The sequence below is a fragment of the Anabrus simplex genome, chromosome 5 (genome assembly GCF_040414725.1).
Source record: "Anabrus simplex isolate iqAnaSimp1 chromosome 5, ASM4041472v1, whole genome shotgun sequence".
NCBI classification, from domain to species: domain Eukaryota; kingdom Metazoa; phylum Arthropoda; class Insecta; order Orthoptera; family Tettigoniidae; genus Anabrus; species Anabrus simplex.
Genome location: NC_090269.1, coordinates 432,406,020 through 432,550,198, shown reverse-complemented (window position 1 = coordinate 432,550,198; position 144,179 = coordinate 432,406,020). Strand labels below are relative to the sequence as shown.

Genomic DNA, 144,179 nt, shown 5'->3' with positions numbered 1-144,179 from the left:
CATAAAACATAACAAGTAAACTTAACCATTCTGATCACTCACAGCGGGCTATCAATTCACATGTTGACTGATGAGGCCTTCCACATCTATGGCAGTGATCAATAGTGTTCAGTGTACACTGACTGAGGAAATGTCATGGGATAGCGGAGCACCGAAGCGCAGGTGTGTTGTGTGCGCACCACACACCCCCTGTGCCAGCAGCAGTTGTTAGGAGACCTTGTGAGCAGTTGCTGTGCATGTGACAGGTGTAACATGGAATGTTGTCGCGAGCTGACACCTTTCGAATGGGGTATGGTGGTCGGTGCCCGACGGATGGGAATTGCGATTTTGGAAGTGGTGCGGGAATTTGGCTTCACACGATCAACAGTGTCCAGGATGTATCGTGAATGGTTGAATGCGGGTGTCACCGTCCACAACAGGCGAACGACTGGCCGTCCAGCCACCCTCGATGACCGTGACCGGCGACATCTGAGACGGATTGTCAATAGTGACAGACGGGCAACTGTGCAACAAATCACGGCTCAATTCAACACAGGCCGTGCTAGACACGTCTCCCAGTGGACAATCCGTAGGAACATGGGTTCTGTGGGGTATGGGAGCCGGCGCCACACACGGGTGCCACTGTTAACCCAACGTCATCGGGCAGAACGGCGCGCATTTGTTGCCAGTCACCAGGGATGGACACTGGAACAATGGCGTAACGTGATATAGTCGGACGAATCACAATTTCAACTGCACCATGCCGATGGGAGGCACCGTGTATGGCGCAGACCACATGAAGTGATGGATCCCGCCTGCCTCAATGGTGTGGTCCAGGGCGCTGGTATCTCTGTTATGGTCTGGCGTGCATTTTTCTGGTATGGAATGGGCCCCGTAGTTGTTCTGGAAGAGACTTTGAATGGTACGCGGTATGTTGAGCTGCTTGGAGATCATCTCCACCCATTTTTGGCCTTCCAGAGACCAGACGGTTCTGCGGTGTTTCAAGATAATAACGCGCCGCCACATCGCTCCCAAGTCGCCCAGGAATGGTTCCAGGAACATGCAACAGAGGTCCAACGACTGCCATGGCCACCCAAGAGCCCCGATGTGAACCCTATCGAGCATATCTAGGATGTCCTCAAACGCAGGCTCCGCGCCATGGATCCTGCACCCATGAAGAAACCAGCATTGGCGGCCACTCTGCAAACGATTTGGTGTCAGCTGCATCCAGAGGACTACCAGGGACTTGTCGACTCACTTCCATGGCGTCTCACTGAAGTTTGCAGGGCCAGAGGAGGCTCCACACGCTCTTAGGTGACTATCCCATGACATTTGCTAAGTCAGTGTAAGATCAGTATTGAAATGAGATTTAACACACTGAACACGGTACCCAAGTACAACTCAGGTTTGGTTTTCATAGCTAATAAATCATCACTAGCTGGAAATATATTGTGTCATGTTGTATACATGAAGGTCAGTGTTACAGTTCCTTATAATGCTGCTAGATGGGACCACTGATCCTTGCCAAATAGAATAAGAATGCCTGTTTTGAGCATATGTTCCATGTGCTTTGTTTTACCAATCATTTCTACAATGATATCACAGTTCTCTGAGCAATAGTGTGATAGAAACCATGATAAACATAACATAAGGCAAGACCTACAAGAGTGGGCAAACTTAGCTCAGAAAAATCATTAAAAGTGACGAGAAAACTATTGAGGAAATAGTTGAAATGGTACTGCTAAAGCTGCAAAGCCCCTTTCTGTTTACCCTAAAATTTACACTTTGTCAGAGGCAGTCAAAATTATCTTGACCTTTTCACTCTGGCAAAGTGAAAAACCTATGGCTTGGGGACGGTTGCCTACGATGGCTGGCCATGCCCGCTGTATGGCATACTTTCCACTCTCCAGTATTTCATGTTTATATTATTGAGACATGACAGGTTGACTAACGTCTTCTAAAATGTATATAGTTCTGTCAAATATATTATTTGTACATGATTAGTTGCTTTCATTCATGCAAAGCTTCCCAAAGATCTCTGAGATCCATACAGATTAGGCCGAGTCTTAATTTTCTTGAAAATCACTACCTGATGTGAGAAAGCTTTATCCACAGTACATAGCTTGTCACGCATTATATGAAATATCTTACTACGATGCGTTGAAGCTACCTCTAGAAGTGCTAATATGTTGGCCGTGAACAAGAATTATGTGGGAAATTATAAGCGTGAACGTCACTCTAAACCTTACCTTCTGATTATCCCTGTCATGTAGTAGGTACCTCTGTTAGTCGCTGCAGACTCTCTCGGAACAACCACCAGATCTCATGAAGGTCGAATTTCTTCAACAGTATACCATCAACACACCTGTTACAGCAGTCCACCAGAGAGAAAAGGTTCATTGGGAATGTAGGAAAGGATTATCTTTACCAATCAGCTTTTTTCTGTTAGATAAGATATTAATGCTCATGTTAAATATGGATATGAAGAAAAGAATACATAAATAATTTGATGCAAATGTAAAAAATTTGAAAATGTGAAATAGGCTATATATTGGCCCACTTTCATACGGCAGTCAATAATGAATAATGAGGTCAGTGCTGATATAAATAACTATAATTTTGGATTCAAAAAGAATAATTTATTTACTTCACTATGTGTTGATGTTATAAGAAATATGGCTAAAATATGCCAGAGTTCAATGTATTAAATTCATCTGCCACTTTGAAATACACATCATGTTTGCAATCCTGTGTCTCACACACTGAATTAGAAAACAATTTCTTTGGCTGTTTTATTCGTCTTCATTCAGCACATCACCTTAATAATCAATTTGGAAATCCAATTCTTCTTTTAGTTCTTCCTGGTCAGATGAGATGACAATCTTAAATTCAGATAAACCACAGGTGAGTGAGACAAGAGACACTAGTGGTAGGCTGGCTGTGCTGGTAACACTGTGTGCCTGCGGCAGCCACATTTCAAAAGTTCTGAAGATAACTCTGAAAGCAGCTATTCTGCTTTTGTTTCTGGCTGCATTATGCATATATGAGTTAAGAGATTGACTATATCTAGGCAATATACTACTCATATTCACGAGATAAATACGAGATTGGATCTGTGGGATAAGCAGAAATCACGAACTACGCATAGCCATGTTGACTTGCTTATTAGGTTGTATTGAGTGCATCTAGTATATATTAATTATAGAACAGTACTATACACCTCATGTCATCCAATGTTGGCATTCAGGTAGCCTAAATTGTGCTCACTTAAAATTCCGGTACATGGTAACTGAGGTGGTCTGGTACATTAGAGAATATTTTCGAACGGAAAAGATTAGAAACACCACAAATCTTTACACTATTTCATTGGAAGAATGGTGAACTATACAGTTAACTTGGTAGGAAACTACTGACTTTCTGATCGTAATAAATAATTACCGGTATGTTATTTGCTTTACGTGCCACTAACTACTGTTACGGTTTTCGGAGACACCGAGGTGCTGGAATTAGTCCCACAATTCTCTTACCCGCCAGTAAATTTACCAACACAAGGCTGACGTATTTTATCACCTTCAAGTAACACCGGTCGCACTATTAGTTAATGTCGAACATTTAATGCACCATAATTACCACTCGTGTATTTATTTTCAGCTTACCTACATGTGCGAAGAAATACCGTATTACCAAAGTCCTCTAGATCGTTGTTGTTGTTGGTGGTGATGATTTTGGGCTTTTATCGACGTAATTTTGCCCAGTCCACAAACCGTAACTTGCTGAATAACACTTGCAAAAATTTAACACTCCAATCTATGGATAACCTTCGTTTCGAAGGAACTCACACCACTATATTCCACTATTTCACACTCGCAGAACACTCACAGCATATGAGTAACCACCCCAATGGAATCAGGAGTATATATGAACACGATCCAAAAAAATAACCACATAAAAAGCTATAACACAATATTTGCCTCATCCAGAAACGTGCTTATGACGTTGATTGTATCAGCAGAAAGATTACATAGCAAACAAGAAACACTGGTTGGGGTGACACGTTTAAGAAGCACTAGACTTTTAATAAGCTTTCCACGAGGAGACACATGGATGGGACACTGAAAAAGTATTATAAGTGATTCGCGTCTCCATCACGAGAACCACACAAGCAGGTGGGCTCCTGTGTCAAATGGAAACGAAATTTGTATTGGGGCGTAAGAGCATGATTGAACCGTAACCGTATGATGTTTGTAATATGTCTTCTGGAAGATGATTCTCTCGTGTACCATGACTTCACCGGGATAGTAGTCTGTAGTTGATAATAAAAAGTACGGTACCTTTGACTTGAGCAGTCTGCAGTGTATTGCCAGTTGTCCTGCCATTCATTACGGGCAGAATGTTAAATTAAAGATAAATAATCGGACGAAGGAACAATATTATTAGAAAGCGGAACAGGGAGACGGGAAGCTTGTTTTGCTAGGAAATCCGCTTGTTAATTACCTAAAATACCCATATGTCCGGGCAACCAGACTAATGTTCTATAAATAGGTACCGGAATTATCAAGCATATAAAGAAGGCTTTTTACGTTATATACCGGTACGTGCCAGTTATGAGATAGAGAATAGGTCAACGACTGCAAAGCGCTCAGCGCGTCCGTGTATATCGTAACTCGTTTATAGCCGTGCCGCTGAATAAAAAGTAGACCTTGTTGCATAGTGAATAATTCCGCGGTAAGATCGAACAATCAGTAGGTAAACCATATTGCTCCTTGATATTAGTAGAAGGAATACAGAATGCTGCTCAACTCCAGTGTTATGCTTGGCACCATATGTGTAGGCCTATATATCTAGGCTAGGAGGAATAATAGAGAGTTTCAAATTTTATCGGGCATGGGCGACAATGAAGAACAGAATACGGCAAATTATAGGGAATTAAGGTTACGTTTTGCAGTAATGTATCCTGTATCGACTTTAGGGCATCGAAGGCATTATAAAGAGCAGGCAGTCTTCACAAACCTTGACGCCGAATGGGAAAATACTCATGGAGGAGTTGCAATTTCGGGATTAAGGGGTGCCGCGTAAGAGAATTTTGTTTACACATCCCCGAATAATTAAATACTATCCGCACATACCTCCTAATTCTTTACCGGTACATCAAATTACCCTCCTCCCCATACCATCACTCCTTCTCCAACATGCCGAAACTCCTGGCCAGAGTGAAGGCGTTACCTTCAGGGTGGCCCGCCCCTCCCCTTCAGGCGCAGGGGAGATATCAGTGAGGAATCAGTATGAGTCACTGAAGGTAGACCAGCAAATCGGAGATGGGTAACAGGGTGGTGTTAAAAAGGTGTGTTGGGGGATAGGAAAGGGACCGGTTGAAAGAGAAACGTAGAGTATTAGGTAGGAAGAGGGAGAAAAGGGTGGAAGAAGTGTGTTGTACAGGCATCAGGGAAGTTAACGGAGACGAGGAGAAGTGGGATACAGATCAGGAGGTTGGGGATGAGGAACTTGTCATGGGTGAATCAATAGTCAGGCATGTGGTGAAAGTGCCAGGAGGATAGGGAGTCAGAGTAGAGCGTTATCCAGGAATCAGGTTACGGCAGATGTTGAGAAAAGTAGAAAGGGTGAACGAGGGTAAGGATAAGGTGGTAATCTTCCACGTTGGTACCGGTAATGTAAGGCAAGCGGGAATAGAGGAATGAGTACTAACATAGTTGGGGATGTGTGGGATCTAGTTACTGCAGCACGGAAGATGTTTAAGGAAGCAGAAGTTTTTATCAGTGCGATATTGACTGGACGGATATTGGGGATTTTAATGAGACTGTGGAAAGGATATGGGAAAAACTGCGAGCGATAATTGTGGATACGAATGGCCGGTTAGGGGATAGAGATCTACGCTCGGATGGCCATAACTTGAACCGCAATTTTACTTATAAATTAGAAAGGATGTTTAGAAGTGTTAAAGGGAGGTTCAGTCATGGGAACGTGGTATACCAAGGAGCGGTGATAAGGGTACAGAGATCAGGACGTCAAGTAGCAATGAGATAAAAATCTTAGTACTGAACTGAAGAATCATTGTAAGTAAGGAATAGACTTAAGCAATTTAATAGAATATACTTACCATATATTGTGCCCTTTTCAAGGCATCAACTGCGGTGAACTTCTTCCTTCTTCTGTGCGCCGGCTGCTCCTGTAATAAATGACATTTAAATGATACTCAACGCTGCATGTAGACTCTTCTTCCTCAGTCGCGGACCGTCCGATGGTATCCCCGAAGATAGGCCACACGTCGATCAGGGAGTGAGGAAATGAAAAGTTGGGGTAAACTAACTATAAATGACTGTACCCAAAGACTGAATTAAAATTTAAATAACAAACTGATTTATTGAATAAAGTGCAAAGTGCCAAAACGAAAGTAAACTGGTGAAGAATAAGTAAAGTGAAATGAAATTAAAATTGAGAAAATTAAAGATCTGCCTTACAATAACTCAATTCACTGCTTAATAAAGCTGACTGAAGGTCAATTAAAATTAATGATATTCCAGGTTATGTTGACACTGTCTTCAAGACGATGACGTGAATAAATTCAAAACTCTGGTCAGAAAATACCACCTCATTTGAAGTACGGAATTGTATTACGTAGAAAATGTCTCTCAAAATAAATTAATGTAATTGAATAATTAATTAATTAATTACGTCATCAAATCAACACTGACTCAGAGGTATTTATCAAATCTTTAACACATGTGGCTTAATTGGGAAACACCCAGCTTAAAAAAATAATCGTGGACTGCACTAACCATGTAACAAATAAGGAATAATTCAAAGAAAACAGCCATGGACATCGTACTTCATTTACCACGTAACCACTATCACATTCAAACTACTCGTGGTTGAAAAGGAAATTATTGACACGTGAACCTGAGTGTTACAATCACTCATTTAATTATTTAAATTTCACCTGCATGACTGTGATAGCCTGGACTTCATAAAAAATAATCCAAATGATTAGGCCAAGTGCCTCATGTTTACATTTCAAATGACAGCGATCCTTGTACAGTAAAATTTTACTTAATTCGCCGCTAACTGCATTTCATTATGAACTCATTATTTGTGGTACCACCATTACATGAAGGCAGGCCCCATCTCATTTACCTCATTCATTGCGGCAGATTTGTTTTATATACAACTGGTTTATTAAAGATCGCTTCATTTCCTAATTTAAAATGTAGTGGATTTTAAAGGTTTGGTAATTACTGAATGCCTGGTATGAGCATACCACTACTATGGTTTTGACTGTGACCTAATCGATGATCTCTTATCCTAACACATGAAATCTTATTTACATAATTAAATCTGTTAATGGAGAAACACTGCTCCAACAAAAGAAAATACAGAAATCAAACTAGCCTAACTACACCTATCTATTTACATCAAATCAAATATAAATAATTCACATACGATCACATCCTACAAATAAGCGGTAATAAAAGGTACACTCAGAAAGAATAACAAATAAACAAACTAGATCCCAACATCGCTGCCTACTAAAAATTAATAAGGATGAAATGCGCAAAATATCGGAGCTTACAGGAAATTTTACCCCGCTACGAGTAGCAAAATTGTGGATTTGACGGCAATCTCTAATCTCAGACGACAAATGTCTGGCCACGACACTATTTAACCTTTATGGACAATAATTACTGCTGTTCCATGTCATCCATGACTTTACATGACTATCAAAATACACATTGACTCGTCGCTCTGCTCACATGTACTACGCCTAGCATATTTGCCGAGCATCTACTTTCCCTGGAATTATTTGAAACAAAATACAGGCTTCTGCCTACAATCATAACCCATGTCGTAACATATTTAACACTCTTGGTTAAATTATTCATCTCTCAATTCTATTTACTCATCATTAATCTCGACGTAGTACCTCATAATACAGCCTCGCTCGTATCCGGCGGGCGAAATATCTGTCGTGCACATTTCTATTTCTTACGACAGTTCATGACATGGTCCAAATATCACATCTCCATTATCAACGTAGATCATCAGGGATATTGTTCATTTAGCTCGATCTCTAGATCATTCTCTGCTTCACATTTCACAAAATATCAGAGCTGACTCCTCAATGGCTTCCTGGCACTACCTGTTTCTTGAAAAATGACGAGATTGCCTCTCAAAACACAGCTATTGAAAAATGTGTAACCGCAACTATACAGAAATAAATACTCGCGTCTACCAAAATATCGTCGCCAAATACACGGTATAATAACTACCGGAAACGGTCATCTGAAGGATGATTCCACAACATAACAAGCTGAATGCGCAAAATAGCAAAATAAGCATTAAAATCACCAAGGCGGCGTCTACAAAATCACAACTCCAACGGAAATATCGCTCAAAACCAACGATATAATAACATGATGATTATTATTATTATTATTATAATTCGGCATTATACCTACTGAGATCTCGTAATATAGCATCCTAAACTGTCAAAGTGACATACTACAGAATAATCCATAACAATACGCAAACACATCTACATAAAGGAAGTGCGCAAATAACCCTAGCTGAAAGTGCAACATTATTATTATTATTATTATTATTATTATTATTATTATTATTATTATTATTATTATTATTATGTGAATTATTTACAATCCTATCTAACAGTCTAAGCTACATTTGATCATCGATTAGGCACGGTCCTACGTATTTATTTACATTATTTTATTGATGCTCATACCTGGGTGATGGAGGCATGTTGGATCACCCTCTGGGCCCCGTCATGATGAATTAGAATTCCATCTTGAAGCTGATGTGGTATTCCAAACTTTTACACACGCAAACTTGACACATTTTTATCATGGCGTTACACACGCTTACATTAACATAAACACTCGCATTTTCTCGCACTCCAGTGAAGATTAGACGATAGCACTGCATAGACTCCTGACGTGAAGTCGAAAGTTTCCTCTCCGCTACCTGCCTGAAAGAACACCTGCCGATCTCCACACCGCTCTCTCAGTTTTTGTTTACCTAGTGGCTTGCCGGTTATTCACCCCTCCGGAACATAACAGTTTCCTCAAGGTCTTTAACATTTGCGGCCTTTCATTAATGAAAAGACATTCTCCTCCCTGTCTGCTTTAACTAGTTTCTTCCCGCAAACATCTCGCTTGCCAAAACAGTTTATTGTAAGTGGTAAAAGCAAGCCAAAGTACAATTTCCAATGATGTGGAGAAATTTATGCTGATCGTCCTCCCAACATGAAGAAAAAAATAGCTTTCCAACAAATGTCAAACTACACGTGGATTAGAGGTTTTATGCAGCTACGCTGAAACATGGACTTGTCCCTCTCGATTCGTAATGTGAGTTCATTTAAGCAAGTGTTGAAAGTGTAGCTATTGCCTGTTATCTCTGCATAAATTCAAAGTAAAGTAAAGTTTGTTAAAGTGTTCATTTCTGAAATGTTACTCTCCCAAGTAACAAAATACATGGGTCACTCGGATGCCATCAAGTGTCTCTAATCGCTTTCTTACCAGCCAAAAGTAAAGTTCAAAGCTGACTAACTGAATTAGCTGACACGCTCTAAACACACTGCAGACACTAGTGAAACACACTGAACACACAGTCACTGAAGATTTACCACCCTGCTCGCTGGTTTTTGTAATGAGTTCTCCCCCCACCTTGAAAATAGTTCTGTGGAAGGGACGTGGCGTAGTGATCCAGCACTTGGGAGCGCTTTATCACACATCCGTAGGTTAAAGTTTCAAAATTTATGTACAAAATCTTCTTAATTTCGGTCTGACTTACATGTTATATTGCGCCGTGGGAAACGATCACAGGATAATCCACACGACGGCGCGCGTCACCGGCGTTATTTTCTTCCTGCGAATGGCTCCTTCCCGCCATGACAGTTCATTTCCTGGGCGATACTACTCTTCCGTGTGAAGTTAAAATTTTATTAATTAGCCAATAATTAACCACACCTTCGCACTGATAAATTTTCAAATATTATTAGGAAGTCAGTACACTGTTTTTCACCACTACACCGGGCTTCAGATAGCGAAATACTGACTGTAGATTCCCGCTATGACAGGACATTCAAATTTGGAATTTTGTGATTGGCTGAGACTTTCGCGCTCTCCGCAGCGTGGATGCTTCCATTTTCTCCCTAGGGTTGGTGGGTATTATCGCTGTCTCTTTGTCCTTCTAAGTAGGTCAGGCCTCAACGCGTGATTTTCTCGTGAGAACCAAGTAGAAAGTTGTCACTCCTAGGCGGTACCATAAAATTTATTGGATGCAGTACTCAGGGCGGTTTACAAGTTGCTCGTGCTCTAAGAAGAGTTTCGAGGATTTTCCTTGCCGACTGACTGGCGCCAGAAAGTTCCTTTGTGACTGCTAGCTCTCACAGCCTACTGTAGTATTCGATATGCGAAATATTCAACTTTTAATTTGTAAATTAATTACGTAAATTCGCTTATGGGTGCAATATTGTAATAGGAGTGGAATCACGGGTGAGAAATTGGATTATGGATGCAGCAATTTTCTCATATTACTCAGGTGCTTATCGTATATAGGATAGGAATTGTAGGAAGGGGAGTATTCATTCTGGTGAAAGAAGGATTTGTGAGATGACAAAGAAGACAAACATAAAATTCTAAGTGTAAGGCTCATCTCAAATGGTAATAGGCAATTTGATGTTTTTGGAGTGTATAGACCTAGAGAGGGTGACGTAGATGCTGATCCGGAACTACTTGATAAGATAATCAGCTAATTGGGAAACGATATCGAAAGGAACGTGATTGTAGCAGGTAATCTCAATTTATCAAAATCAATTGGGAAGGTGGTGCGAACCACAGAAAGCATGACCAACAAATGGCAAATAAGTTAATATGGGAAAGACAGCTGATTCAGAAAGTGATGGTACCAACTAAAGGGAAGACTATTCTGGATGTGGTGCTGGAAAACCTGAAGTCTATAGAGAAATTGAAGTAATAGACGGTATTAGTATGAAACGCCATGTGGTCTCCTGTGAGGCCCGGTGCAGGTCTTTTGATTTGACTCCCATATGCGACCTGCGCATCGTGATGAGGATTAAGTAGTGCTTCAAGGGGAATTAACCAATTATGGGTAAAATTCCCGATCCTGCCAGGAATCGATATCGGGGCCCCTGTGACCTAAGTCGAGCATGCTAACCATCTAAACATGCAGCAGGACGGTGGTATTAGTGATCACGAAACTGTTTTTGCCTTTGTTAAAAATAAATGTTGTAGAAAGAACTAATAGGCAGCACCACGAGGCTGATAAGACAGGTATGAGGAGTTTTCAAAAAAAGTATGATCGGCGGAGAACTGTAAATACTGTAGAAGTGTAAACAGTCTGTGGGATGGGTTTAAAGCAATTGTCGAGGAATCTGAAAACAGCTATATACTTTAATGGTAAAAACCCGCTATAATATAACAGAGAAGTAAGGAGACTAAGAAGAAGGTGCAGGTTAGAAAGAAATAGAGTTTGACATGATAGTAGAGTATAGAGAAATTGAAGTAATTTATTAGGAAATCGAATCTAGCGCAGAAGTCAGCTAAAGATAACACGACGTCAAGTATAACTGGCAGTCATACAAATTTTAGTGAAAGAGAATGGTACGTGTAGAGATTTTAAATAAAGGGTTCAGATCTCTGCACGTGGTCATGAGGGTATCTACGAGTTGTAGTAACTATGTAAAGGAGAGCCTAGGTCAACAACAGATAGGGTATCTGCCACCTGGGAGACTGCCCTAAATGCAGATCAGTGTTGATTATTTGACTAATATATGGAGATGTAAATATTCTTATAAAAACTCTGACAAGGATTTTGACGCTATTGTCACTGAAATAAAGAACGCACTGTCACGATTAGCTCAACATTTTGAACGTAACTGCCTATAGAGCAGTAGCGCATTAATACATTTTTGCTTTCACACTTCCGTTGTCCAGGAGTTGACTGCTGAAAACCAAAATACCTTAAAGTAGTCCATATGACATAGAAAAGAGATGCTGGATTATTGCCGAGTACCCAAATTCAAAAAGGTCACACTTGTGACTATACTTACCGGGTAGCATGGCATACTTCCATGTCGAGGCGATAAAGTTTAATAAGGGCGAAAGAATGGGTAAAAAATAAATTTGCACCCGCTGTCGAAACGGATTGCAAAATAACCCCCAGCAGCTCAATATTATCTCAGGGTATTTCATACTATGTGAAAAATCTAAAATATTTTCACTTAGTTCCGCTTTACGTGAATTCATGAAGAGAAAAGTTCACCCGAAGACGCTGTAGTATGTGAAAGTTTGCCTATTCCAAGTACTAACGTTGTAACTCCATAAAAAATCGCCATCAAATACCAACGCAATAAATTAACTACTTATCCTACAAACTAGCTAAAGAACTGAGTATGACTAAATATCAACACTCAGAAATTATATAAAATAATGATCCATATTTTATTTAATTAGAAAATTGCCCTAAGAAATGAGAACTAAATTCATGTTTGTATTACCTTCTTCACTATATACAATAAATAATTCCAAGTCAGCGCTGGCTTGTTGAAAGAAATAAAATATAACATTAACTTATTTTGAACCGTTTCCGAAATGAAATCAGAATATCAACATTACTATCCATAATTAATCTTGGGACATCCTAAGTGTTACTGGAAATACATTATCTAATTGTAATTCATATTGTAATAACGTCTCAAAATCTCTTAATCATCTATATATCACCATTTTGAACAGATAAAACAATTAAAATCTGAATAAAATGAATAAAATTAGAATAAAATGAGGAAAATCTGAACTCAGTTAATTCGGGTTTCTTCTTGGATATTAATTTTACATACATACATTTATTGAACATAACAGGCGACTTCACCCCTATACATGCTCACATGCATAGTAAAATAAATAATAAAGAATAATAATAATAATAATAATAATAATAATAATAATAATAATAATAATAATAATAATAATAATAATAATAATAATAATAAGGATAATAAGAATAATATCTAGCAGTCATTAGCTGTAGCAGTCCCTCACTCAATGTTCAAACATATTCATCCATTGTCCTTATTGTGCTCTGTACTTGCGTCACATTATTGTTCCTGACCTACACCTAATCAATAAATCAAACAACAACACTCAGCATTTCAGCACTTGCATTCCAGCTAACTTTAAAACAAACAGACCATGCAATCCTGTATCATTACCCAACTCCACATAACTAAGTACTCTATCCCTATATTCCCTAATCCATTAGAATTTTATCATACTATCCCCTTCCCTTATATACATAACTATTCCACCCCCCCCCTATTCCCCTGCCTACCATCTAACTCACTCTCCTTCATTTTACTCTCGCATGCCTTTTTGTCGCACATAAATACCTGTTCAATTCACCCCCTTTTTCCCATTGTTTAATAATCCATCTCAGGATTGCGTTCTCATCCCCTCTCCCCAATATTTCCCGATGCTCGGCACTCAATAATCCATGTCTTAACCCCCTCGTTACCTCACAGTCTCTTAGCAAGTGAAAATCATCATTCACATCTCCGCAAAGTACACATCTTCTCTTATCCCTCCCCTGTATCCACCCTGTATTCCTTTGCAAACCTAAAAGCCACCACATCATCACATACCGTTTTGACCTATCGACGTATCTAATATTCAACCCTGCTATCTCCTCTATTTTCGTCAAAACCGTCAGCGAATTTCTTAGTCTGCTTTCCCCCAATAATTTCTGCCTATGGATATCTCTAATTCTCCTTTCCAGTATATTCATCCCTCTTACTTCTGTCTTCGACCAAACCTCCCCCCACAGGTGTCCTAATCCTATCCTCTCCAAATATCCCTTTATTTTTTCTAACCATCCACCCTTATACATGCTCTTAAATTGCTGTGCATACGCTGCCTGTAATACCCTCCCACCTTCCTGTCTTTTTAAATTCATCCAGTATCTAACTATTCTTTTCACACCCTCTGATTCCAAATCCTCCCCACACATTAATTCCGCCCCTACATTTGCTGTACACCTCGGTAAGCCCATTACTAACTTAGCAAAACTACTAACAATCCTTCTTAGTTCCTCTCTTTTCTCATCCAGCCCCCAAACTTCTGAGCCGTATAATACCCTCCCAACGATTACCGACCTGAACACAAGTCTCAGTGTTTTATAACTGATCCCCGGGTATTTGACTAGCAAATTTCTGACTGAGGCTAAGGCTGCCAATCCTCTATACTTCACCCTTTTGATCTGGTCACTCCAAGTTCCTTTATCATTAAAAATAACTCCTAGATATTCCAACTTCCTTACCTGTTCCAATCTTTCTCCCTGAATTACTCAATTACCTTCTATCTTTCTTCTTTTGTCCACATGTACTACTAATATTTTAGACTTATTTCCATTAATTCTCAATCCCCATTTCCTCGCAAATAGCGTCACTGACTTTAAGGCCCTATTCATCGCCCTTGAGATTAGCGTCATCAATAACACATCATCCGCAAATATCAGTCCTGGTACTTCAAAACCATTAATTACTGGTACAGCCCAATTTTCTGCCCCAAACCGCTCTAAAATATCGTTGATAAATAAAATAAACAGTATTGGCAATAACTTGCATCCTTGTTTTAAACCCACCTTGGACTCTAATGGTCCACTCAGTCTCCCTTCTCCCAATTTCACACAAAACCTGACAACCCTATATATTCCTTCCACTGCCCTCAACATCTTCTCCGAAATCCCTAGCCTGCCTAATTTCTCTAATAGGGCCTCTCTATTCACCTTGTCAAAAGCTTTCTCAAAATCTATTGCTGCTACATAAACCGTACTTCTAGCCATATTCTTATACTTTTCTAAAATAGTCTTTACTATCATTATATTATCCACTGTTCTTTTCTTTTTCCTAAATCCCCCTTGGTAATCTGTCAAAATTTCATTTTCTTCCGCCCACCCGCTTATTCTGTTCGCTAACACACGCTTACTCAAAGAATCCAACAGAGATATACCTCTATAACTGTTCACATTGTTCCTACTACCATTCCCCTTGTATATAGGGCATATAATTCCTGTTTCCCATTCCTTAGGGTAATTACCTCCCTCAAATATCCTATTGAATAGTTTAACCATGCCCTCTATCATTATCTCATTTTTACTAATTTCCTTCCAAAACTTGTTATTTATACCATTACACCCCCCGGTCGACTTCGCTCTGGCTCTGCTTATCACTGTCAGGATTTCCTCTCTTGTGATTTCTTTATCCAGGTCATAAATTGCCACTCTCCTATTCCTCCAAATTACTTCTTCTCCCGAACCTCTCCATCTTTCATTCCCCTTTTTCCCTAGTAATTCATCAAAGTGCCTGACCCATTGCACTTCCTCAATACTCGTTCTCTCTATATTCCTTCCACCCTTAATAATTTTATTAATCTTATCCCAAACTCTCTCAAAATTATTTGTCTTGCAGTCATTATTTATGGCTTCCATTTGTTCCTCTAACCACGTCTTTTTTGTCTCACAAATTTTCTTTTTATACTCCTTCCTCAATCTACAGAAAAACTCCCTTTCTTGGCTCCCACCTTTCCTTCTATATTCTCCTAACGCGTCCATCACCTTCCTCCGCATTCCTTCACACTCCCTATTAAACCATTCTTCTCCCTCTTTCTTATTTCCCTTTCTAGCTTTCGCCTTCGGCGCTATCATCTTTATTGGATGTAGCAACAATTCCAAGGCTTTATCAGTATTATTCTCTTCTAACGCCCCTTCCCACCCATATTTCAGAAGATGTAACTCCTCTTTTACTACCCTATTCCAATCCCGGCCCACCTTCTCTGTCCATTTATACTTATTATAACCACTCCCTCGTTTATCATTTGTCTCATCTTCCTTCATTGTACACTTCTCTTCCTCCATTTTCAGCATAACCCTCACCGGGAAATGGTGTGATTCAATCCAGTCTCTTATTTCCATTCTTACAACTTCCTCAATCATCCCTTCCGAACTTAAAACCATATCTATCACACTACCACCCTTCTCAGTAACATATGTCAATTTCCCCGTCCTGTCACCCTCTATCCACCCATTCAGAATATACAAATTTCCCACAGCACACATCTCTAGGAACTTCTCTCCATAACTATTTGTAATTTTGTCCTCACTCCTACTTTCCAACAAACACATTCCATCCTCCCTACTATAAACTGGGCTCTGTTCCCCTATTCTCGCGTTCCAATCCCCGAATAACAACATATCCTCCTCACCTGGATACATTCCCCTTATCCTACCAATATCCACCAATAACTCTTCAAAACTATATTTATTTGTATATGCTGAATTACTAGGGTGGCAGTAAACAAAAGCTAGATTTATTTTCTTCCTCCTTCCCTCAACCCCTCCCAAATTCAATCTCAGCCATATGGTTTCCATCATATCGGTCTCTATATCCTCTACTCTTTCACTAATTTCTTCCCTAATTAGAACTATCATCCCTCCTGGTGCTCGTCCCTTGTTCCTCTCTTTTCTTCTATATTTATATTTTATCTCAAACCGCTTCCAAGAAATCTCCCTCCCTGTTTCCAACCACGTCTCCAGGAGTGCCACAACATCAAAACTTTCAATTACTTCCCGAACTTTCTTGTTTCCTAATTTGTTTCTTAGTCCCTCAATATTCACACATCCTATTTTCCATTATAGTTATAACTTTCCCTCCCTCCCTTCTAGGTCTCCCCCTCTATTCTTACTTCGAGTAGTTATCGACCTCTCGTCCTCTGTATCCTCCATCCCTTTACGTACTTTTCCCCATATGTCTTTTAAGCTCTTACTTCTGACTTTACTCATAATTTTTTTACCTTCCTGTCGATCTGTCTCCTCTTGACCTTTCTTGTTCACTACACCACTGCACCTTGCTCTCAACGCTTCTTGCTGCTCACCCCCACTCACCCCCTCACTATTTTGGACTTCTGAATCCACCTTCCCTTGTCCTTTCTTGCTCACTGCAACACTACACTCTACTCTCCCAGTTTCTTGCTGCTCACTCTCACCGTCCTCTTCACTATCTTGATCTTCTGTCTGCCGGCTGCACTGCCCATTCTCTTCTGAGATACTCTCCTCTCCTGCCACGTCCCTCCTCCTCTTCTTTTCTTCTTTCTTCTTCCCATATTGCCTTGTCCTCTCACCACCCTCAACCCTCTGTTTCGTCCATCTCCTTTAGCTTCGTCACTGAATGTACTCTAACCCATCGCCCGTTTGTCACCTCCAACCTCAGACCTCTTATTCGGGCCTTTAGCCCCTGGTCTTGGATATTAATTAGTAATTATTCACGTGCTAAGGCTTTACATCCCTAATGCCTGCTAAATCCGGCTCCTAGTCTATCATTTCCCTATATATTAACCTTTCATAAAATGTAAATTCGAATATACACTGTTCTAAAATAAAATACCTATATATCCACATAATTCTTGATTTATATATTCAAGGCTCAATATGCTTTAAATTCTTCATATACCAATCATTACCCCACAGTGTAAGTTACTTGATTCAATAATGCAGTGTAAAGATGAATATCACACATTTATGCTTTGGGATTACACAACCGCGTATATATATTATGTCTTCTATCTGGCATTAATACGATTCGAGAATATGTCATAGAACTCTCATGCTTCCAACACAACATCTACTCTTAACAAAATATTTCATCTAAATCTCAATTAAATATCAATATTAAATATCCACACCTTGATTTTGGTCATTCCCGCGGTGTACACCCTATTGCATATTTGCATCGTTTCATAAGATTCTTACCTTTCTTATGTGACATTTTACTCCCTTCAACACATATATTCCTTGCATTTACTGTAAATCATAATATAATTCTTCATATTACATAATATATCTTCTTATTTCACCGTCTTACGATTCAGAAACATCATCTCAACTATTCAATATCACCTCTTAATTAACATAACCCTCAATACGAAAACGTCGCAATTACACATATATCGCTTTGATAAATATGTCACAATGTCATATCATACAAAACTCTTCTCAATAAAGTTACGATGCCTAACCCCAAATGAGTTTCCAATACTACAATATCGCTGTACAAGGAGTACATAATTATATTCATCCACTTTTGACGCGCGGTCCATCTATGACGTAATCCATGAATATGTTCAATGCGAGATTTATCTAAATTCTAGCTCTTAGCAATCAGCTGTTATGTCAAGTCATTTCAATCATATTCTCAGCTACCTCACTGATTTATCTGACCAAATGCGGTAATCCGTTTGCGAAATATATATAAATCTAGTTCTATACTGCCTTATTATAGCATTAAGGACTTAAATATCTCACACTTCACTGCATATTATCACCTGCACACTTAAATTAGATGGTTTGTAACACCAATTCCAAAGCATATGCCAAACTAGAAATAAATATAATTCAAGAATTATGCTACTAAATGTAAAGACTTAGCTTGTTCCTCGTTACTCCAATGCCAGTTGTTCATCTTTGACCGTCATGTGGTTAGCTCTGCGGTCTGGATCTGGGGTTGAACATCACTCCTTCTCCCGTTAAGAACCGAATTTTGGTGGGCAATATTCCTCTATCGTCATGGGCTGGTCATCTGGTAGGATGATGCCTCTCTCGTCACGGGCTGGTCATCTGGCTGGGCGATACCTCTCTCCAGGTTGGTCCATCTTTCACGTTTAGCAGTTCATCATATTGTTGGTTCTGCTGGCAATAAAAATAAATATTCCCGAGAAGAACATGGTCGTCATAAAATTTATATGAGGTCAATATTTCCCTCAGTTACTGTTCTTATTCTTCCTTTGCGTTATAAACTGCTATCTCTTCAAAATTATGTATTATATATTTCAACTATCTCGGAGGAAAAATCTTCAAATGTTGCTTAATAATTTTTAGAGTTATTCTTCTTCCAGCTTGTGTGTCAATAAAATCGCCTTCACTCCGTTCCTATTTCTCTAGTGCAGTTCGTATGGCCCCTTCTTGTAGTTATGTTAGGCTTGCTCTTCGGATTCCGCTCAGCGTATTTAATCCTATCTCGCTTTGCTATAATATTTCGGCTAATGATGGTTTCACTCTAGGTTGATTATGCCGTTTCCTTTTTAATGAAAATAGCCTTTCTTTAGGAATTTCACCGAAATCTCTTACAATTTCGTCCTGTATGTTGCACGACCACAAATCACGTCTTCACTCCCTCAATTCAATTTTTCAAGTATTTTTTAAACAATCTCTCCTGTTCTATTTTTTCTTTAAAACAATCTACCTGACTTTTCGCTGTTCCGCACCGCCTTCGGTATATGTCCATTCCAGTTATGCATGGCCTTCTGTTATACATCGTATCATATATTCATTGCATATTCTTTTAAATTGAGTGGGCCATACCTTTCTTCGGCGCCATTTTATAAACGTCTACGAAATGCAATGGGCAAAAATTCAAACTGAGAACTAAAAGAGAATATCAGTTAAAATTATTTTCATGGTACAAAGTTAATCATATAAAAATATTGTTATTGCTGATCCGATCATCTAATATTAGCTTACAATTATTTTAATCATTGAACACATCTCAATGCTTCATACTTCCGGCTCTGATTGCTTTGTCAAGCTAACTGGAAATACAAAAATAATGATTTACATTCAATAAGTTTATTCTATGGCCTAATGAACACCATAAAATATCATCACACAGTGGTAGCACTTTGTCACCTATTACATTTAATTACAGATAAAACATGGCAAGAAAGTTGTTGAAACATTCAACTCAGGCCGAATCCTGGTATAAAGTAGGCTTAGACATGTTTAATTACCAACTGAAAGTAAAATGGGAGCAGAAGGCAAAGTCCTGCTTCCACTAAAACGTATGCTATCTAATGAAACGCTCTTTTACTACTTGTGGACATACTAATGACATTAATTAACAGCAACCAGTAGAAGCAAAGGACAATGGTAAGAACAAAGTCACATGTCTGCACCAAATCCCATATTAAATGCATGAACGATTCACATGAATATCACAAATATCCGTAGCATTCATTCATATTATTATTACTCTTAATTATTAGCCATTCACTGTAAAATTAATGGTTCATTAATGTGATTATATTCACTGTTAGAAATTAGAAAGTTTATGATTATAAGTTACTTGTGGCTAATTATAATGATTATTAGGTATTAAATTCAGGCATAATAATTCATTATCATTATTACTGTTAGCATGATGGTAAGGAATCAGAATCAGAATCAGACTTATTATTAGCGTTGGTTAGTTACGATAATGCGATCAAGTTACCTACTTGTGAACATGGTACCTCAGCATAACTCAACTCGATAATTGTGGAAGTCTGAACCGATATTCCACAGGCTAGAGAGAACACTACCAAGTAGATCACTAACACTACTATTTACATGGAAATAAATCACAATACCCTAGCATGGTGAGTGGTCTGGCATAACTTTCGTATAATCATACAACAGAATAGAAATAATAGATGGTTTGGGAACTGTGCATCTCACTGAACAGGCATAAGATAATCCAAGAACTCCAACCACAGCATAACAAGATTTCCGGAGAAAGTCGATTGTTAAAATAGTTTTTCGAAATAATGTAGTATGTTTGAGACTGAACTAATCAGGTTCTGTGTGGAGATGCCAATAAGATTTCCACCCTAGCCACAGGCTAATTTAAAAAGCATCTCAGTAATGATAACTTATGTACATGGGGTAATTGTTATTCAAGAACACATAAAACCCGCCTTGGGGAAAAACAAGACATACCTGGACAACGTGCTCGGACTTACTTCTTACATGCACATACTTTTCGTCATCACTGGTGCCTATGAACAATGTTATAAACCTCAATAGCGTACCTGCATCGCTTGCCCTCACATGTTGCATTATTCTTTAATCATCATTACTAACCTTAATAGGGTTCGCAACATCGTCGTAGATTCACGTCACTAGCCTCAAGCAAGGAATCACTAACATCATCGCAAATTCACATTACTAGCTTCAAATCAAGGTCTCACTAACATCATCGCAGATTCATATTACCAGTCTCACATCAAGAACTCATGAACATCATCACAGGTTCATATTACTAGCCTCACGTCAAGGACTAACATCATCGCAGATTCATATTACAAGCCTCACATCCAGGACTCACCTAACATCACTGCAGATTCATAATACTAGCCTCACATCAAGGACTCGCTCACATCATCGCAGAATCACATTACTATCTTCACATCAATGACTAACATCATCACAGATTCGTATTACAAGCCTCACATGCAGGACTCACCTAACATCACCGCAGATTCATATTACTAGCCTCACATCAAGGACTCGCTAACATCATGGCAAAGACATTCTTGCGCCGTACCCTACTTCCCCACAAATAGCACATGTCCATACTGTACCGGTTACGACCTGCACATGCATATTTTTGATCATTAATTGTATTCAATCATCACGCAAGATATTCAGAGCGAACTTGGTTTGTTTACGTTCGGAGGAGCGAGCAGGCGAGCCGAGGACAGCGGTGTGTGTGACGTAGCTGCAGGGGCAATATAGACTACCCGCCTGACGCGCTACGTGTAGCTGGCCTGACCTGGTATGTTCTGGATGTGAACGTCACACCTTCGCGAACATTCGATTGAAAAAATTCAAAACTTCTCTAATAATTACCGCAGCGACTTGAGCGATACGTCATTTTAAAGAGAATAGCATAAACGTCTCAAATTGTGAATCTCAAGGAAATCCGTCGAGGGATTCGTGAGATAACCAGCCTCAAGGGATCACGCTATATGATGACATGGAAGCCTCCAAACCGAGTATAAGGAGAGCTCACTTTACCCAGATCAGACAGTCATAGCTGAGTGTTCAGCCTGACTCTCCACGCTGCAGTGTTCAGAGGCTATCTTCGAATATTTAAAGTCTTCATGTGAGACTTAAACTCTGACGGTCGTGTTGAACTTATCAATTGTGCGCGTGTGAACTCTAGTGTTATTCAAAGTCTTTATACTGGACACTGAGTCCATCAGTCAAGTTGAACTTGTAATTTTGCGAGTGATGAAGAACAAATTATTCAGAGTCTTTATTTGAAATTTTGTGTGTGTGGTAACTCTGATTATGACAAGTCATAAGTGACAACAGTTCAGTTGAACTTATGTTCTGTGCGCTTATAGAAACTTCTCGATATAACTTACTTTCGTTCTTGTAGAACTGAGTTATTACCACGTTGCTTGTGTGAAACTTAATCTCCGAACCAATATTAATTTAAAGGTGACACTACTGCAATATTCTAGGAATTGTGATAATTTTTCTTTGCATCTCAGTCAGCATAATTTCATAGACACGATTATGTATGAAAGTGTTCGAACTTTCCCATGAATATTACTGCTAATGATTACTATGATAAAAATATAATCGTGTGCTGCGACACAAGTGTTTCACTGTGAATTCAAACTGTGTTTTCTTATCCACTTCAAATAGAACTGCGTATTATTCTTCTGAACAGTGTGGAAATTATTTGTGTGTGACTGACAGCAGGATCTTTGATAAACTCACGAACAGTCACCTATTTTATTCAATGTCAAGTGCGCCTAACAACGAACTGTGCTTTTCAATTCAACCTTATTTCTTCGTCCAAGTGTTTAGTATTATTGCATGACTGACAGCAGTGTCACTGATAAACTCTAGAACAGTCATACATTTCTTTTAATTTATTTAGTGGAAAATCACCACTAACTGTGCCATGTGCGTGAACAATTTTCAGTTTCGTTATTTCTATTCATGAACTGTGCTTTGTTTTCTTCCAATTTCGATGCTAATCGCATCAACATCTTTACTGAACTTTTAAATTCTATCTACAATATTAAGAGTGAATTTGACGGCATATCCCAAACATATTAAATGAAACAGTGCTGTTAAACCAAAGTGTCGGAGGACTGTGTAATTCTGGACACTCGTATAAGTTATATGACGAGTGATTACTCCGCTACATCGTCGGATATCGTCGGAGAACGTCGTAGAACGTCGGAGATCGTCGGGAACATCGAAAGTTCGAGACACACTCATATCCAACCAACCTGGGTGTTCCGGCCTCATCTCAACGAAGTATTGGCAACTTCCAGAGCGTGTTCCAGCCCCGTTCAGCCTGGTGAACTGGGAGCACGGATCATTAAAAGGCGATGTTGAAGACAGAGACTATCAACAATAAGGTGATGTGCACTTTGATATGCATTTCCCGAATAAAAAACTATTATTCAATCTGATTAAAATTTTTCTTGTAGATAGGATCCTGCCTCCTGTACCAAGCCCTAGCTAGTAACCACCCAGAATTGCCCTGAGGACTACTTCATGCTAACTTTAAAATTAAATCATAAAGTCGGGCTATTTTACTGGTACAATCAGTGGCGTATGCTGGTATCAAGACGTGGGCTACCACTAGACTTAGGCTACCCCTTTTCGGTTGTTGGTTTAGGGAATATCAAGCCTTAAGCATTTTGAGCTGCATCCAACAGGCAACGGAGCTGCCCGCTGTGTTGTCAAGGCTGCTTCACAAGCTACTGCCCTGGCATCTGCCACCGCCAATACTCAACACCTGATCAATCGAGTTGGTAGCCTAAGGTTTAGCAAATTGAAGTCCAGCTTTGAGGCTAAATGGATAGAATGCTTTCCTTTGGTCCGACGGCCCCGATTCAATTTTCAGAATCAATCCCCTCGTACTGTTAATTCCCCTGGCTTGGGAACTGGGTATTTATGACGTCTTCGGCATTCAATTTATCCTTATTAGGTCACCACTAAGCCTATGCAGATGCCATGCATTATTATTTTTATCATTATTATTGTTAACATCACCATCATAATCGTTAAATAACAATGTTGAATTTTACAGCGGTCGTACCCATCGTTCAATGGTTAATTATCTTCCTCGGAAGATCAGTGGTGGTGTCCGACCTATGATCATGGGTTCGATTCCAACCAACAAAAGAGAACACTAAATCTGAAAGATTACGTTTCATTTTAGCAGATCTACCAATAAAAAGAAAACTATATTGCTCCTATAACAGCAGCCCTGCAGTGTCTTGTAGAAGTAAACGGGACTGAAATACCAGCAGTCCGTTATCTATATATTTAAGACAGAAGTCTGAGGTGTGGAAGTATACACGATGAGTAACGCCTGGTGATAGCAGTGGCGATCTGACGGACCGAAGCCTAGCACAGCTATCCTCCGCCGGTCCCCGCACCTGTAGGTAGACAGCAGCAAGCCGTGTGAGGCGAGTCGATGGGAAGGGACGAGAGTCCGTGCTGCAATGTCAGTCTCTGAAGCCTTGTTCTCAGAAATACGTGCGACGTGTCTTCTCATTGCTTTCAAGATTTGCAAATGGAACAATGTGTCAGATGCCTACATATAATGTAATTTCCATCGCTCGCATTTGAGGTTTGGGCTTCACTGATAGCCTTGGTAGCTCTCAGTATACGCCACTGGGTACAATACACAGAGCATTGTCCCACATTTCTCAGAATTCTCCGAAAGATTTTCAACCTCTAATCTGCTTGCTATAATGATTTCAGAGTCAAGGCTGCGTCAGTCTATCCCTTTAGCACTGGTTAAAATGAGTGGATACACTTTAATTAGGAACGACAGAGAGGGAAAGCCTGGAGGCGGAGTCAGAATATTTATACGTGATGATTTGAAATACAAGGTAATATTTAAATCGCCAAGTGAATACTCTCACAGACCGGAGATCTTGTTCGTATCAATTGAATTCGTGGTACGAAGTGTTTACTCGGTGTAGTGTACCGCCCACGGAAGACTGGCAACATCACCGATCTAGAAGAAGCGCTGCAGGATTTAATATCCGGGTATGAACATATGATTTAAATGGGAGACTTCAACACTGACCTGACAAATGAAACCACTGAGACTAGGCGACTAACATGCATGTTTGAATCCAGTAATATGATAATTGTGCCCTTACAACCCACACACCATGTTGCAACCTCACACACACACACTCCTCGACCTAATCATTGCAAACACTAAAGACCGTATATTGACATATGGACAGATGCCTGTGCCAGGCCTTTCCCGCCATGATATGATATACGCTGCATACTCTTTAAAATGTCCAAAATACAGGCCTAAGATAATCAAATACAGGGATTTCAAAAATTTGAACAACGAAGGTCTCATTGAGGACGCTCTGAGCACACCATGGCACACAAGTCAGTATATAAAGGACATCAACAACAAACTAGCTCATTTTAACGAACTTCTTTTAACTTTATACGACAGACATGCCCCATTACGTACTGCTCGAGTAAAGCGACCCACTAACCCTTGGCTCCATCAAGAAATTCGTGATAAAATGAAAGACTGGGACCCAGCTTATAGTTACTATGTGAAACATCCAGCGCAGGAAAATTTTGAGAATTATAAAAGACTCCGAAATAAAACCACGCAGATGATAAGAAACGCTAAAATACGCTACTCGTACGAAATTTTAAATACACATGACTCTGCTGTTGCACGGAAGACTCTCCGAGATATGGGTCTGAGTAAAACGAAGACAAAGGACAGTAACTGTAATGTACCTTTGGATGATCTGAATGAGTATTTTAGCTCAAGAAACGTCCAGATGAATGGAAACACCAAGAGAGCCACTATTGACAGAATATCTTCAAAGGGAAAGCATGGTGGTGAAGCATTCCACTTCTCTTACGTGACTCCAGGTAATGTAGAGGGCGCCCTCAATGACATAAAATCAAAGTCTACTGGACACGACGGAATAAACCTGTCCCTTTTAAGAAGAATTCTAGACATCATTCTTCCTACAATAACGCATATGATCAACACCTCTCTAATGACGGGCAACTTTCTTGAAAACAGGAAAAATACCATCATCCGGCCCCTTGCCGTAACACAGTACTCCCACAACCCTTGACGATTACCGCCCTACTAGTATCCTCCCTGTACTAGGAAAAGTACTGGAGAAACTAGTACACAAACAAATGACAGACTATCTCTTACATCATAACTTACACGACAGATGTCAATCAGAGTTTACATCGAGCTACAGTAGCAGCACAGCATTAGTAAAAGTAACTAACGACATTCAGTTAGCAATGGATAACGGGCAAATGACCATTCTTATTCTTCTCGACCTTACAAAGGCATTTGATTGCGTAGATAAAGACATTTTACTAGCTAAATTAGAAATTATGAAATTTTCTAATAATGAATTATGCTGGGTAAGTTCTTATCACAGTGGACGTAAACAATGTGTGTCAGTGGGTGACAATATGTCTAGGTAGCGAAATACTGAGATGGGTGTAGCACAGGGTGGGGTGTTGTCACCACTTCTGTTCTCCTTATACATGAATGACCTATCAGAACAACTGACGAACTGTAAATATCACTTATACGCTGACGACATCCAATTGTATATTCATACCAAACCGAACGACGTACAAGAAGCAACCGTGCGATTAAACGATGACTTATGGAACATTAACGAATGGACTAGTAGCCACTGGCTGAAGGCAAACCCATTAAAATCGTAAGCCATCATAATAGGATCTAGAAAAGCGCATGCCAAGTTAGAAGGCATCAGCATACCGGTTATCAAGATCAATGAAACACCTATAGCACTGAAAGACTCCGCTAAGAAGTTTGGAATAATTGTTAATAAGTATTTAAGTTGGTCAGAACACGTAACAAAAATTAGTCAACGTGTATTCGGTTCATTACACTCACTATACAAACTGAGGGATTTCTACCTGTCGAAACCAGGAAACTGCTCGTTAAAGGACTGATACTACCAATATTTGATTATGGTGATGTAGTCTATAATAACATAAGTTGTTCACTTGGTTCTAAACTTCAACGGGCGCATAATGCCTGCATTCGATTCATTCTAAATATTCCGCTCTATTCCCACATCAGCCCATTCCTCCGTCAGCTGTCCTGGTTAAGATTATGAGATAGACGCAAGTACCATGCTGTTTCTATTCTTCACAAAATACTGCGAACAGTGAAACCACATTATCTGAGAATAGATTTCAACTACCTCTCTCCTTCAGGAAGAACACCCTCAAGGTCATCAGTACGAACCCTGCTGTCCATCCCCACTCATCACAGTAGTACGTATAACAAGTCATTTGTACCGGGGACCATACGTTTCTGGAATTCTCTCCCGGCTGAAATTAGGGACATAAGCATCCTAAAGCTATTCAGAAGAATGTGCTGAAAATTTTACCTACACTCAGATTAATTTACACTTAGAAGCACCCTAAAATTTTAGATTATGAAGTTAAATGAATAAAATGTCAATGTAAGGTTAGAAACATCATGGTTTATATTTTTCGAGATATAGTTTTCATAATAGTACATATTATAAATTAATTTATAAATGTCCCCCATAAATCCAAACCGTGGGGGATGGGCAACGGTACGAAGTAGGGGATAGCCTGTAAGGGTGATGTACAACGGGGACTTTGTGTGCCCCAGGACCACTACGGTAGCTGTGAAGGCCTTACAGGAACCCTGAAAAGTAACGGCTAACGGGGCTCTGGTGAAGTCCTTAACGGCAACTGAGGCGGAGGAGACCTTTGGTACGGCAAAGTTGGCGGAGGAGGCAACCCTTCCTCTTGGGGTAAAATAAAGAGGAAAACCACTGCCTTGCGGCGAAGAGGGATCTTCAAAGGCTAAGGGAGACTACCCCAACAGAAAACAGCAGGCTTGGAGGCGTAGGTGGCAGCCCCACCACCAAGCTCGGGTGCTGTGGGCCAATAACTCGCACAACCTTAAATTACCTTATTACAGAAACATCAACAACGAGAAACCGGACTGATCCAAAGATGGTGACATTTGGCTTGAAAAGGCTAACGAAAATTGGGCTATGGAATGTGAGGACTCTGCGGGAAAGTTGAAGGCTTCGACAGGCAGTGGCATGCATGACGAGTTATGGCCTGAACATCCTAGGTCTGAGTGAGGTAAGATGGAGTGAGTTTGGGAATTGGCAATCCATGATGGGGCTACATTTGTATACTCTGGAAGACCCGCGGGCGACGGAGCGAGTTATGGAGGTGTGGGTATATTAATGGATAAGGAGGCCAAGAGGAGCCTTATGGAGTGGTGCTCAGTGACAGAAAGGATAATAGTGGCATGTTTTAAGACCAATATTCGAAACATTGTGTTGATAGTATGCTATGCACCTACGGAGTCGGCGAAGGAGGAAGACAAACAGGCGTTCTATGGACATCTTAATAGAATGGTTAAGAAACAGAAAAGGAAGGATATCATCCTAGTTGGAGGAGATTTGAATGCAAAAGTGGGACAGGACAACGAAGAACTTGAACACATTATGGGAAGGCATAGTTTAGGGGAACGAAATGAGAATGGACAGCTGTTTGTGGAATTCTGTGCAAGCCACGATTTGGTTTTTGGTGGTACTATATTTCCACATAAAGACTGCCATAAGGTGACATGGGTATCACCGGATCATAGGACAGAAAACCAGATAGATCATGTGGCTATTGGACGAAGGTGGAGGAGTTCATTGTTGGATGTGAGGAACAAGAGAGGTGCGGTCATTGGTAGTGATCACTATCTTGTTGTGGCTACCTCTAGAATGAAGATCCAGGCACAAAAGGGAAGGATAGAGCAGATAAGGAAGCGATATGATGTTGGAAAGCTAAGGGATGACAGAAATGTGAAAGAAGCCTTCAGGATAGAACTAAAGAATCGATTCCAAGCACTCACTGAGGTGGAGGATGAAACTATTGAGGAAAATGGGTGAAGACTAGATCTGTATTTACTGAAGTAAGTGAAAATGTCCTGCCTTTTAAGGACAGGAGGAAAATAAGACTGGATGACTGACCAGACGTGGGAAATTATCAGACAAAGGAAAGATATAAAGGAAGTAATGAATGCATGTAAGACACAAGCAAGGAAGGCAGAATTGCAATCCAAATATGCTGCGAAGTATAAGGAAGTAAAGAGAAGTGTAAAGAGAGATCAAAGGAAATGGATAGATGACCTATCTCAACAAGCAGAGGAGGCAGCCAGAAAGGGATATCTTAGTGAACTCTATACAATCACCAGAGTTCTGGCAAGGAAGCAGGTGCAGAAAAACCGTCCAGTCAGAAACAATGATGGTGTCCTCCTAACAAACTGCGAGAATCAACTGAAGCGATGGCAGGAACATTTCTGTGAGGTGTTAAACCACTCCTTGGAAGAGCAAGTAGATGCAGCAGAAGGCGAAGAAGAAGAAGAGGAAGAAACCCAGCCTGACCCAAGGATTAAAGTCAGCATTCCAACAGTGGAGGAAATCAAGCGGGCATTGAGAGAGTTGCATATTGGTAAGGCAGCAGGTGTTGACAATATTCCAGCAGAAGTCATGAAGGTTGATATGGATACCACTGTCAATATGTTGCAGGCGCTATTTGAGAAGATATGGGTTAATGGAGAAATGCCGACAGATTGGAAATGTGGGTTGCTGGTGAAGTTACGTCAAACTGTAACAACTGGAGGGGTATTACGCTTCTTTCAATCCCTAGCAAAATCTTCACCAGGGTTCTGTTGAACAGAATTAAGGAGTATATCAACTTGAGGCTCCGATGGGAGCAGGCAGGCTTTCGATCGAATCGCTCGTGTGTAGACCAAATAAACACCTTGAGGATAATTCTGGGGCAGTGTGCTGAGTGGTCATCTCGCCTCTATGCAGTGTTCATCGATTTCGAGAAAGCTTTTGATTTTATCAACAGAGAAGCTATGTGGAAGGAAGTGAAGCGGTATGGAGTGCCATCACAAATTACCAACCTCATTCAGGAAACAAACTGTGGTTATACATGCAGAGTCATACATGAGGGCCATGTATCTGAGCCTATATCTGTACGTTCAAGAGTATATCAAGGTTGTATCCTCTCGCCAACCATGTTCCTGGTGGTGATTGATGCGGTAATGCGGAATGTAACGCGAAATGTAAAACGTGGTATCCAGTGGGGATTGGCTGAAGCACATGGTGAAATGCAATCAAAGATTGAAGACTTGGTAAAAGAAGGAAAAAAGTTGGGACTAACGATCAATTCAAAGAAGACCAAGGCCCTAAGGATGAACACCAACAAACTAGACCCATTTGTCTTCAGTGATGAACCTATAGAGGATGTGGATAGTTTAACCTACTTGGGCAGTGTAGTTACCAAAGATGGAGGAGCAGTACAGGATGTCTCTCAACGTATACAAAAAGCCAATGGTGCCTTTGTTCGGCTCTATTCAGTATGGAAGATTGACAAAATAACTACCAGGACCAAACTTCGCTTTTTCCGAATTAATGTCAAGGCTGTTCTACTGTATGGGTCCGAGACCTGGAAAGTGACAAAAGTGATTACCTCCAAGTTGCAGACCTTTGTCAACCGCTGTTTAAGGAGAATCGTAAACATCTACTGGCCGGAAGTAATCTCCAATCATGAACTATGGAGAAGGACGGTGAAACCGAGATGGCCATACAGATAAAGTGGCGGAAATGGAAATGGATAGGGCATATGTTGGGGAAAGGGAATAAAGCCATTGAGAGAGAGGCAATGGATTGGAACCCGCAGGGTAAAAGGAGGAGAGGAAGGCCCAAACAAACATGGCGAAGATCTGTACACATGGAGGCATTGGAAGAAGGCAAGACCTGGAGAGAGATGAAGAGGTTGGCTGGCAACAGGATCAGATGGAGATGCTTTGTTGATGCCCTATGTTCCACAAGAAACAACAGGAACTAAGTAAGTCAATTTTAAAATGTTGAAATGATTTTTATGATGCTTTATATTTCATTCAAATTACATTTCACATTAACTTTAAATTATAATAAACTTATTTTAATTTTAAGTAGTTATAATCTTCAGTATATTATGTTTATGCACGTGCATAATTATAATGTTTGGCATCATAGCAGGCTACATAGCCTGAGCCCCGCCATGTACAGAAAAACATAAATAAATAAATAAATAAATAAATAAATAAATAAATAAATAAATAAATAAATAAATAAATAAATAAATAAATAAATAAATAAATAAATAAATAAATTCATATAGCCCCCTTTATTGTCAAGCTAAGCCCAGCCAGTGAGCGAGAGATTCCAAGGGGGACCGTTCATTCATGGCTTTTTTTCTATAGGCATTTAAGGGAATAAGGGTGACGACCAAGTACAAAAATAAATTTTTAAACAACATTCTGACATTTATTCACATAAGCATTCATTTAAACAAACAACATATCCATGCTGTTACAAATACATTCATATTTTCGTGACGTCTTGACTTGTGGTATTGAATTCACAAAAATAACATGATCTCCATCCTTGCAGACAACGGTTTGGCACTGAAATCAAATAATATCAGATGGATTAGGCCTTTACTGCCTTAAAAAATTTTAATGAAAATATGACACGAGCCTCCTATAATTCACAACAGCATTTACAAAAATCAGCTGGCAGCTATCTCGTCTATTATTTCAAAACAAAATTAAAATGAATTTTCTATTTTATAATTTAGAACTTTAACACGTGGTTACTGTTACCTAATTATCAGTTACGTTATTTAAGGTAGGTGACACACACTAATGAAGTCAGTAGAAACTCTACTATTAAATCTGAGTCAACTCCAAAGTCGTAATTAATTAATCAATCATCATTATTAACACGTTCAGTACCTGCTTCTAAGCGGAACACTTGAATGCCTGGACCAGCCATTTTCATGCCCGGCCCTCTTGACGTGCATCACTTAATACAATTTACAATTACTCCTAACCTATAAATGTTAGAAAAATGATACTTTGTGCTTACATCTAGTAAATATTCAGGGTGTGATATCTGGTGTCACAGGTTTCAAAATACGTCTGATTTTATACCACCTATCTATATTTTCGGCATAATGATTACTGTCACCGAAGTGAAGACATGAAAGAATATGAAGGAAGAGTATTCGGAACATTGTATTAGAAAATATCGGAGTATGAAAAACAGGGTCTTCGGTCCAGCACATTTTTACATCAGGATTTGATAATAATCGGTTTCCACGATTGCATGATCGCATTCTCTGTGAAAGTCCGGGGCACCGCACTTATCACTTGACTCGCATACAGATTGGTCTGCTCACACACATACTGATACAATTCGTCATTCATTAAAATACACACATAACTCAAAATATCCTGCTTATTTTATATTTAAACGTTTATACCTGAATTCTCTGTAAATGGTGGAACGGGTGGACAATAACTAGGATGATCTATAGGCCTATCGGATTCGGGAATCGGAATTTCTTCGTCACTCTCACTTTCACTATCTGAGTCTATTCCAGGAATAAGTTCATCACTAGAATAATCACTGTGAGCAATATCTAATAATTAATCTTCCGTAAGAAACTTTGTTTTAAAGCCATTATACTACACTCGGTAAGAACGACAAGCACTGAATTGGAATCTCAAGTACCGCCTTGAGGCGGGAGGAAGTGCTGAGATATTCCCGCTAAAACAGCTAAGATAAACATGAGCCCACTCAAAGCAAGGGTTATCTCAAAAAGGTCAACCTACTTCCTGCTACAACCAGTAACGCTGACTAAGGTGTAAGAATGCATAGATGACGAATATAAACAGCATTGCTTCGCGCGGAACATTAAACGTCTTACGCCGTCCATGGTCCGCAGCATAGGAGCAAGCTTAAACGTCACACGCCGTTCACGGTCCGCAATGAGTTAATTAATAATTTTCAGAACAATATCCGGGTAACATTTACTTTTGTTATCACATGATCGTGTTCACAAAATTGATGTATTTCATTAGATAAACTCTGAATCTAATCATGACACACTCGTCAAATTAATTAATTAATTAATTATATAATTATTTTCATTATTACTTTTTACCTCCTTAGCTCACAAATTAATTATGTCGTTTGTAGAAATTTCATTTCTAGTTGCACAGTATTGAAAGTTTTTGAAATTAATTAGAAATATTACAAAAAATTAATTATAAATCCACTGAAAATTTTATTATAACCATGTGTAAATTAGTTGAAGATTTATTAATAAATTGCTTGCGTTTGCTGATACGTGAACTGGACGACCTTTCGTCTAAATCAGCATTAAATGAAAAATAAATTCTAATCTAGCCTTACTTGATCTTAGTTTCAACAAGTTTTTCCTAAAATTCACATCAAATAAATTATAATGGTGGCAAGCCAATGCTGAAATAATCTGTTTCGTCGCAATGAACGCACAACCAGATTAAAGCACAATGAACAATTGGACACAAGAAAATATTCCTAACTACGTCATACACACATCTCATTCAAACAAGGGTAACACATATTTTATGTACAATAATTACAACGAATCCTGACTTAATTAATTATTTAATTATTTTTAACATGGTCGCGCAGATCAGATTCAATAGATGAAGTCATGTCCGGTAACATTATCAACTCAATTGGTGACTAGTGATCAAATTAGAGTTATCACATTCATTAAAATAATCTTTAAAGAACAACGGAGATCCATCTAAATTCCAGAAATTAACTTGAAGATTCTAATAGAATTCAATAATCATCACCATCATATGGGTTAACACGTCGCGAGTATAGCGTTCGTGAGCCTTAATCACTTTATTATTATTATTCCCTACACTCATGAAATGCATTCAACACGTACTCCACATTTATTATAATTCAATGTGTTCCAAAAACACAAGCAACAAATTGTTCAAATAATATCCCGCAAGATCACAAATATTCCAGGCGTAATTATGAACAGAGCACATCAAATATCATATACGAGAATATTCTAAGTTAATTTATAGCTCCCGACCATTAAATTACATTTTTAACCCGGTCTTCTACTCGAATTTATTATTAGTGATTATTAGGTCTATCAGAACTCTTGAAAATGTCGTGAAATTAGTTGACACGATCCTAAAGAACTGCAAGTGAGCTAAGATGATACTCAATTCGACACTACCTCAAAATTAGGTACAACTCACTATCAAGATATTTCAAATATCACATCTAATCAAATGAAGTTTATCACGTGGTCAGTGATTTTTACATGTCTAAATCCTGCACTTGAGAATTCATGTCAAAGAACAACCACAGCAACTAACCTAATAGATAACCATATTCCAGTCACATACATGTATCTCGAATACCATGCCACCTTGGGAATGAAAAATGAAAATAACTGCACAAGAATACTGCGAAAAATAAATATAACTGCGATCTAGGGAAGAAAGATCATCTAGTTTTACATAGATGAGACAGATATTAGGCAATTTAAAATGGTACTCAAATATTACCTGGAGATCGATTCCTGGTTAAGATCCATCATTCCGGCATTTCCCGTTCGTCACCTTCTCCAGCCAGAAACGCCTTACATGTTTAGCAGGTCATGGAGATACAGCAAAAGACGTCCCACGATGAAATTACGATGAATATTGTAGAAGCAGAATCCACCTTGAGGTTGATGACGAGTCTTCAACACGTGCCAGTAGTGTTAAACTGCAACTAATACAATAAGCATTAAAATTTGCACCCACTAGCCGGCATATTCAATATTCGCGTGGAGAAATGCACTTAACTTGGATCCACAAAATTCGAAGTACACTTCGTAAAGCTCTATCGCAAATGACTGCAGTCAGTTTGAAGAGTAGACTTTCGTCTACAAGACGGAATTAAATTCCACGTGGTCCCGATGAACAGCAGGTACGTAGCCAGCAGCACAGCGCAGAATAAGCAGGGAGAAGAGAAAGATTTAATGCGAGCATGAGGTTCCATAACTTTAGCTCGGGGGGTGTGTTTTTTTTTTAAAGATCATTGGTTCACAGCGTCTTCAGTAATTGGCTGTAACTCTTCTAGAAAACATGTCGCCTGCTCGCCCGCTGTCGGCACACGCACACTTCTCACTCGGGGAACTAGTCTGTCACGTGATATACCCCTGCATTCAATCGAAGACGGTTCAATACTTGCTCCGTCTGAGTTGAAAAAAGTCTGGTGCACAAGCACAGCTCTCCAAATGATAATATCCAACTGTTGCCGAACAATAAATTTTCAATGTAGATCTGTAGTAAATAACCTGATAATGACCAAATTTGATGCAAACAATATTACTAGCCTATATCATCGCAGATTGGTATTGCTACCCTCACATCAAGGACTCACTAATATCTGCACACATTCATATTACAAGCCTCAAATAAGGGACTCACAAATATCATTACTACCGGGCAAGTTGTCCGAGTGTTTGGGGGCGCACAGCTGTGAGCATGCATCTGAGAAATAGTGGCTTCAAGGACTCTCTAACGTCATCTCAGATTCGTGTTAGCAGCCTCACATCAAGGATTCACTAACATCACAGCAGTTTCGTATTACTAGCCTCACATCAGGGACGCACTAACAACATTGCAGAATCGTACTACTAGCCTCACATCAAAGACTCATAAAAATTATTATTTTACACAGCTACAATTTATGAGTAGACATCGGATTTGCATGCAAATGCCGATATGTTGAGCTCCAAAACCGACAAGGAAGTGTTTGAAGGCTTACTTCGACTAATTATTGAGTTTAATAATGTACGTATACTTTAGATATTAGTGCGTACATTTCAAATTTCGCACTTATTGTGCATGTTTTTGACTTTTATTATGCATATTTTAACCTGTTCAACAAGCGAAGATTAAGTAGTTAATTCGTGAACCCTTACGACAATGAAAAAGTTGAAAGAGCACAGACATCTCTCAAGACACACTTCGAAATCACACCGGGATCAGCCAAGAAGCTAGAAACACGTAGATTGCATGTTGGAGGACGTGAAGTATGAACTGAAATGTTTCCACAGGAAAATTCGGATAATGAGGATCTACGAGAATATTTAACACCTACACTCGCTCCCAAATTCAAGTATTCTCCTGTCACATTCGTAGATGCAGAAAGATAATTTTCTGTACTGGAAATATTTAAAACAAACTAACGCCACCGATTTAAAACAGAAAACATGGAAAAGAATGATGTAGTCCACTGCAAAGCGAGCAGTAAGGACATGAGTATAAACATGCAAATTTTGCATGTTATAGTATGTTAATAATTCATTTAATACAAAATAAAGAATATACAACATCCATAAATTGTCCTTATTTCTAATAAATGCACCGATGATGTAAATGTGAACTAACTTTACATAAAAATGAGAGCGATTTCCGCAGGTTTAAATTGGCGTCGAAGGTATAATTTCTGCCTCATAGCAAGTTGACACCTTAATGTCCATAAATATCTGAAGCGAATTATTATATTCAGTACTTCATATATGTTATTGCTATTATATGAAACGGAATGGAATGCAACTTATATTCACCTACAACATTATGTTGTATATACACACATACTTTAAAATACAATATATGTGTTTGGTCCAATTTATGATACAACCAACTTAAAGCACACAAGAAGCGTTATCTTCAGCACGTGTACATGGAACATCCTCCAACTGGCTAAGTTCTTGAGTCTTCACTGAAATTTTAACTATTTTTATGTATCATATATTCTATCTTACTGTGTACGTGTGTATTCATCACGAAGATAGGCTGGATATTTACAGTTATTATTAGTTGCGAATTTTCTTACAAACATCCACGGTTTTTTAATTTGATCAATTTCGCAGCGAGAGGTTTAGTTAGATTATTATACTGTAATTATGGACAGCATGGTAATGATTTCGAACGCGTTGTCACAAACTTACAGCAGTGAGGCTGCTCGCCAGTTTCAGGCTACATGGGCACTTATAAGTTCCACGAATGGATAGCTTACAGCATTAACCAGGACTAGTTTGCCTTCTAGCCCGTACTTGTCCGAAGATGTTTCAACGGCGTGCGTTTCAGGATAAGGGACTTGCACAGTATTATGGCTTCTACCCTATATGCAACCGCAGGTGTCTGGTCAGACTGGATCTGCAGCTAAAGAGCTTGCCACAGATATCGCAGCGGTACGGCTTCTGGCCAGTATGTGTCCGCAAGTGTTTGGTTAGAACGGCTTTCAGACGAAAGGGCTTGCCGCAGATATTACAAGAGTACGGCTTAACGCCTGTATGCATCCGCATGTGTACGGTTAGATCATGTTTTTGGCAAAAGGCTTTGCCACAGATATTACAGCAGAAAGATTTCTCACCTGTATGCGTCCGAATGTGATGAGGTAGAGAGCGTTTTTTGCTAAAGGCCTTACCACAGATATTGCAACAATAAGGCTTTTTGCCCGTATGCGACCACATGTGAAAGGCCAAATGCGATGAACTAGTGAAAACTCTCTGGCATACTGAGCAACGAAGTCTCATGTTAACCTCATGATACCGCATGTGTTCTGCCAGGGAGATCTTCTTTGTAAAACATTTGTGGCAAATTCCGCAGACATGGAGAGCCTGGGCAATGTGGGTCATGATATGCTGAGACAGGCTGCTTCCGCTATTGAACAGCTTTCCGCAGTCATCGCATGTGAAGGGACGAATCTCTTTTTTTCGCTTGAGTTGTCCGCAATCCGGAGGTGGATGATGTGCGTAGCTCAAGTCTGGACTCGATCTACAGTGACAAATTGAAACCATGTGACCAACAGTTCAACAATCAACCCTTCTAGAATATCACACAGGGGAACTCCTACTGAACAGTTCTCTCACTGATTTCCCATGCAGAGAGCTCGTTACTAATGAACGTCACATTCGTCAGGGTGAACATCGTCTCAATTCAAATTGAGAGTGTAGTGGTGAATTTCAAAAGCTCTTGCTTGTAACGAGAAAGTGTTGCCTAATGTACGAGCTCATGGACTACCTCATTTAATGAATGAACGAAAAGTGGTCTAGCCGAAAGAAGAAGTACAAGCTCATATCCGGCAAACATTTAGCTAGTGAAATCCGTAAAAGACTACTCCCCTACATAAGGGACGGCATATGCTTTGGAGTTTAAAACTTCTTCAACCACACTGTGATTTATGGCAGGTGTGTAATTAATTTTTGTAAAAGCCCTTCTTGTCGTATGAGAGAATCCCATTGCTGTAGGTTGGCGACAGCATGAAGATCCGCTCAACCATGGCAAATAATAAAATATTCTTTAGTGTGACTCGAACATACTATGACACTATCGGATGGACCGGGAGAAAACGGACGATCACTACGCAAAAAGGAACGAAGGTTCGCAATGTGCGGCGGAAGTGAGAATAATCATTTTTCTCTTGTTCTTAATCTAATATTGTATGCCAGAACAAGGAAATTTATGTACTTGTGAATGAACGAAGCTTTGGGACCTGTTGTACGTTATTTTTATTAAAATTATTAGTATTAGCATGAATGTGTGTGTGTGTGTGTGTGTGTGTGTGTGTGTGTGTGTGTGTGTGTGTGTGTGTGTGTGTGTGTGTGAGAGTGTGTGTAGAGTTACCTTAAGTCGCACAAACACAGACAGGTCCTATGGCGTAAATCAGATAGGAAAAACCTAGGAGTGGGAAGGAATCGGCCATGGCCTGAAATAATGCAAAGCCAAAGCATTAGCCTCGGTGTGAAATTGGGAAACTAAGTAAAACCTTCTTCAAGGCTGCCGACAGTGGGGCTCGAAACCACTAATTCCCGAATGCAAGCTCACAGCTGCACGCCCCTGACCGCACGGCAAACTCGCTCAGTGTTCAGTTTTATTGGTATGTTGTAATGACATTTAATGTAAAAGATATTCCTGCGGAAAGGAAAGTGACGTACGCTACCGGTACCCACGTATGTAACAACTGGCGTCAGAAGTGGGATAGTCTATACTACGCGAACCTTTTCTTGAGCCCTAGTTCCCATTCAGCACTATGGAGCTCAAGACTCAAGAAAAGGTTCGTGTACTATATTCCAGACTGTCAAAGATAGTACTATATAAGTACGAAAATACAAGGAATGATGGCTTGGATGAAAGTGAGTTTGAACGATTTAAAAGTTACCGATCTGTAGTGCGAGCTGTAAGAAAGTGATGAGGATATTTCTAGAACGAAGGTCGTGTAATGGCCACGATTTTGGGTAGTAATAGAAGCACATGGTAAGGATATAGAGACATTTTTGAAATAGCAGGTGATGCTAACATGTTTGCACAAATGTTGGAAGTTCATAGGAAGTTCTAAAAAGACAAGCTGAAAGTATTAGATTATTGGAGAAAAAGCTAGCGAAATATTCTCAGAAAAAGGTTGAAAATTAGAAATTGGTAGAATCTAAGATAATTGAAATTGATCCAGGGCTACAAAAAATAGAAACTGATGTAGAGTGTAAAACAGCTACTAGACAGGACCTATTTGCATTACTGAAAAAGAAGTCCATAGGAATGAACAGGCCTACCGTTGAATTCAGAACAAAATCCGAGAATGCTGCGAGGACGGTGCGTGTGAAACCAGTACCTTATGTTTGCATTACTCCATAGTCTACGTATCGAAGGCGATTTGAGGCCGCTGCTGCTGCCAATGGGTGGACTCGAGAAGAAAACGGCACTGCCTCGTTTATTGCGCAGCGAGGTGTTGCGTTAGATATACTCCAAGCGTTTGCAGACAGTGAGCAATCTAATTTCAATTCTCTGGTGACCCGATTAGAGATGAGGTACGATGATAAAGACCCTTAACAAAATTACCATAGCCAACTTCGTAACGGACACCAAAATCATGGCGAGACACTACAAAAATTTGAGGCAGACTTGGCGCGTCTTACTCGTATGGCTTATCCTTCACCTACAAACCATTACATAAAACAGCCATATGTAGAGTCTCGTGTGACAGGTATATCCGACCAGGAAATCCAACGAGCCCTTCGTCTGGCACAACGAAATACGTTAGATTATGTGCTGGATAGTGCATTATTATTCGAATATGCTACACAGATCTCGAATCTACAGGCGCATCTTCGACAGCTGGATGAAGAGGAGCCTCTAGACGGAAAGGTAAGGAGGACAGTTTTGATAACCAAGTCTAATGAGGATGGACAAAGTCGAAGTCGGGAGATTCGCAGTTGGAGTTGTGGTGAGCTTGCACATGTCAGTAGCCGCTGCAATAAAGACTCAAAATTTCATGAAAACTAAAAAGACCAGTGCTACGGGGAGATCATGGCGTGTCGGCCGTGCTGCCCCGAGAAAGTTGGTGCATGTCGTTTCACTCGTGCGCCATGTAGACAGTATCGCTGTTGACGGATAAATGAATGGTTTGGCTCGTATTTCGCTTCTGGACACCGGGGCCAAACCAACGTTGTCAAAGACACTTGAAACCAACGACAAGTTTATTGAAAACCGCAACCGAAGACCCAGTGAACGTACAACGAGGAATAATTCAACGTTGGCCTGAGGAGCAAGTTGATATAACATCGAGGAACAGTGGATGATATCAAAGAAAATGTTACTCTTGGGATGGATGTAATGACTAAATTTGAGCTCACTTTGGATCTGAAACGAGGATGCTTGAAATTTGCAAACAAAGAAGTCATTCATCACGGAAGAAGTAGTCCAACCATTCAAATAGTTTTATGTGCAGACGAGGTACTTCACCCCAGAAGCGATAATGTGATCGTCGTTCAAATGGGTAACACAGACCATGAAGTGACGAGAATTGTCGAGCCCGTTGCGGAAGAGGATGTCTGCCCAGGAGTATTGAGGGAAGAGGTGTTGTAAATGCTAAGGGGCCTACTCCAATCAGAATGATGAACCTAAATGATTTCTCAGTATCATTGAAGAGAGGCACTCAGGTGGCCTGTTGTAATCCGGTATAATCCATTGTTCGTGGGGACACCCTGGACGGCCAACACCTTTCAAAATTAACTGAGACCTCGGACATACTTAGTTGACGCGGGATAAAAAGACCGAGTCGAAGAAATGTTGTTCAAATATCAGGATGTATTCGCAATCGAGAATCGTCCGTACGGAAGGACAAGTGTCGTGAGATATAAAATAAACAACGGATATATACAACCGAATAGACGCTCGCCACTATCAAGGAGAGAGGAGGCTGAGAGAATTGTTTGCGACATGTATAAGCAGGGTGTCACTGAACCGTCTAGTAGTCCCTCGATGTTACCGGTGGTTTCAGTTAAGAAAAAGGACGGCCCGAACAGATTTTTCTGTGGACTAGCGACAATTGAACACCACGACAGTGCAATGCATCCATTATGCAGGATAGTTGATATTCTACACACATTTTCTGATCACAGGTGTTCTCCACTACTGATGTGAAAAGTGTATATAGGCAAGTAGAAATGGAGGCCGAACAAAGAGAGAAGACAGCGTTCTCAATTGGTACGGGACTTTGGCACTTCACGGATATGAACTTTGCAGTGTGCAATGCATGAGCTGCGTTTGAAAGACTGATGGAAACAGTACCCCGAGGTGTTACGTAGGAAACCTGCTTCATTAGCTTCGATGACGTCCTAGTAATAGGTAAGACTTTCGATGAACACTACCGAATATGGAAGAAGCATTTAACCGACTACTCGGAGCCAACCTGAAGCTGAATCCAAAGAAATGCCAGCTCTATCGGACAAAAGGTCTCTTAACTGGAAGATGCCGTTTCCAAATATGGTGTAGCCGTAGATCCAGAGAAGATACGTGCAGTAAGAGAGTGGCCTGTCTGCAGAGATGTACATGAAATCCAGAGTTACTTAGGACTATGCTCTTACTACCGACGCTTCGGGCCTGGATTTTCCAACAAAGCTAAAACGATGAAGAGGACGATTGGAAGACACCTTTCTAAAGTTGTAGCCGACAACACTCCCATTTGAAAGGCGAGGGCCTCCTAGGAAACAACTTGGCGAACGAAATGGAATTCGATGGGGGCTATCAATATTAGTGGAGCTTATGGAAAAAGGAAAGTAGAACTGGCTGAGTCAGTAAAGAGGATGCATCTGGATGTGCAAGGAGTAAGTGATATTCGGGTAAGGGGAGATAACGAGGAAGGGATAAGAGATTATAAAATGTACTTGACGGGTATTAAGAAGGAAAGGGCATAGAGTGGGATAGGACTGTTTATCAGGAATACTATTTCACGCAACATAGTTTTTCTTAGGCAAGTAAACGAGCGAATGATGTGGGTCGATTTGGCAGATGGAGGAATTAGGGCGAGAATTGTCTCAGCGTATTCACTAAGTGAGGGTGCATTTCAGAATGAAATCGAATTTAATGAAGCATTGAGTGATATCGTAGCCAGGGTCAACAGCAAGGACAGGATAATGCTAATGGGCAATTTCAATGTGAGAGTTGGAAATACAACAGAAGGATACGAAAGGGTAATTGGTAAATATGGAAGCTAATGGGAATTGGAAGCGTTTGCTGGACTTGTGTGCTAGTACGGGTTTAGCAGTTACGAATACATTCTTCAAGCATGAGGCTATTCTCCGCTACAAATGGGAAGCTACGGGTAACATATCCATAATAGACTATATCTCAACTGATTTCGATGTCATAAGATCTGTTAGGAATGTACGGCTTTATGGGTGATTTTTCGATTAAACAGGCCACTATCTGATCTGTAGTGAACTACTGCAAGTATCCCTAGGCCTACGGTACAGAAAGTGAAACTTGGCTGCAAAAGAATAAGTGTATAAAATCTCCAGGACGAGGAAATTAAACAGTTCATGGATATAATTAGTAGGAAGTTCCGAAAAATAGACGGTAAACAGATTCAGGAAATGGGAAAGAGATTGAGTGGCATACAAGGATGCTGTAATAGCAACAGCAAGGAAATGCCTAGGAACAACCGTGTGTAAAGATAGGAAAAAACGAACATCTTGGTGGAATGATGAAGTGAGAGCAGCTTGTAAACGAAAAAAGAAGGCTTATCAGAAATGGCTCCAAACCTGTGATGATGCAAGCAGGGAATAGTACATAGATGAAAGAAATAGAGCGAAAGAAATAGTTGCTGAATCCAAAAAGAAGTCGTGGCTGGAAAGGCTAGGTCAACCAGCAGAGAAACATTTCGGGACAGTAATAACGAATCTTAGGAAGGGGAGGAAAAGGAAATAAACAGAGATTTGGGTAATTCAGATGAAATGAAAATAGATCCCAGGGAATCATGGGGCCGGTGGATGGAATATTTTGATAATCTCAACGTAAAGGAAATCTTCATGGTGGTGTCGCGAACTATGGAGCTCATGGGGAGGAGGAATATATTGGTGAAATTACGCTTGAGGAAGCGGAAAGGATGGTAATTCACATCATAAAGCATCAGGAATAGATGGAATTAGACCTGAAATTGTGAAGTATTAGCTGTAAGGCAAGGACGAAATGGCTTCACAGAATAATAAGATCAGCATGGAGGGTGGGTAAGGTACATTCAGATTGGACAAAAGCAGTAGGGTAATTGAACCCATCTATAAGCAAGGGAATAGTGCAACAACTATCCAGGTGTTGAGCCCATAATTCTACTTTGCTGAAAATTTAACTACAAGATGAAGTGCATCCACACTTACATTGGAAGCTCATCTCGCGTTCTGTGGCGTGACAACCCACAGCGGGTAGCGGCCTACCAAAAATCGAACGAGGTCGGAACATTTCGTAAGATCTCAGGTAACTAATAATGAATATCTGGACAATAAACCTCACTGGAAGAGATTTCGTCACTCTCACTAACAAAGAAATAAGTAATTAAGGATATTGGCAGAGCAGTGTACACGTTTCAAGGACATGCAGTCAAAATGAGCGGGAATCCCCGTACACGGAATTAACTAATCACACCCATTCAAGAAATAGGAAATAGAAATAGGAAAAATTAGCAAACACCATCATGGCTGGAAAAATAAATGGAATCTTTGGGGTGAGTCTCGAATAAATCGGTTCATTGTTCATCAAATGGAATGATTGCACAACAGTGGATAACGCCAAGCAGAGCGTCACTTCCACATCCACAAATGCTCCCTCCTCAACCAAGAGCGTCAGTCATCACTGGCTTAAAGTGGGCGAAATAGACTTGTAGAGTCCCTAACGCTAGATGGCTTGAGGAAGGAATATATTACCAAGAGGTAAATGGTGAAGAGAGACGAATTATATATTGATAACATAGTGACCACGATATCCATCCTGGTCGGGGAAGAAAATCGTAAGTTAAATAATTGTAGGATTCATAGACAGCTTTGTGAATTACTGCGGACAATTATATTCTTGGTAATCGGTAAGAGAGACTGTAGTTTGGCAGAGAAAAGCTTCTGTCTAACGGTCGGTCACACCTGTGAAACATCTAGATAGGAAGTAGTTGAGAGAACACCGCGAGTTCTCGACACGAAGCGGGGCAGTTTACTCTTATACGCTCCGCTCGAGTGGTATGCCTTAAAACACTCAGCGTGCCGATCTATCGGCTCTGTGGTCGGATAGCTGTATTAGTACCTTAATGGACTCCCAGATGTCAGGAAAAGACGGCAATATTACCTTTTATATTTAGTTTACACTTTTCTCGAGAGATAGAGACACTAAACTCATCTGTTTAGAACAAATGATGTTACCAAACCGCGTGTGTCCACCGCATGACGAGTTGAAGTGTTGTGCTTGCGAGTAAAGTCTTCTTTAGGCTTCAAAACACGTATTTTCCTTCGTTATATTGTTTCCATTTTAATAGTAGTTTATTGTTTGTTATATTTTGTTTATACTGAACATTTATCAGTGCTCTCAAGTGAAGTTTGGTTTAACATTCCGAGCCACCAATAGGCCTACCGTAAATTTTTAGATGGCTGAGCCAAGTTCTAGGCTAAATAATTCCGAAGTCTTGGATTATTTAGATGCTTTAGCCGATACTGATTCAGATTTTAGTCCGACTCATTGGCTGAATGGTCAGCGTTGAGGCCTTCGGTTCAGAGGGTCCCGGGTTCATTTCCCGGGCGGGTCGAGGATTTTAGTCGCCTTTGATTAATTCTTCTGGCCCGTGTACTGGGTGTTTGTGTTTGTCCCAACACACTACACTACCGACCACCACAGAAACACGCGGTAGTGATAACATCCCTTCATATAGGCATGGCGTCAGGAAAGGCATCCGGCCATAAAATAGAGCCAAAATCACATTTACGACACAGTTCGCACCCGCGACCCCACGGGTGGGGAAAAGCGGCAGAAGAGAATAATAAGAAGAAGAATGATTCGATTTTACAGATAGCGATGACAAGAGAATGTTTACCAAAACATAAATGCGGACTCCGGAACTATGTGTACACTTTTTAACGTCAGTTGCCATAACTCATGACTCAATAAGAATACAAAAAAATTGTATCATGTTATACAGAATTAAATGTACTTCTGTAATATTTGAAAACCGATTTATATTTACATACATACATACATACATACATTATCATTATAGACTGTTATGTCATTCAGCGTTCATTCTGCAAGCCTCTGAGAATTTACTAAACGTCGCCACAATCCTCGATTTGCAACTAGTGTTGTGGCCTCATTTAGTTCTATACCTCTTATCTTTAAATCGTTAGAAACCGAGTCTAACCATCGTCGTCTTGGTCTACCTCTACTTCTCTTACCCTCCATAACAGAGTCCATTATTCTTCTAGGTAACCTATCCTCCTCCATTCGCCTCACATGACCCCACCACCGAAGCCGGTTTATGCGTACAGCTTCATCCATCGAGTTCATTCCTAAATTAGCCTTTATCTCCTCATTCCGAGTACCCTCCTGCCATTGTTCCCACCTGTTTGTACCAGCAATTATTCTCGCTACTTTCATGTCTGTTACTTCTAACTTATGAATAAGATATCCTAAGTCCACCCAGCTTCTGCTCCCGTAAAGCAAAGTTGGTCTGAAAACAGACCGATGTAAAGATAGTTTCGTCTGGGAGCTGACTTCCTTCTTACAGAATACTGCTGATCGCAACTGCGAGCTCACTGCATTAGCTTTACTACACCTTGATTCAATCTCACTTATTATATTACCATTCTGGGAGAACACACAAACTAATACTTAAAATTATCGACCTGTTCTAGCTTTGTATCACCAATCTGACATTCGATTCTATTGAATTTCTTACCTACTGACATCAATTTAGTCTTCGAGAGGCTAATTTTCATACGATACTCATTGCACCTATATTCAAGTTCCAAGATATTAGACTGCAGGCTTTCGGCACTGTCTGCCATTAAGACCAAGTCGTCAGCATAGGCCAAACTGCTTACTACATTTCCACCTAACTGAATCCCTCCCTGCCATGTTACACCTTTCAGCAGATGATCCATGTAAACTACAAACAGCAAAGGTGAAAGATTACAGCCTTGTCTAATTCCTGTAAGTACCCTGAACCAAGAACTACCACCAATTCTCAATGAAGCCCAATTGTCAACATAAATGCCTTTGATTGATTTTTAATAATTTACCTTTAATTCCATAGTCCCCCAGTATGGCGAACATCTTTTCCCTCGGTACCCTGTCATATGCTTTCTCTAGAGCTACGAAACATAAACACAACTGCCTATTCCTCTCGGAGCATTTTTCAATTACCTGGCGCATACTGAAAATCTGATCCTGACAGCCTCTCTGTGGTCTGAAACCACACTGGTTTTCATCCAACTTCCTCTCAACGACTGATCGCACCCTCCCTTCCAGGATGCCAGTGAATACTTTGCCTGGTATACTAAAGAATGAGATACCTCGATAGTTGTTGCAATCCTTCCTGTTCCCTTGCTTATAGATAGGTGCAATTACTGCTTTTGTCCAATCTGAAGGTACCTTACCAACACTCCACGCTAATTTTACTACCCTATGAAGCCATTTCATCCGTGCCTTCCCACTGTACTTCACCATTTCAGGTCTAATTTCATCTATTCCTGCTGCCTTATGACAATGGAGTTTATTTACTACCCTTTCCATTTCCTCAAGCATAATTTCACCAACATCATTTTCCTCCTCCCCATGAGCTTAGCTGTTTGCAACACCACCATGATGATTTCCTTTTACATTGAGAAGATGTTCAAAATATTCCCTCCACCTCTCCAGTGATTCCCTGGGATCTATTATGAGTTCACCTGAATTACTCAAAACACTGTTCATTTCCTTTTTCCTTCCCTTCCTAAGATTCTTTATTACTGTCCAGAAAGGTTTCCCTTCTGCTTGACCTAGCCTTTCCAGGTTATTACCAAAATCTTCCCATGACTTCTTTTTGGATTCAACAACTATTTGTTTCGCTCTGTTTCTTTCATCCCTGTCTGCCTTGGCCCTTGTTTGGAGCCATTTCTGATAAGCCTTCTTTTTACGTTTACAGGCTGCTCTCACTTCATCATTCCACCAAGATGTCCACCTTTTCCCATCTTTACACACAGTTGTTCCTAGGCTGTTTCTACTACAGCATCCCTGTATGCCACCCATTCACTTTCTATATCCTGAACCTGCTTACTGTCTACTGTTCAAAACTTCTCACTAATCATATCCATGTACTTCTGTCTAATTTCCTTGTCCTGGAGACTTTCTACCCTTATTCATTTGCAGACAGATTTCACTTTCTCTACCCTAGGCCTAGAGATACTTAGTTCACTACAGATCAGATAGTGGTCTGTATCATCGAAAAATCCCCAGAAAAACTGGAATTTCCTAACAGATTTCCTGAATTCGAAGTTGGTTAAGATATAGTCTATTATGGATCTGGTACCCCTAGCCTCCCATGTGTAGCGGTGAATAGCCTTACGCTGGAAGAAAGTATTCGTAACAGCTAAACCCATACTAGCACAGAAGTCCAGCAAACGCTTCCCATTCCCATTAGCTTCCACATCTTCCCCACATTTACCAATCACCCTTTCGTACCCTTCAGTTCTATTCCCAACTCTTGCATTGAAATCGCCCATTAGCACTATTCTATCCTTGCTGTTGACCCTGACCACGATGTCAGTCAATGCTTCATAAAAATTGTCAACTTCATCCTCATCTGCACCCTCACATGGTGAATACACGGACACAATTCTAGTCCTAATTCCTCCCACTGACAAATCTACCCACATCATTCGCTCATTTATGTGCCTAACAGAAACTATGTTGCGTGCAATGGTATTCCTGATAAGGAGCCCTACCCCAGACTCTGCCCTTCCCTTTCTAACACCCGTCAAGTACACTTTATAATCTCCTATCTCTTCCTCCTTTTCTCCCCTTACCCGAATATCACTTACTCCTAGCACATCCAGGTGCATCCTCTTTGCTGACTCAGCCAGTTCTACCTTCTTTCTTCCATAAGCCCCATTAATATTGATAGCTCCCCATCGAATTCCATTTCGTTCGCCAAGTTGTTTCCAAGGAGTCCCTCGCCAGTGAAATGGGAGTGGGACTCCATTACTCCCATAGGTCCGAGGCTTGCTTAAAGTGTTCTGAGCTCGGTAAATTCATGAAGCAGGATGCTGCCCTACTTGCACATAGTCCTAGTGAGGATCTCTCCTCTAACGGGTTATGGACCACCGGTGAATTGTATAGTCCTAGCCGCCTGAGCACAAGGAGGGCCACGACTCAGAATATGTCCGAGATGCCCAGTCCCATTCCATAGCAACTGGTATCCCGACTTTCAGGACCACTTACTAGGCCACTCAGCCGTTGCCCATGGTTCACGAACTAGGACGTGACTGCAGTAACCCACGAACATATTTTCAAAATTTCAAAATTTTTTGTAGTAAAATATGCCATGAACAATTTTCAGATATTTTTTTCCTAAAACTATATTGAATGGTGTACTTATGTCAATTTTCAATGTTGTATCTGGGGATTTCTTTATACGGCAATTTCTCACATTTTAACATGCATAATCATGAAAAATGGTCTGAGTGTTTTGGGCTTGACTGGTGAAAATATCCTGAGAGCAAAAGTGTTAAATGTTGTATAAGTGTACATAATCAGGTTTATTGTCAAGTTTTAGATATAAAGTAAATTCAATGTGTGTTGCTTCACGCGAAGTGCAGAATCTGTGTATTTATAAGGTAGTGTTTATGCATAGAATGTGTCCTGCAATTATGAGATGCTATGCCCGAGGTGGCTGGCATAAAAGGAAGCAATAATAACGCCATGCCAACGACGAAATTAGAGGTCTGTCTAATTTAAATGCCATGCTTTATAGCTAAAAATGTAAATGGTGGTCTCTTTAAATTGATTAATTAATTAATAAATCATAACATCGCGTTGTACACTGACTGAGCAAATGTCACGGGATAGCGCAGCACTGATGCGCAGGTGTGTTGTCTGCGCACCACACGCCCCCTGTGCCAGCGGCAGTTGTATAGAAGGCCTTGCGAGCAGTAGCTGTGCATGTGACAGGTGTAACATAGAACGTCGTCGTGAGCTGACACCGTTCGAACGGGGTATGGTGGTCGGTGCCCGACGGATGGGAAGTGCGATTTCGGAAGTGGCACGGAAATTCGGCTTCACACGACCAACCGTGTCCAGGGTGTATCGTGAATGGTTGAATGCGGGTGTCACCATCTACACCAGACGAACGACCGGCCGTCCAGCCACCCTCAATGACCGTGACCGGCGACATCTGAGACGGATTGTCAATAGTGACCGACGGGCAACCGTGCATCAAATCACGGCTCAATTCAACACAGGCCGTGCTAGACACGTCTCCCAGTGGACAATCCGTAGGAACATGAGTTCAATGGGGTACGGGAGCCGGCGCCGCACACGGGTGCCACTGTTAACCCAACGTCATCGGGCACAACGACGCGCATTTGTCGCCAGTCAACAGGGATGGACACTGGAACAATGGTGTAACGTGATATGGTCGGACGAATCACGATTTCAACTGCACCGTGCCGATGAGAGGCACCGTGTATGTCGCAGACCACATGAAGCGATGGATCCCGCCTGCCTCGAAGGTGTGGTCCAGAGCGCTGGTGTCTCTGTTATGGTCTGAGGTGCATTTTCCTGGTATGGAATGTTCCTCCTAGTTGTTCTGGAAGAGACTTTGAATGGTACGCGGTATGCTGAGCTGCTCGGAGACCATCTCCACCCATTTTTGACCTTCCAGCGCCCAGACGGTTCTGCGGTGTTTCAAGATGATAACGCTCCGCCACATCGCTCCAACGTCGCCCGGGAATGGTTCTAGGAACATGCAGCGGAGGTCCAACGACTGCCATGGCCACCCAAGAGCCCCGATATGAACCCTACCGAGCATATCTGGGATGTCCTGGAACGCAGGCTCCGTGCCATGGATCCTGCACCCACGAACAGACCAGAATTGGCAGCCGCTCTGCAAACGATTTGGTGTCAGCTGCGTCCAGAGAACTACCAGGGACTTGTCGACTCACTTCCACGGCGTCTCACTGCAGTTCGCAGTTCCAGAGGAGACCCCACACGCTATTAGGTGATTATCCCATTTAAGTGTTGCGACTACGACGATGTGTTGTGTCGTTATTCTAGTGTGGAAGCGAATTTTCTACTGTTCATGTCAGCGCGCGAGCCTTTAAAGTACGTTTTTCTTAAAAGCTGTAAAAACGAAGTTAAATATTGCAATGAAAGTCAATGAAATAATGCTTGGCCGGTAAAAGTTACAATAATGATATAATAACCGTTATGAGTTTGATAAAGTCAAATATCAAATTATCCAATAATAATATTCACGTCAGGATAAAATAGAGGTGATATATTATTTGTTCGGCAGTAATGTCAAGCGATACTTGCGGTTTATATCAAAATCCAGTGAAGAAAACCATAAGTGGGCATTTTTGGAAACTTAAATTTTGTGACACCGTGTATTTGTGATACAGGAAATCACGGTATGCTATCTTGCTCGCAAAATCAGGGGACATTTCGGGAAGTTAACTGTGAGATCATTATAAAATTGTTTGATCATGGGATCGCTTGTATTTTAAAAGTTTCAAGCAAGAAGGAAATGCATAGCAATAGAAATGAAATATTACGAGAATAGTTTGGAAGATGTTAAAAGGCAGAATAAGTCTGTATTTTATGAGTAATGTAGAATAAGCAGGATACTGAGGATAAGAGGCCCTGTATTTTGACGGAGAGGAATTTTTGTGACATGGTGTATACGTTGAGATGTAATATTTCTGAGACCGACTGTATAAGACGAACAATGTCCTGTAGAAATCCAGCACGACTGATGAATATAAAGGTTGTCACATCCAAGTGAGCGCATTTTAACGCTTATTTTAAGTTCAAGATTATATTCTCCCATGATTACTATTTCACGTACGACCTTAGGTAACGGCAATTAAGTGACGGTTCTATTCCATACCACAGAAGCGCATTTTATGATAGTCGACCTCATGAACACAATACATTCTGACACACGGTCAAGAAATATTCTATTATTGCAAATTGAATTCTATTCTGTATCTTTACAAGACGAAAATATCGCTGACTGGAAACACTCCGGGTGGGAAGAATAAATTTTATTAGAATGAGAGCTTAGCTTGCGTATATCGATGGGAAGTTATTTCACTGGACAGTTCACGGTGATACCAGTTTGGAGTGCTGACATTGCAAGTCGGTTGGAGCCTCACATTCGGGTTATGTCGTGAATATCGTGATGGTAGTGATTACTGTTTACAGTGATATTAAGTAATACCGGTATCAAACGAGAGCCGAGTTTATTTTTATTTGGCGAACTTCATTGCATGTGTAGAGATTGTGTTGAGAAATATGTTAAACTATTTGGACATGTTGTTTAATTTCGATTTCACGCTTTATTGTAGGAAATAGACACAGTTATATTTCCAGGTTCGAGTTCACTGTTGTAGCGATTTTTACTTCATGTTTCAACGAGGATCAGACGACGTAAATATCCGGATATTGTAATAAAAGTTTCGATTTCGCCTGGTAGTACGAATGATGTGCAGATACCATAACGTTGGCTGAACGATAGATTTAGGATGCTGCGTGTATTACATAATTTAAGGATGAGTAGAAATTGTAACGTTGGCTCAACGACAGGATTAGGGCGTCACCTGTACATAGTCAAGACATAGGTTAGGCATTTTTGTGAATCGATTTCAACGATATTAGTGTTTGCAGTAGTGGATACGAATGGGAAGGATATTAGCAGGTACTATTCAGGACATGTTTCAGCATCATTCTTACTAGCTAGAAGGTGCTCCCATAATAGCATTGCATCAGTAGTGACATGAATGTAAGGGTTGTCCCACGTGGAAACCTGGCTAATGGGGACTGGTCCTTACTGCTTAGCCGCGTGTGTTCAAGTTCGATGAACTTTCGTTCTCTCTTTGCTTGTATTTACTTTAAGATTTATTGTTAGGGTTCCGGTATATTATAATAGCGTCGTGTGTTAACACTTAGTTCGTTTACGTAGGATTTACGCTACGAATGGGGTTTCGATTCGTCAGGTGTTATTATATTTTATTTTCATTTTCCGTTCTTCACATTATGTATGTGAGATGTTGATCTACGGATCACTTGTAATTTGGTTTAATGGGACAAATGCAGGTAGACAGATTTGTAACTGTAGTCGTAGTTATAGAAAATTGGAACTATTTCCCTTTGTTTGTTTTATATTGTGGGCTTGTATTTGACAAATTTAACGACGTAACTGTTTCATAACATGAAAGTTGGTTTAGTAAGAACATTTTCAAGTGATTTATCACTTTTCCTTAACTTCAGTGTTTATCATTTTTTCTAAATGCACAATGAATTGATATTTTCCCGAATTTTGAAGTTTTGTTCCTTCAGAACGATGTAACGTAAGATCCCATCGTATCAAGTGTTGTTGGATCTTTCTGAAAATCTGTTTGGGGTGATGCATATTCAACATCGGGATTCCTCTGTAACTTAAGGGTGTCACGAGTTGACAACACATGGCGGAATTTTATTCTTGATTGTGACAATCGCTGTTAACTTGTAATGAACATGCTTTCAAGTAATACTTTATAACCTTTACAAAGCAACTGATAGTCGATTTAGTTCGATTAAGTATCCATTTTGGGTTGTGTTCCAATATCCGATGGGATATTCGACTGGTAGATATCCTTCATTAAATGTAAATCTGGAATTCTACTTGTTGAATGTCAGATATTCCACCGATCGCGTGAATTAACTCTCAGTTATCGTTTGGATTTGGGTTTTATTCTCGTTTTCTGGTTTTTGCTCTCCATGAATTTTACACTACGTTTTCATTCTCTGAAAGATAATAATAAAACAATTTCAATAAAACTTTACCACTCATGTTATGCATTGTGACTGCGTAAAACTTGTTGTGAAAATTTAAGTGACTTTTCATGCCTTTTCAATAAATAAATTATCGGGATTTACATTAAATAAATATTTTAGTAAGCACATTTTTGCTCCTTATTTGAAGCAGTTATGCTCTCCTCTGAACTCTAGCGTTTGGTCAATGAAGTAATACAAAAAAACTCGCAATGACCCCAAGATTTAAGAATACGATATTACTCTACTGAAGCAGACGAGGCTGACAACCAATGATGGAACGGTAAGTTCAAGGGTTCAGTGAAATGCTGCATAAACGTGGGGCTTAAGTCACTCGACGAAGAGATTTTGACAATTTATTTACCAGTAAAACAGGGCACGAACTTCGAGGCCTACGTTACAATAACGATGAAGGATCCTGTCACGATAACGATGAGGGAGTGTATGTCACTAAAAAATAACAATAATACAAAATAATATTGAGGCCTAACCCACATTTATAAATATTACAAACCAGATGAAGCCTAGTGCTGAGTCACAGTTGAACAAAATATGTCCAATGAGAGGGCTAAAATTTATTATGTCTAACAAGGGGCATAATTACTTAGGTAATAGTAATAACAGTCACAGTGCATATAAGGAAGCTGATACTTACGCTTTATAAAATGTTCATCCATGTCACAGCTATAAATTTTGGAAGTGATACTGTTGAATTACATTCAGAATTTATGTTTTAGTATGTTGAATTATTAATTACATGGATGAAAGACAATTTTTGGATATTTATCCGGATTACTTTACTATAACATCAGAATTTAATAGCATTTATATGTAAAGAAGCAGTAGTGAATTCTTTCTATAGTGGTGTGTGGTATCTTGGCTGAAATGAACAGCCAGTGTACTCATTGTGTTTGTGATGGAAGGTCGCTTGACGATGGATCCACTGAAGAGGATGATGGAAGATATGAAAGTTCAGAAGATGGAGAGTGAGAGGAAGGACATAAAAATTCAGATGGAGGACATGAAAGTTCACAGTGATGATTTAAAGAGTAGGATTAATGATACACAAAATAGTTGTAAGGAGTCCAGGGATGATTTAAAGTCTAGAATTCAAAATAATAGTGATGAATAAATTGTCTAGAATTCAAGATAATAGTGATGATTTAAAGTCGAGGATTCAAGATACTAGTGATGATTTAAAGGTTGGATCAAAGGACACGGTAGATCAACTAGTGAAGGTTGACATTTAGATTCAAGAAATACAGGCCAGTTGCCCAGAACTCAAGAGGAAGATAAGCGTGACATAGGAAAATTAAATCAGCATTTGGATGATAGCCAGGTTGAAATTAAGAAAGAAAAGTACAAACAATTTGCAAAAGTTCAGGTCAATCTCAAAGATGATTTTGAAAAACAGTTTGCCAAAATTCATAATTATTTAAAAACAGACACTAATAAAGTTTAATGAAAGCTATGACATGCATGGTAAATGATTTGATAGTCAGAAGGTGATAAAGAAGGAACCTGACAAACATATAATTGATAGCCAAGTAGCACATAAACAGCTGACTGATGACCACGTGGAACTTAAAGCTGACATTACAGTTTATAGAGATGCGGAAGTCAATAGATCACGAGGAGAAAACTTTAACAATTAAGGAGGAGCAGCGTGAAGTTGTATCAGCTGATATTAAGCTATTAGATTGTAAGGTAGAGCGAATTAGTGGAGAATTGGACAGTACGTTAACACTGAAAACCGAAACAGTGGAGAAGAGACTAATGCAACTTCACGAGGAAGTAATTGGTAAACTCCAAATGTCTAGTGAGGATACTAAAACCATGATTAAAGAAATTCAAGAGGAATCAGTGGAAATGAGAAATGATTTGCATGACACTAGGCAGAACATGACCGTGCACACCGGAGAGTCCAATGATAAGAGCAGTAGTACTGAGCAGGATTTGAGAAAAATGGATGAGAAGGTCGGAATCATTAAGAATGAAGTCAATAGTTGGATCAGTAGTGTGATTGACATGCAATCCAAGGTGGATAAAGTTTTAAATCAACCTACAACAGTTCCTAATCCAGATTTTGGTTCTCAGTTACAAAATGGTAGTCATACCAAACTTAGTGGTCACAGTCAGAATGTTGAGACCAGTCGATCTCAAGGCCCAGGGGTTACAAATGTCAAAAACATGATTAGGCTACATGAAGACCAGCCTAAGAAATTTAATGGAGGCCCACATGTAACTTCAAAAGGCTTCATTAAGGATCTTAGGGAATATATAGGTGATGCTAAGATTCCTGAAGGGTGGCAGTTAAGGGTTGCTGAAGATACCTTGAAGGAGCGCCGTTATTATGGTTCAAAGGCTTTTGATACCATTTTGACATATTTGACGAGTTCCAACGGGTGTTTCTAAGTAAATTTTGGAACACAGCGGTCCAGCAGAGCCTGAGACTTGAACTGTACTCACGTAGGTACACAGCTAGAGGCCCTACCAAGTACTCAGAATATTTCACAGCTCAGAATGTTCAATTTCACAAACTTGAGGCACCACATTTGGAGCACGAATTAGTTCAAGCTATCCAAAAGCAACTGCCTCCAGAGGTTCAAAGGACGCTCGTTGCATCAAAGGTAGAGTCGCCCATAAAAGCGGACATAATCCTCTGACAGATAGACTACACGCATTACAAAACACCACCAAGAGGAGGACGATCCCATGAACACCATGTGAATACTATCAGTCAGCTTCCCGAAGGACGTCAGGGAATATCAGGAAATATCCCTGTAAGCCAAAGTGACAATTTTACCTTTCCTCATGTATATCTTCTCTCCTATATCTAGTTATCAATTTTCCTGGAATACCTTTTCCATCATCCCTCAGAGTGCTGGTAAAAATGTATCTTTCCCGTATAGGTATCCAGCAAGAGGAACACTTGAAAAAATATTGTCTGTGATTATGTAGTAAACCTTGTTTAGAAGGCTGCACAAATTTAACTATTTCACTAACATATCATAAGCATAACCTAAGCCCTTTTATTTTACTTCTTGTATCTTCTGTAGATTTTGCTCCTTTATAACAATGGAGATTCATACAGAAGTTTGAAACTGAATCACAGAGAACCTAAGGCTTGATACCCCACTTGTGGTGGAGTTTATTTGGAATATATTGCAAAAGTCGAGTATGACTCTTTCTAGCTATCAAGCTTTCATCAAGTGATATTTGCTGGTGATGTGTGTAAAAGTACTGGAAAAGACTGATCACAAGATACACTAGAGGTTGAAATTTATCACGTGTATCATAATTTGGTTCATGATTCTTGGCCAACTTACTGCTGTGAACTAAATAGGAGAAGATAAGTATTGATTCAACACTAGTTCTAGTGAACATTTGCTGAAACCAGGAGACCTTGCGAAGAATTTGGTACACCATTTCTGTCATTGTCACAGGAAACCAGGAGTGAAGTCTGCTTGAAGGAGAAAGACTGTTTTTCTGGGATGCAATAAAGTTCTTTGCATATCCTATGTCAAACAAGGCTAGCTGTAAATAAAGAAATTGAAATAAGGCACTGGTTTTGAATCAGGTGAAGGGCAGTGCTTAGGTCCTAGGGATTCCATGAAGGGAAAACTGTGAGAGAACTGTGGCTTACTCCCTTCAGATATCTTCACCCAGTTAGCATAATCATCACTTTCATCTGAATTTGAACTGCCTGAGTCATCCAGCATAAGTCTAGTCAGTGTTATTAGCCATGCAGCACTACTATCATTGTCTTGGTACTCACTGCAAGCAACATTCGTTTCGGATGTCGGAGGCTGATTTGGATGAAAACACGGATCTAAATCAGCATCATCATCAGAGAAATCTGATAAATCATCTAACAAGTCATCATCAGAGTTCTTGTCGAGTTCTGCCTTCAATTTGCTACTTGTCGTACATTTAAAAGAAACACTCATATTCTACAAAGGCGATGGATGTAATGCTCCAAATGGAAATCAACACTTCAAATAATTATCCACATGGAAAGGAGATACTGAAAACAAACAAACAAACAAACAATAAAACTGAGAAGAGTGCATTAGGTTACTTGCTGCCACACGTGCTTTATGTTGAAATAGTAACAGCAGACTGCACGGCTCGATGATAAGGTTAGTGCACGCTGACGCTCTACTTGTTGGTGTTTATTTTGTGTTTTGACTCTCATACTCAATCAAACTTTAATCTAAAAGTACAAAAAATCTTCAAGACAGTTAATATGGCATCGTATTAGTCATTTGTTAAAATATTCGACCTACAGATAGCCTTTTATTCCACTAACGAAATATCACTAGCTTAGCCATTGTGACCAGTGACAACATGTTGTCAGTTGGTTTTTCTTGCAAGGATTGTCATTGACGAAATATAATCAGCTGGTACTATAAGGGTTATTGCAGAAATTGGATCAATAAATGGCCTATCTCTTCTGAATCCATATTGCTCTTCTCTCAATTCCTTTTCCACTTTCATCCTCACTCTTCCCTTCAATATCCTCTCAAAGATCTTTGCTACATCTGAAATGAGAGTGATTCCCATATAATGGCTACATTCTTTCCTATCACCCTTCTTCAATATGGGACTATTATACACTTCCTCCATCTTCTTGTAGTGATGATTCAAATGATTGCTATGGGTCTATAATATTATACGGGGGAAGAACCACCAGTTTTGAAAATGGGACCTCTGGAAAGTTTCCAGAAAAGAATGAGATTGAGTAAGATAATGAATAGAGTGTTTTAAAACTTCATAATGTGCCTTGATTTCATAATATTGAGGAATGATATCTGGGCCACTACACTTATTCTGTTAGTTGGTGAATAGCATTCTGAACATCTTTTTCTGTAATAATTGTGGTAATCAATTAAAAAGGGAACTGTACATGTAACGTTCCAGACGTTACAGTATAATTATGTTAATTTTATTATGTGTAATTAATTCAGGAATTTAACGTCATGATATTTATTTTGGTATGTATATCGTTCTCTATATGCGATTTTCTATTTTACGCAATAAAAATATCACACGAGAACACTTTTACGTATTTCTAAAACTACTTTATTCCACTACGAAACTCATCCTGTCAGAAGAAGAAGACATTCAGTGCCTTTCTCAGAATACAAAAAGAAAACAATCGCTCTCTAAAACAATCTACATAGAATTTATACATGTTTTACATCAGAGATCTAATGGTGCTGTTCCTTGACGCCATATTGGAAATCTGTGTGCCGTACGTCCGCACGTTATACGTCCATGGACACGAAACACAAATATAATAACATAATAATTTCGGCTCATCATAAACCTTCAAAATACCAGTATTGAAGGTTTTATCCTAATTAGGATACCTGTCCTACGACAATTATCCCCCCCTAAAACCTTCAATACTGATTCCGGACCTTCTCTTCTCCAGGTCCCAAATTACAAGTAGTCGTCTTGTTATCTATGTCTTCAGCTATTCCATCCTCCAGAACAGGTATCAGTGTATGTTGATCCTCTCCGAAGTCCGTACTCCTCCGGGATCCCCTAGAGAGTGCCCACTCTCCGGTCCCTCCGCTATCCTGTAGGGGTCGAGATAACATCTTCTCCTTGAGAAACCTCGCTGCCATTTCAGTCGTCTTTTTCCTTTTTCTTGGAAGATTCACCTGTTGTATCTTCTGAGCTTTTCTCACCATCCTTCTCACTTTTTTTCTTATTTTCCGCTGTTTTACTATCTGATTGATCCTTCTCTCTAGATGCCTTTCCGGACCTTGCTTCTTTTTCAGAATCTTTCTTGCCAACTTTTTCTGATGAAGTCTCTCAGCCTCTTTTCTAAGAAATCTATCTTCACGATAACGTACATATCGCCGTAAGCGTGCCCTTGAGTGATAATGGATGGTTAGAACTCTCTCTTGTTCTTCATACCATGACAAGTAGGTACGACACCAATCATAGTAATACACCCCCACAATCCGGGCATATTCAGCACCTATGGTTTCAGTTTTGTCTTTAGATTTGGGTACGATTTCCTTCTCTTCTTCTCCCCCGGCTTTCTTTTCAGCTTTTCCATCTCCCCCGCTTTCTCCTTCCTTACTACCAACAGAACCTACTGAGTCAAGAATCATAAAGTTGACAAGGTTGAGCTCCTTTTCATCATCTTTTCCACCACTCTCTTCATCGTCACTCTTGGATTTGTCGGCCAAGAGAGCCTTGAACTTGATGTGATCTAAGGAACACAGATGATGTTCGTAAGACATTAGTGTATTGAATCTTTGTTTACACACCCGGCAGTATGGATTCAAGAATTTCACCATATTCTCATGATCCTCAGAAGTCATGTGTGTTGATTTGGGCTGCTTGTAATTGAGCTTACAAATGGCACAGAACTTCGTTCTATCAGACAGTGTATGCCGGAACTCTTCAGTTTCATCTAGCATGCGGTGCTTTTGACGTTGATTCATACGCATTCGCTGCAAGGTCTGCTTATGTAGTAATGATTGTTTCCTCATGACATTTATGTGTTTAGGTGAATAGAGGTGCATTTTGTACTCCTGTACTGTGTCACATTGTATTAAGCAATGAGGACAGGACAGATCATACGCAGGTTTCTTTCGTTGATCTTCTTCAGTTGCAGAATGAGCATCGAAATCTTGATCTTTTGCATTGTTAGCCTCTGAAATGGTTTTCTCTTCGTCTTTCTTCTCCTTGACTTCGTTTTCCAAGGTGTTCATATCACTTACTACTTTATCTACCGGTACATCTAATTCTACGCTGTTGTTTTGGTCATTAATTTTGGAAATATCCTCTTTCAGATCTCTTACCAAGGAATCGATTCGGCCTTTTATCTCTTCAGATTGTGTCCTGATCAAGGTAGTTAGTTGCGTAAGCATCCGGTCGTTGGCTTCCTTCTCCGAGACAACTTCAAAATCGAAACTACCTGGGTCTTCCTCATTTTCTATCAGATCCCGGCGTAGTCTCTCTTGTAGTTCCGACTTGCTCCCATCCAGATCAAAAATTAGATGGATGGCTTTTCCGGCGTTTGCTCTATTAACCAGCGTTTCGTCTTAGGTCTGACACTAGACTCTTCAGAGTGGGATGTGTCAGACCCTACCCACTGACGCTGGGGTGCATGCAGGTGAACTTATCAGAAGCTCATTTATGAAGCACAGTCTGATAACTGCATACGGGAGATAAAACTCCACAATGGAATCAATGCCCGCCTAGCAATTCCAAATGGAAATTCTAAGTTCCCATGGAGGGAATTAGATTCTTTTCCACCAATAGAGCATATCAAAAATCAGATCAAAAATTAGATGGATGGCTTTTCCGGCGTTTGCTCTGAGCTCCCATCCGTCGGTAATCCTCGGGATATCAGCGCCTTTCGTACAATCACTACGGTCATTTGATCAATCTTCATCATTAAACTTCGAAAGTCCTGTCACGGTCGCCAATTTATCGTTCTCTATATGCGATTTTCTATTTTACGCAATAAAAATATCACACGAGAACACTTTTACGTATTTCTAAAACTACTTTATTCCACTACGAAACTCATCCTGTCAGAAGAAGAAGACATTCAGTGCCTTTCTCAGAATACAAAAAGAAAACAATCGCTCTCTAAAACAATCTACATAGAATTTATACATGTTTTACATCAGAGATCTAATGGTGCTGTTCCTTGACGCCATATTGGAAATCTGTGTGCCGTACGTCCGCACGTTATACGTCCATGGACACGAAACATAAATATAATAACATAATAATTTCGGCTCATCATAAACCTTCAAAATACCAGTATTGAAGGTTTTATCCTAATTAGGATACCTGTCCTACGACATGTAATTGTATTATAATTCATGTTTAATCATTTGCTCACTATCATTTCATTACTTTGTAACTACGACTTGTAAACGAGGGCTGAATATCCTAATATTCACTTAGATTCTTGCGACATTCGTTTAAAATTAACTTGCAGTAGATTTCCTCTATCTTGCCACATCACCGAGGAAGAAGGAAGGACAAATTTAGACATCAAGTTCTGGGAAAAGTGAGCACGTGTTCAAGCGTTGCAACGATAGCTACCGTATTTCGACCAGAATTATTTAAACTGATCACCGCCTATATTTTCAAAGGAGCGTCATGTTGCCATGGATACTGAGTGAAAGGACTAATAGAAGAACAGTTGATATCAGGGTTAAGACCCGTCAACTCTAATATCTGGAGTGGGGAGAGACGTGTCATCTGATTGGACCACGTGTAGCGACCTGTAATTAGCGCGAGAGAAGGTTATAAAAGGGCGTGTTGGAGCTCTTGGCTTTATCTTCTACGTGATTCTTACTGATATTCTACATTATTCTACTTGATCTTCTACGTGATTCTTATTGAGTTTCTACAATCTTCTACTTGATCTTCTACTTGATTCTTCGTCTCGATACTTAGGAAATTCTGAATGAGGGGTGTATAGCCACTCTCATCAGGAAGTACGTACAGCTCGGCTACGAGACCGGTTTGAACCAGTCTAAGTCAATAGGTAGTATTAAACTAGATAGAAATGAAACTTCAGAGCACATTTTCAGTAAAGTTGGAAGGATTCTTAATTGAGTATCCTCTCCATATAAACCAAGGTGGTTCTTCTAACTATGACTTAGGGCTTATCTCCAATATATGGGATAGAGCATAATAGGGAGTGTTAGATTTGAAGCCATCTTCCAATTAGTGGGAGGTGCAATTTGCAAGGCAGGAATGGTACTTTGCTGCAGATGAAGAGATCTCAAAGACGACCGATGATGTTCCCGCTACAAGGATGGAAGCTTTCCAAGGACCAGCAGAACAAGACTACATGGTGAGCAAGCGAGTTAAAGATATTGCAAGTTTTCGCGAAGTAGAGTCATTCAATTTTTTTTGTTAAATTCATTTTCTATTTTAAATTCAGTTCTCGTTAAACCGTCGTCATTCATATTAAATATAATAAATAGTATTTTTCTAGTTCACTTTAATCAATCTGCCTTAATTAGCCTTTTGATTTCTAATTCTCCTGCTTAATGATTAGTGCACTATCACCCCACCCCTGTGATAAGAGTCCGTCCAAGCTTGATTATAAATTTTTATCTTTAAGTCCTCAACTTAAAGATTGGCGCCCTTAGCTTGAATGGTTGCATTTCTCGTTCGATGATTGTTCTCCGAGAGGGGAAGTCACATACATAACAATTCAGACAGTTAATCAGGATTTTTTCCTTTAGCAATTCGAGTGGTGTGAACATTGAAATGAGTTCCTGATTCATACAGACTTAATCTCACGAGAAAATCTATCTGAAAATTCTTTATTAGTGGTTAAAGTGGTATTCCCTAACTTCATGTACTGATAACATTATCTAATTTTAGCTTTCTTATTTCTAAAAAAAATTCCAAAATGGTTAAAAGAATTACTGACAAGTTCTTCTCTATGTTTGATTAAGTTTCTATAAGCTATGCTGATCAATTTACTTAATTTCTCGATATTGACATAATGTTCTTTGCAACAGATGGATGAGCTAATTCCTTTTCTATGATATTCTTTAATTTCCAAATATTATTGATGCCTGAATTACACCAACAAAGAAATCTACAGCTTTTGTTTAGATTTGTAATACAAACATGGAACAGCGAGTTTATTTGTACACTGAAATAACATACGGCTCTGCCAATGTTAAGTAAATTGTTGAGTTCCTTGGTAAAGATTACCTTTAACATTTCAGACAGAGTAGCAAAATGAGTTTTAAATTGTAGGCAAAACTGAAGAAAGCATTTTCCTTCTGGTATGATCATCAGATCTTCTTAGTTCAGTACATAATAAAGGATGACAAGCATCCTCTAGTACAAGTGAGAAGTATTCACTCCCAGCAGTTCTTTGAAAATGTTTAAGAACAAGCTAGGTAAACAATAGAAAGGGAATCTGCCATAGTTTGTAAATTTCTTTGTGAAGTTCTGTCAACAACATCAAAATGTTCATCATTTTCATCTCCCTTTGTCCAGCTCCTTCCAGGTTGGTGTGTTGATGGCATTTCTCCACCACTGCTACTGCTTCCTCCTCTCCACTTTAGTAATTGTATCCCAGTACAGTCTTCTTTCATACTTATACTGTTCTTGACAGAGTCTATACATTTTTATATTTTATAACAAATATATTAAACAATTTATTTCCTCATTATTACTGTTATGGAGTTTCCATGGCTCACTGAGGAATAAGAAGTGCCTGGGATGAATGGCAGAACAAAGAATTATCTAGAGCAAAATTTAACATAACAAATTTGGGAAATGTTATTTCTTTCCTTTTCTAAAATTGAGAAATAATGAATCAGAATGAATAACAAACAATATTAATGAGCTTGTCAATTCTGATATTATCGGGGACATAGAAGACCGAACATCTGGTACAAAACTTGTGATAATTACAAGGTAGTTAAGTTAACATGGAGAATAGCAAAACTGCGCCAGAAAGGTACAACATTTTAGAAGAGCAAACTTTGCTCCCACCAGTTACATTGCACAGGAGTCTGAGATCCAAAATACCATAGCATAGCCTCGCAGAGGCACTCAGTTTTGATGCACTGCAATTACACCATGACCTTTTTATCAAAGAACTCCAATATTTTGTTTTGTATTTCTTTTATTTGTCTCAATCAAGATACATGTCAGTATTACATTCAGGATTTCCTTTCCAATGTGTTTATGTGCTAGTAATACTATTTAAGTGGTTGAGTGCCCACTATTGTTAGATGAATAATCTTTTTAGATTATATTGTGTATTGATTATTAGTTAATCTATATATTCTTTTTCTCATACATTACATTATGTTACACAAATGACATTTATTTCCACATGTATACACATTTTTTTCTTCCACCAAGAGAATGTCTTTTGTTTTTACATTCATAGATTTATTTGCTGTCTCTGTTTATAATGGCCCCACATATGAAGAATTTATCTTTTATTTCACCACTGATGAAAAAAGCAACCATCTTCTGTGCAAGTGTAGCTCTAATTGACATCACATAGGCATTGCCTCACAAAACATATTTTAATCACCTATATGCCTTAGTTCAGGTTTTCTACAAGATAAGTTATATCATGCTCCTTGCACGCAGTATGAACCATATGAACATTATTGGATTTGTATACCACTAACCACTTCTATAGTTTTTCAGAGATGCCAAGGTGCTGGAATTTAGTACTGCAGGATTCCTTTTTCATGCCAGTAAATCTACAGACACGAGACAGGTGTATTTAAATACCTTCAAAATACCACCAAACTGAGCCAGGATTGAACCTGCCAAGTTTGGGTCAGAAGATGAGCACCTCAACTATCAGAACCACTCACCCTGGCATTATTATATAATGAACTAAAATCCTGTGATGATCATACCAGAAGGAAAATGTTCTCTTCAGATTTTATCTACAATTAGACAACAGATTTTTCTACTATGTAGGCAAAGTTAAAAGTTATCACTTTGGAGGAACTAAACATTTTATTTAATAATGTCAGAGCAGTAAGTTACTTCTGTGAAGAAATGTACTTACTGTTGCCATTATAAATCAAAACAAAAGACCTCCACTTCCTTGATGGTTTAATTCAGGCAGTGATATTTGGAAGTTAAAAAAGTATGGTAGGAAAGGAATCAGCTCATGCAAGTTTGAAAAAGAAAATTATACCAAAACCAGAAGACTGAACCTCATAATACAACATAAACTTAACACCAAAAGCTCCATAATTTTTCAACACTAATTTTATTATATTTAAAACCATTCTTTACCATAATCAATCTCCCATACCCCCAGCCTCCCACTGCTATTTTTTTCTTAACATACTATGATAATTATCAAATACTGTAAGTCTGAATGTTGCACTGAATTATATGGCCAGGCCTCAGTCAAAAGTTTCCAATCATATGTACAGAAAACACTCAAAATAGAATTCATGTATCTTGGTAATATTCTGGTTATAGACTGAGCATGTAACCATCCTTGCAGTCAGTATGATTAAATTATAATATTTGGATCCTTACATTTTAAATCACAATGTGACTTATCTCTCTCCTTTTTCGCAATTTGGTAACCTGCAATTTGCTGAATGCTGCCTGTGTAAAACATAGCCTTCTTCGGGGTGTCAGGTTATAATTAATATAAATAGGATCACTCGCTGTATAACCCAGATGCCCAGTATTTCAATCTCATTTCACGTTTTTTCCTTGAATAAATATGCCTTTTTTTGTCTAATAAATTTTATCACAATGCCAGCTGGAGATTATCGATGAAATGGTTTCTTCAACTGGCAGCAGGTTTCAATCATCTCTTCATTCATATTGATATTAAGTGCTGGTCCAATTTTCTTTACCAGATTATAAGGGTCTTCTTTCAGAAAAATTTGGAAATCCAGAGATCTCCAACATATTTCATTCACTTCATACATCTTCCTTTCTGCTTTTCCTTAACAAGGTATTTTCAAGTTTGAATCCTTTTATTTGGTTTATGCAGTCTGTAAGTGCTTTATTAATTTGGTATTTATTTCCAGACTTTTATGCACTGAATCCAAAGAGTTGGATGATATTTTCCTTTCTCCTTACTCCTGCTTTTTAGATTAACTATACCTTGCTTGATGCTGCATATTAATTCATACAACTCTTGCACATGTAAAGTTTCTTCAGCCTGCCAATAGGAAATACCACTTATGAACGTTCATTGCAACTCAGACACTTCAAGAGTGTTCTATTTTGTCATCTGTCAACTGATCACACATTCCATGAGGAAAGCAACAGCTTTCACTAAATTCAACTCTACTAATATTCTTCTTATTGACAGGTTTGTTACATACCCACTTCATACCACTTCAATGTGATAAGTAGAACTTGACTGTGGTGTACTCTTTGATAGCAAGAAGTTGCTATAGGCAATAAACAATCATTTGGTATAGTAAAATTCCATTCACATATCTACAAATTTCATCAAGCAATTAATATGGATAACGTCAACAAAAAAGCACTCTTTAAATAAATGGAATGATTTAATTCTATATAAATTAAATATTTACCACCAAATTATACAAATTGTACACATCACACGAAGGGTCAATCTTACTATTCTACTGGGTAAATATGTCAGGCAATATATTTTGCATGCCGACATCATATGACATTAAGTTTTGACTGGGTCTCTTTTCTACACACTTCAAAAATCAGACTACCACTGCTGTGCTTAAAACCAAGAGCTGTGGATCCAGAGGCTGATACTCTACCACCGGTCCAGAGAGGGAGCTAGTGAATACAATAGATTCCATGTTGGAGTAAAACGAAACTGTACTTACCTGCTTTCTTTTTTGAAGCATGGCACTAGTTGATCAACTGTTTGTTCTTCTACGATTATCTCATCCTTAATGATCGCAGCAGGCTATAAACAGGAAATAAGAAAAGTAATTTAAGATAAATAAGGACAAGACATTCAAACCCCTTTTTAATAAATCTCAGGGTGATTTGAAATTTCTTCCTTAAAAAGGGGTTTTCCTCAAAAGGAGGTTCAAAGAAAACTGGCAATATATCAAAGGAAATAATAATAATACATTTATGCATTTATGTCTTTAAATAATATAATGTCAAGAAATAATAAATGAACATATTAATACTGTACTGAAAAACTCAAATTAACACAAGAATAATAGAAAATATTTGCAAAACAGCAGACATAACAAACCTTTGGGAGCAGAACCTACAGGAAGAAAAAGAAAAACAGGTATTACTTGCAGTTTTAAATTGAAGGAACAGAGACCTAACATGAATTTAAAGAGATTTGTGAAAAATAGTGCATGAGAACAATGAGAACTTTCACTTTCTGAAATAGTCCAGTACAGCAGTTTGCTTTCCCTTGCCCAGATGTCTCACGGCAAGAAGTTTTCTGTCAATTTGGTTGAGACTGTTGATGAGATCTTCATCAATGTTGAGGAGGAGAAGTACCGGCAGACAATATCCAGTCCCTCCACTGCTGCTCCAAAAGTTGGCTCTGCTGGATCCACTTCTTCTTCTTCCTCTTCAGTATTTTGACTTTTTGCATCATCACAAAGGTCTCCAACATCCATCTGTGGTGCAGAGGATAAGAAATCATCAGAAGTAACAAATTCTTCGAATGTTGTGGCACTTGAGTCCTTTGATACAATCCTCCCAGCCTTTGCTAATGTCATGAGTAGTGTCATCTTCATTAAAAAATTCTGAAATGCCACCAAAATCTGCATGGCCAAAGCAGTTTTGAATAGTGTCTGTTGTGACCAGTTGCCATGCTGCTACAAACATGTGCATGGCTTGGAGTATATTCAATAACATTTCCTCATTTCATCCAAGAAAAGAAATAGCTCTTTGAACCAAGGCCTTTCTACTTTCATAGAATGAATAATGCCAAGGTACAAATGCTGCAGGTGACGAGTGCAAATAGGACGAAAGGAAAGCATTGATATTCTGCAGGAAAGATGTATCTGAAGGATAAGCTGGACATCTGAGTATCACCAGCACTATCTTCCTTCCTGCTGATCCCATCTTAGCATCCACGCTTCTTAAATATTTTAGAAATATCTCCATTGTCAAACGCGTACTTTTGTCAAAATCATATTAACATGGAAGTGTACGGGTGTTCTTGAAGCCTCTTGGATTCTTAAATTTTCCAATTATTAGTTAACGCTGTTAACACATAACAATGCTGTTGGTCTTTCTTTACTCTTTTGCCTCCGTGACATTTTTCTCTGCGAACACCATTTATGTCTTGGACGGGAGCAAATTTTAAACACTCCCATTTCATTGGCATTAAAAATATCCTTAGCATCATATCCTTCAAGAAGTCAAGGTAACGTAATCTTTTTCCAGTACACAACTGTATCGTCGTTAAATTCCGCACTATCGCCGTACATGTTTTGGCCGTTTTTTACGACGGTCAAACCAGCCATTAGAAGCATGGAAATCGACCAAATCCAGCTTAAGTGCGACTTCTCGAGATTTTTGTTTTAGTATGCTCCCGTCAATTGGAACGAACTCCCTCATTTTTCCCATGAACCATTTCATGAAAATGTTTTCAAGCTCTTCGTACAGCGAAGAATTAATTTTCTTCTGTATTTTTGCCCCAGAACCGCACTCGACTTGCGCGGTCAGAATTGCTTCCTTTCTGCTTCATGATGCCAAACAGCATAGAGGATGCCAAGTAATATTTTTTTGCCATCTGTGACAAAGGTACCTGGCTATCCCTTTCAACATTACTAATGATGTTGACCTTTTGTTGAAGAGTCAGCTTCTTATGTTTAGTAGCCACAATCAACGTAGTCGCCTGTAACTTGCAGTACAACACATCACATAAACAAACGTAACTCGTAGCACAACTTGCAACACAGGGACAAAAACAGTGAATGCAGCCGCAGATATTGTTCAGTCTAAGCGCTGCACGTGATTCTTAAGCAGCGACTGGTGCTGCGAGACGGAAATGCCTAGCCAGTGTTAACAGCTCTGTGGGTATAGGTTAAGGCAGCTGACCTCACTGGACACATAACTATTTAACTGCCGTTAGTATTTTTCAGATGATGACTGGACATAGGATATTTAATTTCATTATGGGCTTATTCATACATTTTTAAATTTATTATTATTACTAGGAAATACACTCGTGCTTCGCTACGGTATTCTACATTGTATACGGCAATCGAAATAAATGACTATACATGCAGTGAATATTTTTTTAAATGGCATGTCTCTTAGCGTTATCCAGAAAAAGCAAAGGAAGGTTCCCATACGCTGTCTCCAATATACAGTGCGAGTTGCGGATTTGTGATAATGTCAGGCTCACTTGCCTACTGCAATTCACAGGAATGTTTTCTTTATAATGAGAGGCCCCATCACGTAATGCATGGTCACAATTGATATGGGGAGTTTTCATTACAACAATGGCAGGCACCCTTTCCTACTTTCAGACAGATTACAGTTGAGGAGTTCTTATTATAACAGCAGGCACCTCCCTACTGACAGTCAAAATTGAGTTGTTCTATTATTATAATGAGAGGCCCCTTTTCTTAATAACAGTCACACCGAGTTGGTGAGCTTCCATTATAATAGCAAGGCTACTATGCCTAATGCTGGTCACATGTTAGATGGGTAAATTTGTTTATAATGGCAGGCATGCTTGCCTACTCCCAAACACAATCGGCTAGGGAAGTTTTGAACAAAACTGCATGCTCCCTTGACTTTTGACAGTCAAATCGAGAAGGGGATTATTAATTACAATGGTAGTCCCTCCTTACTAATGCTAGTTACGAAAGGGTTGAAAGAGGATCCCATCCCATTCGAACTATGAAATATACGTATACAAAGAGCAAAATGTAGGTATTTTAAAGAAATAGAGACAAATCTAACATACAAGGAATAGAGAAATGACAAAACATTGTAGGACCAAATTTGTACATCACTCCAAATTGAACCGAGATTGTGCCATCCGTTTTGTAATATGACTCACCGTTTAGTCGTGAAATACCTTGAAACAAAGGTCTGCAATGACATTAAAATTGCCTTAATATTCCGATACTTTTCTGGGGTGAAAATGAAATATTTAAAGATCTAGGAAGCTTTTCCGTTTATTATAGTCTAAGATATATAACTTTGCAAAATTTCAATTTTCTAGTTCGTCTGGCAGACTGTGCCTCAATCTTGCTTCAGGAGAACAAGGGGGTTAAAAACGAGGATTTCCAGGAAACTAAAGCTAACAAATATGCAGACAGTCAATATTACACTTGAAACGGATAGCTGTACAAAAATTTAACCAAAAAGGTCAATGTACGGACACACGGTCAATACAATATTATTTATATAGACAAGGAATCTGCTGTACATGCAACAGCTTTTGTGCTATGTCCGCCGTACTTAGCCTGAAAAACCGAGAAGGGAATTATTAATTGCAATGGTAGTCCCTCCTTATAATGCTAGTTACAAAAGAGTTGAAAGAGGTTCCCATTCCTACTGCCAGTCAAAGTCGATGTGGAGATTAATGATTAAAACAGCAGATGCCCTCCTGCTGTGAGTTCATGATATCTCCCTTATTAATCTTCCTATCGGAAAAATGGATATAAGAAAAAGTTTTAGAAATGGATTTCCATCAAGGTCAGTTGATTTGCACTCAGGCTGATCTTGTAAAAATTGTGGGAGAGTTAAATCACTATTTCGGTTCCCTATAGACCCCCAGTCCATACAGGGAATTTGAAATGTTATGGACCTAAAAACCTACCTTTGGACAGGTGGATGCTAAACATGAATTTTGGTTGAAATACAACCAGTAGTTTTCAAGTTATAAGAAATAAACTTTACCCACAGCCACTTTTGATTTTAAGCTGGTGGGACTTGTACTGAAAAACCGTCCATTAATGATATCTTCCCTATTAATCCTACTATTGTAAAAATGCACATGAGAAAAGTATTAGAAATAGATTTCCCTCAAGGTAGGTTAATTTCCAGTCAGGCTGGTCTTCTATATATTGTGGGAGAGTAAAATCACTGTTTCGGTTCCCTATAAACCCCCAGCCTATTCCGGGAATTTGATATGGTATGGACCTGATAATTTACGTTTGGACAGGTGGATGCTATATATGAAGTTTGGTTGAAATATCTTCATTAGTTTTCAAGTTGTAAGAAATATGCTTCATAAGAAACCCCTCTCTTGAGTTGAGTCCGATGGAATGTATACAGAAAACCGGTCCATTAATGATATCTCCCTTATTCATCCTTGTATCGAAATGATGCACATGAGAAAAAAGGTTCAGAAATTAATTTCCATTAAGGCAGGCTAATTTCTATTTCGACTGTGTATATTTTGTCAGTCAGTTCACGGAGTTAGAAACAATATTGGCCCTAAAACCTACCCACGGCAGGTGGATTCTAAATATAAAGTTTGGTAAAAGTATATCCAATAGTTTTCAAGTTATAAACAGACAACAAAGCTAAAAAATATGCAGAAGGTAATTATTACACCTGAAACGGCTAACTGTACGGAAAATTCGCCAAAATAGTCAGTGTACAGACAAACGGTTCTATTTATATATTTATTTATATAGATTATCGACTGCCATTATTGCGGATGCTAAAAATTTGATTGAACAAGTGTCGCAGCTTTGATGTACGATATGAAGTTAATGATTTTTTAAAGGTTAACTATTTTTTTTGCTATTGGCTTTACGTCGCACCGACACAGATATGTCTTATGGCGACGATGGGACAGGAAAGGGCTAGGACCGGGAAGGAAGCGGCCGTGGCCTTATTTAAGGTACAGCCCCAGCATTTGCCTGGTGTGAAAATGGGAAACCACGGAAAACCATCTTCAGGGCTGCCGACAGTGGGGATCGAACCTACTATCTCCCGAATACTGGATACAAAGGTTAACTAATGGCCCACTCCGACAAAAGCAGTCCTAACTCCTGAACCGTTCATGCAAATTATGTATTTTAAAGATTATTTGAATCCTCAGTGAGTTCTAGAGGAGGTTAGGCACTTTATTTATACATAAAATTTGAGAAAAATCTCTATTTATTGATTTATTTACCGGTATTTATTTATTTATGTATTTATTTGAAAAGGTTTTTTTGCCACCGACTATGAACTAAAATCGCTGTAAAAGGTTGGAGATAAGAATATACCCTCGTGGAATTTTTTGTAGAGCTTGAAAAGCTCTACATTTCGTATGCTTACACTTGGGGTCTATCGGTGACGATTCAGGCAGCGTAAGCCACGGAAGGCACAACTTTCTACTTATTCCGTAATTTTTTCTACAATACATCTTCATTTTGCTCAATAACCATAGCCTTTTTCAGTTTATAATTGCATTTAATCTTCTAAAATATATATTTCACTGTAAATCACGTGAAATTTGCAAGAGTCCTTCCACCTAAATGTTTATATTTCGTGAAGTTACTTGTATCTCGCGGGATGTACGCGTATGTCAGTCATGCTTCCAGGCCGTACAGCTAGTCTCGCCGGAAAAGGCACATCGCTTCCATACGGCTGTCATCCCGGTACTGCCTACAGTTCAGTGGACATGACTAGCCAACAGCATCTAGCATGACAGTGACTGCTGCTTGCTGATAACAGTAATTTTCAAAGGCTACGCCAATTTATCATGGTTCCACACATCGCCAAAGGAGAGCTTAAATTTAACATGTTAACTTCGGACTGAGATTATGTGAAAACGGAAGTTAATAAACATTTGAAGCAAGTTTCAAGCAGGATTTAACAAAGGCATTTGATACCGTAGACCACAATATAGTCCTTGGAAAATTTGAAAAAGTAGGCATTTGTGGAATTTCTCAAAATCTGATTAAAAGCTTTCTTTCTAACAGAATACAAAAGGTAAGAATCAGTGATACCGTAAATAAGAGTGCTCAAGTAAATATCAGAGTAATTCTTTTTCTGTTATATATCAATGATCTGTGTGTATTAAACTGTAATGCAAAAATAATTCATACGCTGATGACACGGTAGTCACAGTCACGGGTGAAACTTGGGAGGACACCTTCAACAGAGCTCAGGAAACCCTATCCATAGTTCAGAAATGGCTAAACAACCACCTGCTTACATTAAACGAAAATGAAACAAAATTCCTTTGCTTCTCAAATAATAAAACAATGCAACCCTCAGACAACCTAACACTAACTCCAGACACACACTTGCAACAATACTGAAAGGTGCAACTGTTATACTTTACAGAAGTCAATAAATGTTACTGTTACATACCTAAGGATAATTATACTTATCTGAAATGGAATTTTCACACATCAAATTTGATCATTAAACTTCTGAAGCTTATTTATATATTTTAGAGAATTAGAAATGTTATTTCAGCAAAAACCTTGAAATCTGTATACTTTGCCTGCAATACTGCAATATGGAATTAACAGTTTGTGTGAAATACTTGATTCACACTTGGCTCAGATAAATACATGCCAGAACAACATACTGAAAGTCATGTACAAAAGGCCACTGAAGTTTCCAACATATGAACTGTTCCAGCAAAGCATACAGCAGCTATTTGTGCAGTCAGTGACCCTGTACATGCAGAGAACACAAGTTACAAATTTCCACTAAACTGCAAGACACAACTGGAATAAGTATTCCATACGGGAACACTTTACTGGTCAAAGAGCCACGGATATACAATACATTACCTGCAGGTGTGATCAGTGGTGACCAGAACACCCTGATGAAAAAGCTATTCACATGGCTCATTAACAATTATTACAAAGTAAACCAACTTATAAATTTCCATTATAATATTTATATCAACTAGCACACTATTTCTCTCTACTAAGAAACCAACCTTCTCCTTAACCCATTCCTATCATTTCCAGCTTCCTCCTTGTAACACCAAATGCATGAAAACAGTCCATAAAATCACTACAACATTACCCCAAATTCTGATTTTATACATGCTATTTACTAGATGCCACGATGTACATAATCCAAGTATTGTATTCTTGAAGTCCACACACAAGTTTACCTTATGTGGGGTTCACACTGTATCTTTTGCTACCTCTGTATGTGTGTGTATGACACTGACCGTGAAAAAAGGAATTTTAAATGTAAAAATGTAAATGCAGTTTAAAAAAAATTATCTTGCCACAATTTTTTTTTTGAACGGGATGTGCGATGATAACCTAAGTGAAATATATTCCTTAAAAACAGACTTTTCCTTATGTCAGGGTTCATTACAAGTGGGTTTAAATTAAATTGTGCTTAAGGAGATTTGGCTAGGCCTTACGAAAATCTTCATTAAAAGTGGGAAATCCTTAAAAGCGGGCACGTTAAAACAGGGTGCTACTGTAGCAAGAATAAAAAGAGACAAGAAAAAGGTCATGAAATAAATGCCATATTTGCATAAGGTTATATATTGTTTAAGTTTTCTTTTACATTCTGCTTTATGTCACACCAATACAGATAGATCTTATGGACACAAGGGAATAGGAAAATACCATGAGTGGGAAGGAAGTCGTTGTGACCTTAATTACGGTATAGTCACAGCATTTCTTCGGTGTAGAAATGCGAAACAACAAAAAACCATCTTCAGGTGTTTGGACCTACTATAACCAAATGCAAGCTCAAAGCTGTGTGCCCCAAACCACACAGTCAACTCACTTGGTAATTTAACTTAGTGCACAAAAAACAAAAAAAACAAATGCAATAGCAATTATGAATGGGAAACTGAAGAAGACAACAATTACAACAATATTTTAATATCCTTAACTGTTGAGAAGAGCCTTCATGGCTCAGGCGGAAGTCCGCCGGCCTGTCACCGCTGGATACTGTGGTTCAAATCCCGGTCACTCCATGTGAGATTTGTGCTGGACAAAGCAGAGGTGGGTCAGGATTTTCTCTAGGTACTCCGGTTTTCCCTATCGTTCCAGCAACACTCTACACTAGCATTTCATTTCATCTGTCAGTCATTAATCATTGCCCCAGAGGAGCGGGACAGGCCTCGGCAGCCGGCACTATTCATATCCTTGCCACAAGTTGGGAGCTTCAATCACCCAATCCCTGACCTGGTCATTGACTGGAAAACAGGTTTAAGTTTTCATTTTCAATTGATGAAAGACAAAATTTCTATCTAGGTGTACCTTTAAGGATGAAATTTATCAGACATAGGATCTGTGATGACATATTCTTCAAAACACTAATATATACCACTACATTGAGTGCAGTCCAACAGTTTAATATACCTTAACCTAGAGCTCAATTACCACATTGAGGCAGAGATGCATCTCTCTTCTCGGAGTGGAAGATATACATTCAATAACGTAACGCACAAAAATGTGTATGACATGATTTAATTTTACTTTTTTCAAGGACTTCATTCTCAGTGGGCAGCTTGTGAAGTCGTATAATTCTTGCATTAATGTCAGAGTCCAAAGTGTTCATGGCACAATCCAAGACAACCCTTCCCGTAAGTACAACGAGATGTTTGACCTTCCCACATGCTTGGTTTCTGCAACAAAGGGGAGCTCTTCAGAAACTCCAGGCACCATATACTCAGCTGACTGCATTAGAAATACAAAACCATTCGAAGTACACACAGATGTAACCTATACATCAGTTGAAGGTTCAATGAAAGAGATGGACATTGTAGTCATCTGTAGGAAATCCAACAGAAAGTGCCCTTACCGTACAGACATAAAGATTTTAGCAAAATGGAAAAAAATATGAAGAAGCTGATACAGAAAACAAGAGGCTTCACGAGCCTTGCTTTCGTGTCTTACGAAACAAGTACAGAGTTCAAGAAAATGAGGGGAACATGTTTTTGAACGTATGCCATGCTCCACAAACAATACCTCACACCCAGGCATACAGTATTGCCAACTAAACCTTTATTCTTTACCACTGAAGTATACAAAAGAACAATAATTGATTCACATTCATTTTCAGAACACAAATGGAAATGTCCAAATAAGGGTGAAAACAAAGTGATAACAGTCCTCCAGGGTGGATTATTATCACAGTTGGAGTGCTTCAGGAGCATTTATCACAGCTTGGCACCTACGTGTAGTGCTCCATGTACCATTCTTCAATGAGAGCCTGTTGAAGGTCTTGGAGAGTCCATGGTGGAACAATACGCCCACGAACACTTCTGTCAAGCCTATCCTACACATGCTCGATGGGATTAAGGTCAGGATTCACTGTTCACCATTCCATCTCTTTAACATCCAGTTCTCGTAAGACAGCTCTGGTGATGCGTGCTGCATGTGCCCTGGCATTGTCGTGCATGAGTACAAATTCTGGGCCAACACAGTATGCAGTAACCAACACATGCTGTAGCGGTATCTGCTCAATGTGCCCTGCAACGGTAAGATTACCAGGGACAACAACAAGATCTGTACAGCCATCAATACTGATGCCACCTCATACAATCACAAAAACTTGTCCGAATCGGTCGCCTTCCTGGACAACATTTGGAATGTCCTGCTCACCACGGCATCTGCATAGACGTTGACATCCATCACGCTGTGTCAGGGGAAACCTGGATTCGTCTCTGAACAATACAGGTCTCCATTCTTGAAGTTGCCAGTTGACGTGGGTATGGACAAAACAGAAGGTGAGCTGCACGAAGTTGCTGCATAAAATGTGGCCCTGGAACAGGACGTCTGGGTCATAAGGACACTTATCCTAACCTGTTCCTTACTGTCTGGGCAGACCGAGTGACTCCAGTGACCCTCCTGAGGTCTTGTTGCAGTTTTCTGGCAGTTTATCAATGACATTGCAACGCACAGATGGGCAGATATCAGTCATCCTGTGGGGTTGTCATGCATCCATAACTGTGTCCAACCCTCCTTGTGAACTGGCCTGTCTCACTGTAGCAATTCCACGAGCGTTTAATAACTCATAGAGAGACATTGAGATCCACAGGAACACAATGAAAAGTCCATCCTTCCTGGAACAAGGTGATGGGCCTTGTGACTTGAACCTCGTTAGTATGTCCCATGGGATGTGCTGGTTTACGTACAATGTGCTCAAATGACCGCAGTAGTCTGTGTACCTCACAACGACACACAGTAGCACCGCTATTCACTTTCCTTTTAGGGGTCACCTGACATTTTAATGAATGGCTACGCCTACAGATGGAATATAACTTCAATTTGACATACCCCGAATAGCTAAGTTCTCAAGGAATGCTGTACAACCATTGGAACACATCTACCAAATTAACGTTCACATACCAGATATTACGAAACATCTTCCCCTATTTTTTTTTGAACTGTGTATAAAATTAACAACTGGGAAACTATTTGGGTGATGCTTGGTGCACACAGAACAATAATTATTACTTTCAAACTGTTTCTACTTCCTATGAATGTTTTGCAAAAGATATCAAATAAAGTTCTGAGATATAATTTCCTCCAAAATCTACAAAATCATCTGTATAACTCTTAAAGTAATTGTTAATCAAATAAAAAGAATCAATTAGGGGCAGCTGCCTGAAAATACTGAATACTGTGATCATCATTCCTTACATTTCAATGAGTAATAAAGAAAATTTATTCCAATATAATTAGTCTAGCACCTGCACTAGCAATACATCCTGGCAGGTGTGCTTCTTACCAACTGATAAGCCCAAACTGGCAGAATGTTGCAAAATGCTTGCAACAAAGAATGAATTTTTTGAAGAACTTATAATTTCCAATAATAGATAATGATGGAATTAAGAATTGACTCATTCAGGACAAATATTTTAAGTTCCCTGTGGGAACTGAAATCTATATCAGTTAAAAAGATGTAATTGAATTTTTGTTGTTTGATTCATGAGTAGGCGAAACCTTTGTGGTTTCCCTAGTATTAGGGCAGCTATCCTCACTGGATTATCTCTCCCCTTGTCTAAATGTCAGTCTTGGAAAGGAACAAATGAATGTCAAATCATGTCATTAATATACAGGGAGACAGGAACCAGAAAATGGACAAAGATAAGCATAAGACTGGACAGCATCGGAAGTGAGAATAATAGAAAAGGGGGAATATGAAAAGACAACTCCGCACCTTCACAAAATGCCATTCCTAGTTTTCTCTTTCTGTTTGTGTCCACCTTCCTACACTGTTCTGTTATTGTGTTTATGTGTTCTTATCTTTATATATATATATATATATATATAACTTGAGCTGCCACTTGCTTGTTCTTTTCAATTACTTGAGTTCCCAAAGATAATTCCAATCGTTCATTAGACAAAAACTAGTCCTCATCCCAACAAAGGTCTCCGGTTCAGTCTACAAGTGGTCACTGTTGATAAACTTCACCATAATAGGTGCTGTTACTTACTCCTGTATTGACTCATCTAAATTCACAAAAAGAATTTAAAATAGTGTTATGGCTAAATCCAGCTTTTCCAAACAATTTCTGTTAATGAAACTATTTATTCATCGAACATGTTTGCAGTACAACAAACATTCTCTTCATCAGCAATCATTAAAATCTTACATCAAAGAATAAGAGATTTCTAACAGTTTTCATTTCTTTAGCCTCAATTTAAAGAAGTATTATATCAAAATTTTCAATATCAATGGGTTAACAATGAAAAATGGTACATTAGGAAGCTACTCCCTTCTTCTTTACGATAAGGCCTGCTAGGGACCACGTGTCAGTTTCACTTCATCTTTTCTTGTTGTTTCCTCTTCGATTCTTTCTGGACTATGTTTATTCTTTCCACAGACCACTTTGGACAGGGTTTCCTTTTCTTCCTTCCCCACAGTTCTTCCATTTTTAAAACTTTCTTTTATATATCTCACTTTCTATAGCTTCCTCTTTTTTATTTTATTTCTAAATCATTCTTTACCTCCTGTAACCAGCTTGTTGTTGACTTTCTTCCAAAGGTACTTTAATATCTGTTTTGTTAATCTGCTTTCATCCTTTCTATAGATTTGTCAACAAAAATAGCAATCTACATTTCCTAATTGTTTCTGTTATATTTTCTGTGTTCTGGCATATTTCCTTATTACTTCTATTTTCCACTGTTCTGTTGTTTTAATGGGACCTAAGAAGTTTCTTTCCAGTACTTCCAGTTTATCCAAACTAGAAAGCTACTATCACATAGAATATTTAATATTAAGATGATGTTAAATGAAAATCACTCTTAAATACACTCAAGATCTTCAAATAAAATACTACTTTATATAACGGATTTCTATCAGTATTTTTTTCATTTAAACTTAAATCAAAATTATTTTCTGTCCAAGACAAATTTCTAAATTTTCCAAAATGTTTCTGATTTTTCATTTTTGTGCTGAATATATTAATACCATGTCACTATTAATGTCTGTAATATATGCTTATATTCCACAGTGTGTACTCCCATTGCGGAATATTTGCTATGTTTAACAGCATTAACATGTTCATTATATCTGACAACAAAACTTCTTTCTGGCTGTCCAATGTATTGCTGCTTACATTTTTGGCTTGTCAATTTGTAAATACCTGAGTTATACATTTTCATTTGAAGGAAATATTATCTTATTAGTATTATTACAAATTCTTTGTGTGAAAACAATGTTCCTTTATTTGAAAAATTTAGCCAGTTAATAAGAGTGCTTATTTCCTAAAGTCAAAATTGCTCATTTCTTTTCTCCTTTCTATCTATAAATAAAGTTGTTTCTAGTTAATTTTCATTTTATTTATCATTCTATTAATACATTATCTGGAGAAGCCATTGTTAAAAGCAATCTGGTGGATTATATTTATTTCCTTTACATAATTCTTTTTATGCATTAGTATATTTATAGCTCTATTCATTAAGCTGTAAAATGTTGTATTTTATGTTGACCTGGATAACTGGAATCATTTCTAATAATAGTATCTGCTTGGTGTACAGTCCCTGCAAAAGTCTCTGTTGTTCTGAGGAAATTTTTCCTCAAAGCCAAATGTGGAAAAGCTGGCTGGCTATCATACAGAGGGTAAGATTCAGATTTGTTAAATTTTTTCTCTCCGCTCTTTGCCGCTATCTTCCGATGGACATCAGAAGGTGCAATCCCAGTGAGGCAGTACAATTTTGACAAAGTTGTAGGCCATAAGTCTCGTTACGAGTGATGCTCACCTGTTTGGTGTCTATTCCATACCGGGCACACAAATTTGGCAGCAGAATAACACAATGCAAGTGAAGAAGTCCTCAGGGTCTGTGCACCCCATGTGGTACTTATCAGTTTCCACACCACATTGTTCTGAGCTAACACTTTCTAGTTGATATTGAAGCATGATCTAAGCTCACTCCGAAGTATATTAGGTTTGCACAGTGGTCAAGAGTGACTCCTTCCCAGGAGATATGGAGTGGTCTAGTACCTCTCTGTTATTTTTAGATAAAAATTGCAAACTTGAGTCTTGTTAGGATTCGGTTTCAAATGCTTCTCCCCGTAATATGTAGTAAATTCTTCCAGTGAATAAGCAGCTTTCATTCAACAATCTTAAACTGGCTAGCTTGTGCAGTAATAACATAGATGAAAATTTCCATTCAACCAGGTAGAGGCTGGTCATTGGTGTAAACATTAAATAGAGATGGTGCAAGGCCACTTCCTTGAGGTAACCCATTCTCATGGGAACTCTACCTACTTCTTTTCCCCTGAAATTTAACAAAATAATCTTCTATTTTGAAGGAGGTTTATTACCATACAGGTGAGTTGATAATCTTTGGTGATATTATACAGTTTCTGCAGGAGAACTTTCTGTGGTTGACTATATCAAAACCGCTGACAAGTTGATGAATACCAAACCCGTAATTTGTTGTCTCTTGAAAAAAAACATCTTCAATGTGTTGTGTCAGTTTCAGGACTCATGATATGCAGTTTCTCCTTCTGTCTTGTGAAGTAAAACATGGTACTTATGATCATTACCTCACAAGATGGAAGTAGCTATTGTCAACAACAAGATTTTGGGGAAGCTCATTTAATAATAGTATGACATCAAAGAGCTTTAGGGATACTGAATTAATTGAATTCAAGGGACACTTTTATAAAATTAAAACAAACAACATTCGCCTTGTAAAATATAGTACAGTGACAAAGGAAAATTATTTTTCAAAAACTTTTTGTTAGTAGACAAGCAGAATATCATATATCAAAGTGAAAAAGTCCAGGAAACAAAAACATTTTTTATAACATCTCTTCAAATGAATAGATATAGTTTTTAAAATAGGCTAAAATAAGTACATACATTTTCCCTCCCTTAACACCACCCCAATCAATCACCCACATTGATTTTAATTCATTTTAATTTTTAAATTCATGTAAATTTTAAGTAAAACATGGTACTTACTAAGATGTTCTGAGGAAAATAAATACTTTGTAATTTCATCTAAGCGTTGTAAGAAAGCTTAAGTTGTTCCAAATGGAATGAAACATGTACTGTATATGATTAATTGATTTGGTTAATGCAAATATATGTATCAAAAAGGTGGAAATTGACTGTTTTTAATTCATTGTAAATAGGATTTGATACGGAAAATCAAGCTGATTTCTTGCAATATTGACAATGCCGAATGCAGTCTTCAGTGAAACGTCGGGACGATCACTTGCTCCTGAACGGGGGCCTACGAGCCCGGAAAACAATGACATGAAAGTGTAGAAACTTTTATGTTTCTCTCCCTCAGAGTAAACAATGAATGATCAGAAAATGGTATAAGCTTTAAATGTAGTTAACTGTCATTAACTATATCATCAACACAACAATGATCAGCTGAATTCATCAATCTGAACTTCACTAAGGAAAAAGTTAAACAAACATATTTCCTGCTGTGTATTTTATACCTAATTTTAGACAAAAGTAAGAAAAGTACAATGACTGGAGTAGCAAATAATGAAACGAGAAATCATGTCTCTATGGTATTTTGGCAGAACTGGCACTTCTCCAGATATATCCCAACCAGCTGCCACATACACTATGCACAGGAGGGCCTTAAAAATATACCAGCTGTCCAAGGCCATACTCAGGGGGCAGGTTAGGGGGGTTCAAAACCCCTCCGAAATAAAAGTAAAATTGACAAATTTAAATGGCTTTTGAAATAGCCTACAATAAATTACAAATATGTATTTTTTAAAAAGCATTTGCAGAACAAACAGTTGAATTTAATCCATGAAATCTGTGCCATCTTTAAATGTTTCTCCATGAATATAGTTAACAAATGTATTGAGAAACATAAATGGAAATTTTTATTTTGGTGAGGTATGCAGATTATTTTTTAATGTTCTTAATACATTTTGCACAACAAAAAAACAATTTCAACAATCATATATAAACATCTTCATGTTATCAAGCTGCTAGATTTTTTAAAAATTGAAGCAAACATCTGAACAGTTTTAATACTTACAATGAACCATGTTGTTACCTCCATTTTTTAAACAAATGACAGAAATCTTTTTTGTTACACTGCACGCACATGTTAAAGCATGTTCTGCCCACAGGACTACTGTGAATTTACCTTTCTACTTCACCAGTTGAGTTGTAAAAGGCACTGCTGTAAAACTATTTAAAACTTCTCTTTCAGTAAAATCTATTTGAAAGTAAATTAACATATTATTTACTATAGTTGTTGTTTTTGGAAGCCACACTTTCAATCTTAAACACCTCTGAGAAAATTTGCTGGGTATGGCCTTGCAGCTGCCATACAGTACCTAGCAGAACAACTTGAGGAAAATATAAAAACTGGGAAGGAAACTTAGCAAATTACTATTTCTGCAAAGGACTTGTAAATTGTGTCTTAAAAACGGGAGGTTCTTCATTGAGATCTGTAAAGTATTTTTCTCACAATTACGACTATCAGGCAACAGCTTATCAGGTAAATAGATTAATTCAAGTCTGTTTACCTGTGTTGGTCCTGGCTCAGTTAACTCTGGTTTGATTTCTTCTTTCAAACATGTCAATGATGACTCAAGTTCAAAATTTTCCTGCAGAAAAATGAATGTATTAAGAGCAATCTTCAGACACAACTGGCAGTATAACAAAAACAGAGATGTGTTCCATCTCGACACAATAACTCAGGAAAAATCTCTCATGTGGATTGGAAATTTAAGGGCTCCTTCTTCCAGCAGAAATTATTACACAATATTTATACATACATACATTACGTTATCATAATACACTGTTATGCCTTTCAGCATTCAGTCTGAAAGCCTCTGTGAATTTACTGAACATCACCACAATCCGCGATTTGCAACTAGTGTTGTGGCCTCATTTAGTTCTATACCTCTTATCTTTAACTCTAGACCGGGTGCACCAATTTCTGTCACACTACCGGGCTTTGTCAACCAGTTACGTTTTCAGTCGTTCACAGGCTTCCAATCACATAAACATTTCATTTAACGGCATTTTATCTTTTATTTCAATGTTATTCTCCAAATAAAATTAAAAACTTGTATTAGTGATTATTATGAATGTACTTGAAATTGATAATCTTGAACACGTGAACTAATTCTGATAGGGACATGAATACTGCGCCTATTTAAAATGAGTTAAGCAGTAGATACATAATGAAATTAAAATAATGGTCATATTTTAATATTTGCACAATTATACAATGCAATGATCCGATATAATAGCAAAAAATTACTGGTTGAAAAATAAACTTTGTTTCCATGTCCAAGAAATCTTTCACACGTTATCCCCCGAGCAATGCCATAATTTCACTGTGGTTCGCAAATTTAGCATCACACTCACGGCTGTAATTCACTTCCTCCCACTTCCTAGAAATGTACAAATTAGCCCAGTATAATAGTTCATCGGCCATCTCAGTATTTATCAACTGCATTAAACAGTCAATTTCTATTGATACCTTCCTCACCTCCCCTTCTGGTCCTGGCTTTTACCTTCGAAGTAAGTTTTGAAAAGTCCGCCATGGACCGCATTGTTCCTCCTTCTCTCCCGAAGATAAATTCCCTTTCGTCATCATCTGCACAGATCTCACTGTCCGCTTCGGCCTCCTGTTCCGTATCACAGTTATGATCCTGATCGGATATGTTTATAATTTCTTCCTCCCCATCCAAAAATTCTGAGGCAGAGTCCACTATTTCATCCGACAACTGGCTCAAAATGTTAGGTATGTCTTTATCATTGACAAAACGAGACCTAAAATAGAAATGTACTACATGTAATTACGCCTGACTTTGCCTAATTACCTGAAAAGTACAGGGGAATGGACATTTTAAGGAAATAAATTTTACTTACATAACCAGGCGCGCAGTTGACTTTGTCAACCAGCATCGGGTTCCAAGAGTTCGCTCGAAATAATTACACACGTATCGCTTCCACTGTTGAAGAAACTTGACTGAACTGAAGGTCATGAGTGAGAACAAAGGTATTAGTTGCGAGGTGATGAAAGGCTGACAGTTCTAGGAATTACGGCGTAAAAGCGTGTGCTGGTTGACAAAAACAACCAACGTGCCCAGTCTAGGGTTAAATAGTTAGAAACCGATTCTAACCATCATCGTATTGGTCTACCTCTACTTCTCTTACCCTCCATAACAAAGTTCGTTATTCTCCTAGGTAACCTATCCTCCATTCGCCTCACATGACCCCACCACTGAAGCTGGTTTATGCGTACAGCTTCATCCATCAAGTTCATTCCTAAATTAGCCTTTATCTCCTCATTCTGAGTACCCTCCTGCCATTGTTCCCACCTGTTTGTACCAGCAATCATTCTTGCTACTTTCATGTCTGTTACTTCTAACTTATGAATAAGATATCCTGAGTCCACCCAACTTTCGCTCCCGTAAAGCAAAGTTGGTCTGAAAATGGATCGATGTAAAAATAGTTTCGTCTGGAAGCTGACTTCCTCCTTACAGAATACTGTTGATCGCAGCTGCTTGCTCACTGCATTAGCTTTACTACACCTTGATTCAATCTCACTTACTATATTACCACCCTGGGAGAACACACAACCTAAATACTTGAAATTATCGACCTGTTCTAGCTTTGTATCACCAATCTGACATTCAAATCTGTTGATTTCTTACCTACTGACATCAATTTAGTCTTCGAGAGGCTAATTTTCATACCAAACTCACTGCACCTGTTTTCATGTTCCAAGATATTAGACTGCAGGCTTTCGGCACAATCTGCCATTAAGACCAAGTCGTCAGCATAGGCCAGACTGCTTACTACATTTCCACCTAATTGAATACATCCCTACCTTTTTATACCCTTCAGCAGATGATCCATGTAAACTACGAACAACAAAGGTGAAAGATTACAGCCTTGTCTAACCCCTGTAAGTACCCTGAACCAAGAACTCATTATACCGTCAATTTTCACTGAAGCGCAATTGTTAACATAAATGCCTTTGATTGCTTTTAATAACCTACCTTTAATTACATAGTCCTCCAGTGTAGTGAACATATATTCCCTCAGTACCCTGTCATATGCTTTCTCTAGAGCTACGAAACATAAACACAACTGCCTATTCCTCTCCTAGCATTTTTCAATTACCTGGCGCATACTGAAAATCTGATCCTGACAGCCGCTCTGTGGTCTGAAACCACACTGGTTTTCATCCAAATTCCTCTCACTGACTAATCGCACCCTCCCTTCAAAGATGCTAGTGAATACTTTGCTGGTATACTAATGAATGTGATACCTCGATAGTTGTTGCAATCGTTCCTGTTCCCTTGCTTCTAGATAGGTGCAATTACTGCTTTTGTCCAATCTGAAGGTACCTTACCAACACTCCATGCTAATTTTACTACTCTATGAAGCCATTTCATCCCTGCCTTCCCACTATACTTCACCATTTCAGGTCTAATTTCATCTTTTCCTGCCGCTTTATGACAATGGAGTTTATTTACCATCCTTTCCACTTCCTCAAGCGTAATTTCACCACCAACATCATTTTCCTCCTCCCCATGAGCCAAGGATATTGCATGGGGTCTTTATAGGATTAATCTTTTAAGTGATGTATTCTTCAGCATAATAGGGTTGTGATTTTAGTTATTTTTATACAATACTATGTTATCTGTGTTTTCGTCAGTATATTTGATATAACCTTTTCAAATTGAATGTGTGTACATCTTCAGTCTGGGAAGCCATATTTGTTTATTTACTTATAGTGCTTAGTTACCATAGCACTTGAATGATCAGCTGGTGATTACGTAAGTAAGGTTAACCGAAGTTTATATACCTCTGCTGACACATCATGCATTGAGATGGATGATTCAAACAGAAGTAATGTTTCAGCTAATGACAAAAGTATTTCCTCTCAGCCTGTGTGTAACCATTGCGGGCAACTGTTTAAGTCCACTTGGGGGGGGGGGTCAATATTCATATCTCAAAAGCACATCCGAATGAGCACCGAACACGGCTAGTGAATAGACAGACAGCTGGGGAATCGAACCACCAAGTAAATACTGAAATAAATTTAGGAACATCTGTAGAACAAGTGCATGAATCTAGAAAAGAAATAAAACTACAAACACACATAACTTGTACTACCAAGAGCAAATGGTGATATGGAGGGAAAGGCTACAAGGTGACATCAATGATTCTGAATTTTTCTTATTTGTAGAAGACTTTCTAAAGTTTCTATCCACTGCAATTGATTTCTTGCCTGGGCCTAAACACCCAGCAAGGAAATTTTACGAGGCGCGTAAAAAGAAATCGTATGTTAATACGGAAAAAGGATATAAACAGTTCAAATCCGCAAAGGTCCGCTAATAGGGATAGAGAAAAACGACGAAGTAAATATTTATATCAGTTGACACAATTTCAGTTCCACAATCAACGTAGGAAAGCAGTTAGAACTGTCCTTCATGAAAACAATGAAAGATGTCTGATTAATTCGCAACATGTATATGGCTATTTCCATGAAATATTAGGACATGAAAATAATTCACTGAGAGAAAATTATCCCCCAAAAGTGAGTTAAGCTACACAAATGGTTTACAATGACATGTTTAATGATGTTACATCTAAAGATGAAATACAGTTTGCAACAAGTAGAATTGCGGTGGACACTTCACGTGGACCAGATTACATCCGTTAGAGCTATTAAAAGTGACATCGCTTCTGAGATAATTGCCAAATAGACACTCGTATGCTTCAAACAGGACAGGTACCACCGTGTTTTAGAAAGGCAAGAACCGTTCTTATACACAAGGGAGGTGACCCTGATGACATTGCAAAGTGGAGACCAATCACAATATTTTCTGTTGTTAGGAGAGTAATTGAGCGAGCTCTTGATAAACGCCTGAGAGAATACGTTGCTTTTAATCCACAACAACGGGGATTCATATCTTGAGCCGGTACACATATCAATATTTCTACACTCGATTCGATTTTAAATTCCGCGAAACTGAACAAAACTGATCAAACAGTGATTTTTCTAGATGTCAGAAAGGCGTCTGACAACATTGGGCACCTTCATTTACATGAGACCTTGAGGACATTAGGAATACCTGAGATTAAAGGAACTAATAGTTAATCTCCAGACAGGAAACACTACAAAAATAGAAACTGTAACTGGAAAGACAGCCACCTTAAGCCTAAAAAGAGGTGTTATGCAGGGATCACCTCTTTCTCCCTGTCTCTACAATCTAGCAACAGATCATATTTTAAATGAACTAACTGAAGACTCTCTCACAAGTCACTATGGATTTTCTTTAGTACCGCATCTTCCACCTTTAACGATCATGGGTTTTGCTGATGACTTGGTTGTCATAGGAAATAATCGAAGAGCAGCACTTGAGCTCTCGAATATAGTCACAAGGAGATTTCATGAAATAGGGCTTTATATCAACCCAATGAAATCTTCAGCAATCTGCATCGAACATGGAAAGTTAATCGAAGACCCAGCTGAATTTAAGAGCTATGATATATCGAGTTTGCGACATGGGGAAACAATCCGCTATCTGGGAGTTAACTTTTCAAATGAAATAATTTTTCAACCTACACAGGAGCTTAAAAAATTACGGAATAAAATGGAGAAATTGGTTTCTTCTCCACTGTTACAGGCTGACCAGAAATTTAAAGTAATAAACACAGTTATATGCATCTCTCATATACCCATTCCAAACTATCAAGCCAGAGAAGATTCTGAAAAAGTTCCTTGCTGATACAGACATACTAATTCGAAGTGCTCTTAAGGAAATTCTTTAAATACCTGCAGACATTCCTAATGGAATGGCCTACACTGAGAAAAAATATAAGGGGTTGGGACTCTCCTTAATTGCCGCAATGCTAAAACGCTAAAAGACCACGGTTTCCAGGTATTTGAAGAGGTTCATGGCTTAGCGGACAACGGAAGCCACAGAAGGATTGACATCATTGCTTTCAAGAATAAGAAGAGAGGTTACATCATTGACCCCACAATTCGCTTTGAAAGCCATAAGTCGCAGCCCTAAGATGTTAACCTAGAGAAAAGGAATATTTACTTACCAACAATTCCTTACTACAAGGATAAATACCAGATAGAGAAAATCGACATAGTAGGTCTGATGATTGGAGCAAGGGGAACGATTCCCACTTTTGCCACTAATTTATGGAAACAGATGTCTCTGCCAGTTACAGCGTTACGGGAGATGGCCATCATAGCCTTACCGGGCTCACTGATAATTCTAAGAAATCACTGTTACAATTAGGTTACCTTCAACATTTATCAAGTACAGTATATCTATATATCTTCTAAAACTAAATGTAAAATTATACTTTGTCGCAAGGCAGCCTCTGCATGAGAGGAAGTATTTCATAAAATAAAATAAAATTCCTTTTACATTGAGAAGATGTTCAAAATATTCCCTCCACCTATCCAGTGATTCCCTGGGATCTATTATGAGTTCACCTGAATTACTCAAAACACTGTTCATTTCCTTTTTCCCTCCCTTCCTAATATTCTTTATTACTGTCCAGAAAGATTTCCCTGCTGCTTGACCTAGCCTTTCTAGGTTATTACCAAAATCTTCCCAAGACTTATTTTTGCACTCACCAACTATTTGTTTCGCTCTGTTACTTTCATCTAAGTACAAATCCCCATCTGCCTCGGTCCTTGTCTGGAGCCATTTCTGATAGGCCTTCTTTTTACGTTTGCAAGCTGCTCTCACTTCATCATTCCACCAAGATGTTCGCCTTTTCTCATCTTTACACACAGTTGTTCCTAGGCATTCCCTTGCTGTTTCTACTACAGCATCCCTGTATAACACCCATTCACTTTCTATATCCTGAATCTGCTTACTGTCTACTGTTCGAAATTTCTCACTAATCATATCCATGTACTTCTGTCTAATTTCCTTGTCCTGGAGATTTTCTACCCTTATTCGTTTGCAGACAGATTTCACTTTCTCTACCCTAGGCCTAGAGATACTTAGTTCACTACAGATCAGATAGTGGTGTGTATCATCGAAAAATCCCCAGAAAAATTGGAATTTCGTAACAGATTTCCTGAATTTGAAGTCGGTTAAGATATAGTCTATTATGGATCTGGTACCCCTAGCCTCCCATGTGTAGCGGTGAATAGCCTTATGCTTGAAGAATGTATTCGTAACTGCTACACCCATACTCGCACAGAAGTCCAGCAAACGCTTCCCATTCCCATTAGCATCCATATTTTCCCCACTTTTACCAATCACCCTTTCATATCCTTCACTTCTATTCCCATCTCTCGCATTGAAATCACCCATTAGCACTATTCTATCCTTGCTGTTGATCCTGACCACGATGTTACTCAATGCTTCATAAAACTTGTCAACTTCATCCTTATCTGCACCCTCACATGGTGAATACACGGACACAATTCTAGGCCTAATTCCTCCAACTGACAAATCTACCCACAACATTCACTCATTTACGTGCCTAACAGAAACTATGTTGCGTGTAATGGTATTCCTGATAAAAAGCCCTACCCCAGACTCTGCCCTTCCCTTTCTAACACCCGTCAAGTACACTTTACAATCTCCTATTTCTTCCTCGTTATCTCCCCTTACCCAAATATCACTTACTCCTAGCACATCCAGATGCATCCTCTTTGCTGACTCAGCCAGTTCTACCTTCTTTCTTCCATAATCCCCATTAATATTGAGAACTCCCCATCGAAATCCATTTAGTTAGCCAAGTTGTTTCCAAGGTGTCCCTCGCCTGTCAAATGGGAGTGGGACTCCGTTACTCCCATAGGTCCGAGGCCTGCTTAAAATGTTCTGAGCTCGGTAAATTCATGAAGCAGGATGCTACCCTACTTGCACATAGTCCAAGTGAGGATCTCTCCTCTAACGGGTTATGGTCCACCGGTGAATTGTATAGTCCTAGCCGCCTGAGCATAAGGAGGGCCATGACTCAGAATATGTCCGAGATGCCCACTCCCATTCCATAACAACTGGTATCCTGACTCTCAGGACCACTTACTAGGCCACTCAGCCATTGCCCATGGTTTATAAACTAGGACGTGACTACAGTAAACCACAGCCATGAACCACCACAATATTTATTCTTTTTTAATTTGCTTTACGTCACATGGACACAGAGAGGTCTTATGGCAAGGATGGGAAAAGAAAAGGCTAGGAGAGGGAAGGAAGCTGTTGTGGTGTTACTTAAGGTACAGTCCCAGCACTTGCCTGGTGTGAAAATGGGAAACCACAGAATACCATCTTAAGGGCAGCCGACAGTGGATTCAAACCCAATATCTATCAGATGCAAGCTCACAGCTGCAGACCCCGAACCGCACCACCAACTCACTTGGTCACAGTAAATATTCTAGGCCTGCCTGTATGGGAAGCCTTCGTTACACAATTACAATAGATCATATAACAAGAATATAACGAGATTTACAACCAGAAAAATGCTCCTCATGAAAACAACTGACAGGATTTCCAGCTACACTCACAGTAATCACCTTTACTGCAATGCCCAAGGGCACTTACAACAATGAATACTCATGAAATGCCAACATGAACACAAAGCACAAAATATTTCCTTGGGGGCAGTAGCATAAAAAAGAGACGTCGAGGGCCCACACAATAAAGGAATAAAGAGGACAGGATCTTAAATTACTACTTGAGGGGTCGCCAGGTCGACATCGCTAACTACCAAATAAGAGACTTTAAATATCATTTGATATAAATATAATTAAAGTATCTTTCAAAACTCAATAATATCACAAAATTATAAATTGAGGGGCGAACACCACTTAATGAATTTTAAATAGAATTAAATTGAAAAGCTGATACATACATAGACTATTACAAAAAGTTAAATATTTTGAAGATTTAACCCTTTGGCACTCAGCCTATATGCAGGGGTTTGCTCGAAGACACTCACAGACTAATTTTTGTGATTTTCCAAAGCAAATTACAAAAATTCAACAAGTAAACACTTTAACACAGATTAAAATAAAATAAACCACACTAATACAGGAAACTATGAGCATTTCAGAAATGAATATATCTAGGACGTATTGTTATTGGTTAAGCCCAAAAAATTATTAAATTTTGAAAATAAATTTACAAAAATAAATTATGGTCTTCAATGACAGAAAAATCAGACAGGATTGCGTCTTCTTTCTTTACTCTTAGACGTGAATGAAAGAACATTTAATTCTGAATAATTTGATATCAATATGATGTGTGTGCTGCAATTCACTCATGAAGTATGGCACAAAGTTATTCAGTGTACATGTAATGGTCATCAATGTCAGGTCCTCGCGGTCCGATGCATGGTGAGCAGTTACGAATGTGTCGCTTCCCACATAACGGGAATCACTTTCGGCAAAAGATGGTCATTATTACTGTCCAAATCATCTAAAAATTAAAGGATATCTGCCTCATTTGGCCTTGAATATGGCATAGCCATTACGATAAAAAGATGACGCAAGCACGTGCAGCAACGGAGTTATGAAAAGGAGTAAAATTGTAGTTTACGAAGTACATCGAACACATGATATACCAAAGAAATGAAATAAACTACAAACAAAACTCATATCAATATCAATTTCCTGTATTTATAAGCCAATCAAAACAGATCCACGCAATAACAACTTCAAATCACCACAACATCATTCACGGTCAACAGATTTCATTTGTCGAAAATAAAAATATTTTGTAGGGCTAGTGAATATATCTGTTGAGTAAAGCGCAAATTCAACGCCTTAAGGTACCGTCACGATCAACTGTTACGATTTAACAGCCACGCAAATGAACAAAATCCGTAAATAGGACAGGGCCGATGTATCGGTGCCATGAGCTTTCTCGCCATAACCTCCGCGCCGATATCGGTGCGCTGAGTGCGAAAGAGTTAAAAAACTTACATCTTTAAATAATTAATATTTAATTCAAATGTAGAAAAATTAAAATACTGAATAGGTTGCAATCAATTTAATGAATTATAATTACTTGGACATAAGGAAAATTCATAAATCAATACTATTAATTAGATGATCATCTAACTTAAGCTAATTCCTACTTGATAAATAAAATACAGGCCCGCAACTAACAATAAACTGGTTTAAAATTGAAATTTGCTATACATTACTACATCAATAATTAAGCAATTACACACGGACACATGCACTAAACTAAATGTGGCTCCAACAGCAAATAAAAATTACATGGATAAATAAATGAAGTTTAAATGACAATAAATAAATGACAGAAAATTATTCCCAACTTAGTAGAATATCATAAGGGGAAAATAATATACATGTCCCAGAATTAATAACAGAACAACGATGCACACCAACTGAAGGTAGTCGTTATTGAAGCCAAGCTATAATTCCTTACAAGTAGCCAAAACCACCAAAATTAATGCATACCCATAAGGTAAGATAAGATATGATACAACAAATACTAAGGATAAGACAGCAAACAAAGGGGAGAATTGGTCAAGAGAACATTAACCGAATGAGATTTATGAAAATAAGGGGCAACAAGCAAATTTCAAATCCTCACAGGCTCGACGTTGAAACACCAACAAATCCAGCAACTGAACCCAACATACGATCATGGGCATGGCCAAACATGATTGCCTCCCTTTTGCCACTCCCTCAGATTCTTACATACACAGCCCGCTCGAAATATTAATGTCCCTCTGATCACTACTGCCTTATTCTCACGTGGTGCATATCATCTTGAGCATGGGGTTCATTCACTGCACCACTTGTACAGGCCTAAAGATCCATCTGTAATGTGTGCACTAGGGCGACTAATTGTTTGTCCAGTGAGTTTATTGTGCAACTGATAATGTTCCGAGTAAAGAATTCTTAATGTAATACTCTTAATATTTTGGAGAAGTGGATAACACAAGTGCCCCTGATATAAATATGTCCTGAATGCACCTGTTAATTTTTGACTTTCACTCATGATATACAAAATATGAGGTGTATAATTTCTGCAGGGAAAATTATATTCATATTATATTGCTGCCGTGACACACTTCACACTGACATTAACTACTAGATGTTAGGTTCTATCATCCACTTAAGACTGAATTTATCAGAAAATGTGGGCTCTTTCTGAAGGCCACAAAGTATACAGGCTATGAACCATATAAAGAAATGGGGAATTTTCTTGTGCTTTTCTGGTTTCATGTTTGTCCTTGTTCATATTTGCCATTATGTTCATCTTATTTTACGTTCCCATCCTTCCTTGTATCTCTCTAGATGTGACTTGACACTTGTTTGTTCTTTCCAATTAAACTAATGGTTTGATAGTTTTCACATTGGTCAGTATCTACTTTCTTGGAAGGAGATATAACAGGATACATCTTACACATTCAATGGAACAACCTCACCATGCTGGATTCTCCTCAGGCAGTCAGTAATTCTCGACGTAAAAAAAAAAAAAAAAAAAAAAACAGCAGTAATTCTTAGGGTATATCAACAGTTCCAAGTACGTTGTTCCTATTTAAGTTTCTTGGTGCTCTGTCAAATTTTGAAATCAAAACTGGGTCTCCCATTTCAGCATCAACAGCCTCTTTTTGTTCCAAAACATTATCATCTACTTCTTTCCACTGAATATATTCCTTCTGCCTTGTCTTCCTTCCGTACAGGCTGTTTTCCATCTTATATCTTTATTTCACACATCAGCTGGCTCCGCAGTGTAGGGGTACGGTGGCTGCTTCTTACCCGGAGGCCCCAGGTTCGATTCCTGGCCAGGTCAGGGATTTTTGCCTGCATCTAGGGGCTGGTTTGAGGTCGTCTCAGCCTAAGTGATTACAATTGAGGAGCTATCTGACGGTAAGCTAGCGGCACTAGTCTAGAAAGCCAAGAATAGCACCTGAGAGGATCCATCGTGCTGACCACATGATACCTTGCAATCTGTAAGTGGTCCCTTGTTAGGCCATAGCCCTGCGGGGCTGTTGTGCCATGCAGTTTCATTTGGTTTTAGTTCTCCTTTCTTCAAAGGTTTCCCTGATACTGCTGTATGTAGTATCTACCTTTCTCCACAACCATACAACTTTCAACATTCTTGCACCTCTCTTTCAGCCATTCTTCTTCACCTGTTCTGCATTTTCAATCTACGTCATTCTTTAATTGCCTGTATTCTTTTCTGCCTCCTAATTTTTTGTATCAATTTATTTCCCTTGTTCATCAATCAGCCCTAATATCTCCTGACTTATTCAATGATTATTATCTGATCCTACTTTCTTCCTGGCATCCCCTCGTGTGAGGTCCCCATCTGTAGATTTTTATAGGGGCTACTTTACCCCCAGAATATTTTACCCAGCAGGATGCCATAATCAGTTAAGCATTCATTCATAAAGAGAGAACTGCATGTCCTTGGGAGTTAATCAAAGCAGTACTTTCCCATTGCTTACAACCATGTAGCAGTATGAACACAGTTAGGCCATGTTAAATATTATTGCAAGGCCATATTAGTCAATCATGCAAACTGCCACCCTTGCAACTTCCGAAAATCTGCAAGCCCCCCTTTCAATGAACCATTCATTACTCAGCACCCTCGACAGATAACCACCCCGTACAATAGCACCTAGAGATTGGTTATCTGCTTTTTGGCTCATGCAAGCATCCCACCATGGCAAGGCCTCATGTTTCACCATCTGAGCTACCCAGGCAGAATTAAAAACTGCAAACTCAGAAGATTACAAGCGACTGTACTGAATGCAGTAACAGAGCAAAGGGAGGTGAAGAGGAAACCATTTCTTCTCCACAATCTTATCACTGACTTCAACTTTCAGAAGTGCTATGCAGAATAAGAAATGCATATCAACCAATTCTGCATTTCCACCATCTATGTGTGTACAATCACATAAATAATCTTTAGTAAATTTGAGATTAGTATAAAAATATATAAGCATATAGAATGGACAGCAATATACTCGCATATTCTCTGCACAACAAGATACAAGTAGAGTCATGTAACAAGTCACACTCAGTGAACTGCTATGTTTAAGATTCACATTACCATAACACTATCTGGAATGATACTTACACATGAAGGATTTCCTGTTTCCTCATGCCATACTGGTTCCTCTTTGATTTCAACTTCCGAGTCCATTTTGCATAGCAGGTGAGGTTCTAAACAGTGCTAGGCAGGTAAATCACTTCCACTGGAACATTAAACACAAATATTTATTTTCTCCATTTTACTGTTATTCAGGTTTGGGTCTTCAGTTCATAGTTAAGGCTGTAGTTTTTGGTGACTGCTGATATTGAGCTCATATCAAAGGACCTCTAGTTTTACCTGCAAACTGAATCTCAGGATTATACATTCTCATTGGAGAAACATCCCAAATCCAATAGGTGAGACTGATTTGCATAACCAAGATGAAAAGCCAGTGACTATAGCACTTAGTTATTGCCCACCACACCCGGGTTTAATGATCGGTTTGGTGTACCGCTCCATACCACCCTATCCTGTGCTACATTGTACATGTACTCTAATCTCTTCATTACATTTTGTCCTCTACACCCATACTGTTCTTACTCCGTGTACTTTCTTAGCATCAGCCAAGCAAATTCAGGGTGTGTTTTACATCCTAGGTTCAAATTTCTCCAAACCGTTATCCTTTCATCAGCCGGCCCCACGGTGTTGGGGTAGTGTGCTTGCCTCTAACCCAGAGGCTCCGGGTTCGATTCCCAGCAAGGTCAGGGATTTTTACCTGGACCTGAGGGCTGGTTCAAGGCCCACTCAGCCTACGTGATTAGAACTGAGGAGCTATCTGACAGTGAGAGAGCGGCCCCAGTCTAGACAGCCAAGGATACCAGCACAGGATTCGTCATGCTGACCACACGACACATCGTAACCTGCAGGCCTTCGGGCTGAGTAGTGGTCGCTTGGTAGGCCAAGGCCCTTCAAGGGCTGTAGTGCCATAGGGTTTGTTTTGATTTTTTGTTATCCTTTCATCAAAAATGTTCATCGAATCTTTATTTGTGATCTGGCCTTATCCATTTATCACATCAACACAACAAGGAATGTGAAGCATTTATGGACTTTTGTACTAGTATAGGATTAGCAGTTTCAAATACATTCTTTAAACATAATGTTATTCACTGCTACATGAGCGACAGTCAACAGATCTACAATAAGACTATATCATAACACACACTGAAATTTGTAAGTCTGTTACTAATTCTGTGCAGAGAATCTCCAGGATGAGCAAATTTGACAGAAGTAAATGGAAAAAATTACTGAAATTTTCCAAACAACAGATATAAGCAGGTTTAGGGTAGAGAAATATTAAGGTGGCATAGAGCAATGCTGTAATAGGAAGAGCAATGGAATGCCAAGTAACTAACTTACTGTGTGCAAAAATGGGTGAAAGTGAACATCCTTGTGGAATGATGAAGCACCAAACAAGGACTAGTACACACAAATAATTGTTCCTACCTGAAACAGAGTGAAACAAAGATTTGTTACTTCGAAGAAGAAGTTATGGGTAGATTTCATTAACAACCAGGAGATGTTTAATCAAAGAGCAGGGAAACCTTTCTGGAAGGTAGGAAAGAATCTTAGAAACAGGCAGAATAAGTAAATGAATAATTAGTTTGCTAAACCATGTGAGGTCACAGTAGATCCAAGGGGATCATTGAATAGGTGGAAGGAATATTTTTAAAATCTTCTCAAGACAGAAGGAAAACTTTCTTGTGATATCACGGACAAACAAGCTCAATGGCAGGAGGACTATGATCTTACTGAAATTGTGCTCATGGAAGAGGAAAAAATTGTAAATTAACTACACTGTCATAAAGAAGTAGGGAAAAATTAAATGAGACTTGAAATGGTAAAACATAGTGGGAATGCAAAAATTTAGTGGCTTCAAAGTGTAACATGAATATGGCAACCATAATTAGTTGGACATATTTGTTTGTGTATTGGGATTTTATCTCCCCTTATCATCTATTGTTTGGAACTGCCGTTAATTAGTGCGACCAACAAAGCCTATATATTTAAAACTGTTATCCGCAATTATTACATTCAAGCTGTCATAATTCTAAGTGCTCAATGTGTAGATCAATGAGTGCACGCATGCGTATAACTTACTTCTGCGTTGTGTGCTGCAGCTACTTCCAAGTAACCGGGACTTGTCCTTGAGCCATTGTACAAGATGGAGGTAGATTGTACTGTATTGTGGAAGACGCGACAGAGGGTTGGTGGGATGGAGTCTGACATTCCAGGCTAGTAGCCATGTAAATTAAGGCTTTTACCTTAATTCCTTTGTGATTCTGATTTTACTATTTATTCTATTTTGTGAAACGTGTGACCTCTGAATTGCTGGGAGCGTATACTTTATTTCAAACATGACCTAACAATGTAAGCTATCGGATTATATAAATTTGGATACTTAAGGATGTAAGTACTGATACATTTTAATGATTTCAAAAATGTTCTACTGCCAGGAATTATTGGGAGAAGATGACGTTACAGTAAATTGAATCAAAGTAACAAACTTCATCATGTGACATTATTATTATTGTGGGATATTTTGGCAGCTGTTTATTTATATAATTGAACTGTGTTCACTTCTGCAGGTGAAATTTTCTTGAAAGGGACAAAATCATCATTGTCAAGATTTTAAAACGTAATAAGATTTTTATAAAATTCAAGATTCGAATCGTAATTGTAATTTGAAAATGGGGTAATTCTGGAACTCAGTATATGCACCTATGAGAAATACAATTATTCCATTTGCTTTACTTAATTGAGATTATTGTCATGTTAACTTTTCTGCTTTTTAATGTTGTTGGGATTATTATTATTATTATTATTATTATTATTATTATTATTATTATTATTATTATTAAATTTGCTTGGTGGATTTCTTACTATATTTCCTGGTTCATGTTTTCTGGTCTCTATTGCACTCTTATTAATTGTATGATGCCGTGTGCTGGTTTATTTTTGGTAATGGGATCATTCTTTTACTCCTTTCAAGAATGGGTTTATATTCTGACTCATACGCGCATTACCGTAATTCCAAAGCCTCCTAAAATTTTAAATTCAATAACAAGCATTTTGGTCTTCTATTAAAATGTTGTTAAATGAAATGATAAATTCAATCAACTACACATTATTATTTTAATACCGTCGTTGTAGGAAATAGAAATTTGTTTCCCCCATTCTTTAAACATTCTTCTGTTTATGCTCCTCAGTTTAATTCATGTCCATGTTTCCTTTTCTTTTTCCTTTATTTGTTGTGTCACATTCATTTTATGTTATCTCCCATGTACGCTATATTTTAGTTGGCTTTCCCAGTTGTTACTGAATTATGATAGCTTGGCTTGCGAAGCTGTAGGCTTCAGTGCATGTGTTGTTGTTCAGTTAATTCTGGAACATTAATATTGTTTTCCATTGTAATTCATAACTTACTTGGGGAATATATTTTCTTTTTCCTGCAATTCTCTAGTCTGTTCGTTTAATTATCTATGCGTGTACAATTTTCTTTGCTGTGTGAGTGTGTTTCCAGGATGATTCAAATTTTTATATAGAGGGACTGGAAACAAATATCCATTTAACCAGATTAATTATAGCCTACCTAGTTAAGCTTACTGGCCAGTAATATGATTAGCTCTTAAGGAATGGATCCATTTAACATTCTTTTTTGGTGTGAGGACCCGACTTCACTTATTTTTCGATACATTGTAAGAATTACAGTAACTTGCTATCTGAGTGTGTATTCATAATTCTAATTATTTTAAAAATAGATATCTGACTCTTATTTTAATGAACTAATTTAATATGAAATATTTTTGGGCTAAGTTCTTGAACTTGCTTATTTTTTGCTACATGGTAAGGATTACTTTAGCTTGCTATCTGAGTGTACACTCATAATTTTAATTCTTTCTAAAATAGATATTTCGTGCCTATTTTAATGAATTATTTTAACATTAAATTATTTGTTCTCAATTTTCCTTATCTTTCAATACATTGCAAGAAATTTTAAATCTTATTTAAATACCATCCATGATTTCTTTTTTTTCCCTAACTCTTTAAGTAAATATTCTGATTTAACTTTTAATTTCATCTCTTATTTTGTAGTCTTATTTGCATTGACCTGGCAACTCCTCAAGTGTTCATTTAAGATCCTGGCCTTTAATCCCCTTATTTTAGGTCCTCATCCACATTTCATGTTTGATGCTACTTCCCCAAGTTAAGTAATTTTGTGCTTTATGTAGATTTTGTCATTTCTGTGTATTCATTGTATGTGTAATACAATTAGCAAGGGATTGTTCGTAAGGTGTGATATGTTCTGATTTGATGAAAGTGGTACATACGCCTATCTATGAGCCAGGGAACACCAAGTATTCTAACAACAATCGAAGGATTTCATTGGTAAGATACAAGCAATATGTCCACTTGCACTTTTGAAGGGAGGGCATAATGAAGTATTGAGATAAGATGGATGAAAACCAGTGTGGATTCAGACCGCAGAGGGGCCCTCAAAATCATATTTTCAGTATGCGCCACATATCTGAGAAATGCTATGAGAGGAATAAGCAATTATGTTTTGCATGTCTAGAGAATGCAAGTAACAGAGAACGTGGGAATGATTTCTTAGCCATATTCAGGGATATTTGGATTAAGGGTTAATTATTAACACCCCACTGGTATAGCAATATGATAAACTACACTAACAGTCAGCCAGAAATGCACCGGACGGTACTACCTTTAAGCCGGTGGGACAAGGACAAGAAAAGTCAGAGACAGAAATACTAACAAAAAGAAGAAATAACAATAGAAACAAGCCATGGACCCAGTACTTACCAACAAATAGTAACCATTCAACCCAGAGGACATGAATAAAACTGTACCTGTTTCAGCATTGAATTGCTCAAGATAGTGAAAAAAACCCAACATTAAGGTAAATCAAAAATATTAATTCAGAAAATAATGAAATTAACATAAATAAACAAAATGGCCACCATCCTTTTAAGAGACAAACAAACAAATTATATTAAAATAGTAAGTTAATAGATTAACAAAATTCTATGAATTCACGAAGCAGCCGGTCTTTTTTGAATAACTTAAAGAGAAACAATATGGTAACCTTGGGAATAATAAATTAACAACATTTCTGTGAGGTTTAATTTAGAGTGCATTCACAAGAGCATTAAATTCTAGTTCCCCAATTAATTATCTTCAAATACTTGGATAACTTCAAAGACTAGAAATACCCTTAGGGAAGGGAGAAAAATATATTAGTCCTTGAGAGGGGAAAAAGGGATTGGCAAATGCTTCCTAGAGCAAAATATTTATAATGGAATATAAGTACACAGCCAACCAGTGAGATCAACAGGGCAACACCTACGCAAAAAAAAATCCTGATCCCTATAGCAATAAACATACACTTTAAGCACAAGATAAATGACCTATCACAGAAACTCAACACAACAAAGCTCGTTAACATGAGCCAAACAAAAGGAAAAAAGCTCACCCAAAACACTAAATTACAAGATTAAATAATGTGTCAGGTGGGTATACAAGATAAAATAAATTAAGGAAAACTAAAACTTTCATGCACCTGTGAAACCTCACGTAAGCTGTGAACCACCCATAGGTGAAAACCTTCTTTTTATTTACATCATAATGTAAAACTTATTCCCAGATGAATAATGATAACTTAAAAGGAAGATATTTTCATTTATGAACAACAATATTACCATCAGTTTAACATTACTTCTTTCAGAAAGATTTTAAAATTATATCTTCACATCATTTAAATTTTTACCAAAATAATTTAATAGCCACTGGCAGAGAGAGAGTCAGTTTCAAACCATTTCCATGAAGTGATTCTGATTTCCAAAAAAGTAATTTCTCAGAAGAATTTTAGTTCATGATCACTGAAGTAGAAGTTAAGTAGGCTTGAAGGACTTGCGTATACAGATCCAATTGCCAGTGAAGAGTAAGTCAAATTACACCATACTCACAGACGCGTTTGGAGATAATCCCAGTTCACAATAAATAACAGTAATTAGAAAACAGAAGGACAATGTTAAAATATTTTTTTTTTGCTAGCGGCTTTACGTCGCACCGACACAGATAGGTCTTATGGCGACGATGGGGTAGGAAAGGCCTAGGAGTTGGAAGGAAGCGACCGTGGCCTTAATTAAGGTACAGCCCCAGCATTTGCCTGGTGTGAAAATGGGAAACCACGGAAAACCATCTTCAGGGCTGCCGATAGTGGGATTCGAACCTACTATCTCCCGGATGCAAGCTTACAGCCGCGCGCCTCTACGCGCACGGCCAACTCGCCCGGTAATGTTAAAATAAGATCTCCAGAAATATAATAGGGATTTGAAACCCTCAAATAAGGCCACTACCTAGGGCCCATGCACCAAGCCGATGCTAGGATCCCAGGAGACTACATCATGCGTCTGCACACCATGGCTTCCACTCATGAAGTCCCTTCACATCATGGCTGATTGTTGCTCGCCAACATAGCTACACAAGCTTTACCAAGATGCCGTGCACTGATTGATCAATGAGAGGTAGGAGGGGCGTCCAATGTAGACCGCAAACACAAGATCACTGCACTCAGCAGTGGCCATAAAAAAATGCCAGTTTAATTGATAGATATATGTATGAAGTTTTAAGAGAGTCCACTTTTAGTCCACAGATATAAATACAATTAACAAGGCATGAGTAATCCCAAAATTACATTTGAAGTATAGGAGAAACCACATACTTTAATAGTTTAAATGAAATGGATTTCCAGGACATGATAGCCAGTACTAAATTGTTTTTGGGAAGGGGCTTAAACATGTTACTCCATAGCAATTAAAAGGAATCAAAGGCTGTAACTGGGCTGTAGTGAAAATTGATAGTAGAAAGGGTTCATGGTTCAAGAATCTTTCAGAGGTTAGACAAGGCTATATTCCTTCACCTTTGTGTTCATAATTTACATGGATCATCTACCAAAAATTGTAAAGTGGCAGGGAGGGACTCAGTTAGTTGGAAATGTAGTAAGCAATTAGGCCTATGCAGAAGCTTTTGCCTTAATGGCAGACTGTGCTGAAAGCCTGTAGTATGATATCCTGGAACTGGAAAATTTGGACAGTGAGTACGTTATGAATGTCAGTATTTCCTAGACAAAAGTGATATCAATTGAAGAGAAACCTAAGAGAACTTAATATCAGGCTGAGAATACAAAACTGGAACATGTGGCTCAACTAAGAAATTTATTATTTGTATTCTCCGAGAATGGCGGTAAAGTGAGACTGAATTAAAGTGCAGCAAAGATCATGCAGTGACCTCACTGTACTGATGAGAAATCTACGTGGACTCGGGATACCTCATTGGTAAGTAAGAAGTAACTGGCAGAAAAAGCAGCAACGATAATTGCTGGTACAAGAAGCAGTAAACAGTAACCAGCTTAGGTAAAGGGATAATGTGTGGCAAATTAAGGAGAATTAGTTACCTAGGGGAAAGATGGACTCAGTCATGGAGCGTAAGAGAAGTAGAGGGAGACCAAGATGTCCATGAATAGACTCGGTGTCTCATGATTTAAATATAAGGGGCATGGAAGTATAAAAGAACTTACAGAGCTAAACAGAGGATTGTGGAGGGGTTTAATAAACATATGCAGGCTTAAAGAGTTAACATATAACGACTATAGATGTATGAATGTATTATCGGCACATTTACACCCTAGTGCTGAATCGGTTGACCTCGGCAATCTTCGAGATTCGTACTGGCAACCTTTGAAACACAAACTATGAATCGCTTAAGCATCGTTGTGCAACATCTGGCGTACACTTTACGTACTAGTACTGTTGTTGTTTACACAGCAAAGCCAAACTATAGAATCTTGCTAGGAACAAGATTCGCAGCGAGAAATGTTATATAATGTTATATAATGTTATGTGACACAGTTATTGGCTTAAGATAATAACGGTTTAGAAACTTCATATCAATCGATCATATTCTCGATTCAATTCAGATTTCATTTTCATTCAGTTGGCAGCACTATCGGAACTGGGACAGCTCCCTCCTTACTTCTCACCCCCGTACACAAATGCACCAAGATAAAGTGTGCCGATAATATGTTTGTATGTATGTATGAATAAGGTATGTATTCCCACCGTAGATCTCAATATGAGATTCTAGCCATCCAAATACCTCTGAATAATCTCCAAATTCTAAGAAGGTGGCACATAAATAACATCAACATACCAAACCCTTACATGAACAAGCAACTATAGCATGAAACTTTTGAAACAATTCATTACATGTTCGACTTCCAGGGTTAATGATACATATTTGACCAGCATGAAGACATCACCTCCAAAACTCCAACCTTCCTCTAGTTCTATCAGCTCTGCACACTCGATATTGCAACCTATAAACCTCATTGTCAAAATACTTGAGTCTTGCGGTGATCAAGTTTCAATTAAATTAGAAAGTTAAAATTAAGAATATTCTAATTTAGTTGATCCACTTTAGTTTTCAATCCACAAACATTCTGATAGTAAACAGATAATCCAGTATCATTCATCAGAGTTACAAATTAAGTAAATCATCCTGATTATCAATGACAAATGTTTTCAAACTCTGTCGTACACATTTCAATAACCCCGTTTCTTACCCAAACAGAGAAGAACTCCCAGACACACGTGACGGTGAGGAAGGAGAAGAAGAAATAAACGTGATCACTCCGGATGGCAGTCAACCACAGCCAGTCGATCAGCGAGGAGAAACAGACTGCCCAGGCTGTGGTAGTAATCAGCAAAAATGTCTAGCCTTGTTGGATGTATATTACCAAGCTAGAAAGGAAAGGGAAGCCTTGTTGTCCGTTATCAAAGAGAACCAGATCCCAGGAAACTTGACACAATAGCTGTAAAATTGTGATGACAGTAGTGTGGTCTCATAATTGAAGAAAATAATTTTTTTTGACAAAATTTTATTTTGTCGTTCATGGAGGGCTATGAACCATTCTGTTCATGGCCGAAGAATATTGATTGTAGCATAAATTATAGAAATTGCATGAGACCACCCTGGAAGCGCTTTGTATAGCATTTTATTGTGTAGGAGTATCTGAGATTGCGCGCTTTTCGTGGGAACGTGGCATCAGAAGCGAGATGAAGCTTCTAGAGACTCATAAAAATGTATTACCCAAGCGAAGCCTCTTCACCAGTAGCGTTGGACGCACACCGCTTCATGGAATGTCGCGGGAATTTTTATCCTGGAGGGAAGAGGAAATTAATTAATATTTCATGCTACATGAGGAATGCACAGAATTTGATACGAGAACTGCAACCAGGGTAAATTCCTGAAAATTTTTATATGCGGCACGACTATAGTTGTAATCGGAAATGATAGTCGAGATACTTGACACACATATTGCGGGGAAAATTTCCATACGTGGGCGTGCGAAGAAGAGCCCACCCACGCAGAGCTTGGTAGCAGGGACACGAGCCTGATTATATATACGGCTGCTAAGCGTGCCAGACTCATTCATCGGGTGTAGCGCTGCTACATGAAGGTTGTCACGCTGCCACTCAGCAAAGGGAAGACAGTCTTTATCTACGAGCCGTGTACCGGTACTCAAAGGTCAACTAAGTCTTGGGAAAAGTAAGTAACCACCACAGATAATTGAGCTGAAAATTTATACAACTAGTTTTGATCTGTTTTCATGGGAAAATATTCTGCTGATAAGGATACTGTTCGTGACTACTCACTTCACGTAATCTGAGGTTCACATTATACCAAACGAATGACACATAGTAGTGTAGGCTCAGAATATTGATTGGGTAGTGAAGTACGGTCAAAATTGTGAGAACCGTCAAGTGTAAAATTGTTATGCAGTGGGAGTTGAGTGATTCTATTATCAGGTCTACAATCCGAAAGTGACTTGATATTACCAGACCTAAGTATGGTGAGAGAGGAGATAGGCATCGAACATAGGACACATTGTAATGTGCGTTTTCTTACAGTTTTCTCCTACATCATGGTTGGACGAGACACTGCTCATATGTTACGGTGGAGCGGTAACTGAAACTGAAGCTGACAAGCAGTTTCCATGGGAGCGAGAGTCGACCCAGGACCATCGGTGACGTCTACTCAGCACGACGTCAAAGTGGCGATCATCCAGCCACCGGAACGAGCCACAAGGAACACTGACGCCAGCCAGGATGTCTCCAGACGTCAAACCATGTTTGCCACCAGCATCTAAAGTCATCATGATGCAGTAATCAGAGATGTCCAAAGGGGAGCTGTTCAGATATGTTCACAGATACAGGTCAGAACTTTCCATTGTCTAAGCATGAATCGCCATAACCGATTCAGAGACAGTATCGAGAGTTGGCCTTCAGCCAACATGTAGATAAGTTAGGGTAAATAGTCGTGTATATAGTATCTATGCCCAGGGGTCGAACTCAGTTAGCCTAGTAGAGTTGCATGTTATTAGTTTTCTTTGTTTAGTGTGGTCATTCTTGCCTATATTATTGTCATGGTTGCAAATTTAACTTCGTGTATTTCATGTATCGGACCACTACGGTCTCAACACAGTAACTTAGACAGGCAGATATATGTTTCCCGGGTGCATGTGTCATGTTGATCGTAATATTTGTTGTTTATGTAATATGCCCAAGATCTTCTATAATCTCTTAAACCTACTTGGGTTGCCGTATCAAGTTGAGCAAGTCATATTTTCAGAGGCTTATAAGAATTGTGTAATACGCTTATTGTGCTCAAAGAAGTAATATGAGGCCCTATCACGTATTAGAAATCACGGTGAAGTAAGCATTTGTGCGATGTGAGCACCAGTAAGAGGGCCAGAATAAGAATGTGCTGCAGATAGCACCAAGTCTAATTGATGTATAAACCTGTTATATGCAGCACGTCTGCGAAAGACTCTTAAATTGGTAATGTAATGAATATTAATACCTGTAGCCAGTATATAATGATGATAGCGATAGGTGTGCCAGATTTAAGGCTCGGGGAAGCAGAGAGAATACTAATAATGATGTTATTTGTTTTACGTCCAACTAACTGCCCTTTTAAGGTTTTCGGAGACGCCGAGGTGCCGGAATTTAGTCCCGCAGGAGTTCTTTTACGTGCCAGTAAATCTACCGACACGAGGCTGACGTATTTGAGCACCTTCAAATACCACCGGACTGAGCCAGGATCGAACCTGCCAAGTTGGGGTCAGAAGGCCAGCGCCTTAACCGTCTGAGCCACTCAGCCCGGCGAGAGAATACTCCCTTCATAAGACTGGGTTTACACTTCGTCAGCTGTGGGTTATTTATAGTCAAGGGAAATGGCCGCTTACTTGTTAAAAACCCGAGGTTTGAGAGCCTAAGGGTGTAGTTGTGACGTCATGACATGGATGTCTAAAAGTAAAAAACTGAGTGTTGTCTGTCGAGAATACAGTAGAACAGCGACCCTTTATATTACGGTCTCAATAGAGGTAATATGTATCGAATTGTCAATGTCATTCACAGAGACCCGCAACTTGTTGGATATATCGGCATGACATAATATATTAGATTTCCTTTTATTTTTATCTGATATTCTGCGTGTGTTGTACCTGGAAGGTTTAGGGATCGATTCCCCGACGATTGTGTGTCAATAGCATGCTTCTTTGGTATTTGTAAGGTGTTTAAGAGCACTGAGGCATAGATTTGTGTAGATAGAAGGAAGTTAGTGATAGATGTGACCTGCCTAGTGTGCAGATCGGTTTTTGAATATTCATTTACTTATGTAAATATTATGATGGTTGTTGCAGCGCTGGAAAGGATTAGGACGATGATGTCTCCTCTACACCAAATATATGTCATAAAAATACGATGTGTATTAGATGCCTATAAATGAATAATGATTGTCATATCCATCATAAATGCCTTGGACATTTGTTAATTATAAAATCCGAGTATATTGTAATAAACCAGATTGTTAAAATTGAATGCAGCCAAATTTTGAGTTATTTTGGTTAGTGCTGGTTCGCACCTTGAATTCTTATCATTTTTATTATCCTCTTCATTTAAATTAATTTCTGTACCCTTTCTATAACCCGACACCCCCTGTTTGATGCTGTTATGCCGGAGCTGATGGAGAGGATACTGTTTGCAAGGTAAGCTATGTGCCGTGTTTATTCACTTTTGGTGGAGGTATTGTTGACTATGATGTACTTAGTTCAATCTCGGCCTTAGCCTGACGGGAACTAAGTCATTATAGGGCACATTATGTATGTATGTATGTATGTATGTATGTATGAATAAGGTATGTATTCCCACCGTAGATCTTAATATGAGATTCTAGCCATCCAAATACCTCTGAATAATCTCCAAATTCTAAGAAAGTGGCACATAAATAACATCAACATACCAAACCCTTACATGAACAAGCAACTATAGCATGAAACTTTTGAAACAATTCATTACATGTTCGACTTCCAGGGTTAATGATACATATTTGACCAGCATGAAGACATCACCTCCAAAACTCCGACCTTCCTCTAGTTCTATCAGCTCTGCACACTCCGTATTGGAACCTATAAACCTCATTGTCAAAATACTTGAGTCTTGCGGTGATCAAGTTTCAATTAAATTAGAAAGTTAAAATTAAGAATATTCAAATTTAGTTGATCTACTTCAGTTTTCATTCCAGAAACATTCTGATAGTAAACAGATAATCCACTATCATTCATCAGAATTACAAATTAAGTAAATCATCCCGATTATCAATGAGAAATGTTTTCAAACTCTGTCGTACGCATTTCAATAACCCCGTTTCTCACCCAAATAGAGAAGAATTCCCAGACACACACGACGAAGGAGAAATAGATTACATAACCGTTCAAAACACATGACGATGGACTTTCAAAGACCTCATTATTCCGAACTGCACGTAATTCATTGATCGAATATAATGAGAATGTCCAGAATGCAGGTCCCTGGCCTTCACCAAGAACTAGCATTGGTTCCGAAATGGTGCCGAATTCAGTTGATACAGAATGAACTGAGAATTTAACAGTTCGGAACCAGTTCTGGATTCCTGTCCCGTTACTGCTCATGGGAAGAAAATTCAGAATCAATTCGGTACCATGTTGTACCATATATTACGGTGCCATTAAGAATGGTTTAATGTCGACTGAAAAACAGAAATATCTGCCGCAGTTCTTGTGTAATACATGTATTGAACAATAAAGCTTGCCTTATTTCGTACCGTATCAGGTGCCGTACGATATTATGTTCCTTATTCAGATTTAGACGACTGTCAATGATAAATTACTGAGTCACTTACTTTGCAACATGTTAGGAGCCGTACACATAGTGTAAAACGTACCACAGTGCAAATTACTTTATGAAAATAAAATCGAAAAATAGCAAATCCAAGGAACAAGCCAACCACTTCGAAAGTGAACCAGGAACAGTGAATAGGGCATCTTTCAGATTTGCAACCAGTGCGTTGTTCTTCGTCAATATAAATATACTCCCAGTATAATTCACTTATATACAACTAACTACTATAATTCCAGAGAAGTCTAAACGACACAGCTGGCAGAGATTTCCTGCGCTCTGAACAAAGAGGCCTAGGAGAGCAATTTCACCAACAATCTTGTTGAATAAAACTACTGCGTTTTAACGGACACTACATGGACTAGCTCTTCGCGCACCTGCATTTAAAAGCCGGACGCCGTTTATGTTCGCCCGTATCGCGTACAGCATTTATCCCTAAATAAAACAGTGCTTAAGAACAATTCTGAAGCCTTTCTGATGCCATTCATTGAATTTTCGGTTCAGATTTAGGAGGAAGCATAAGAGAATAATGCGTGAAATCGACGAGAATGCTACTAGCATTGATTGATTGATTGATTGATTGATTGATTGATTGATTGATTGATTGATTGATTGATTGATTGATTGATTGATTGATTGATTGATTGATTGATTGATTGATTGATTGATTGATTGATTGATTGATTGATTGATTGATTGATTGATTGATTGATTGATTGATTGATTGATTGATTGATTGATTGATTGATTGATTGATTGATTGATTGATTGATTGATTGATTGATTGATTGATTGATTGATTGATTGATTGATTGATTGATTGATTGATTGATTGATTGATTGATTGATTGATTGATTGATTGATTGATTGATTGATTGATTGATTGATTGATTGATTGATTGATTGATTGATTGATTGATTGATTGATTGATTGATTGATTGATTGATTGATTGATTGATTGATTGATTGATTGATTGATTGATTGATTGATTGATTGATTGATTGATTGATTGATTGATTGATTGATTGATTGATTGATTGATTGATTGATTGATTGATTGATTGATTGATTGATTGATTGATTGATTGATTGATTGATTGATTGATTGATTGATTGATTGATTGATTGATTGATTGATTGATTGATTGATTGATTGATTGATTGATTGATTGATTGATTGATTGATTGATTGATTGATTGATTGATTGATTGATTGATTGATTGATTGATTGATTGATTGATTGATTGATTGATTGATTGATTGATTGATTGATTGATTGATTGATTGATTGATTGATTGATTGATTGATTGATTGATTGATTGATTGATTGATTGATTGATTGATTGATTGATTGATTGATTGATTGATTGATTGATTGATTGATTGATTGATTGATTGATTGATTGATTGATTGATTGATTGATTGATTGATTGATTGATTGATTGATTGATTGATTGATTGATTGATTGATTGATTGATTGATTGATTGATTGATTGATTGATTGATTGATTGATTGATTGATTGATTGATTGATTGATTGATTGATTGATTGATTGAATAACTTCTAGTTGTTTAACGTTACACTAACGCTATCGGCGAGGCAAGGATGGGAAAGGTTTAGTATTAGGAGGGAACTGCCTGGCCTTACTTAAGGTACAGCCCCAGCCAGAATTTCACTGGTGTGAAAATAGGAAACTGTGGATAATAGTCTTCAGGGCTGCCGACGTTGGGATCAGAAGCCATAATCTCCCGAATGCATGCTTACTCGCGATTCTATTCCAACACCAAAAGTGGCCACTACAGTGGGCTCAAACGGTATGAAAATAAATGGTGTCGTCCTCTATTCCGTTGTTCTTGTCATTCGAGACCGGGACCGCTATCTCACTGTCAGATGGCTCCCTAGTTGTAAACACGTAGGCTGAGTGGACCTCGAACCTGTCCTGACCTTGCCCGAAATCGAGTCCTGGGCTTCCGGGACCGCTACCCCTGCACAACGGGGTTACATATTGCTGGTTGGAAAAGTGGACCGAAAAGGTACACTTAGTAAGGATGTGAGCTATCTCCCACATTCAACATTTACCGGGAAGATAATATTGGAAAATGCCTGGATGGAAGAAAAGGAGTACGTCTACGTATTGGTAGTAGGAGACTATATCTGCGGAGTATATGGTGTCGTTAGAAGAGAATAAAAGGTTTCTCTAACTGGAATGTTAGAAGAACTGAAAATAACCTGTGAGCAATATGGAATGATAATTAATAAGAACACAAAAAGGAGTATGGTGATATGTTTAGGAAGGCCAAGATAAACCAGAAGGATACTGAAGAAGCGTCAGCTTTCAAATATCCAGGAAGCAAAATAATGGAAGGTGTGAGGAGGAGGGAGATAAGAACTAGCATTGCCATAGCTAAAGAGGTCTTCAACAGAAAGAAGAGACTCCTATGTGGACGCTTGGACCTGAGGGTAAGGAAGAGGCCGGCGAAATGCTTTGTTTAGAGAATGGCGCTATATGGAGCAGAGACATGGAAACTAAGGAATGTACCGTAGATGGAAAGAGACTAGTAACATTTTAGATGTGGTTGTGGAGAAGGATGGAAAATATACCTTTAGTGGAAATGGTACGGAACGACCAGGTATTGGAGAGAGTTGGAGAAAAGAGGAAGTTGTTATAAACCATGCGTACGAGGAAGAGGATTTGGCTTCCGGCACTGCCTGCAAAGAGTGTGTTTGCTGATGGAAGTTCTAGAAGGATCGGTAATTGGAAGGAGAAGAAAAGGACGGAGAAGTTACCAGATGGTGGACAGTGCCAATATACGGGAGCATGAGATTACGAAGAAAGTAAGAGGACAGCTGCAGACAGGACTGCATGGAGAGCGGCTGTGTGAAGACCTACCCGAGGACAGAACACGTTCTATCAACATGGCCGGAAAAAAACATGCAGCATCCTCAAGGACTCTGTTCAGCGACACCAGGCTATAATATGTGTGTACTAAGGGGCTGTTGTATTTCTTACGGACATCGGCGATCAGATGGTGCTCAGGAGGCGTGTCCGTTCGCACTCTGTTAACACTCTGCAGGCAGTAAATGTGCTGAGGTTAGAGGTGGACATTGTTTGCAACATTCATTCTAGGGTACAATCATGCCCCGCCAAGAAGTGCGTGCTTCTGTTGAACAACCGCAGCCATTTGAACGGAGTCACATTGTGGACCTGCCGGAAGCTGACGGATTGCTGCACATACTATCTGCGCACTTTTTAGCGATAGATTTACACCCTAGTGCTGAATCGGTCGACCTCGGCTATCTTCGTACTGGCAACCTTTGAAACACAAACTATGAATCGCTTATGCATCGCTGTGCGACATCTGGCGTACACTTTACGTACTAGTACTGTTGTTATTTACACAGCAAAGCCAAACTATAGAATTCACTCTATACTAGACTTAACTAAAGTTGGCGTCTGACAGGTAAGGTTGGAGGGAGGAGCATTGCACATGCCATTTCACGATGTTGCCACATTCCAGCATTCTTTTCTACATGCTCTTACCCCTCGCTTCCGGCTCACTTGTTCCCTCCTTCATTCTGACCGCTGTGATCTGCTCTAAACTACCTGGCCAGGCGGTGTCGTCCCATTTGCGATCACTCTTATACAAACAATCAGGTTATCAGTGACGGTGACAGGCTTGGCAACTCCCAGCAAGACGAGCTGCCTTGAAGTTTCATCTCCATGGCAGTCGCAGTCGCCCTACCCTCGTTTCCATGGCAACCACACACCCACTCCCTTTATCCCGCCTCGGCAGGCAGTAAACAGACCTCCCTCTAAGAAATGTCACACACCAACTCTTATTATTAGCAGTATAGGAATAAGATTCGCATCGAGAAATGTTATATAATGTTATATAATGTGTGACACAGTTGTTGGCTTAAGATAACAAAGGTTTAGAATATTCATATCGATCGATCATATTATCGATTCAATTCAGATTTCATTTCCATTCAGTTGGCAGTACTAACGGAACTGGAAGTGCTCCCTCCTTGCTCCTCAAACTCGTACACAAATCTATCGCTAAAAAGTGCGCAGATAGTATTGGGAACAATATATCGGTGGTGTGTCGCTGCTTTCAGCAGTGGTCTATGGAACATTCCCACAGCCTAGACCAGGCTCCGGACATCGGCGTAGTACAGACGCATATCAAGATGGACGCATTGTACAAGCAGCGGCGACCACCCGAACATCATCCAGGAATGAAATCCGGTCACATGTTGCACCTGCTTTGTTACCAAGGACCGTTGGAAACTGTCTTCACGTAGCAGGACTACCGTCACTGGATATTTAAGTATTTCGCGGCGTATTTGCCGTAGAAGTACACCTGGGCCTGCTGACAGTCACTTGTTTACTACGTAATCAATACAATTACGTTATGTTAGGAAATAATTTACTTTGAACTGACAGATAGAACGTTGTACCTCTTCCAAATAGTACTCAATTTATATCTCCCACACATGTAAACTTTAATAGTATAAATATATTATGTACCGTATTTGTAATATTTACATTTAGGAATTCGTATTTGTGTTAATTGTAGAAGTACAAGTATGGCCCCCTTCTTTGTTTATATTTTACTAACATGCAGAAGTAACATGTGGTTTCAATTCAGTGAGTGAATTATTTAAACTAGTGATTTTTCATTGATGTGTTTCATCTTAATTCCTTTGTAAATACGTGATTTATAGCGCAGAATTCATAGTATGTCGTTTTAGTGTATAGAAAAGTGGTAATTACAGTGTTAACCACGTAAGGCCTAATCACGCCACCGTAATGCTTAACTGATATGTAAACACATCCAAATATTACACATATATAGTGATACTTAACACTTTTGATACAAAAAGTAAAGGAAATATTCCAAGGGAATAGCATTTGTTACCATCTTGAATAGCTTAAATCAATCGTGAGGACCACGCTTAAATCGGGATCTAAAAACACTCCGTAATGCTCTACTTGTGGCAGACCGCCTTGTTTTGCCCTACATCAGCTGATCGCTCAGAGCTTGATGTTGGTGCCACGCTTGGCCGGTAGAAACATAGAGAGCGACCTCTCTGCCTGTTTGTGTGCTCGAAGGAACTAAGCATAAACAAAGCAAGCGCGCTCCTCGTGGTCTACTGCACCTTGCGCTCACTGCCATCTTACTACGCCAGTCATCTTCTATTTGGTTTACTGCTACCTAGGCTAACAGCCATCCATGTATAGAGATCAGTGTGGCCAACTGACATCCCCACGCCCTCGAACGATTCCATATATCCATCATCCACTACGCAAGATAATCAGATTCCCCACTTATTTGCTTATGAATATTTTACCTTATCACTGCCCACTTATATTAAATCACTTTTAAGCTCTAAATTTACACTTCCAGACAACAAAATACAGGCTTGAGTAACAACTTACTCTTTCGTCATCTCGAAATCCTGGTTAAAATTCAGGTCCAAAATAATTCTACCTTACGATTCCTCTCTTTCTTCTCTCTTCTTTCTTTCATCCCTCTCTCATACTCTTCACACTCGTCTTAACGTTCAACGGGATTATAAACTCCTTATAATAATTGATCATATACAATCAAACAGGTTCATCCCTTTATTCATTCGTTCATTCAATTATTCATACAAGGACTCTCAGCCATTCATTCATGAAGTCACACATCCAGTCTATACTGAGTGTGTAAATACGATTACTGTTGGTTTGGTAAGACCGGGAAAGTGCCTCAAGTCAAGTCTTAAAATATAAATGTGTCCTCTTTCCTTTGATCATGCATGTCGTGAACAATATAGAGTTCAGACCATGTGTTTTTTCTATGTACAGTTCTGAGCAATATCCTTGTGCACTTACTCATGTACCGTAGAGACCCGCTGATGGAAAATCCGGTTAATTTGTAAATATCGACATTGAAATGAATGTAACGAATGCACATAGCAAAGAAAATTATTTGTATGTTTATTTCTCATATGTGTAATTAAGTCGTCAAATCTACACGGCTTAGCTCGCGTCTGGTGGTTAGCTGCTTTAAGTCCCGGCGGTGGACCAAATTTCACCAACGTCATTTTGGCCGGTAGAGTAGGAATGGTGGTGGTTTACAATTTATAAAAAAATCACGTGCCAAATGCCTGGATAAAATTCCAAGCTCTGCGTAGAGTTTACATAGTGTGAGGGCATGTGACGGATTCATTCGTTGTTCAGTGACGTTAAGCCCTCAGCAGACCCACTGGTGTTATTCGACAGAAGTAGGCTACGTGCCGACACCGCGTTGGACCCTCTCCCCACCTCATCATCATCATCATCATCACATGCCCACGGGCATCATATAGAAGTACTTATCCTCGGACACTCCCGGCGCTAAATGCCATAACAGTGACTGACTTATTACTTCTGTTTACAAGTAGTTTATTCCACGTTGCGGAAGGCTGGAGTTGGGAAGAGATTTCTGCTAATAGGAAAGCACATTTGATCTCGATACTAATTGGTATCGTGTCTTCCTTTCTGTTTATCATCGCGACGCCTCAGAGTAACGCAGCCGAAAGTTCCCTGGCCATTCTTTTTCATCACTGTAGAATGACTCCACTTTCTTTGAATGATGGCAAGGAGCCAGTATTTAGTTGTACTTTGGGCCATGACAGTCCCTACACCGACACAATTTAGTATCGTAGCTATCTACTCTTAGTCTCAGAGAAGTATTGCACTACGCTCATATCCACTGTAGATAGGTGTATACTAAACACATGCAAATAAATGCCCTTTTAACAAAAAATAGCAACAATTCGAAATCAATTGCTATTCATTCAACGAATAAACAACTAATAGAATGTGCAGGCTTTGAGAATAAGCAGTGCGTAGCACATAGCCTAAGGTGATTTGGCTATCCAGTCAGCATGTTCGCCCTGTGCGAAGGAGTGCCTAGTTCGGTACCTTAATAATTTCAGTCCTCTGGCTCTACACAATTAAGGTGTATGTGCCCTCTTGAACATTTTATTTCAACCTAAGTAGGCCTAGAACCTCTTCCTTAACTATCGCAGGATGCCTATGGTCGTCAACTTGATGGACGTTGTGATGATATTTCGAGTTTGAAATGTATATGTTGGTAAATATTCATGGAAATTTTGAATCTGTAAAATGTATTTGTTTAATTCATTACCTTGTGACATAGGTCACATATTTACATTGTAACTTAATATACAGCCAGTCGTATGAGTTTAAATTAACTTTCTTGCGATCTTGTTTGTAAGTTCCTCGCCGTATGCGCTTGTGCGACGAGCCACAAATGTGCCACATTCTACCCTCCGTTGTGACGTCGTGTGTTGGAACAATGACAATCGGTCGACATTCAACTTTATTCGTTCTTGTTCTGGAAAGCAGGATGGTCCAGACGCTTATCGTGATCTTGGTTCCTTTTTTTGGAAGTGAAAGATGTTGTAGGTTTTCGAAAATCCCGGTTAGGTAAAAGGGATCTGCCTTCCAAGGATTAACATCCTTGCTTTACATTTTATTTGAGGGAGTCTTCTGGTTTTGAAATAATAATTCCACAAGTATGAAGATCCTAAAAATTAGCTCGCACATGTTCCGGCTGGAGTACCTCTACTACGTAAGTGTCACCTTCAAATTACTAGAATAATGGCCAGTGATGTGGAGTTCATTGTGAAAGCAGACATATGCATTCATCGTCCAAAAATTTCGTAACTATCTGTGGAACTTAACGACAAAGTGAAAGCCTTCTCCTGCCTGCTAATGACAATATTAAACGAAATTCTATTTAATTTGTTGCGCACTTCTTCCTGCTATATATATTTAATGGATTTCGCCTAGTAATTTCTAGTTATCTTGTGGACATATAAGTTATGGTTCTTATTAATTTCTCTGCTAAAATTGTTTGGTTTTTGTATCCATTTATGAACCAAAACATAACCTTTCAGCTAAAAGTTTAACGTTGTAACGTTAACTGACCTACTATTATTGATTTAATTTTATGCTTTACCATTTCAGATATTCCTCATCAAGACTTATTCTGATACTTAATATCGTCTTTATGACATGAAGCGTTATTAACCCAATAGCTGCCAAGATACGATGCAAGCCGAAGCTGTGTGAATCGTAAAACTGCCGTGATCCGATGAGGTACGATGCCGTAAAGGCTGGATTTCAAATACTGTTTGTTCAGGTTAAACGCAACAGAAGACTCGCGTATGCATGTTTGCTGATCCACGGTATCTCTAACTACAATTAAATACCATTCTTCTCTCTGACGACGAGAATATAACATTCTTATTTCTTTGAGAGGTTTGCTCGCGATAGCCATGTCATGTACGCCACGGATTTTGCGCGGCAAGTTTGTTTGACGCGAGGTATTGCTTTTATTGTGTAGGTAATACGGCAAAATATTATTCAGAACGCTTGTATTAAAAATACATTTAGGCAATGATCTTAGGAAGTGACAGTGATATATCTTCTAGTGATGAAACGAGTGAGACAGACAATAACAGTTCATGTGGCAGATATTAACCCTAATAGTGTGTTCCCTCCTCATATTACAACTGCTACTAATAATAGCAATAATGTTGAAAGTTTGTTGACAATGATGTTAACGTTAACCAGCGAAATGCAAGTCACCATGACGGCGAACCTAACAACAATTTTCAATTTCAAAAACTATAATCATTTGGTCTTTTTTCAATATAGAGGTTTAACTCTTTCAACATTAAAAGATAACACAGTTTAGTGATTCTAAGAGTGACATTAACACGCCAAAGAACTCCCGCGATACGAAAATTCTGGCACCACGTTGTCTCCGAAAATCGTAAAAGTAGTGTGACATAAAGCCAATAATATTAGTATTACTACATTGCCTAGGTCTACCTGCAGTCGCTCACAATCCTGCAACTCATTTACTACTCTATACAGTGTAACATGAGTACCAGATCATAATTAAATGTAATGGGGTGCACAAGGAGTTAGATGACAGGAAATATTAGATTATTAAATGAAGTCTAAGGAGATGTAGATGAATATTGTTGATTGAGTAGAAGAGTAAATGACAATGGCGCAAGTAAGGAGTAATGCGGACTAGCACAAGCAAGGCAAGACTTTCTTAAGATAATTTTGAAGACGTCGAACTTTGATATAGGTATTACAAAGACGAAGACTTTCGTCTTGAGTGCGGCACTGCGTGGATGTGAACCATGGACTATAACCAGATCGTACAGAAATATGTTGGAAGCTTTTGAAATATGAAGAATGCTTAAGATGAGATGGGTAGAGCATATCAGGGATGAAGAGATACTGAATCGAATTGGTCAGAGGAGAACGACTGGGCAAAATATGATCTGAAGAATTAATAGAATGTAACAACACATCTTAAGAAATGCAGAATTTCTTCACTTAGCTCTTGAGATATATGTAGATGGTAAGATTTTCATGGGTAGACAAATGCATGAATATTATGAGCGGATTATAGTAGGTGAATGATGTAGTTATGATATAACAGCACAAAACAGGAAAACTTACCGTTGTTTAACATGTGAAAAATCATTTGAGGTGAACCAGAGAGCATTTATTTTAGTTTTATGAAATGTCAACTTTTCCCGTTAATTCTTGTGGGACAGTTTCCAACACCTGGAACGTTTAGACTACTCCTTTGTCATGTAGGTATCCCCCGAAGCATACAAATGGAGCACTCCTCCCAAGTAGGCACATAGGGTCTCTTTAATTTGGTGACTCTAACTCTAAGAAAATTGTAGCTACAAACTTGGCTAATAAACTTGTCTTAGAGAAAAATACTGGAGCTTTTTTATTCAGAATGTTGAAAATATGTTCAGTATGAAGAGAAATTCCTTTTACAGTTCATTCTTTTAATTAATTTTATTGACATATTTGTAGTACAGATAGACTATTGTTTGGTAGAAATTCCTCCAAGGGCTGAGTTTCAAAAGAGTACGTCCTACATTTTAACTGTTAACGGGAACAGATATTTTCTTCAACATAATTTTAATCCGATAGTGGTCGCGCTCGTCTTTTAAGACTCGTTTGTAAAGGATTCGAAAAGTTACGTTAGGCAACGTTTAATATGATATGTTCCGGAAATTCCGTGGTTTACCTAGTTGTTAGAAGTTGCCGGGGTGAATGGGCAGACGAGGAAATTAGTTAAAGCAATAAATTTTGAAATTTAACTTTCCTTCCTTATTTTGCCTTAAAAGCATGATAAACTGAAGATCTGAATAAATAGTAACAATATAATATGGCTGTTCAGCTCAAACAGCAGTGACTTAGAGTTCAAAAATCAGGAACAGAACTCGAGATAATTATCAAGGAATGAGCATCATAGCTCTCAAACAGATGCACTATTTATAAGAACATGTTTGCTCCACTAAGTTAAATAGCCTAGGGGTCTGACCTCCAAAATTAATACAGTCCAGTCTCTCAGAGGTATACGTTTTTAATAGCGCACTTTCAACTTGCACGTTGTTCTTAACTAAAGTGTTTACACATCTTTTCCCTGTTGTGGGCTTATTTATCGCTCAACACACAATTACAAAATAAACAGGGTAATGAGTGCCCATTCTAAATGGCCCTAATGTAAAAAGAAAAGGTTTAATATGATTGGCCAGGAGCAAAAGCTAGCAGGCGAAACATTTGCACTCCCAGAATATTTTAAAACCCAATGTGGGCTGATAGCCCAAATGTACAGAGGCTAAGCCTATTCAATGCCGAAGTGACTAAATGAGAAACATTTGAATGGGAATCAACAGAGGGAAATCAATCTTCGTTCCCTTACATTATATGTTTCCCAGCAGGAATTTGTACAGAGTCCTCAGACTTGTCGATAATCTACATTTGAACCATGTCATTAGAATTGTACATGAATGAAATGAGTTTGAACCTTTCCTCTCAAGCTATCTGCCGGAGCTACTAATGTAAAGAAAGTTCTGCCATTACGTTGAGTTGCTGGGCCCTCCGAAGGCCGACCTGCGGCCCCTGCCTCCTTAGTACACGCCGAACACAGTCAAGTGGAGCGATGAAGATGATGACGACACAGCAGAAAGATGCCCAGGTTTTATAGCATTTCGAGGGGGAGTTTCCAGAACTCTTTGCAGATAGGCTGGATGCCTGTACGCTCTCCCAATTTTAATTGGCTAGAGAAAATATTCCCAAAATTCCTGATTGGTTGGTAATTAAAGAAGGAGATAGTAGGAGTGTTGACTACTTTGGTACATCAACAAAACAATCTTCAACATATAAGGTCATCCAACTTAAAAATTCGACTTTCCCTTAAGAATTAATAGTCCTTAATCCCGCCAGAGGGGGCACTTAGGCCGATCGTAGAGACACTTTCATAAACGCTTTTAAACGCTCTTCTCATTCTCTCCCCCCACATCTACCCTCCCTCGCCCTTCAAACAGGGTCTCCCTGCTCACCGTATTGAAGGCCTTCTGAAGTCAATAGCTGATATAAACATTTTGGTACCTTCTTTCATCACGTATTTGTTTAACAACCATTAACCTCTCCGTCGTCCTCTTCCCTTTTTTCTAAATCCACTCTGGAATATCGATAAAATCGTGTAGTCTTCAGCCCACTTCCTCAGCCTGTTTGCCAATATCTCCGTGTATACCTTACTTAGTTAGTCCAGCAATGTTATACCTCTGTAATTACTGGGGTTGGTCCTCTCCCCTTTGTTTTCATAGATGGGACAAATGATTCCTTTGCCATTCTGTCGAAAAATTTGCCCCATCAAGTACTTTATTTAGGAATGTAACTAAACTGTCCCTCATTTGATTATTCATCACTTCCTTCCAACACACATTAGTTATCTCTGAAATTCTACTTGCATCCCGGGTTATTTTATTTACTCTCGCTCACACATTATCCACTTCCCTGTCTTTACACTCTCTATTTATAGCATCCGTTTGCGCCTTTTGCCAAGCTTTTTTTCTCTCTGCTAGCATTTCCTTAAATTCATTTCTCAACCCGGAAAACTGTTCCCTTAAATTTCCTGTACTCACCTAGTGCTCTCATAACTAGTTTCCTCTTCTCTTTACACTACTTATTGTGCCAGCCATCTCCCTCCTCTCTGAACGCTTTTGCCTGCTTTTTCCACTGCCACTCTCCTGCTAGGATATTACAGTAAAACTAGCGCCTGATCAGTATTATTACCCTCTAATGCTACATCGGTCCCTGCGCCAATACTCTGACACTCAATACCTCCCAGATATTTAACTACGATTTACTCTCCTCTATCCATATATACTTTGGAATATTGCGCCCTATCACCTTCCCCACTTTTCCTAATCCCCTCGCTTCCACAGTCTCTCTTCTGTGGACGATTACTGCGGAGTAACGTGAATCCACACAGTCGACAACATCAATCTTGCTTACCCTGTCTAATACAACCTCCGAGCTACTTATCAGATCAATAACACTTCCTCCCTCCTTCGTAATGAATGTCATCGTCCCTTCAATATCCCTCCTACCACCCGTTCAGCATGTACAGGTTGCTCACCCCACAAAATCCTAGCAACGTCTGACCGTAAACATTTCTCTTTTAAACTTCACTTCTTATGTTTTCTATCTTCAATCCGGTTCCCATTTTCTATAAACTTGGCTTGAGCACCGTATTCTCGCGTTCCAATCCCGTAACAAAATTAATCCATTACCTTCGTACTCACCACTAATCATGCGTATTTCCTCCCCAATAGTAGTACGATCCGGCCCCATGGTGTAGGGGTAGCGGGCCTGCCTCTTACCCGGAGGCCCCGAGTTCTATTCCCGGCCACGTCAGGAATTTTTACTTGTAAGTGAGGGCTGGTTCGACGTCCACTCCGCCTACGTGATTAGAATTGAAGAGCTATATGACGGTGAGATAGCGGCCCCGGTCTAGAAAGCCAAGAGGATTCGTCGTGCTAACCACACGACACCTCGTAATCTGCAGGCCTTTGGGCTGAGCAGCGGTCGCTTGGTAGGCCAAGACCCTTCAAGAGCTGTAGTGCCACTTGCCTTAGGTTAGGGGGAATAGTAGTGTGCGCAATGTATGTTCGAAAACAGTGGGTGTTGAGTCAGAATTCTCCCACGAGGTCATTGACTCTATTGAGTAGTAAGGCTATGTAGATTATAAAACGAGGTCACTGACCCCTAATTGCTTAGTAGTAAGTCTCTGTACGTTGCAGACCAATGTGGTTAAGTTGCAGAATAACGTCATAAACTTGCGTACGAGCGCAAGCCTAACCTCACAGACTCTATTGGAGTGGCCTAATTGATCAGGGAATGATTTCGAGTGCTTTTAATTCCTAGGTGAACTTATGACGTCATACGCATACATACGAGGGTAATGCTAACCTCACTGGCCAACCTGGAGTGGTTTTGACCGCTAGGTGAGGTTATGACGTCATGTCATTACGTACGAGGGCAATGCTAACTTCACAGGCCATTTTGGAGGAGCCGAACCGGACGGGCCCCCTTGGAGGAACCGAGTCGGAAAGGTCACGGAACCTTTGGAGGAGCCGAAACGATCGGGCGCCCATGGAAGAGCCACACACCGGTTAGATGACCTGCAGATTAGTTTAAGGCGTCATCATGACGTGTTAAAGTAACCTCACATGTTGGCTCCCGCTTGAGGAGTCCAATCGGTTAGGTGACTGGTAGTTGAGGTTATGACGTGATAGCCTAACCCCACTACGAGGAACGCTAACCTAACCTCAGATGGGTTCCCCTTGGAGGAGCCGAACTAGTGAGGTGAACTGTAGGTGTGGTTAACATGTGTGTAAACTTAGCCTTGCCACGAACGGCAGCCTAACCTCACACAGGCTCTGTGTCATCTCCCCCTTGCAGTTGTGAGGGAGCTGTGATGTAATAAGCGGGGGCGATTTCATAATGCCTGCTTATCTTTACATAACCGAACACGTAGGCCTTCTCCTGACAGAACTGTGACTTCCTGACGCCAATCTCATCAGGCAAGATTATAGCATACAATGAATGACATGATATATAATAGTAGGGAGAGTGTAAAACCGGTAGTAGCACATAGCCTTCTCCTGTCGAATAGCATCGAGAGGTCTGCTCAAGTCTTTACGTCTCCATCCGACGGACAAATCTCCATCAACAGCGTTATGTGCCCTCACTCCTTATGAGCACTGCGGAGAGGACTGGAAGTGAATCAACCCTTTTGGGGCACACAATCTAGTAATTAGAAATTGTATACCACCACCTACCTCACCCTGTCAGGCTGAATGGTTCAGACGGTTGAGACGCTGGCCTTCCGTTGCAAACTTTGCAGGTTCGATCGTGGCTCAGCTGTGTGGGAGGGGGAAGGGAGACATATCAGCGCACTCTTGCGGCGTCCTCGTGAGTTACTGTAAACTAATATCCCGCTAGAGACATAACATTCCGGTCTTACGATTACTACGGAGGTAGTAGAATAACAACTAATGCTCTGTTAAAAGTAGAACTGATTGTCACGTGAATACTTGTGTTAACGCATTTCCTTTAAATTATATATTTCTTATGCAAGATATAGCATGTTACAAGTATCCTTTGTACTTAACGCTCTTTATACTATGCATTTCCATTTACTTCCTTATCTTATCTATCTGAATATCCTCCTCCTAACAGAGAGTGTTCTATCAACCGTATAGAACGAGTAGCTTATATCTACCTCCTCATCCTCCTCCTCATAGAATTTCACTTCCTACTTATCCTCCTCTTCCTCCTGAAACGCATCTCTACTTAGCTGAGCACCTGGGCTAGTGTTGACTCCGTTTCAGGCCTTATACCACTTTTCAAGATTCGTAACAGAGCTGCGAATCAAACACACTCTACGTACTTCACGTGTCGTTCTATAATAGTGGGACTGAACATGTACCACACTAAGGTCTCGCTGTTTTAACATGCAACAATCACGTCGGCATGGTTATGCATGTTTGATGATGATGCTTGCTGTTTAAAGGGGCCTAACATCTAAGGTCATCGGCCCGGTTATGCATGTTTTGACTTGTCTGTTATCAAGGCCACTCTATAGTTAACTCAAGCCATTATATATGCTACAAGTGATAACATTTCCCTTAATTCTATAAGGTACAGCGTTAGAGAGCAGACCACTGTATTCCATCATGACTAGAACATTAATACTTGATGTACAAGGTTGTAAAGTGAACGGGAACAAATTTCTGTTCACAGAGGTGGCTGAGTTTAATTGCACTATATTTTGGGTGCCAAAACTCGTCAGTTTGGTATTTAGCCCACCTTTCCCTTAGTGTTTGAAACAGATGAAGAAAAAATGCATACACAATGGATAGAAAACTTAATGTCTGCAGTGGGAAGAAGAAGGAATAGCTTTATCCCTTTCTAACTATGATCATGAACGCTCATTTGTCAAGGAAAGATCTTGTATTTTTAAACGTTTGTAAAAAGAAGGAATGGTTGCGTGAGTATCAACCATCAACATGTGAAATTACCGACATGCGTGAATTAGGATGTCCATCATTTAGAACTCTTCTCAAGGAGCGTATTGGGGAAACAATTATACAGTCTTCATACCATGTGTGCATGCTCTTTGATTGATTGTGTCGCAGGGCATGCCGGGAGGTGACAACATATGTAAATTGCAGTGTCGAAATGACGACAGTGTGTAAGAAACATTTGTAGAGTAAAGGCAACATGTCATTTCTATCTGATACTAAGTGTAACGCAGTTGAAAACGCAATCGTAAAATTTTATGCTTGCAAAAAGAAAATAACACTTTTACTGAAGAACATTTGAAGACATTACCAAAGGCATTTTAGGTAAGTGTTGGTGCGAATGTTGTAAAGAATAACTGGGATAAGGTGCCTCGTGAGTGGACTCAAGATCCTGTTTTGTCAGGTGTATTTTACATTATGAACAAGTGAGTTTAGCTAGCAGACATTCAGTGAGAAAGTGCAGTACATTTCATACCATTAAACTGTATCAGAGACCTAAAAATGACGAGTTATCTTCGCTTACAAACACTATCATTGCTGCAAAAAGAGTAAGCAAGCTGTCGCAGAAAAAGGTGATGAAACGTGCTGGGAGAAAAGTTAGGAAGCATGCTGGGCATGGTCACATCAATGAGGTGATTGATTATCTTCCTGTTGAGCTTCATCTTCCTTGTTACTAACACTGCAGCCCTGGAACTCAACTTGACGTCCGCTTGGCACGTAGTAATCCTTGTATTAACATGTCTCAAGCTGCTTGCAAAGAGCATGATATTGCTTATCGTCAAAACAAACCTGAACAAAGATATGTAGCTGATGAATATCTGCTTCGTAATGCTATGCAAATTGTGACGCCACCAAATGTTACAGTTGGTGATAAGAAAGCAGCATTTGTCATTGCCGGTGCAATGAAAGTAAAACTGTTACAGGGTGGAGGCATAAAACAGCAAAGACAGCAAAAATAATGTATGTAAGAAAGGACAGAACAGATTTACATCAAGAAAGAAAAATGTGTATATACTAAAGTGAATACGGTTTATGAAACATAATGAAGGTTATGTTTGATTTTTAATCTTAATCCTATCCTACACCATGTCCTAAATTAACTAGTAGTAATAATGTTGACTTGAAAGTTTAAACTTATCATATGCAGTAGAGGAAAGGGGAGGTAGAGTTCCAGAATAAAAATTCAAGTTTTAAAGTACACCCTCTTTATTAATTGATGAATTGGATTTGTTATTAACACCAAGCAATTTGACATACAGTTTATTTACACAACGACGGATAACACGTACGATTAAATAGTGATCAGGATATTTAGTATTCTGCAGTTCTTCGATGTGAATCCTTCTTCAGTAGGCTGCCCTGAAAGATCGCGATGTAAATACGTAACTGGGTTAGTAAGCTTAACACTGCTATGCTCCAGTTAGGTGCGCATTCTTTTGCACGGATAGACTTGTGTTTGCCGATGCAAAATAATCCCCTTTTTTAAAGCGATGACGGCACAGATCAGCCGTTTTGATTAGAAGATGAATAGCATCTAAGTGTGGTGTATTCTTAGTAACAAGACGTGGATTTGTGCCGATAGTACGATGAAGTGTATCGTTGTAGGTAGACACGGGTGCAGTAAATTTCTCGCCACATCATTGTTTCGAGTGTACGATTAAAGCGTTCTACAACACTTACCTTGAGATTGCCGTACGTAGAGTAATGATGAATGCCAAGTAACTTGAGGTAAGAAGAAAAATCCTTGCTGTAAAACTCTTTACCATGATCGGATCGAAGAAGCCTTGGGCAGTATTCTGATCCTTCAACAATTTATTCAAATGCGTCTTTGACTTGAGCTGCTGTTTTACAACGCACAGGTTATGCAAAAGTAAACTTAGAGTACACATCGACGACAATAAGTAGGTACTTATACCCCTTATTGCTAGAGGCATATGGAATGATTTCTAATAAGTCTGCCTGCCAGAGATCGTTTTTCCTCGTGTAACAACGCGTCTGCGATAACAGGTGGGAAGTGCTGGTTTATGTAACCCGTGTGCGATGCTTACCTTTACGGGCGAGTTCTTATCTTGATGAGCCATTACTGAATAATACCCGCATGACGTAATTATCTCTTTATTTCTAGAATTTTTTATTCGTGACCTGTGTGACCAGCATCTTACGAAGCTCTTAGAAGTTGTAATCGTTCTACGAGTAAGTTAGGGTCATTCCAGTAACTTACGTCTACAAACGGCAACGAGGGCTTGTAGATAACATTAAGTCCACGTGCAGTCGTTTAATGTGACGGAAGCAGCTTACAGATAAACTCTCGACACTTGCGACACATATTTGTATTTACAGCTTATATCTTCCTGTAATTACGTCGTGTTGCGTCAGTAGCGAAAAGTACTACTTTATATTTTTTCAGATCATCTTGTGAAATTTCTTCCTTCTCAGGTATTCGTGAGAAAAGAAGTTCTAAAAGACTTTTCGTAGGTTTATATGTTACACGTTTTATGATGAAACTATTGCCAATAATCTTAACATTTGCATTATCTATCCAGGAACAGCCGTCTTCATAGTCAATACCATAGGTTGTGTCAGTTTATCCTGTAAAGAGTTTTTCTATATAAGGAGAAATGAGTGATTCACAGGTATTTTGAATAAAAGTCACAACTGATTACGATAATCTGGTGTGATCATAACCTCAGACAAATAAGGCAGATGTTGTGTTGTTTTAGTAGGTGTTTCAGCAATATCATCTCTTACAAACTCAACTCGCTTTGATGTTGAAGTATCGTTAAGTTGTTCTTCCACATCCTCCTCTTTATCCTTATCCTGCATCTTCACTTCCTCATCCTACTTCTCTTCTTCTTCTTCTTCTCTTCTTCATCTTCAGGATTTTCTTGTTCTTGCTTCTCTTTACCATAAAATGTTTACATAGAAACATAACTTGTAGACTTGGGCAATGAAGTAGAATTTAAAATTTATTTCAGTGGTGTACCTAGTTGCGTTTTCAAAAATAAATCAGTGTCCGCTTGAATACGTTTAAGCTCCTTAAATTTTCGTCGAATATTGTTTCAAACGCGGATTATATGTTGTGTAATCTATTTGCTGGATATTGTCATGATGACGGTGTTTAATGAATTAGAGTTCTGTAACTCTGTGTTGATGCATATAAAATGATCAAAACCCATGCGATACCGTCTATAATGAACATCGTTTTCTTTATCAATAACTAAAATGCCGTAAGGATGTGATGACCAGTATGTAGCACACATACGTTTAAAGTCATTGAATGTCATATCAGTTTTAATATGATCGTCATACACATGCCGGATGTCGTGCTCATTTTGCCGATAAATCACAATAATATTTGCGTTGTCGCGTATCAACTGCTTGGGCACACGCATATATGTTTGATATAAATAGAAGCAATCTACATATTTATGTCGTACCATACTGAAGTATGCGTGAATAACGTTTTGCTGTTCCTTAGTGACATCTTCAAAGATCATAAGAGAATTGGGAAGCATATCATTCGGTTGTGTGCATTCAATTGAAAATACTTCAAACCATCTTTAACCAGATTGTGCATTATGATTTGTGGAATAATATATAGTGGTAAATACAGTGACTTAGCGAAAACATAAATATTCCCGAAGCGAATGCCATTTAAAGGGGCAATGGGAGTGAGTAAATATTTGTCTCCCCGCATCCCGATGGGACTGTTATAATACATCGAATAGTAAAAGGAATCAACTTTCCAGGACGTCTTTGTGTAGTTGTAACAGAAGTAGGTACGAGATGTGGCACTATGTCGCTATCAGATAGTGTGTCTTTCTGCTTTATAATCTTCATGCTAAATGAATAATAGAGTTGCCCACAGTAATATGTTTATCAAGTGAAACAAGTAAATGACAGTTCATAAATCTCTCTTGACGAGCACAGTCGTGTACAGAATGGTGAAAAAATAATATCCAAATGTTATGAGGAAGAAAAGTAAAACTCTTGGATAGAAACAAGTTTTAAAGTCTTCACGAAAAGCTACTCGAGGGGAATTTATTCCTTGGGTAGCCATTACTAAAGCACTACGCGCTGCAAGAGCGAGAATTTCTCCAAAGTGTAGAGCTATGTTTTATAAACGTGCACGAATTATTCCGGTACCAAAACGAGGAGGATTTCTTCCTGCGCTGTTTGCTGGCCTAGCAGCTTTAGGATCTTACCTGGGTGGTGCTAGTGCTGTAGCAAGAACTGTTATGGTTGTAGAAGAAGCGAAGCAACGGTTGAAAGAGAGTGAACGTCATAACGAAACTACTGACGGAATTGCATTACGAGGCAAAGGCGTACACATGAAGCTAGCGCCATACAAAAATGGGGTTGGCATCTACATACCACCAAAAAACGTCTACTGAATCCACTGCAGCATCGAGCTCTTACCCACGAAGGAGATTTTACTTTGCTAAACAATTAGGAATTCATTATTTTCACGGTATGTATATGCGCGATCAACTACCAGTGTGCTCACGTGAACGTGAGAGTGCTGTAATTAGACAACACTCGAGGACGTGGAACTCATTCCGTTGCCTAAGTAAAACGTAAATCTAAGATATGGTATTTCGATAGCTATGGAGAATTACCTCCTCTATTTGAGCTCATACGTTATTTCCTAAGCAGTAATAATAAAATAATACAGTAATAATACAATAAAAACCATGTGCAAAAATAAAATGCACGGATGTGCGGACGATTACGTCCGATGTTCTCATATCAAACCCAGACAGTAGGCAATGAGCATCAGTGTGCACGTGATGACCAACGGCGTAAGAACGTTCGCTGTACGCGGAGAAGGACCTGAAACAACCGTCTACTTTAATCCACCGATCGAATTCGGTCATCAGCCAAATAGTCTTGGATTTGTGTCGTTTTTAACGTACAATAAAATCTATAATGTACGTGATGGCGTAAACAATTTATATTACGATGACTATGTGCTAACGCTACCGTCAGGCAGTTATTCAGTAGACGATATTCATGACTATAATGAAAGTACGTAAATTGATCAGTTTAGTGATTAGAGTTTTAGTAATAATAATTACAAGTTCTCAATTACTGTTACCAATATCGCACATAATGTGTTATTGTGTCTTCATTCAAGATTGACTTCAAATCACAACCTGATTGGACTGGACCATTGCTTGGATTTTCACCTAGAGAGCTCATACCGAACGTACATTATGAGTCAGATCAACCTATAACCCTCTTCGATGATCATCATGTAAATCACTTGTAATATTATTACAAACTTGTGTACTAATCAACATCCTGCACGGCTTTATTATTTTGGAGGAAAATGTAAATACTATTCGTGATAAACCGACAGTATTTCTTTATCATCGTCTGTCTGTAAAACACATGAGTAACACCACTCATAGGTTTGTAAATAAACATAATTAGCTCATTCATTTAGATCGACACACGTACTTAGCTTACATACTTCATCTTAAACCAGTATGATATATAAAACACGGTGTACATTCAGGAGACATTCTACATCTTTGCAAAGATTCAACGAGTTAACAGATGTCAAACAGCTGATTCTCCTAGATTTAGGTTATACGTCCCTACAAAAAATGGAAGAAATGCTAGACGTTATGTACACAGTAGAAACACATGAAGGTGTAGAACGAAGTGAGCTTCGTTCAGAACAACCTTTTAAGTTTGGACTCAACAACAATGATGAAATTCGCTTTGTCATTAAGCAAAAAGATGTATACGCCCTACCACACAAAAAGGACGCCTGGATAAGGCAGATGGAAGTGGACCAAGCACATCTCAACTAACAACCATGGTGCAGCTTTTTTCTTTTGTGAAGCGCGTTATGAATTAAATAATGTGAAAATAGATCGAAGAATGCTGCTATTACAAGTGCAATGAATCTCTAACCTTTTTGTAGTGACGTGGAAGTAATATTTTATGGATGGCAGGATGGTTTCTGAAGGTTAATAACAAGTGGATGCTTAATCAGGACGGTACTTTCTCTGACATGTTACCATTAAAATATATTCTCGGCTTTGCTGATGACTTTAGGCGTTTTAAAATCAACGCAAAAGAAGAGCTAATTACGAAGTGATTACAATTTTCTTAAGGCATCAGACTCGTCATCCTATATTGTAGAGGAATCTATATATAACATTATCTGATCGAGAAAATCTTCGATTGTTCAAAATTGTCGAAAATGATACACCATTACCTATACGCTTCCGAAGTTGGGATCTGCATGAATATCCTGTATTACCACCTACAAACATGCATACTGGGCTGTTAAAACATCACGTTTTACTGGAAAGCTTTTGTATTTGGTACCAGGAAAAGTTGTTGGGCTCTTGAGCATGGGAAATGTCTGAGGTCGTGTGTGGTACTTAGGAGCCGATACAGAGAAGGGATTTCGCAGGGCGAAATAATAGATGTTATTTTTCCTGAAGAATTTACTCAAAATCTAGATGAAAATCACCCTGTTCTTATCTCGCAATTAATATCTTGAAAATATCTTGAAAGTATATTCCTTCATAAATATGATCAACTCAAAATTGGTATTAAGAAACTCTCCGATGTAAGTAAAGCTGAACATAAATTTATCCCTTCATAAAATTCATACGTCGAATGTGTTTTCATGAGCCTTTAGAAGGTTCAAAATTAACACTTGTTCTCAATAATCACACTCATAAGAAACCAATAGTCTTTATTAATTGTTGCCTAAAGTCTATTTAAAACATTGGATAGAAATTCATAAATTGAATGTGATTCAAAATAAAAACTTGTTTCATGAATCACTCATATGAAACCCCACACTCTCTAAATTCATTATTAAATGGAATTTCATAAATTGAATATGGTTTCAGAAAAATTAAACACTGGTTTCATAAAAGCCTATAGTCTCTCTAAATTGAAATTCATAAATTGAATGTGATTTCATAAACACTTGACCTCATAAATGGACACCTACAGTCCTTTTAAATTGTTTCCTACAGTTTGTTTAAATTATTGAATTGAAATTAAAAAGAAAATATACTCACACTAATTTGGTACTTTCAATTGGTTAACGTAGCACTTAAAAATATGATCAGAAAGGTGCCTTTTCAATAAGTCAATGATCGTCTAGTGCAACAGTTTAAAGTATTCACTTTGCTTTACAAGATTAAAACTGCTAAGTGCACTCATATAATCTGAGTTCTGTAGACTGGAACTGGTGAATGCGGCTCCGCAAGTCGTTGACAGGAACTCCAACGATGTTGTCAGCACGATGTTGAACCAAGTACTATCAACGTCGTACCACGTTCCATATCCCTCGATGTACCACGAATTATATCCCTCGATGTACCACGGATCACCTCCAACTTCGTTATATGTCCCAATGTTGAATGAGATGTTCGAGTGAATATGAGGCTTAACACTTGGTCAATATTTCTGGTGTCGTATGACATCATTGACACACGAGAAGGTTCAATTGACACTGAAGCATGAGTGTGAAAACGTAGCACTGTCTGTTAACTGGATATTTGTAAGCCAAAATTAAATGGCATTGCACTTAGAATTACGTGAATTTTTAACTCACAGTTCGTAATCTACACTTGGTAACACAGTCCTTTTATCGCACTTCTATGTAATACTCAAAAATAGTAATGGCTTTTAACACAGTCTGAAGTGTTAGAAACACCTGTCACAGTTCGAAGTATTCACGGTAAAATATTCCCACTTCTTAAATAACAAGCGTTTTAACGGCACAGTTCATGTAATGCGAGATATTTACACTGAACACAGTCCATGACGTTCAGAACTTGTTGTATTAAGTTCGAAATGAAATGTAAAGTTCACAATTCATGGAAATATCGAGTATAAATCCAGTCCATACACGACGCGTTTAACAGTATCTAGAAACCACCAACACAGTTGTAAAGTAAGTTTTCAATGTTAATTAACTTAAGTCCGTACTTCCTATAAACGACATAAAATGTCCTTAAGGTTTACTCAATTGCCTAATTTCACCGTTCAAATACTCGTTAAATTTGTGAAAAGCGTCCACATTCGACTGTACTAATTATTGAGTTTCTGACTATCATAACACTCTAAGTTATGCAAAGTTACAGTTCAATATGAGAACATACGTAGGAATGTCATTAATTTCTGAAATGCGTTGACAATAACAAGGTTCAAATCGTCACACGCCGTCTTTTCAATGTCCGTAACGCTGTATCTGAGAATGACAGAGTTCGAAAGTCCACAATAGGCAGAAATTTATAAGTCTCGTATCGTGCAGAGTTCGACGTAAATGCACCTTGAGAATTTTACAAGTCCTCAACGCGGCAGAAAAAATTTATAAGTCTCGCGTTATTATACGCCGCATTTTTTTGAGTCTTTCCGTACGGCACGACTTTCATTACTCCGACGGAACACATCGCGTAGTGCGACACTACGGTATCACCATCTCACATAGTCGAGTTCCATATTTCAACTGGCTGTACTCGGCGAGGCGATGACCTTTTATACCTGCAGCTGGCTGGCTTGCTGTTTGAAGCGAAGAAAATATGTTTTGTTTCCACCTCGATATCTCTGAAACAATTGGATGGATTTCTTTCAAATTTTGGCTACTTTCCTTTTTGAATACGAGCTCCATGCAAGTGTACATCATATTTTTGTAGCTTACGTTGCTTAGAAGATATTAAAAAGCTTCGAGATTATTCCATACGGGTGGGTCTACAGCACGTGGTGATTACGTCACCAAAGCCGGATCCTTGCCCTGTGACCTCTCGCTGTCTCTCTCACTCCCATAGCTAGCAGCTCAGTCTAGAATATTCGTTCGGCACGCTGTTTCCAAATGTTAGAACTTAGCAATTCTTTAATAAATTATGAAATAAAAATATGATGTGTCAGGCCATAGGCATTCCTGGTACATGTTCCTCCCGCTCTGAGAAAAGAAAATTCGGAGGATTTTCTTTTAATAGTTGTCTTACTCTTCCTGTTTAACATATTTCTTTAGATTGGAGGTATTGTATATCCCTTCAAGAGTGCCATACATGCGGACAATTTGTTAACCTAAGTTGCAGTTAGACACCTGAACAAGTTCACGCCGTGTAATCTTCTGATCATGTCCCACTAACTACTCTTTTACGGTTTTCGGAGACGCCATATTCAAGAGTAAGTTTATCGTTAAGAGCATGAACATCCAAGCCTATTCTTATATAGCCGTTGGGCTTGCGTGCAATCGCCAGTGGATTTATGTATTGAGTAAAGTAGGGTGAAATTATTCCGTCTTCCGTCATTTTACGGATCAGATTCCTGGCTTCGTCCCTGAACTTCTCCGGAATCGGATAAGGCTTCTTCTTATAAGGAAAACGGTCCGTGACATTAAAATGATATTCATAACCCTTTATCCCTCCCGGTTTGTCATTAAATACTTGGGAAAATGTACGAAGGACCTCTTGTTTGGCCATTTCCAATTGTAAACTGATTTCCGGATCTTCAACTACCGGTACACTGGCTACGGATAAAAAATATTCAGGACCGACTATGGAGCTCTCGTCAATTATGGAGCCTAAACCGTTCTCTTCATGGTCACCCTCCCTACTTATAGCTGCGGCTGGCGCTTCCTCGCATTCAGCGGGTTTATCGTAGTCACCACCGGCTTCTTCGATGCGGGCTCCCAAGTCTCCTCTATCCACCAGCTGAAGCTCTACAGAATCAGTGTAGTTTAATTTTACAAGGTTGGCATCGTAATCAATCGTTCCTTTATGTTTAATAATGAAATCTGATCTTAACATCAGGTAAAAGTTGAGACGTGACACTACCAGGAAAATGTGCTCATATGATTTCTGATTAATTCGGAATTCCAGGAAAGCCTGCGACTTACACTTAATACCTTTATCTGGGACGATTCCCTTGACTTTCACTTGTGTTACTTGCAGTATAATATCGGGTTCGGTGCTCCTTCGGTCGACACTTGTTCTACTTTCTCGTCGTTGAAGCAGAGGAATGCCCGCTAAAAACACACCAAGAGAAAACTGTGCTTCAAACACAGCTGATGGCTCACAAATTACGCGCTGAAGTTTTCCTCAAACATCTTCAAGAAGACAACGACAATGAGCTGACAATAAGTTACGACGTTCAAAAGTATCTAGTTCTTTGAAAGGTCACGGATCAAGCTGCGTACTACGCTCGACAGAAGTATCTGTACAAATTGACAATATGCGTAGGCTCGTCGAATGCAAGTCAAACTTCAGACAACGTTACTGCCTACGTGTGGCTTGAAAGCGAATTTTCGAAAGGTTCGAACCAGATTGCCTCCGCGGTGCATCATAAATTTCTCAACTTGGACCTGACCAAACGAATAACACTACGAATTTTCAGCGACGGCTGCGGCGGCCAAAATCAAAATACCACATTGATGGATATGATTATCCGGTGATTTATGCACGAAGCTCCGAATACATTGCAGAGTATCATTTTATGGTTTCCCATCGGCGGACATTCATTTATTCCACCAGATCGAGTTTCCGGCAACATAGAACGACAAATCCGGAAGCTTTCTGTTATTGAGAACCCTACTAAATACACCGAAATCATCAAGAAATTCTCCACGCTGGTTCCTTTGGGAGATCACCGCACAGTACATGATTGGAAGACTTACGCTCAGAGCGTCCTGGAAACCCCAGGAACTTGGCACTTCCAGTTCCAGAAGGCAAAGAACCTGATTTTTACGATGAGCTTGACTAAAAAGTGTGCTTTGTACAAGGAGAGGCATTTTATAATTTGGAAGCGTGCCAGCCGAAGAGTCTTACTAAGAAATGCAAAACGTTTACAAATGATCTCCCTGAAGCCATCCCAAAAGGTAATGTCGTGAAAATAGGTAAACTGGATGCCGTGAAGAGATTTTGATTCTCCACTACGGAGATCAATGGGACCAAGATGAAACCGTAAGTTTCTATAAGGACGTGTTCACTCAACAGGAAAACTTTAGTGCATAGCTCAGCAGAGTAGCTGATCAAACAGTCGAAGCTTTCGAACTACTCGTCGACGCTGATGGAGACAGTGCCGTTTAAAACTAAGAGTCTGTAACAATGTGATTGTGTTAGTGAGGTACTTTATCTATTAAACAGAAGCTTAAAATTGTTTTGATTTTGATAATATTGACAAAATGAATTTACTTCCCATTTCTACTCCTGAAAAATATATGACTTGGACTATCATCGCAATTATTATTAATGTTAGTTCAATACATTATGATATAAGAACCGCTATGTCCAAATAATTTTACACCTATTTCCCGTCTCACAACTCGCGTTTGAGTTTGTCCGAATTCCTAGCTTGGATCTTTCAAACGTTTGAAACCCTGTAGAATGTACGTTCGGGTGCTAAACCAGCTAACTGCAAACTTAACGTGTAAAATACGACTTAAGTACAATTGCAGGATTCCTCAATCTAAGGTATTTATATCCACTATTTTCTCTGTTCTTTTTAAAAAAGATTCTTATTCGTACCTCATTTAAACCGCCTTGAAATTTTTTTTGCTGTTTTCCCAACGTTTAAAAATGTGCATTTAGCTGGTTCTGCAACTAAGCGACTCAAATGTTTTGTTATAATACATTATGACTACTGTATTAAATTATAAATAAGGGTTACAATAACTAAATAGCAGAGACATTGGATTCTTATCAAAGTAGTAGCGGTTCGATTTCCGATCAGTGTAGGTCGATTTAAAAACTGAAATATCATATTCGTACGGTTCGTACTCCACGTAAAACGGGATATCTCGTAGGTATATTCACAATATCAGTCACGTCAATCTACAAGCCTGTCTTGAATGAGTTTCTAATGCCATCTATTACCCTTAAAAGAATCCGTAATTAATTGAATATTATGAATTAAACAGGTTCTAAGCGCCAGAATGGAAAATGTCAGGCATTTCTATTTAAAAGGTTCTGGTAACATCAAAAAACATTTGTCAAGTGCTTGTAGCCAGAAAGTTGGAGGAAGTCGTTTTTTAACACGGTAAAGGTGGAGCTAGTTGTATCAACAGCAGGATGTGTGATAAAAAGTGTTTATTTTCCACTTCTCCAGGACAGATACAGCTGCTTTCACTGTGATCAGATAACTTCGTAAATATTTCTGTTTATTATTACAGGAATTCAACAGAATGTTTGTGCCGAAAGACACAGAACATTTAATCATATTGAGTTGACAAAAATATCCGTATGTTGTAAATACGGTGTGACGCGATTTAAGTTATTGTAAAGCTGCATATAACTGTGTGAATACTGTAATGTTAAATATTTCTCAAGCTTCCTGGATTAAAATCATAAACAAAAATCGTTGAGTTCTTTATAAGGGAGTCGTTTAGTGATGTTCCTAACTGCAACACCACAAAAACTAGAAGACGACGGCAAGATGAAACAACTCCGGAGAAGTAGAAACTTGGGTGCATAAGGAGTGATAAGAAAACATGATGTCTAACTTGCCAAAAAACACAAACAGTGTAATTAAACAATCTCAGGGGGAAGGTTTGCAGTTTTGTGTGCACTAAAATTGTGGCTGGTTCAAAATTACAAATATAATAGTTATGATAACGAAAGGTGAGACATTGATTTGCTATAAGATCATGGCACACATATTCTTTCCTAGTTTTTAGTATTCATTCATTTGTTTTGTACTGAAGTATTTCATTTTTTGCAAATATACTTGCTTAATATGTCTCAATATATCAGCATTTTTTGAAAAAATTTGTGCTAATTCTCTTCGAAATGTTACCATGAAGTAAAATTTGATTTACTGTTTTTCTCTGATTGTGCATTTTGGCACTTAGATCCTTTTTTGAATTATAGTAATCAATTATGTATACTTTATCGTAAAGTAGCGAATTATGTATATGATAAATCAAGTAAAGTCAACTAGAACAACATAGATATCACGTTGTTTTCAGGAGAATATACAATCAAACCAACTATCAGCTACCCTGAAGATAGTTTTATGGTAGTTTCTCAAGTTTACATGAAGCAAATTAGAGGTTGTGCCTTAATTAAGGTCACAGATGCTTTTCTTTTTCGTATTTTTTTTTACAAGTTGGTTTACGTCGCACCGACGATGGGATAGGAAATGGCTAGGAGTGGGATTGAAATGGCCGTGGCCTTAAATAAGGTACAGCCCCAGCATTTTCCTGGCGTGAAAATGGGAAACCACGGAAAACCGTCTGCAGGGCTTCTGACAGTGGGGTTCGAACACCCGAATACTGGATACTGGCCGCACTTAAGCGACTGCAGCTATCGAGTTCGGTTGTTTCGTACTGAGAAACTCGTTAAAACCTACTGTAAGTTTAACTCGCTACCTAACCTGATGGATAAGTGTTCGACAATGGAATCATAGATAAAGTTTGTAGTTGTATTGATAGATGATCTTCTTTGTTTGCGTTAACCTTAACACGCGTAAATATAGCCTTCCGTCCGCGACTTCTTTTTCTTCCACTTTCTCCGTACCCATAGTGGGATTGCGGGTACGAACTGTGTCGTATTGTAAATATGTAACGTTTTACGGCCAGATGCCCTTCCTAACGCACAATGTCTGCATGTCAAGACAGCATGACCTTAATATCACATGCTCAGCCTCGCTTTCTTGTCCCACGCGTTAGACGTACCTGTCCTGGTAAATTAATGTTTCGAGTGTGTTCCCAACACAAGGGCTAGGGCTTTATGTGATGTAAACCATACTGCAGGCTCTAGAGAACAAATCTATAAGGTCTGAATGTAAATTTAAAAACTGTGCATTCCAGACACTCAAAAGCACAGCGTTGCGCATACGTTAGCGTATTTGACCCCACAATCGCTCGGATTTATCCAAGGGGAGCCTGTAAAGAGCCTGTGTGAGGTTAGGTTAGCGTTCCTGGTAGCGTATTTGTCAAGGAGAAGGAAGGATTAACAAATACTGTGAGGTCCAAAAGCTGTTAACTGTTACGGCGGTGCACTATGCTGTCAGTCTCTGTTTTCTTTAGTTTTTATAGGAAAAGCGAAAGTAGTAAGAGGCCGCGACAAATCTTATACTGCGTGTGCGCGCGATAATTTGACACTCGATTACCGAAGTGCGATTGTTTGCGTGTAGAGATGATTGTGAGGGTATATTTTTTTTATGTTCTCTTTCAGATTCCTTGGATTAAGTCTACTAATTTTGTATGTTGGGTATTCAGGCCGAAGGCTGGTTTGATCCTCCACAGTTCCGCCTACAGCTATCATAGATAACCTAGGCGTCGCTGAAGAGGCATACTAGGGAAAAGAGGAGTGTGGTAGTTCCCGTTGCTTTCCTCAGTCTACTAATAAAATAAAATGGTCAGAATGCAAAATATGATGATGGAAACATATGTACTGGAAACCAGTAATTTCATAATGAATAACTACACATATAGAGGACGCCGGTGAGCTTAAAATGGGAGCTCGTACGAGTTAAAGTAGGTCCGAGTATTCCAATAATTTTTACAATGTAGTTCTGTGTACATTAGAAATAAACAAAATATTAAAATAATAACTGATAATAATAACAAAATTAGATCCCTACATCAAATTCAGTTGAATTTGTAACCAGATCGATCTTTAAATTTTTTAGATCTTAAAATTAGGCGAAGCGACAACCATCTAAAATTTGAAATCTTCAGAAAATCCACGCAAACAGCCAACATAATCAGACAAGTTTCACTGCACCCTGGCTCTCACAAAAAGGCCTCTTTTTATGTTATGAGATATAGAGCGTTAAGCACTCCTATGCTCAAGCAAGCTCATAAGGAAGAAATTAACACATCCACATTCTAGCACGCCTTAACGGGTTTAACAGCAATTTCGTCGGCAGAATATTCAGTAGCATAAAAAATAAACCCACCAACACACTTTAAAAGCAATAGAAAGGTAATTCTGACCTTGCCAACTTCGCTTTCAACAGTAATAATCTACATCAAATCTCAAGCATGTAAACAAATACACTACGAGACTCGAATCCAAATGACTGCAAGTTCACTGCCCCCCACACCTCTCATCCAGCTTAGGTCAAAGAAATGCTGCACTACACCTTCATGTGCTTTATCCCGAGTGTTCCCTTAGTATAATCATTGTAGTTGTTAGTGAGATGTAGTTTTTACAGTGCACTGTGTCTTCTGGCATGGGCTAGAATATTTTTTTTTACTTTCATTGGCCTGTCACAGTCTCCACCTTGGCTTTGACAATATGAAAGTGACCGTGGTATGAGCGATGCTAGTAATACCATTCATTATGCAGCCAGTTCCTGTTATGAATAGTGTGAAAATATCACTCATAGTGTCTGTACCGGAGGTACACATCCCTGCATTTAAAACTAGCGCCTTGTAGAAGGCCATCTAGATCTGGAAACCTGAAACTCATTTTGGGAATAGTTTGAACGTTTCTCAATAAATATCACTACCATCAACTCATGTCGCACCCTCTGGGGTGAAGATGAACTATTAAAATTAAAGATAAATTTTGTGTCTTAAGGTTTCCTAAACTGGAATGTTTAGCGTTTGTTTTTGATATTCAAAAGTTGACAAATATCAAATTACCTACTTGCACATGAATTCTGAGTTCGATTTGCTTGTAGAACCTAAGTTCATTTCAGTCGCAGAATTTGAGATAGATTTTGATCATTACTATGTTCCGGCGAACAGAATTACCCCGGTGGATTTGCTTGAAACTTGCTATTATAGACGTTCCCATAATTCCTTTCAAATCTATCTACCTCTCGAGCTGATAGACCTATTGTTACAGAAGTTTTGAAAATTTTCGAACCGAAGTTTCTGGAAGGCGTGACGTTTATTCTGCGACTCTAGTCCATGTGACTGAGCGGGCGTGTAGCCTACCTCGCTTCTGCACCTACGTCACTCACAGCTGTTTGCGCTTCATACTGGCTGGCTCTGCTAAACGTAGACACACCAGGCCTGCAGTAAATGGCTTGCGTAACAATTAAATACCATTCTTCTTAAAAAATACAGCATGTACCGCGCGTTCCCGGTACATATCCCTCCCTCTCAGGGAAGAAGAAAATACTTATGAGGATATCCTTTTTTAATTCTGTTTTTCGAAGTATTTTAAGATATGAGGCATTGCAAAAGCCTTCAGAGCTGACGTCTAATTTATTGACCTTATATGCGCCGTTATCTAATGATTCAGCAATCTTGTAAGGGCAAATGATTGAAAACGTAGGTAATATTATCTAACAGAAATCCAGGAAAGAGCGTGCTGTGCTCATCCAACAAGGTATGAAAATAGGACCACGTCATGTCCATGCCTGTAAAGAATTTTTAACGTAAAATCGCTTAATGACATCTTTAAGCGGAGGAGGGTGGTCATATTATAATACCAGACGGTCATTTAAGGTACGAGCACCAAGGCACAATCGTAGGCTACCATTGGTCTTCCTTACTATAGTGAGTGGATTAATGTACGGTGTGACACATTTAGAAATAATTCTGTCAGCCTCCAGCTGACGAATAAGTACCCTGGTCTCATACTTGTACTTCTCGAGCACCGGGTATGGTTTGCGCTTGAATGCCGATGTGTCACTGATATTGAAGTGGTGTTTGAAACCTTTAATTTACCCTGGCTTCTCATCGAATACATCTGGACAGGAGCAATAAATCTCCTCTTCCACCGCAGCTATGTCTGAGTTGAGTTCTGGGGCTTCAATTACATTGGCGATATAGGTGAATAAATAAGGCCCTTTGACACATAAAACCTCAAATATGGGTCCCTCTTCTTCCTCGGGATCACCCTCTTCATTTAGTACCTGGTCGACTGGGGCGGCATCGCGAAATCACACCATCGACTTTTGTACTGGGCAAATTAATCCCTAGGCGTCTATTACCTTCACCATCTACCAGCTGCAATTCTACAGATCGAACCCTACATAAATTAAAGATTTTTGGCGGTCTATTGTTGCCTTACATTTCAAAAGAAAATTCGAACCTAATATAAGGTTGAACTTCATTTGCGAGATTATCAAGAAAATGTGTTCAAACAGATCTTCATTTATAGCAAATTCAAGGAAAGGTTGTTGCTTTTATTTAATATTCTTGTCAGAAATTATACCGTTAATCTTGATTTGTGCCACTGGTAAAATAAGGATATTAGTTTGTCCTTGATTGTCATTAGTAATTTATCAGAGATCAAAGGAATTTGCGCGCCTGAATCAACTAATGACGAGACTTGGAAGTCCGCAATGGTAGTGTTGATAATTGGTAGGCTACTGTTGACGAATAGGTGACTCGTCTTCATGCAGTAAACCAGCATCGTCAATGTGCCAACATAGTATAACCTGACCTCGTCGTTTTCAGGCAGTCTTGTTTAAAAAGATTTAAGTTTTTTTTGCAACAGCACCTATGGAATCTGAAGTCTGACCAAAGGTGTTGTTTCTTCTATATTACACTTTATTTTCAAGAGAAGTCGCTCCAGTAGATTTTTTCTTGTTTTACTTGTTGGAGATAGTCTTGTGTTTCTCTCCATCTTTTATTTAGGTCGGCACAATTTGAATCTCTACTCTCTTCTCGCTGTCCATCTTGTCTTCGCCAGGTAGGTTTTGTCTGGAATGGCGCCTTGCCCCGGTATGGGCGTTTTCTGTACCCTGTATATCGCCTAGGTGTAGCTGGTTCAGTCTCTCTCTCTTCCCTTCTCTCGACACGTTCAGGACTTTGCTTTTGTTGTTTAGGAGTGGTAATCTGAACTGGACGTGCAGCTAAGTCTTTACTGTTGCTAGGCTTTAAAGTACCTTTTGCATGAGCAATATCAAGACGTCTTGTAGGCAATCTAACTGGTCTAAGTCTTGAATATTTGCAGCTACCAAAATCTCTTGAACGTGAGAAGGATACTGCAAGGTAATGACTGGTATAAATTCATTCTCAGGCAAAGGAGGATCTACATACTGCATCTTTTCCAACTGTGACAGTAAAAAGTCGGATTATCGAGAGGTATTTATCGAGGTATTTTACCTTCCCGAATATAGTTGAAGTTTGATTACTGTTGGATTTTTTGTTATGGACACTCGAGTTTAGGCTTGAATTACAAACGAACCAATAGGCCTATTGCAATGCGAGTCATACCAATATTTTTCGTGCTTAATTCTACATTAGCGTATGTAAGACATATTGTTTTCGACGTTCATTGAATATTTCTTATTTGTGGTTTAATAAATATTGACCGGGTTTTTGGCTTCTTCTCTAGCAAGCGCTCACTTAGGAACATGTACAAAGAAAACTACTTGTCTGATGGTAAAGAAATTTTTATATGTTATAACCACATATATTTGTAGTGTACTACTCAAGTTACAATATTTTCAACCACCCCGAAAAAATGTCTTATCATTTATCTAAACTATATCCTTCTCAGACCGGGATAAACGTACAGCAGCAAACTTGGGCTTGTTTTGAAGCACTCTCATGGTTATCAGAAACTACAGCAACTGTAACCGTACAGTGTGGTACCGAATTTATGAAGAGTAATATTGAAAGGAGGTTTTGTATACGCTGGACCGTGCGATGAACAGCAGGCCGGGTGGTGAAATCAGGTGCAGTGTGGCCGAGCAACGAACACAATTTTATTACAACCACAAATAAAAAATATTTAATGAACGTCTAAAACAATGTGTGTTATATACTGTAATGTAGAATTACTTACTTACTTATTCGGCGCTACAGCCCTGTGTGAGCCGTGGCCTCTTCTACGACAGTCCGCCATCTACTTCGATCCTGAGCGGCTGCTCTCCATGGGCGGATGTTCATTGCCCTCAGGTCGGCTTCAACTTCATCGCTCCATCTATTACGGGGCCTTCCTTGTCGCCGTCTTTTATGTACTCGGGATTTAACTACTTTTCTTGGCATTTGATCTTCCACTGTTCTTTCCACATGGCCAAGCCATCGCAGACTCTGTGCCTTAATAAATCTATCTATATTCTCCTGGTCTAATATGTTCTGTATTTCAGCATTCGTCCTTATCCTCCAACCATTCTGGTCTTGAATTGGGCCATAGATTCGTCTAATAATCTTTATTTCAAATATTCTTAATTTATTTGCATCATCAACTAAAAGGTTCCAGGCTTCTGAGCCTACAGGTCACTACAGGTCCAATAAAGGTCTTGTAAATTTTGAATTTTGTGGGTTTAGACAATAGACAAGATTTAAATAATGTAAGATTTGCATAATAGGCCCTGTTTACAGCTATTATTCTACGATGTATCTCCTCACTTATTCTGTTATTGTTTGTCAACATGGTTCCCAAATACTCAAAACTTCGTACAGTCTCAAAATTATGCCCATTTATTGTCAGATTATCTTGACTTCTTCTGCCCTCTATAGCAGTCACATGCATATACTTGGGCTTACTGTCATTCACCTCCAGTCCCATCCGTTTTCCTGCTTCCTCCATTTCAGGAAACATTTCCGTCAAATATCTATCATTCCAGGCCATTAACTCTAAATCATCTGCATACGCACAAATTTGTTTATATTTATATAAAATATTACCGGTATCCATTATTTTTTCAAGTAGCTGAGAGTGCATCACCTTGTCCGACTCCTGTATTAAGAGCAAACTGATTTCCAATTCTTCCATCCATCATCACCTTTGCTCTTACTTCTCCTAAAGTGATTCTGATCATCCTAATCTGTTTCTGTGGTATTCCTATTGTCCCCATATATTCATGTAGCTTATCCTTGTATATACTGGCAAATGCTTGTCTAAAATCTCCAAACAACATATGTAGATCTATATTATACTCATAGCATTTTTCCATCGAATATTTGATGTAACGTGTTCCTATTTCGCCTGAAGCTACACTGTACTTCATCCAATCTCTCTTCAGCATATGGAGTCATAACAGATACAAAAATGGAGTCAGATACTGTAATAGTATATTTGAAAATACTTTATAGATGATATTCAGTCATGTAATTCCCCTATAATTAGTGCATTCGTATTTATTTCCCTTCTTATATATTGGGAAAATTATTCCTGTATTCCACTCATCAGGTATCCGTTCTTCCTCCCAAATCTTAATAATCAGTTCATGTATCTATTGTAGCATTTCTTTGCTACTATTTTAACACGTTCACTACCGGCTCCTCAGCTGGTGCTTTAAACCTCCAGCCCAGCCGTTTTAAATCTCCTCAGCTCTATAGCGCACTATGTCACATTAAATGTTACTGTAAGAAAACTATCGTAAGTACAATATTGAAATTTTCAACATACCTTTAGGATGATGACTAGAAGTGCTTGAGGCTGTGGTACCGGGTTTGACATTTTCCTGGATGGA

The 144,179-nt window shown here is 38.9% G+C and overlaps 1 protein-coding gene across 3 annotated transcripts; it reads right to left on the bottom strand.

The window, feature by feature from the left end:
- Positions 1 to 31,294: 31,294 nt before the first annotated feature.
- On the bottom strand, positions 31,295 to 108,415 carry LOC136875064 (zinc finger protein 501). 3 transcript variants are annotated; one of them, XM_068227973.1, is made up of 6 exons: positions 108,374 to 108,415; positions 95,123 to 95,240; positions 82,571 to 82,651; positions 66,553 to 66,635; positions 34,403 to 37,669; positions 31,295 to 31,435 (listed from the first exon to the last, which is right to left on the bottom strand). In XM_068227973.1, exons 2-5 carry the CDS (start codon positions 95,186 to 95,188, stop codon positions 37,009 to 37,011), a joined length of 891 nt encoding a protein of 296 aa, XP_068084074.1. In that variant the 5' UTR covers positions 95,189 to 95,240; positions 108,374 to 108,415; the 3' UTR covers positions 31,295 to 31,435; positions 34,403 to 37,008. The 3 variants fall into 3 exon arrangements, with proteins under 3 accessions (XP_068084074.1, XP_067004901.2, XP_067004902.2); XM_067148800.2 differs by having other exon boundaries at positions 108,284 to 108,407; XM_067148801.2 differs by having other exon boundaries at positions 34,403 to 34,610; positions 108,284 to 108,407.
- Positions 108,416 to 144,179: the final 35,764 nt, after the last annotated feature.

Coding starts and splice junctions, on each gene's coding strand:
- LOC136875064 (XM_068227973.1), bottom strand. CDS start 95,188: ATGGACTCGGAAGTTGAAATCAAAGAGGAACCAGTATGGCATGAGGAA. Junction 66,636..82,570: donor CTGAGCCAGGACCAACACAG/GTAAACAGACTT, acceptor TCCTGTTTATAG/CCTGCTGCGATCATTAAGGA. Junction 37,670..66,552: donor TGCTTCAAAAAAGAAAGCAG/GTAAGTACAGTT, acceptor TTGTCACTGTAG/ATCGAGTCCAGACTTGAGCT.